This window comes from Protopterus annectens, chromosome 10.part0 (genome assembly GCF_019279795.1).
Source record: "Protopterus annectens isolate FY-2018-M chromosome 10.part0, PAN1.0, whole genome shotgun sequence".
Lineage (NCBI taxonomy): Eukaryota > Metazoa > Chordata > Ceratodontiformes > Protopteridae > Protopterus > Protopterus annectens.
Window position 1 is genome coordinate 357,955,717 of NC_056744.1, and position 144,179 is coordinate 358,099,895.

The window sequence follows — 144,179 nt, forward strand, 5'->3', positions numbered from 1 at the left end:
TTGAGTAGCTTTGACTCCCCCATCCTCCTGTGGGGTAGGTGTGATGCTTATGTGGCTGCTATACTGACACTTCAGTCCATTGGAAAGCAAGTAGTGGTAACAGGAGGGATGTGTGCTGAGCCTGTCTAAGTCAGTAAGGGTGGCCCTTGTCCTGAAATGCATAGGATAGAGGGGCACTGGTAGTCCCTGTGGTGATGCAGATGTGCACATCACTACCAGTGGGAGGGGGAATAGGACTAAAATAGAATCACTGTCATAATTTGCAGCCTTGACAAGCAGGACAGGTCACCACAGGACCTTGGTCCAGGTGGCAAGCTGGACTTTCGTGGGAAGGAAATGTGGGTGCATGGTCAAAAAGGGCAGAGCAGAGAGACCTGATGTGAGCAGTAGCTCACAGAACCCTCATAGTTGCCTCGATGATGGTCACGTCAGACGTTTCACCCCATACCAAATTAAGTACATCTCTTCTATGGGGGATGACCAGGCTGACCCATACCAAATTCAGTACATCTCTTCAATGGGGCATGACCGGGCTGACCCATATGAAATTAAGTACATCTTTTCAATGGGGGATGACCAGGCTGACCCATACCAAGTTAAGTACATCTCTTCTATGGGGGATGACCAGGCTGACCCATACCAAGTTAAGTCAATCTCTTCAATGGGGGATGACCAGGCTGATCCATACCAAATTAAGTACATCTCTTCAATGGGGGATGACCAGGCTGACCTATACCAAATTAAGTACATTTCTTCTATTCTTCTATGGGGGATGACCAGGCTGACCCATATCAAATTAAGTCCATCCCTTCTATGGGGGATGACGAGGCTGACCCATACCAAATTAAGTACATCTCTTCTATGGGGGATGACCAGGCTGACCCATACCAAATTAAGTCCATCTCTTCAGTAGGGGATGAGCAGGGTGACCCATACCAAATTAAGTCCATCTCTTCTATGGGGGATGACCAGGCTGACCCATACCAAATTAAGTACATTTCTCCTATGGGGGATGACCAGGCTGACCCATACCAAATTAAGTACATTTCTCCTATGGGGGATGACCAGGCTGACCCATACCAAATTAAGTCCATCTCTTTTATGGGGAATGACCAGGCTGACCCATACCAAATTAAGTCCATCTCTTCTATAGGGGATGACCAGGCTGACCCATACCAAATTAACTACATCTCTTCTATGGGGGATGACCAGGCTGAGTCTCATGGGTGAGATTTGGTGGCAGAAAACACCAAGAAGAAGAATTATTTTGCATTGTTTGTAGTGTGGACAACCATGCTGAATTTCTTGGTGTGATAGGAATTGCTGCATCTTTCTACTGTCAGGGCTCTGGGCCAGCAGACCCAGGCAGCATGGTAGCTATAACTTTCCCAGCCCAACAGATTCCTCTCCTACACCTACAGTCCTATGCATGGAAGGAACCCTGTCTAGATCTCCTTGGCTGTGTGTCTGTTTATTCACACATTCAATGCATGGTTGCATGGAAGGAACCCTGTCTAGATATTTTTGGCTGTGTGCTTGTGCATTCACACATTCAATGCATGGATACATGGAAGGAACCCTGTCTAGATCTCCTTAGCTGTGCGTGCGCCTGCGCTTTCAGACATTCAATGCATGGGAGGAACCCTGTCTAGATCTCCTTGGCTGTGCACCTATTCATTCACACATTCAGTGCATGGATGTATGGAAGGAACCCTGTCTAGATATTTTTGGCCATGCGCTTGTGCATTCACACATTCAATGCATGGATGGAACCCTGTCTAGATCTCCTTAGCTGTCCGTGCACCTGTGCATTCGGACATTCAATGCATGGAGGGAACCCTGTCTAGATATTTTTGGCTGTGCACTTGTGCATTCACACATTCAATGCATGGATGCATGGAAGGAACCCTGTCTAGATGTCCTTAGCTGTGCACCTATACATTCACACATTAAGTGTGTGGATGCATGGAAGGAATCCTGTCTAGATGTCCTTAGCTGTGCACCTGCGCATTCACACATTCAATGCATGGATGCATGTAAGGAACCCTGTCTAGATCTCCTTGGCTGTGTGCCTGTGCATTCACACATTCACATCTATTGATGCTCTCAGGCTAGTGTTTCATTTGATATTGTGTTGTGGATACTTTTTTAGGCATCTGAATTAGTTTATCTTCCCTCCAGTCCCTTTAGACCTCTTTTTCTTCAAGTTTCAGGTCAGTATTTACTTGTTTGTAATTTTTGTCCAACTCCTCCCAACATTTTAATTCTTGGATGCAGTTCTCATTTTCCCACTGTGTAACAATGTAACAGTGTAGCTTTAGCTGTGCAGTTCTGCTAGTTTTTTTTTTTTTTTTTTTTTTTTTGTGGATTGCCACATTTTTCCTCTGCTAAATATACTTTTATTTAGTTGAGACGTTTATTTTTTATAGCTTTACAGAATCTTCCTTCGACATGTTGCTTTGTCGGGGGATGTATTGTCTGGAAGTTTCTTCTTTGAATTGTTTTATTTTGTGAACTATAGTTCTTTTCCAGTAAAATGTTTTAATCCTTGGATATGGTGATTGTGCATAACTTCTTTGTTTACTGAATGATGCTTTTTCGGTAGCACTTTTGCTGGGAAATCTGCTTTTCGTCTTTGCATGTGCTGCACATATGAAGGACATATATTGGTTTGCATGCTGCTATGTGGTAGCTTTCTTTCACTGATTATATTTCTTGTTCCAACCTGCAGACCTTCTCACCAGTGCTTTTCCAACTTTGGTATTAGATGTCGTCTTGGCTTTCTTGAGGTTCAGACAGCCAGCAGCAATAGTTTCTGCTAGAATTTTGTTTAGGTGTATGATACAGAATTATTTAAAGACTACACCCCCCTCCCCCATTTGGAAGGGCAAGCTTCCATTTGTATATTTCTGTTAGTATGTGCATATTTAGGGACTTAAATCTATTGTCGAACTTGGATTAAGAGTGCATATAAAGTCATGTATTAGTATGCATTAAGAAATGTCATTGTTTTGTTAAATTTCTATCTTATGAATTATATACCAAGCCAAATCTGTATAAACTATTGTATAAAACTAGCATGCCTCAAAAACGACTTCTCTCTGTTTAAGGAGCTGTATATATACATGGAAATCAGTTTTGTAATGTGCTTAAAGTCTGTGTAAAAGCATGCTTTGTACCTCTGAGTACATGTAGATAGAGAAATTTAAATAGAATGTCTAATTCAAACAAGAGAAAATGGATACAGGTTTTGTACCAAGTATGGATGAGCACAGACTGCTCCAAGGGAGGAAACATTCATGATTAGAACTCAACTTTGAAAATAATGAACTCAGGAATTATAAGTGACTGAGGTTGTGGGTGTTGAGAGATGTTTTGATCTTGACTACGTTAATCAGTACACCTGTGTACTCTAGCATCAACAGTTTTCCATAGAAGTGTATGAAAAAAGCACAGTATATACATGCATGCATTACAACATGGGATCAGAGTTAGCATGCTGAAAGAAGCGCAATCAGAAATGGAGTCAGAGCCAGCTATGTAGACAGACAAAGGGAATGAACAGGTTTAGTTATATGACCAGAGAGATAGCAGCTGTATTTTTCTAAGTCTTGAATTGTGCTTCTGTTTGTGAATGGACAACGGTATAAGAGGAATGATCTGTAAGAAAAGAAGGGAGAGATTCTCACAGCTGGAACATAAAAAACTTACAACTTATAGTCCAAGCCATTAGAAGGTGTTTTTGTTTCGTAGTGCTCCTTTTAGGCAGGAGTATCATTGGATTATTTAGCCCAAATGACAATGCTGTGTTCTTTCCCCTTGGCTTCTACTTCATTCCTTCACGATCATGGTACTGTTCTGGTTTCCATAGTGCCTGGATCAGGCTGGTCTTTTTATCCCAGGAGCCATCGGTCAGAAGTCTCTGCATTTGGTTGCATCTTAGACATTTTCCTTCCAGCTTCTAAGGAATATGGCTTCTTTAAATTACTACCATAAACTCTTCACTGACAGGATCAGGCCCTACCTGTTCTATCTCTTGGTCAGGACAAACAGTATTCCCCTTGACATTATACTCCACTTCATACTTCACCCCTTGTCCATATCTTTAGAACCTGTTCCCTTTTTAACTTCTAAGTAATACAGCTGTACTGCTTTAGTTAATAATTTGCCTATTTATCTTGTCAAGGGTGGCTAGAAGTTTTACGTGTGTACCTTTAAGTGTATATGGCTAGGCCTGTTATGGTTTCTGTGATCACTAGTCTACTATTCTTACTATGTTCCTTTTTGCTTCATCTGTGTGGATAGGTTCATCTTTTTGATCGGTGGAGCATCCTTACTTGATGTTACCTGTGACCTCCCAGTCTTCCTCTGTGCGTGTGTTTAGGGGGAACTTCTACCTTCTCCCTTCACAGAGTTTTTCCAGATTCTAGACTTCCTATTTCACTGTTCTCTGCCTCTTTTTCTAGACAAACAGAACAATTTGGAGTTCACTTTCCCTGTTCCCCAGTTTATCCATTCGATTTGTCCAAGTCCTTTTTGACTGTAGTGGGGGATCTCCCTGGCTTGCATCTTTTCCTCAGTATTTCTTCAACCAGTTGCATGAGTAGACAAAAGAATTTAAGCAAGTATGTAGAAAATTTTGCTTACTTAAAAAAAATAAACTGAGTGACTATGGAAGATTATAAATCCCTGAAACTCTATGATAAGTCTACTTTCCAGAACTTCTGTCAGGCCATCTGAGTATGTGGCCTTGTCAGAGTCCTCCCACACCCTGGCCTTCACTTGGGTGACTGGCTTAGGATAACTGCTACCTTCCTGTTCTATTGGTAGGTCAAATTTAAAGACCACTCCTCTCTCACCCAGAGCCAGATCCAGCATTAGGCAACCTAAGCAGCTGCCTTTTGATTTGGGGAAGGAGGGATGTTGACTGGGGGGGGGGGCTGGGTTCACTACAAAAAAAAAAACAATAAATAAATAAATAAAAATCTTCATGAAAATAAAACAAGCCCCAGTGAGTTAGAATTCCATAAACACAGCAGAGTTTTAGGACCTTGTGGGAGACCAGTAAATACAGAGCAAGCCTCAGAAGTCTCAGAGTTAGGACTTTCTAATGACATCTTTAGAAAGAAAAAACACAGGAGATTTAAGAATATGAGAGTAGCCAGGCACATTCGTAGTGACAGGGAGTAAATGGATTCCGAGTGCAAATTTTACTGACAGACAGAGCCCTTCATTGAGTACAATTACACACAGGGAGATATGCAGCAAGACAGCCATTCAGTGAGTGCAGCTTTATATCTTATGCACAGAGGCTGTGTGTGTTATATATTATGCACAGAGGGTGTGTGTAAAATGCCCCAGTTAGAGGGACTGCTTACTCAAGTGATTTTTATCAGAGGCAAACAATTGAACTTTGATACTTGGCAAGAAGGTGCCTTTAACCTCCACACCAACTGCTAGGTCTGTGTTCATTTTATTTATAAGTAACTGAGGATTACAGTCTATTAATGTCAGTCATAGAATTTCATAGTTGTGTTATTCAGTGTCAGTGTGCAACAGGTAGCACACTTGCTTTTGATGTAGAAGGCTATGGGTTCTCTTCCCACACCAAGCAAATTGATTGCTGACGCTAGCATTAGGGGGGGATGCTGCACTTCTGAGGGTGTCCTCTTCTGGATGAGATGCCTAGTAACTATTAACCTGTTATCGGTTTGACAGCCATTACCGATTACATATCACCAGCACTTCAGTTTTTTTAGTGTAATATGGGCCATTTATTCTTCAAAGGCAGTAGGCACTGAATTTGTAGATGAAACACTGAAATGCAAAGTTGTTCGTCAGCAGCAACTCCTTCATTAGTTACATATTTCTTTAATTTGGAATTATTCAGATGGCTTTTACTTCTATAGAGATTGTGCATATTTACTGATATTGGTGGATTATAATGACATAAGTTTTTTTTTTTTTTTTTAGTAAAAAGTGACTTTTATGGTTGACATTTTCTGAAATGGTTAGTTTTGTCATTACTGGTTCATATATTTTTTCTCACTGTTTACTGAAAAATGTTCAAAACTACAAATTTAAAACACTCACTAACAAGTGGTTCTATATTAAATAAGAAATATAATTTAATACAATCAGGAAGGTGAATCAGAGAACACCTGCATGTATGCACGGTCCTAAAAACGTGTGCAGGAGCCCCATGGTTTGAAAACAGCCCAACCGCTGCTGGTCAGATGCATTTACTATGAATGTGGGTTTCAATACTGTTTCAATGTATTTGAATTTCAAGGGCAGAGAAGTTTATTGTTGCTCATGCTGTCTGTTTTCATTGTGAGACTGAATTGTTTTGTTTAGCAAATGACTATTAGTATTTGTGCTATGCAATTTGAAATAAAAGTTTCAAATTAAATCCAAATATTTGTAATCATTGTAGACGTAAAGAAGAAAAACAGTGTGTAAACTGACAGGTTTGAACAGTCTTTATGATTTTATAACTGAGATCAGGTAGTCATGTAATGGAATACTGGAATGACTATGGAGGGAGTCTGATCCATTACACTGCCTAGGGCCCCATTTGCCCATGGTCCAGACTTGCCCTTACCAGTATTGCAGGTAAGGGGGTTATTTCTTTAGTTTGACTGCTTTCATCAATTCTGTTGTCCTCCAGTGGGTTGAAGGGTTACTGTTGTTACAAGTACTGATCAGCTTTGGCTACAGCTCTTTGCTGTTGCCTCAGTTTCTCAGGTATTGAACAAGGTATATTCATATTTTGCATCTCTAACCTCTGCAAGGATGCAGGATTTCTTCTAGAGGTGGGATTTGAACTCTTCTGCTTCACATTCTCAGGATACCCTTACCACACATTTTGGTTTCCCACGTCTGCCCAGCCATAATTTTAAAAGGTATAGAATAGAGCATTAGTTTTGTTTTATTTATTTATTTATTTAACATTTGTTAACAGGGAAAGTCTGCCTTGGAACAAAGCCAATTTTCAGCAGAGGCCCGAGGAGAAACGCCCCAGACATTTTTGCATTATTGATGTTTACTTTTCTAATTAGATTCCTTGGTCCAGTATTAACTCCTCCTCCAGCATAGTTTTCAAGACAAAGACTTTCAAACTGATCTGAATCAGACAGTGTGTTACAGACTTGGCAGGGACCACATCCAAGTAATCTGCAAGAAACAAAGTATGGCACTTTTGAGATATTTCCTAACCATTGAAGTTTTCTAGCAATATACTTTTCTAGTAATAAATTGCTGTACTTTTTAAAATCATTTCCAGTGACTTGTTCAAAGGCTACAGAGCCAGTGTTGTATTCTATAGTGGATAGTATCATTAAGTCGACCACCCATGTGAGGCCAAACATGCCCTCCAAAATTAGATGGCCTGATGAATACTTCCTTATTTTTATACATTCATAGTAGCCATAGGAAAAGTTGTTTACAGTTTTCCTAGAGTTTTAATAATGGTGTCATTTAACCATTTACTTTGTAATAATATTTTCTGTCCTTTTTTCCATGTCTCATAGGTTCATAGGTTCATACTAGGCTATCTGCCCTAGGGCATTTATAAGCCTAGCCCAGAGTTTTGTGGCTTTCGCCACCCCTTTAGTTTGGAGGATACTATGCCCATTATTTTGCTGTGCCTCTGTCAAGCAGTGACACTGAGGTTATCCCTGGGGTATACCTGCAATCTCCCATACATTGGTCAAGATTTCTCTTGAACAAAGCCAGCGAGGTGCTCTGCCTCACATGTACCAGGATTTTGTTCCACAGCATAGGGAGTCTCTGGGTGATGAATCTGTCCCTCCAGCACGTCCTATTAATAACTGTGTTAAGGTTTAAGTCTCTTGCCCTTGTAGTTCTGATGGATTTAGATTTTTTGAGGTGAAGCATGTTCATTAATTCCGGGTTGGACATGGCCTTGTATGTCAGGCACAGGTCACCTCTGAGCAGACGGTGGCGACTGAATAGAGCTGGAGTTCCTTCAGTCGGGCAGCATAAGACATATTTTTGAGACCCTTTATCCTTTTGGTGAGGAACTTTTGGGGCCTTTCCAATTGCTGCAGGTGTCGGGTCAGATACATTCCGAATGGGGCATTGTACTCAATCATTGGTCTGATGAGTGATGAGTACAGGGGAACGATGACCTCTCTTGATCTAGATGTGAATCCCTTCACGATCAGGTGGGCAATGTAGAAGGTCTTCCTAACTACTTTGGCAACGTGAGTGTCAAACGAAAGGTTACTGTCAACCTGGGTCCCCAGATCCCTGATAACCTCTTCTGTGCTTAGTGGATTGCCACCTATATGGTAACTAGGGGTAACCTTGTTTTTCCCGAAGGGTATGACTATGCATTTTTTGGCATTTAACTTTAGGCCATGGCTCTGGCACTAGTTATCCGTTTCTATGAGACCCTTCTGAAGGATATCTGTGTCAGATGGGTTTTCAACTATGGTACCCAGTTTGCAGTCATCTGCAAACTTTGTCAGCCATAATCCTCCTGTGTTTGCTTGTACTTCTGAAAAGTAGATGCCGAACAAGAATGGGCCCAGGACTGAGCCCTGTGGGACACCACTTGTGACAGGCTTGGAGTCTGACATGGCGCTAGCAACTCTGACCCTGTGGGTTCTGTCACTTAGCCCATAACATAACACTGCATTTACTGGCACTAAGGGTGAGGTTGTTACTCTTGTGGCAGCTGTGTATTTTGTAGAATATTATGAGAAGCCTCAGCATCTTTTGCTAGAGTAATTTTTACTCCATTTGCAGCCATCCACATATTTGGTTAGCAGTAGCCTTTTTCTCATCAATGTATGTGATTATCCATAACCCATTTCAGTTGTGCCATAATAACCTGAAACAAGTAACTGTAGGGCCAGAGAAGAGGAGCGGCCCACTGTTGTCAAATATGTACGTGTTTGTGTGTGATCTCGTTGCAATAGGATGGCAAGAGAAGAATTTGCAGCCTGACTTTGATGTTAGAGAAGATCAGTTGTATGTATTAATCATTCTGTTTGGCCTCAGATTAGTTACTTGAGCCAAATTAAGTCCCAGCATGCTTGGTACTATGCATGAAGCCCACCTGAACTCAGCAAAAGTGAAGACCTTTGCTCATTGTCATGTGCTTGTCTGGAATGTAAACTGAGGACTTGAAGAAAATCTTCATTGGACATCAGATGGGTCACAATCACAACGCACAACCACCAGCATCCCTGAGAATGGCTGTGTACCATGGTGAAGTGTTTATATTTCCCTTATGGATTGTCCTGCAGATTTTTTCCTAAGTACAGGAGATACACATTCAAAGTGATGAGGTCCTCTGTGTAGAAACAGTGTTCAGTGAAAGGATGATATCACACTAAGAACGATATTTGTAGCACTCCAGTAGACGGTGAACAGGGTTACGAGTGTGAGTTAATAATGAGTGGTTTCTTGTAGGCAAGGGTTTGATTCCCAGTGTTTCTATCTGCCTACTGTACATCACCATTTTACATTACCAGATAGTGCTCCTGTCCCACACCTAAAAATGGACATTTGTGTCTAGTGAGCTTACCTGCTTATGGATATTAATAATAATAAAAATAATAATAATTTGCCTGAGTAAATTGCTAGTATTACTTCTTCACAGTCTAAGTCAGAAAAATGCAAGACATCCATGAAACAGGATGGCATTAAATATTTTATAACTGTGACTATTCATCTAGTCAGTCTGTGCTGAGTGGTCAGTGTGTGAAAAGAGTCAAGAAAATGTAATTGTGATTTAGTGCCTAAGGTAAGGCCCAGTAATGTAAAAGATAGGATTTTCTTATTTGCTTTTTATACTACTATATATGTAGATAGCAGTACTGTCCCAACAATGTTACTCATAAATAGAAACATACTCCAAATCAAACATGATGAAACACTTATGCAGAGTTAGTCAGGAAAGAAACAATGTTAGCACAGAAATGAAATTCAGATAAGATCCTTTACCTTAACTCAGAGAGTGTTAAACACAAGCTACAAGAGTGGCATATGGGCTAAATTGTGTGAAGGATTTTATCTCAGAAGTACACTGCCATTATAGGATTTGTTACCTGAGAAAAGATACGTAAACGTCAGAAATATTCAAGAAGGCACTCATTTCCACCCCCTTGTCCGACTCTAACCATCTGAGCTGTTATTTAAACTCAGGTCATGTGGGTCATAGATAGGGCTTTATCTCTCTCTCTCTCTCTGTCTCTGACAAACAGCTAGGAGCACAAAAACTGTAACTTAAATATGTCAGGGATTCTTAAATTTAAATATAGGCCATCTTATTGTATAAAATAAAGCTCCCTCACACCCATACATTTTTCTATTTCTGTTGAGAAGTTACTTTTATGATGATAGATGTAACTTGCTTACTGAATAAGTAATGAACAGGCTTTCTTTTGACACAGTTTTGTTGACATATCTTAAAGTACAGCGTAATTGGTTTTGTCGCCAAATGACGGGGCAGAGAATTGCGGCTATGAGCGGTTAAAGAGCTCCTTGCTGTGGAACACAGTTTGATTCCCACAGCCTTCATTTTGTCCACTGAGTGACATTAAGCAAGTTACTTAACCAGACAGTGCTTTGGGAAGTGGGGCTAGGCTATTCAATGGCCTCCTGGATCACGTCTAGTAAATACCATTAACACTTATAGCAGCCACTGGGTCATTGCACAGGTAAGTGAAACAAAGGTGCATGTAGAATCTGTCTAACATGAATGATTTTTATTATCCAGAAAACAGGTTAGAGAAGGGCAGTGACAGAGCACACAAGTTTTTTTGTCCTCACTGGAGAATATTTCAGCATCAAAATATCTCACTGAGACTGAACCCATCCTACTCGTAGTAGATACAACAGTTGTGGGCACTTCCTATTGGATAGAACCACACTTTGCTAACGATTTGTTTTTAACAGGAGATAATTACGGCTTTCATTTTATATGAGATATTTAATGTTTGAGTACGTAATGTTAGTATTATTTCTATTCTGATTATTTCCTTTATACTTCTGTAATGTTACTGCTGTCTTGTTCTCAAGTTTATCCTCTGTTTTTCAATTTGTTCTGTAACTTGGTCATGGCTGAAGAAGGTTTCCACAGTCCCAGCCTACCTTATTAAATAAAGAAAATGAATAATTATATTGAACAATATTTGTGTCAGTAATACAACACATTCACCCCAGTGCCTCTCGCTGGTTAGATTACAGCACAATATTAAATTGATTTACATGGTATGTATAGATCATCAGTCTTTTCCTTTGACTTGAATATTATTGTAACTAACTCCATAAGGGTAATAGGCTGCCTGCTATGGTTCTGTCTGTCTTATGACTATCCACCCTAATCGTTAAACTTTTGTATGAATCATTTTCTTTCTGTCCCTCTCCTTACGCTGCAATCAGACTGATAACACCCAGGCACTATACTTGAGTACCTTTCAACTGCTCCTAAGGAAAGACAAAAATATTCAGTGAAATAGTCCTCTCAAACTGGAACTAAATTTCCCTCCAGTCTTAGGAAAATTATGGATTACAAACTATTTAGAAAAAAATTCCGTGCATGCCTGAATCATAGTTACAAGTGTACATGTCATACACAAAACCTAATTTAACTAGCCTACACAGGACTTGATCCTTAACACAGCTAGAACATTTCCTATATTTCCTTTACTACTGATAAGAAAACTCCTCAAACAGTGAATATGAATTTGTGTAAAAATGCAGGTTTATTACACTCCACAGATATTTTTATTCTTATTTTATTTATGTAAAGTCCGACTGTGCACAAGCCCCATTTTCAATGGAGGCCCAGGCCGAAAAGCTCCACATAAAATACATATTTACAATGAACAATAAAAATTAAACATTTTAAACATTGCTTTACAGGTAGTATTGAGACATATAGTATCAATATTTGTCATATACTTTATAAATTGTTGTAATGTCCTCACTCTGGGCCAGTAATCTAGGAGCCTGAATTCTCACCACTGACACTGGAGAGGGACGTTCAGTTGGAATACAATGGATACACTAAGTATTTCCAGATGCAGACCTATCTGCAACAAGCATAATTTCCCTTAAGAGCACACCGGGAACACAGTCAGCCTGGAGTCTGGATTTCTCTGTATCTGTCTCCCTCCATGTCCCTAGTAAGCCACCCCACTGGCACAGCTATAGGGTTAGGCCCTCAGCCGAGTCTCCAAGCTAAGTCCTCCAGCACCCTCTGTGGGAAATCAGTGCTTTGTGTCCCTGCTCCAAGTATCACACACACACACACACACACACACACACACACGGAAAGGCTGTCACGGATTTACTAGATATGCCCCCTTCTGCCCAGACTATAAGGTAGTTTCACTGCCACCAGTCAGTTACTGTAAGGCTCTTAAAAGGTTGTCCAATTATCCGGAGTGAAATTAATATTAATACAGCAAGGCTTTCTGGAGTGGCCAGAGTTATCAACAAATATATGCAAATACTTCCAAAGCTTAAATATTTTCTAAAAAGGACCAGCCACAATGAGAAATTTAAATATATTTAATAATAAATAATAGAAGAACATGAAAATACTAAATATTTACAGTAAACACCAGCGTTCCAGTCATAGGAAATATTAAAAATAACACTGATGGGAAGTTTCACACAGTTATCAAAAAACAATATTTAGCTAGTCTCACTATCTTTTCCTGATTGACTACAAGAATTACTGTTCCATCTTACCGAATAGAGCAAGGCATGATGGGTGAGTAGTTCATGTTGTCAGATCCAAGACAAAATACAAAAAGCTGAGAGCAGTCTCCTACTAATATCTAAATAAATAAATATATTACAGAATGACATAGCACAGCAGCAATAGAGACATTCAACATTAGAGTAACACAAAAAATATTTAAGAGGCTACAGTTATCAATACAGTAGTTGTCAAATTGTACAGTACTGAAGTCAAACAGGATGAGTAACAATTAAAGCATGGGAAGTAAGTAGTAGTGGTTTGACAAGTATTTGCTAATCTGAAGTTCAAAGTGCAGAGTATAGCTTAAGTTTAGGAGTTTATTAGATAGTAAAGGAAGCACGTTGTTCATGCTGCGTATTAGTTAAACAGTACTAAGTAGGTTGGTTGTGGTCAGGGAAGGTATGAACAGTGACAGGCCCAGTGTTTTTTAAAGTAGTTTTTGGTAGCTAGTTTAAATTGTTTGGGGTTTGTAAGGTTCCTTATTTCTAATGGGAGTTTGTTCCATGCAATAGATGGGTGGTAGCTATATAGGTTGCAGCCAGTCTTAGATTTTGGTTTGTGAACTTTTAATAGGTCTTGGGTTGTGCTTCGGAGATATTTGGTAGGAGAATAATGGCAGATGAGAAACAATAGAGCTGGACAGAAAGATGGTTGATATAGAATGGAGTGTATAATTTGGAGCTGAGATTGGAGAAGCAGGTGAGGTAGTTCGAGCCAGTTCAGATATTTTAGGGTGAGACAGTGGTGAGATTTATATGTGTGTTGAGCTGCGAATCTGGCTATCTTCTGATAGGTTGATTGTAGTTTGTTAAGTAAGGAAGAGTTCAGAGTAGTGAGTATTTGGGAACAGCAAGTTTGACAAGGTAGAAGAGAGGTATGGGCAAGTGTATGCCTGGTTTCAGCAGTGAGGACTTTGTTACTCCTGTACAGGAGTCCTAGCTTCTGATGCAATTGTTAATGTGTAGATCTAATTTTAATTGATCATCAGTGGTGATGCTAAGTAGTTTTGTGCTAGATTCAACTTCTCTAAGAGTGTTGTTTAAGAATATTACGGAAAAGGAATACTTGATGTGGTTAACAGATTTAGGAAGAAAGAGTAGCAATTTTGATTTTTTAGGGTTGAGGATAAGCTGTCTTTTGTAAGCCAAATCTCAACTGAGTTAAAAGATGTCTGGGTAGTTGATAGGAGTTCGGAGGGGGAGTTAGCAATAGTGACGACTGTACAGTCATCTGCATAATGGACAATGATAGAGTGAGGACAAGAGGAATAAAGTGAGTTTGTGAAGATATTAAAAAGTAGAGGTCCAAGAATGGATCCTTGGGGGACACCAGTTTTTACTTGAAGGGGGAAAGATAGTATAGAGTCCCATCTGATTGACTGCTGCCTATCAGTGAGATAGCTGGAGAACCATGCTACTGTATCAGGAGAGAAATTAAGGTCTGTGAGTTTATTAAGTAGCAAAGAGTGTGAGACAGTGTCAAAAGCCTTTCAAAGGTCAAGGAATAGACAAGATAAAAGTTTGTGATCCTCTTCAGCTAGAGTAATGGTGTTGAGAAAGGATAGAAGTGCTGTGGTGGTACTATGCTTGGGATGGAAACCATGCTGAGTAGGGCTGAGCAGTTTTTCTTGTTTGAGATAATACACTGCTTGTTTGTGTATGCATTTCTTGAGGTTTTTTAAGAGAGAGGGGAGAGGATAGAGATAAGTCTGAAGTTAAATATTTCTGTGGGGTTACCTCCTTTGTGAATAGGAAGAGTGTGGAACTGTTTCCAGATAGATGGAACTTTATATTCAGAGATGAAGTGATTTATTAGGATAGATATAGGCATAGCAAGGAAGTCTGCTGCAGTCTGGTGAAAATATGAAGGGATATAGTCAGCTGATACAGAGCATGGTTTGAGTTTAGAGAGTGGAATTCTGATATAGTAGGAACTGGTTTGAGAGAAGGAGTTTACTGTGTTAGCAGTTGGGGGGGGGTTCAGGGACGTTGGAGATGTTGTTGATTCAGGGTTTGGTGTTAAATATTTTGGAAATGGATTCAATAAAATCAGTGTTAAAGGTATTGACAATCTCTTCAGGGGACCTGTCAGGACATGGATTTGGTGAGGTCGGGTTGCCAGGATGTGGTATCTGGTTTATAGCATTCCAGAATTTTTTGGATCAGCTTTCAGTGTTGTTGGGGGATTATAGTAGAAATCTTTTTTGTCTTTGTTGATGAGTTTTTGTTTGATTGCAAAGTTCTTTGTACTTTTGCAAGTCAGTTGGAAGTTTGGATTGTACCCATTTTTTTCATAAGGGTACGGGTGGTTTTAGATAACCAGGGTGAAATGTTTGCTTTTATCCGGACTTTTCTATGTGGGGCTAGGGAGTTTAGAATGCTAAGGAAAGTTGAGTTTTAGGCTTTTACTGCATCGACTAGTGGGAGCTGTATAAGGAAGTCCCAGTTAACTCTAGAGAGAAGAGTTCTAAATGTATCTGGGTTAAAGTTGGAAAGTTTATGGCAGGTGATAAGTCTGTGTGGTATTGAGAGATGGGTAGTATATCTGAGCACTTTTATAGGCAAGTGATCACTCAGGGAGTCAGGTAGAGTTTCTGGATTATACTATTTGCTGGGATTTGAAACAAGTATCCAGTCAATCAGGGAGCTTGGAGAGTGCGAGTTATTAGTGTGGGTAAGTTGAGAGATTAAATCCAGATAAACTGAAGAACCAATATTCTTACACGGAAACTTGATCAGTCCAAATCAGTCCAACCAAGGAACTTCTCAAATATACCATTTATTAGACACACAATTCACAATTGTAGACAAGTTGACCTAGGTTTCATCTTGAACTTATACAGACTTCATCAGAACTAACACATCATACTGAAACCACTTTCCTTTATAACACTCCCAGGTTAATTGATTAATTATACTCCCACAAAATTAAAGACACATACCCATCAGACCATACATATACCTAAAAACATATATAAGCTAAAACCATGAATAAAAACATACTATAATATTACATAAAACTAAACATATAAAAATATGTAAGATAAAATCAGTACAAAATGAATAATAAAATAATTTGATTTGATGCCACTAGTTATCCTGGAATTAATGACCATATTAGTTTAGCCCCATTAATAAAGTTAAGATATATACTGGGCTAAAATTTCTGCCATAAAATTTGTTTTTATCTAGACATTTTGTAACTTATATTGTTGGATTAACAAATCAAATTATTTTATTATTCATTTTGTATTGATTTTATCTTACATATTTTTATATGTTTATTTTTATGTAATATTATAGTATGTTTTTATTCATGGTTTTAGCTTATATATGTTTTTAGGTATATGTATAGTCTGATGGGTATGTGTCTTTAATTTTGTGGGAGTGTAATTAATCAATTAACCTGGGAGTGTTATAAAGGGAAGTGGTTTCAGTATGATGTGTTAGTTCTGATGAAGTCTGTATAAGTTCAAGACGAAACCTAGGTAAATTTGTCTACAATTGTGAATTGTGTGTCTAATAAATGGTATATTTGAGAAGTTCCTTGGTTGGACTGATTTGGACTGATTGAGTTTCCGTGTAAGAATATTGGTTCTTCAGTTTATCTGGATTTTTTGTTTGGCATCATGGAATCTGGGGCGGCCAATTCAGACATCATGGAGCTACTACTCAAAATTAATGAACAATTGTCTGAGCATACGGAGCAAATCAAAACTTTGGTGGAGCAACAACAGGCATCATCCCTTGGCTCCCCCAAAAATTTGGGTAGTCTAGGTAGTCTGGGCTTACCGTTAACACAGCCTACTCCCACAACAAGTAATAAGTCTATTAGTAAGGAGGCGAATGCCAATGAACATGTCAATGTACAGACCGGTAAGAGAAATGTTTTAGCAGCTAGTGGTTTTATGGAAAATCATTTGGATAAAATGCAGTGGAAAAATCTAAAATTTGATTTTCAGAATGGTTCAAATAGTCATAAAACAGGCTCAAAAGTTAACCTGACTTTAGTAGAACAATTAAAAAGTTTTGAAAAGAAATTGCATACTATGAAAAAGCTCCAGTTAGAAAACGGATATTTGAGTAGGAATATTGAACTAGAACTAGTGCCTCGGGGACTAAGATTATGGAGATATCCAAATGGTATTTCTGGGAACGAGGCAATGATCCAGGAAGTACACAAGCTTTTTGATCAAACAGGGTTGGAGTTAATGATAATAATGATAAAATACAATGACGAAGTTATAGCTCGTTTAATGAATGAATTGGAGCAGGACAATGACACTATACTAAGTGATTTGAATTTCGAGCATTATTTAACCAATTATGAAAACATTTTAAATACAGTTGAAAATGACTGTTATACTATATTCCAAAGGAAAACACGTAAAATACAGAGGGATACTGACGAATATCGTAATCAGAGAGTGTATCCCTTGTCTAAGGGTAATCGTAATTACATGGAATCAGCAACTGGTAATCTAAATGAAAAAGAAGGGGAAATTATGTCATCACGAAGGGACACGCATCTCCAGCATGACGAACACGCTATGGAAGAGGGTCCGAGGCATTCTGAATGGTTGCGTAACCGAGAAGGGAACTACTCACAACGGATGAGAGAGGAGACTGAGAGACACGTGGACCAGGGAGCCAGACCTAAGAAATGGGGTCCGCAACGAAAACAGCATGAGGATTTTCACCAGAACTGGAGATAGAAGCGTCGGGTGGTTTGGCCAATATGATGGTTCAGTCGAGAACATCAAGTGTGGGTGGTAGAATTGAAGACAAACTACGGTTAGGGAACATTGGCGAGTTAGCAGAATTTCAACCCATGGAGGTATTAACAGTAGTAATGGATGCTGAAGGGGTGGATGGACCCCCTAGTAGCGAAATGACTGATTCGTTATTAAATGTAAGTATTTACCAGACTGTAGATACCACAATGAATGATGGTTTAGATGTAATGGTTTTATCTGGATCAAATTATTGTGATGCAAACAATTGTGTGACTATTAATGGAACAAATGAAGTTTATTTTAACAGTGAAACAAATTTTTCGCCTGACACTAGCATAATTACTGATCTGCATTTAGTAAATAATAAGGCTGGATTGTTATTTAATAGCAATACTGATATGAATAATGTTATAAACGTTTTAGAAGACAGCGAGAATAATTTAGACATTAGCGGGTTAATTGATTTAATACAAGAAGCGAATTATGTTACAGGCCCTAGTGAACCCATTATTATATTTAATCAACATGGGGATTTTAAAGTGTACAATTATTCTAGTAAGTCAATAGAGGTTAAACACGCTGAATTATTATCTAAAGGATTTACCTTTATTCCTGGTAGGAAAGATAATATTACTGACGTGCTTATTGACTTAAAGTACTTAACTAGGAAAATGAATATTAAAATGAGTTTTTTACAGGATGGACACGTAAATACTAGTGTTCTAAAGAGACCTAGCAAATTTAATCCCATCACAAATAATACAGTGATGATGTTTGAGAAGGCCTGTGAGTTAGAAATGCGGGAATATTTCAAAGGCAATATGAATAACAAAGTGAAAAATGTGTATAGCAATTTGACTGATGATGAAGTTGTAGTGCTTAATGAGCTTATCACAAATAAGGACATTCGATGTTCATCGTGCATACAGCTGCAGTCATAACAGATGGGTTCTCCTGCCGTCAGGCGGGTCCTCGGTCGGCCGAATTCCAAAGTCTAGGTCTGGCGTCGGTTGTCGTCGCTTCTTCCCTGACGTCAGTGCGACAGGGGTATAAAGGAACCAGCCGACGCCATTTTCTTCAGTCTTTCTTGCCGCACGGTGCCCGAAGCAGAAGCAGTTCGCAAGTACCGGTCGGCCAGCTCCTGAGATTACAAAAATTTGGAAACCGAAGTCTTCTTAAAAGCTAAGTACCCCGTTGGGGAAACTTTTCTTGCCTCAGACCGATGTCAGACAAAGTTAATAATTGTATTTCTTATGGGAAGCAAATACCGCATAAGGATTTCCATTCCCTCTGTATTCCTTGTTTAGGCCCAGACCACGACGTCTCGGTCTGTCGCTTTTGTGCTACATTCAACAAATGCACTATTAAGCGTCGGGCGGAGTTCGCCCAGCATTTTTTTGGGAACGCATTTAACTATACTATGTCATCGGATACTCCGACTCCGGTTTTGTCTAAAAAACGCAAAGACAAGGACCGACACTCGAGGTCCGCGGGCCTCTACCGACACCAAAGCCGACTACACGTGGTCCGGTTCTCAGCGAGACGCCTACGCAGCCCCTGATTACCGACGACTCATCTTTGGCGGTGTCTCCTGTACCCGAGGTCGCAGGCTCCTCGGCCCACACTCCGACTACAGATACCGAAGCCACTCTTGGCATTGAAACACAGAATGTGGACAGGTCCACCTCCACTCAAGGTGTCTTCAGACCTTCCTCTTTTTTCTCAATCAAGGCTTTCACCAAGTCTAAAGCAACCATGCACTCTAAGAGACCAGCTACACAGGGCCCATCCCCATGCCTAAGAAACAGAGGCTTAAAATGGCTGAGGATTTAATTACTCTAATCAGAGGTTCTCAGCCCCCTCAAAAGGCCCAGAGTGGAGGAAGATTCCCCCTCCTCTGATCAGGGCTCCATTATTTCAGAACACACTGATGATCAGCAACAGTCTTACTCCCCTTTTGAAGACTCTGATGCGGAGGAGTCTATTCCTTCTGTATCCCCCCTGAGGATTACTCATTTGGGGAAACTTTGCATACCTTAAGGGAACACTTCCACTGGGAAGGCCAGGATTATTCAGATTCCAAGAAAAGGCTCAGGGAATTTCTTTTGTTACCCCAGCACAGGCCTCTGGCTATACCTCCTGTCTTGGACATCCTAGATGATGTTTGCTCGGAGGCTTGCCTTAACCCGGACTCTCTACCCCCAGCTCCAGTTAAGCCTGACAGGTACTACAGGGTTCCTGACTCACACCAATTTCTATACAAAAGCCATGCTGCTGACCTAGAAACCATCTCACAGGGGCCCAAGGAAGTTAAGGCCTCCATTGCCAAAAATCCATTGCCTTCCGAGAGAGATTCCAGATCCTTAGAAAGGTGGGGGAAAAAGGTATATACCTCGGCTACCTTATCCATGAGGGCCTTAAACTGTCAGTTTCATATGCTAAAATACCAACAGTTTTTGTTATCACAATTGAAAAGTAAAATGTCACAACCTGAACAACCAGACTTGAAGGAGTTGCAGGATTTGATGCATAGTGCAGAACAAGTGGGTAAACATATCTTACAATGTGGTTTTGATGCTCTAGAGGCCTCATGTAGAGCTGCTGTTACAGGCTCAGTCATACGTAGGCATGCCTGGCTCAAGGAACAAGCCTTGCCTGATCATGTCAAAGCTAAATTATTAGACGCCCCTCTTCAAAAGGATGTACTATTTGGGGCTAATTCTGAGGAAGTATTACGGAAAATGGAGGAAAAGGCTAAATCAGTGCAAACTGTGAAAGAATTTCTGCAGGTTCAACCCCCACGTTTTAGTCGAAATTGGCATTCCAAAAAATGGTCCTTTCCTGCCACAGACAGACCCCAAAGAGGCAGATACAGGTGCCCTAGGGGCAGAGGACAATCACAAGGATCGTATAGAGGCAGACAATGGCAAGCTCCTACACAAAGAGGTGGTGAGGACAACTCGCAATCTTTCAGAAAGCAAACCCAATGACTTTCCCCTTTGCATGCCAACCAGGTCTCAAATGGCAGCCCCCTTAGGAGGAAAGCTGGCACTATTTTCAAAAAATTGGCATGTTGTCACAAAGGACAAATGGATCCTGGACATTATAAACAGAGGCTACATATTCCATTTTCATTCCCTTCCAAAAATGAGAGGCATGCCACACCTGCCACACAATCAAAGGGCAGAGGCACAAAGGCAAATTTCAGATCTCATAAACATGAAAGCTATTCAAGAGGTACCTACACATGAACAAGGTCAAGGTTTTTATTCCAGGCTATTTCTGGTGCCAAGGAAGGGAAAAGATTGGAGACCTATTTTGGATCTATCCATCCTAAACACATTTCTACTCGTACCAAAATTCAAGATGCTCACTCTACAGCAACTTCTTCCCATGCTGGGCAAGGAGTCTTGGCTGGTAACATTGGACCTCAAGGAGGCATACCTGCATGTCCCAATCAGACAAAATTACAGAAGATACCTCAGATTTCTTGCAGGTTCAACCCATTATCAATTCTCTGCATTGCCCTTTGGCTTATCTACTGTGCCCAGAGTATTCACGAAATGCCTGGCATCAGTAATTGCCTACTGCAAACTTCAAGGGATACAAATATACCCTTATTTGGATGACTGCCTGATCCAAGTGGACAGCAAGCACATTCTTCTGAAACATCTGGCTTATGTAATAATGTTATTAAACTCTCTGGGATACACAGTCAACAAAGAGAAATTAAGGCTAATACCCTCTCGGAAGATAATTTTCCTCGGTGCCAATTTGGACACAAACACCCAGATGGCCTACCTCATGCCAGAGAAGAAGGGGCAACTAATTCAATACTTCAGAACACTGGCAAATTGCACCAGGCTGACTGAAAGGAAAATCCTGCAGGCTCTGGGATTCATGGCATCTTGCATCTTACTAATCCCATGTGCAAAGCTGCATATGAGAAAACTACAATGGTACCTGAAAAACATATGGTCTCAACACAGCCGCAGTTTGGAAACAATAATACCACTAATTCCATGTCTGCAAAAGGAATTTCTGTGGTGGGCTCAAGCATGTCAAACAAACACAGGTCTTCCATTCAGCAAGCCTCAAGCAAATCAAGTCATCACAACAGACGCCTCGGACTACGCCTGGGGAGCGCACATGACAGACCGGTGCATTCAGGGCAAATGGTCCCAAAAATAAAAGCACCTTCACATTAATCAAAAAGAAATGCTAGCAGTAATAAATGCTATTATAGCTTTCAAGGACCTCCTACAACCAGGTCAACTATTGATAAGAACGGACAACACCACAGTTATGTGGTACATAAACAAACAGGGAGGAACACATTCTTATCCCCTATGCAGACTGGCCATGTCACTTTGGAACATGGCCATGGACTTACAGATGGAACTACAAGCACAGTACTTGCCAGGCAAGGAAAACACGCTGGCAGACAACCTAAGCAGGAATATGACAGATCCACACGAATGGAAATTGCATCCAAAGGTTTTTACAGAAATAATACAAAAATGGGGAAGGCCAGACATAGATCTCTTTGTCTCCCACAAGAATCATCAATTGTCAAAATTCTGCTCAAGGATCTTCCATCCAAAGGCCTGGAGAGTGGACGCTCTTACCTTCAGTTGGACATCAATGACAGTTTATGCCTTCCCTCCTTTTCCTCTGCTGCCCAAAGTTCTATTAAAGACCAAAGCAGACAGACCAAAGATAATCCTCATTGCTCCGGACTGGCCAAGGCAACACTGGTACCCACTCCTGAGGAGCCTGACGCATTCCCCACCATGGACTCTGCCTCTAATGCCTCTTCTTCTGACTCAGCACAGTTTCAAAACTCTCCACAGCCAGCTAAAAACACTCAATCTAGCCACATGGAAGATTCCTTAGCATCACAACAGGCCCTACTCTCCAAGGAGGTGCAGGACATCATTTTGGAGGCCAGAAGGCCATCAACTAGAAAAGCTTACTCTGCAAAATGGAAACGTTTTTGTGTCTGGAATGAGAAAAAGGGCCAGGATCCTGGAAAACTGAATTTACCTCAAATACTACAATATTTGGCTGAACTGCTAAGCAGTGGATTTTCTTTCTCCTCCATCAAAATCCATGCATCAGCCATTTCTGCAGAATACAACACTGATCCACCTTTATTCTCTCACCCTCTCCTAAGGCAGTTCCTCAGAGGGGCTAAGAATTTAAGACCTCCAAGAAAACAACCAATACCTGCTTGGGATCTTAATTTCATGCTGGAAAAACTGACCTTGCCTCCCTTTGAACCAGCTGCCTCATCAGATTTGCAATATTTGTCCTGGAAAACAGCTTTCCTTCTGGCTATCACCTCAGCTCATAGAGTTTCAGAACTACAGGCTCTCATGGCCGTCCAACCTTTTATCATCTTCCATCAGGACAGAGTTTCCTTACGAACCAACCCGTCCTTTATGCCTAAAGTGGTATCCAGGGTAGCTTTAAATCAGGCCATACATTTACCTACTTTTATCCTAATCCTCAAAACAAAGGGAGAGATTACTACATTCCTTGGACATCCACAGACAACTGCATTATTATTTGGACAGAACAAAGCCTTTCAGAAAATCAGAACAGCTCTTTGTGGCCTATGCGGTAGGAGCTCAAGGGAAGCCAATTTCCAAACAGACAATCTCAAAATGGATAGCCCACTGCATACGCTTTTGCTATTCCTTTCATGCCAAAACTGTTCCTACAGGCATTAGGACTCATTCCACCAGGGCCACAGCCACCTCTGCAGCATTCCTCAGAGGAGTTCCTACCAAGGATATTTTGGAAGCAGCCACTTGGAGTTCTGTGCAAACCTTCTCCAAGCACTACAACCTACCATTATACTCAAAATTCAGAGCAGGCTTTGCCACTGCAGTCTTGCAGGGCATTTTGGCTCCCCCTAATTCCACCTAGTGCCTAGCACCCCTTTCTTAGCTTTGGTATTCTACCCATCTGTTATGACTGCAGCTGTATGCATGATGAACATAGTACAGTTTTGTACCTACCATAAATGTAGATGTTCGAGTGCTAATACAGCTGCAGTCCAGGTTTCCCTCCCTCCTTCCCCTCTTGGGACAGGCCTATAGGCTAACACATCCTCATACAACCTGATTGGGGTATTCATTTATGATGTATTTGCTTGCAACTACTGTATTTTGATTATATTGCGCTGCATGATTACACAAATTTATGTATTGCCTTCCTTCTGGGGGCACCTGACATCTGGGGCAAGAAAAACTGAAGAAAATGGCGTTGGCTGGTTCCTTTATACACCTGTCACCACTGACATCAGGGAAGAAGCGACGACAACTGACGCCGGACCTAGACTTTGGAATTCGGCCGACCGAGGACCCGCCTGACAGCAGGAGGACCCATCTGTTATGACTGCAGCTGTATTAGCACTCGAACATCTACATTTATGGTAGGTACAAAACTGTACTTTTTATGAAGCCCGACAAGGGCAATAGAATAGTGATTATGGATAAAAATGACTACTCAGGCTATATGTTTAGGATGTTAACAGGGAAAGCATATGAAGAAATAACTTTAAATGAAATTCATGTGGCCTATTCAAAGATCGACCTGATGCTAAAGGATATGCTTTATCAAGGACAAATCAATGAAATGGATTTTGAGTATTTGGTGAATAATTTTCCGGTAATAAGCAATATTTTTGGCATTCCTAAAATTCACAAGGGTCTGATTGATGTTTCTTTCAGACCGATTGTGGATGGTAAAAAGGAATAAAACTCGCTTTATAAGTAAATATTTAGATTTTCATCTCCAAGGGGGGTTAAAAATGTTCAATTACATTACTAAGGACTCATGGCATTTTTTATCCCAACTAAATGACGTGAGAATAGGCCCTTGAACTATTTTACTTACTATTGATGTTTGTAATTTATATTCAGTGATTCCTAATAGTATTGGGCTAGAATGGTTGGAGAATCAGCTAAATAAGATAGGGTCATTTGATCAGGATCAAATAAACGTTTTTGTATCCCTTATGGACATGGTATTAAACAACATTTTTTTGTTTTTTGAGGGCAGCTACTATAAGCAGGCTACCGGAGTAGCAATGGGGGCAGCTTGTGCCCCCGTTTATGCAAATTATGTTATGTCCTATTGGGAACAAGAATATGTGTTTCAAAGTAATTTTAATAAATTCATCCAGAAATATATGCTATTTTTGGATGATATTTTTATAATTTGGGATGGTGACATTCAGAGGTTGGAAGCATTCCTGGAATATATTAACAGTTCGGTCGATTTTTTAAAATTTACCTTTGTTTATAGTTATACTGAAATAAATTATTTAGATGTCCATTTGACAGTTGATAACGATAAAAGGAGTCTTATATCAAATATTTATAGAAAACCTACCTTTTCGAATTCTTATTTGGAATATCAGAGCTGGCACCCTGACCACCAGAAAAGGGCTATAATTAAAGGGCAGATGGTCAGGGCTGCCAGAATGGTTAATAACTACTTAAATTTTGAAAAGGAACTAGATTTTATTACAGGAATGTTTTTGAAAAGAGGTTACCCAGAGACCCTGGTACAAGCTATTAAGGTGGAGATTATAGATAAAAGAAAGGGAGGGATTTGTCAGCCCATATTAAAAAATGGTACAGACATAGGTGAGTTGTTGGTTGAATTTGAAGTGAAAAAGGAAAATAAAATTAAGGAAGGTTTGTTTTTTATAACCACATATAATTGTGACACGGAATCTATGGCGAGGATAATACAGAGGAATTGGGATTTACTGAAATTAGATACTAGTGTATATAGTAAATTAAGGGCCTCTCCCATTAATGTATATAGAAAGGATAGATCTTTTAAAAAACTATTAGAGGGTAGTAAGTTAAAATTGACATCTAGGTCTTTTAGGCTGGTTGGGAATTTTAAGTGTGGCAGATGTAATAAATGCAAGTATATTCTTACATCAGGAAATAGGATTAAATTAGGGAAAGAAATTATATTTATTAGTAGACATTATGATTGCTATAGCAGAAATGTGGTGTATTTAGCTAAGTGCAATCAGTGTCCGGCGTTTTATATTGGAAAAACCTGTCGTACACTTAGAGAAAGGATAGGAGAGCATTTGCTGGACATTAAACATATGAAAAATACTAATGCACTGGCAAGACATATTAAGATAAATATAGGTCACGAATTCCAATTTTGTATTATTCAGCAAGTTATTAAGGATAATCAAGGGCATATTTTGGATGTCCATTTAGATATTAGTGAAACTAAGTGGCAAATAAGGTTAAATGCCACTAGTTATCCTGGAATTAATGACCATATTAGTTTAGCCCCATTACTAAAGTTAAGATATATACTGGGCTAAAATTTCTGCCATAAAATTTGTTTTTATCTAGACATTTTGTAACTTATATTGTTGGATTAACAAATCAAATTATTTTATTATTCATTTTGTACTGATTTTATCTTACATATTTTTATATGTTTATTTTTATGTAATATTATAGTATGTTTTTATTCATGGTTTTAGCTTATATATGTTTTTAGGTATATGTATGATCTGATGGGTATGTGTCTTTAATTTTGTGGGAGTGTAATTAATCAATTAACCTGGGAGTGTTATAAAGGGAAGTGGTTTCAGTATGATGTGTTAGTTCTGATGAAGTCTGTATAAGTTCAAGACGAAACCTAGGCCAACTTGTCTACAATTGTGAATTGTGTGTCTAATAAATGGTATATTTGAGAAGTTCCTTGGTTGGACTGATTTGGACTGATCGAGTTTCTGTGTAAGAATATAGGTTGAGAGATTAGTTGCATAAATCTGTAGAGATTTATATAATGCTGAGAATTAGGATTGTTGAGGTTCTGACAATTAATGTTTACGTCCCTGAGGAGGATAGTTTCATTAGGGATGCTTTGGGAGAGATATGAGTGTATGTTTTCCAGTAGGGGAATTTTGTCTCCTGGTGGAATATATATGACTACTACTGTAATGGTATTATAGTCATTGAGTTTAAGGTTTGCTGCCTGTATTTCCGCAGGTGTAAAGGAGGGGAAATGGTTGGTTAGAATGGGAGAGAGTGAGGTTATTAGAGAAGACTATGGCAATACTACTGCCTTTTCTTAAGCGATCTTGGCAAAGTATATTGTAACCAGGAGGGAGAATGTCTTTATCTTGGTTTTGGGGTTTAAGCCAAGTTTCAGTTACAGAGATAATGTCTGGGGTATGATGACCTACCGACGCATGAAATTGGGTTAATTTGAAAAGGATACTTTGAGTATTGATAGAATAGAAAGAAATTTGTTTGTTTGATTTGGATGACTGTTTAGAATTGGGGGAGGTCTTTTGTGGGGTGGAAGAGTTTGTAGTAGGACCAGGATTAGGATGTATGCCACCTGACAAGAGCAAGGTTCTTGGGAAATAGTATGATTTCCTTTTTAGTGGGTAGTTGTTAAGGTATATTGCCTTAGTTTTAGATGAAAAATGGTAGGAGGGAGGGATTTTTAATTTGGGGAAGGGTGTGTTGGAAGGATGGAAGCGGAGATGTCTGTAGGTTGCTGAGGATAAGAGAAAGTGTGGGTGGGGACTTTAGAGATTGGGGTTAGGAGTGTGGAGATGCTGTGATAGTGAGTAGGAGGAGTAATGGAGGCAAGAGTAGAACAGAGATGCATCTTTTAAGAGAGAAGGAGGTGTCATAGTTGAGAGATGATAGTTCAGTTTATAGTGGCTGAGTTGAGAGTTTGGGAAGAAATAATAGATGGTAGCTGAGATAATCTATAGTAAGTTAAGAGTAGGCTTTGGGAGTTAGCTTATGTGCAGGAAGGGGAGGAGTCTAATGGTGGGAGGAAGTAGTGGTTAGGTATAAAGGAAATGATATGGAGTGGGTGGGGATGGTGGTTGGGGGAGAAAACGGAGTGGGGCTACACCGGAAACTAAGGATTCAGCAGAAACAATCAGTAAGTATGAAGTCAATTGAAGGAAGTCTGTTAAGTTATTTACAGAACTATATGCAGAATACAGTCCATTATTAACTTTCCTTGTTTTGGGGGCCTTTAGGAGTAATGGGAAGGGGTTAAGGCAGTAGAGGATATTGCAGATACAGTAATTTATATTAAAAAGGACACTCTTAGAGCCATGGATAGAGAGGCTGGATAAGGTTCAAGTCAGGGGGTGGGGATGACAGGACATTATGCATGTGATAGTGTGCTTACCAAGCCTCCCTAGGTGTACAAGGCTTTTAATTCTAGCTTTCTGCTTAAATTTTGACAAGAATACCATTGTTAATGACAGTTACATACTTGGTTTAATCTTAATAGAGCAATAGGAAGTTGCCGTTTGTAGCTGGGAGATCGCTCTTAATAGAAGATTGGACAGGAACACTGCCATTATTTGGAGTTGCTTTCAGAGTAGTTACAGAGTAATAGCTGTAGATACAAGAGCAGTGATAATACACACAGGCTCAGTATATGTATATTGATATTAATGAGGTAGGATGTCACTAGAGCAGGAACATAAAATAGAGGAGGAGGAAGGGTATAAGCAGAAATAATCAAGAAAAACATAAGTAGAAAACATTCTGATAGCAGAGAGGTTGAGATAACTGTAGATAGGTAATATAATGGGGTGGGTAAGGAGGGGTATTAGTAGGAGTAGATTAGGGATATAGGTTAGTAGGAGAATCAGTAGTCGGGATAAAAGAGAAAGAGAAGGATAAGAAAGGTGAATGAGTCAGGGTGATTGATAGAGAGATTGGCAATGAAAGTGGAATAGAAAGAAAGGTGGGTTTAGTCAGCATGGAAGCATGAGCATAGCCATGAGGAAGTTCGGTGCGGATTTATGTTGCGTTTGAAACGTGGCGATTGTTTTAGGATGGGCAGGATGGAGTTTCAGTGCTTAACAACATGGGTTATGTAAAGTGAGTTGCCTGCCCTGTTATGAGACTTGGTCCTGGTCAGGAGATATTTGCTCTATGAACGGAAGGAGGTAGTGATTGAGGATGTTTTGTGATGGGCAGGTGATGGGTTTGTGTATTATTTTGTGGGGATGAAGCAGGTGAGAGTAGGTAAGGTAATTAGGTAGGTCTGATGTCTCTTTCATTCTTCCTCTCTGATGGGTCTCTGATTCAACTCTCTTTTACTGAACTGTAGGATCCAAGTACCAAGCTCCTCCCTCTTCCATAATGCACTATACCTTCCCTAACTCTCCAGATATAATTTGCCGTACATTGCGTTCAGACATGGTTCCTGAGTTTCGGGCAGTTTCTGCTGAGAGATAAGTCCTTTTTGTGAAAACATTTTACAAACTCATATATATATCCATATATATATATATATATATATATATATATATATATATATATATATATATATATATATATATATATATATATCCTTATATATATCCATATATATATATATATATATATATATATATATATATATATATATATATATATATATATATATATATATACACAGTGGCCTTTAACCTGCAGACATTGGCCAACTGTAGAAATAAATTGATACTAAAAGGCCTTTTACCTGCATCCTCTTCTTCAGGGGCTCAACCCCCTCAAAACATTTCAGCTCCAAATGATCCCTCTCTGCTTCTCCGAGGGAGTCATCGGAGCCTAGTCAGAAAAGACCAAGACTCTTGGATCCAAACTCTCTGGATCTGAGTGCAACCAAAAAGACATCAGATTAGAAAATCTCTTCAGATCCATCATCCTTGGATCCCAGTACTACTAAACTGTTGGATATAAAGACCCCACTGGACCCTAATACTTTGGCCCCAGGTGGATCAAAGTCCCTTTCAGGTCCTAGGGCCTTGGATCAGGAAGGTCCTATACTTATTTTGGGCTCTCCTACTCCAGGTACATCTTCTTTGGATCCTAAGGCTTCAGATCCTATGTTTAGGAGCCATCCACCAGCTTTTCAAATAGAACCTTGTCTCTCCAGCCCTTCCCACTAAGGTATTGCAAACACCTGTGAAATCCAGGCATGCTTCCTCAGCATCTTCTTCCAGGTCTTCCCTAAGGTTCACTTCACAATATGGACAGGATGATGCAGAAATTCCTCAGGGCATAGATTCAAATGGCAGTCTTGCCATCTCCATCCCATCTTGGATCCATGAGTGCTCCATCTCCTCCTTTATAGACTCCTTTTCCAATCCATGCCTTGGTTTTTGGAAATTTGGGATACTGGTTTCCCAAGAGAGTCGATGTCGGATCCAAGAAAGCTCCCTTCCTCAACTCCGACTGTGTCCCTGACCAGCCCTGCTCTGTTTTTGTCAGATTATAACAGGTCCCGGATCTGAGAAGTCGGCGCCAACTCTAAGGGGCTGCCTTCAGCTCTAACTTTGTTGGATCTGTCGCTTCCCCTTGGGGCCTCAACCATCGACAGCTCTGGTCTGGTTCTTTCGGGAGGCTTTGAATCCAAGGATGACTCTGCTCTCTCTCCTCTGGTAACTTTGGCTCTGAGGGAGAGGGTTTCCTTGGGTCCATCAGCCTTTTATGTTGCAGAAAGGGTCTTCTCTTGGATCAGAGAGCCATCTCCTCATACCCGGGTTTGCCCCATCTTTCATCGGATCTGAGCAGTGAGAGCATCACACCTGCCTTTGGTCAGCCTGCCCTGAGGAGCTTCCAGACCACTTACCCCAGGGAGCCCCCTTCTTCCAATACCTCCTGGGAACACACCACCAGGAGGTCTTTTGGAAGAAGAAGTGTAAAAGGAGGCACATAGTCTCTATGGAGTCTCCCACTGAGGACACTGATTTCAATGATTGAGAAGAATCACCCCAATCACCACCTGATGATGTCTGTTTCACAGACATCCTCGAACTCCTTAGGCAGAAAGGTGGCTGGTCCTCCCAAACTCCTTCTTTGGAGGAATCAGTGTTCTTGGAGGCCTTTGGGGTGGGCCCATCTATGTCTGGGCTGTTTCCCCTGGCAGATGAACTGATAGATTTAGTTTCACCTCCAGGCCTGAAAAAATCTGGACATGGTCAATCCTATCCCTAAGCACCCTGATAAGTTCTTTAGCCCACCATCTGGTTATCCACATTGGCATAAAGGTGTTCTGGAGATGTTATTGTTATTGCAGCAGCCACTAAAAAGGAGCTAGACGAACAATGCCCCACTGTTCTTCTGCCAAATAAGGAGTCTGGGGCATTGGACAGACATGGAAAGCACTTTTATGTCTCAGCTACTTTCTCTCTGAGGTTGTTAAATTATTTGGCGCACTTCGCCCGATTGCAGAGAGACCTGGTTAAGAAGTTAACCAATTCTCTTGTGGAGACCACATTGTAGGAGGACTTGAAAAAGGTTTCTCCCAAACTGGCTACTCTTTCCTCCCTTGCAAATTCCTCAATGTGGTTGATTATGCACAGCCATTTGGTTGCCTGGATGTGGCTTTGTGACTTTGCCGAACACTTTAAGTCATGGTAAATTAATGCCCCCTTTGACAGTTCTTTATTTGGACTGTCAATGAAAGGCGCACTAACCCATAGCGAGCAAGAGGGAAAGACCTTGTCTGCCATAGGGATCAAGTTTTCTACCCCTCAAAGGACCTTCTCTAGGAATCAGTGAGGTGGGAAGAAAATTTGGTTCAGGAAGTCTCAAGGATCTTTCCAGGCCCGCGTGGGGACAATTCCTCCAGAGGCAGAGGAAAAGGGTTTAATGGCAGATGCTGCCCTAGAGGCAGGGGGTGCCCATAAACTTAGGGTTTCAGGGAGCTTTTTCCTGACAGACCCTATCAGCGCTCCTGATGTCTGTGGCAAGGAAATCAATCCATAACAGACTACAGGCTTTCATCTTCTAAGTGCAATGACAGCATTGGATTTCTCAACAAACTCAACATATATTTTAGCCAGTTTGAAGAAAAGAACAACACTACAGCAACAGAAGTCTTTACCACCCAGGATGATGAAGTGCTCTGTCTCAACCCAGATGATGTTCAGAGGACCTTACACAGGGTAAACCCAAGGAAAGCGTCTGGACCTGACAACATTTTGGGGTGGGTACTCAGGGACTTTGCTGATCAACTGAAAAATGTCGTCAATGATATCTTTAATACCTCTTTGAGTCAGGCCATTGTACCCAAATGTTTTAAAAAACAACCATCATGTCATTGCCCAAGAAGTCTCCACCATCAAGCCTCAATGACTACTGCCCCATAGCTCTCACCTACACTATAATGAAGTGCTTTGAAAGGCTGGTTGAGGACTACATAACATCAAGACTTACCGCAACTTTTGATCCACTTCAGCTTGCATACTGATTTAATTGTTCCATGGTAGATGCTATTTCATTGGCAATTCACTTAACTCTGGCCTACCTGGATAACAAAAGCTGTTATGTGCGTATGCTATTTATAGACTTCAGCTCTGCCTTCAACACAGTCATCCCTCAGCATCTGATAACAAAATTGGTTCAACTGGGTATCAGCACCCCACTGTGCAACTGGATGCTGGACTTCCTCATAGATAGACCCCAGACAGTATGTTGTTGGCAAGAACACTTTGGAGAGCATCATTATGAATACTGGGGTATCACAGGGTTGTGTCTTGAGGCCCTTGCTGTTCACTTTGATTGACCCATGACTGCATCACCAGGTACAGTTCAAATCACATAATTAAGTTTGCAGGTGACACAACAGCTGTGGGTCTCATCAGCAATGATGATGAACCAGCCTACCGAGAGGGGGGTTATCCAAGTGATTGTGTGGTGTGACAACAATAAACTGGCACTGAATGTGAACAAGAAGATAATTGCTGACTTCAAAATGAACCATGAAGTGCACCCTCCACTCACAATCCACAGAGAAATAGTGGTGAGGGTAAAAAGCATCAAGTTCTTAGGGGTACATATTGCTGAGGACTTGTCATGGTCCATAAATATGAATTCCATTGTCAAGTAGGTGCAACAGTGTCTCCATTTTCTGTGAAGAATGAGAAGAGCCAACCTTTCACCTCCTGTTCTCACAACCTTCTACAGGGACACTATAGAAAGCATCTTGTCAAACAGTCTTTATGTAGGGTATGGAAACTGTTCTGCTTCGGATTAGAAGTCTGTCCAATAGATGGTGAAAGAGGCAGAGAAAATTATTAGGACCAGTGTTCCATCTATTCAGGACCTATATGTGTCTCAATGTCTCAGCAGAGCTACTAAAATAGTCAGGGACTTCACTCACCCCACCCATGGATTGTTTTCCTTCCTATCATCTGGCAAGTGCTATCGCCGTATGCAGTGCAAAACCACCATATTCAGTAAGAGCTTCTTTCTACAGGCCATCAGACTACTCAACTGTACTATCAACATGCATGATGATGGCTGTCAGGTGTAGTAGATATCTGTGTTGATAAGAACTCATATTTTTGTGCAGTAACTCAAATGTTAGTCTCAACTCATATTTTGGTGCAGTAAACCAGCCGATGCAAAACTAGCTTTCTTGTGCAATACTGATAACTGTTGGAATTCTGTGCAATAATGTACTTTTAGACTTGTAAAATGTTGTGGGTGTTACATCTGTAATGGTTTGCTGTGGTGTAGTAATGTGTGTTGTAATGTTTCTTGTGATGTTTTGCACGTTGAGTCCAGATAAATTGAATTTTATTTAGTTTGCATTATTGTGTTATGTCTGAATGAAAATAAAGTTTACTTTGACTTTGACTTTGAAGCATTCTCGGACTATTCATCTCTGGAGGCAGTCTGGGGTCATCTATCATTGCACTTAGAAGCCTGGACAAACATAACAAACAATACCTGGGTGCTAAACATTATATCCAGAGGTTATTACACTCTCTTTTCCCTATCACCTCCAGGTCCCATAAGGAAACTCCCTAACATACCACCCAGTCAAATGGAGTACGCTGTTCAAAAAGTCCAAAAACATCTACAAAAAAAGAGTCATCCAAGAGGTCTCGACTGAAGAAAGAGGATTTGGAGCTTATTCTCATTTATTTTTAGTGCTAAAGAAAACATGGGACCTGAGACCTATTTGGACATTAGCAACTTGAATCAGTTCATTGAGAAGTCAAAGTTCTGAATGGTTATGTTTCAGTCCATTCTGCCACTTTTTTGCAAGGGTGATTGGATGTGCTCTGTAGATCTTCAGAACATGTACTATTATACCAAAATTGACAGGCATGCCAGAAGACACTTGCACTTTCAGCTGGGAGCCAATCATTACCAGTTCAGATCACGGCCCTTTGGACTCACCACAATCCCCTGGGTGTTTACCAAATGCTTCGCAGTAGTAGCTGCCCACCTGAGGCTAAAAGGATTCCAGGTGTTGCCCTATCTAGACGACTGGCTCCTTACTACACCAACAAGGCATCGACTGCAGTCAAGATCTAGTCAAGATCTTCAATCACCTGGGCATCACAATAAATCTGGAAAAATCAAACTTGACTCCTGTTCAGAACATAGAATTCATAGGAACACAACAGGACATGACTTCACAAGTGGCTTCCTTACCAATGCATCACATAATATCTCTAAGACAACAGGTTCAGGACTTGTTAGATCTACCTTCTCCTCCAGCAAGATTAATAATATGGGCTCTGGGGTCAAAGGCAGTGGCAATTGTTCTAGTTCCATTAGCAAGGTTCTTTATGAGGGTTCTTCAGTGGACAATAATGGTTCAATGGTCCATCCTCTACCAACCACTTTCAGTTCCCATAAACTGGCTTTGATCTGCAGGAATCATTTACAGTGGTGTGCAGTCAGATGACCTGTATCTGGGCAGACCTTTTTCTCTCCTCCCTCAATAGCCACAGTGACCATGGATGCTTCCCAGTGTGGGCACGGGGAGAATTACCAAGGAAAGATGGTCTAAGACATGCGGTCATTCATTGAGACCAATCTGCATTTCGATGTCCTACAGATGAGAGCAGTCCTTCTAACATTACAAGCCTTTCTGGATGTTCTCCCTCTGGGGACAATTGCAATTCACACAGACAATATGTTGATAGACTGGTACATCAACAAACAAGGGGAAACCCGTTCATACTCACTGTGCAGAGAGGCCATGAGAGTTTGGGAATGGGTGATGTCTTCAGACTGCTTTCTAACTGCAATGCATGTCCTAGGGAAAGTCAGCGTTCTAGTGGACAGACTCAGCAAGTCCATTCTGACTCCTCATGAGTGGTCCCTCAGTCAGTCAGTGGCAAACATGATTTTTACTGTTACAAAACAAAAGAGTTTCATATATTAGTGACATACTAGATGCCTTCCAATATCATTATAATGAACATTTTAGAAAGGATGGAAGTCAAATAAACAACCTTATTTTAGATTTGACTTTCACTCGAACAACACAATATCAGAGAAGTTAAAATTAGAACTTCAAAAACAAATTACACATAAAGACGTATTACAGAAAATTAAAGAAAGTAAAAATAATAAAGCTCCAGGAATGGACGGTATTATAATTAAAATATATAAAATCTTCCCACCATCAATAACCTCAGTATTACATAAAACATTACTTGAAGTACAAACACAAAATATAATACCACCATCTTGGGAGGTATTCATTAATAACTCCTATAATAAAAGAAAATAACGATCCAACCCAATGTGGCTCGTATAGACCAATATCTTTACTTAACAATGATTATAAATTTTTTATGGATATTCTAGTCAATCGAATTGAAAAATCTCTGACGCAAATTATAAAATAGATCAAACAGGTTTTATATATAATAGAAGTACCTATGATAATATACAAAGAATATTAACCCTTATTGTTTTTTTTAAATAGAGGAAAATGAGTCCTTATTAATTGCTTTGAATATAGAGAAAGCATTTGATTCTCTGAAATGGGATTACTTATTTAAAGTATTAGAACTTTATGATTTCCCCTTTCCTTTATCCAATTGATAAAGAATATATACAAAAACAATTTAGCATATGTGAAATTAGGACCTTTTACTTCTGAATCAATAACACTAACAAGAGGTACAAAACAAGGTTGCCCCATGTCCCCTATATTTTTTTGCATTAGCTATTGAATTATTTGCCTCCTCGATACGCAATAATCCCAAAATTGAAGGTATGAACATCTATAGTCAATATAATTCATAAATAATGTTGTTTGCGGATGATATACTTCTTACTTTAACCATTTCTAAAAAATCTTTACAAGAGATGGTTATACAAGTTGAAAAATTCTATTTAATTTCAGGACTACATTTTAATAAAACAAAATCAAATTTCATGATATTAAATTAAAAAAAGTGAGTTTTGGATAGATGATACTCACTTAATTGGTAAATAAGTCCTCACTCTAAATTATTTAGGTATAATACTAGGAATAAACTTAAACCTTAACTATGTTGTTGTATCTTTTGGCTTTTCCCAGTTAGGATTATGAAAATATCATAAATACAATAAAAGCTAATGTAGTAAAATGGCACAAGATATATTTAACATTCAAAGATAGGTTACAATTAATTAAGATGATATTATTGCCAAAAATGTTATATATAGCACAAGCCATTCCAGTAATACCAGATAATGTTTTTCCTGAAAGAAATAAATACATTACTATTATATTTTCTATGGTATCCTAACAAAAACACAATAGCTCTCATTCGTCACGTTAGACCCTGGGAACAAGGGGGGATACATTTTCCAGATGTTGAAACCTATATTAAAGCCTCCGTTTTTTAAATTATTATAAATTGGATAGATCCAAACTATTCATCTAATTGGAAATCTCTACACACTATTTACTCAAACGAAAACTCCATTTAAAAAAATTATTATTAAATCATCACATTAACAAGCCATGGCATATCTTATGTACCAGTCTTCAGTATAACCTAATAAAACCAACTAAACTAAGATTTATAAATGACATATATAATTTATTTAGAAGATTTGTAAAGTCTAATATAAATGTAAAGTTATGGATGGATTTACTATATCCTTTCAGTGTTACAAAAAACTTTCAAAATAAATGCAGAAGAAGGTCTTCATTACTTGGGAAGCAAAAAACTTTATTTGTTTGCAACAATGCATTAACAATCAAACGGTTATAGAAACCCAGCATATAATAAGAAAGTATGAACTTTCTACATCAGATTGGCTTACACTTCAAAATGTATTAACGTATTCACAAGATCTATGCAGAATGACAACTAATTCATCCTTCAGAGGCAGGCCTAAATTTATAAAACAACTATTTGAATTAATTTATAATAATCAAAATTGGGAAAACTTAACATTGAAATTATATAATATTTTAATAAATTATGAAGTCAAAACTAATTAAAAATTTTGGAATCATATCACTAGAGGACATTCAATAAATGTATCCATGGAAAATAAGATTAAAATATTAAATTCTATTAAACTAATATCTAATATGCTGTTCTGGAGAATTTACATGTGGAAATTTCTGCACCCAACAAGTTAGTAAAATTTAATTCTTCTAATATTGCCATGTGTTGGAGATGTTTACAAACATGCAAAGCAAATTGGATACATATTTTTCATGATTGTTTTAAAGTTAAAAAATGTTGGGAAGACATTGATAACTTCTTACAAGCAATATTTTCAGATTAATTTGTAATAACTAGATCTTTATTTTTGTTAAATGTCAGTGAGAATCTAGAATTAAACAACAATCTTTATTTACTATGGAACATTCTTGCAAGTGCTAGAAAATGTATTTCCAGAAAATGGAAATCTAACTCTGAAAGATCCTTTGAAGAATTGTTGTCACTACTGAAAGAAACTTCACTCTTGGAAACTAAAATTAAAGAACTAAGGATTATACCTAAATGATGGAACAGTAATCCATGGAAAAAAGTATTATTTCTTATTGAGACTTTAAACTTGAATACAGACTCTCCTTGATTGTTAAAGTAAAGAGGAAATGCTTTTCCCTTTTATTTATGTGATATTATGACTGGATTGGATTTTTATATAATCAAATGTCAGGCCAATGTAAATATTGTATATAGTCTTATTTCAGTTGTTAGATAAGGTATTAATAACATATATGTTAACAATATTAATATATATATTTATTGTTTGAAAAATCAATACAAATTTTTGAGTAAAAAAATGATTTTCAGCCATTGGGGCCAACCTTGTTGCGACCTTCTCACCTCTCCCCTGAACTTCAAGTGCAACAGGTATTTTGCTCTGATCACCCTGAAGGGGAGTCACTGAGGGCTGCTGTAGTCCATGATTGGCCTCCACGTCTCCTTTATGCTTATCCTCCTCTGCCGCTGATCCAAACCCAGCAGGTTGAAAAACTCTGTAATCCTCGTTATCCCTTTCTGGCCTCGTCAGGTATGGTTCCCTTTTCTGTGGTTTCATCTGAAGTATCCACCTTGGATACTGGATCCCAGACAGGATCTAATAACCCACCCATCTGACATCCAGTTCCCCAATCTCCACACCCTAAAACTGACCGCATGGTTTCTCCACTTCCAGTAATTGTAAGAAAGTCCAGGCTCACCCCTTCTGTCTATGACATAATCCTAGCCTCCCAGAGGGCTTCCATTAAAAAGGTCTACAGCAGGAAGTGGAATAAATTTTCTATTTGGGCCTCAAAAGAGAATATTGACCCTTTCTCAGCTTCCACTTTGGCTAGTCTTCTTTTTCTTAGTACTGTTTTTCCAGAATGAGCCAGTTTCTCTACCATCAAACTTTGACAGGCTGCCACATCCAATTTTCATACTGGGAAAGGATCTTCTTCCCTTTTTCCTTCCAGATTATGCAAAGCTTTCTTGAAGGGCATTTTTCTTCTCAGGCTCTCAACAAAAGACCCCTCTCCACCTTGGTATCTCACATTAGTACTGCAAGGCCTTACACAGAAGCCCTTTGAACCAGCTGATAGTTGTGACATGAGATTTCATTCCTGGAAAATAATTTTTCTAGTGGCTATTACTTCTGCTAAGACAGTATTGGAGCTTCAATCTTTGTCAGCGAAACCTCTTTACATCATTCTCCATAAAGATAGGATATCCTAAAGAACAAATCCTTCCTTTATGCCTAATGTAGCCATGGCATCAAACATTAACCAATCAATTCAGTTACCAGTCTTCTTCCCCAAATTTAGACCAAAAGAGAATATTTTTTGCATTTCCTAGATGTTCACAGGCAAGTACATTTCTTCCTCCAGAGAACAAAGAGGTGTAGGAAATCAGACCCAACTATTTATATCTTTCTCAACAAACTGTTCAGGTCAGGCAGTTTCAAAGATCACTTTAGCCAAATGGATTATAAACTGTATTTCCTTCATTTGTTCACAGAAAGGTATTGATTTGCTTCGAACTCTCAAGGCCAGTTCCACCAGATCTATGGTTACCCCATCTGTCTTTTCTTCTAGAGCCTCAATTGATGAGATTTGTACTGCAGCCACTTGGTCTAAGACTCACACCTTTGGCTCTCATTATAAATTGGACATTGTTTCTAGGAGCAGGGCATCCTTTGGCTCGATTGTGCTCCGGCACATCCTTCCTTGAGGGCCGCCCAGTAGTTATGTAGCTGGAGACTCTAACCCATCACTGAGGAAGAATGAAAAAGACAACATCAGATTTTAAAGTAGTGTACTTACCATAACTAACTATCTGTGTTGCCCATTTTCATTCCTCTTCACGTCCCTCCCAGCCATCCCTGGCCTCTTATCTTTGAGAAGTACTTGGAAGAAATTTAGAACCCATTGGTTCTGGGTTTGAGCCTTGATCCTTTTTCCTCTCCTCTGTTCTATTACTATAATCTCTTGAGTTATAGGGCAACAAACTCGATCTGAGGAGTTAGGGTAGGTATGGTGCATTATGGGAAGAGAGAGGAGCTTGAGACTCCGATCCTAAAGTCTGGGAAAAGTGGCTGAGTTGGATCTGATACCTATCAGTGAAGAAAAATGAAAATGGACAGCACAGATACTTAGTTATGGTAAGTATATAAGTTTAAATTTAAGACAGTGTAGGTGCTTCAGTGCTAAGCAGTGGTGTGAATGGTTTGGTATTAAGCTGGATGCAAACTTAGCTACTTTATTGTAGCAAAACCTCTGATTTATTTTTTAATGTATCGTGAAGGTTTGTCAGGATGGTTGCTGCAATAACAGTGAAAGGGCAAGATATAATGTACTAAAAAATTCCTAGAGTAGTCAGTGAGAAAGGGTTTGTTTCTGTAGAGGAAGTGCACTTTTGGTGTGTTTTTTTCATGGCTCGAGTGATGAGTCGATCATATTTTAAGTTATTATTGATTAAGACACTAAGAAGCTTTGTGCTGGAAACTGTTTCAATTGAGATATTATTTGCTGATATGATGTTAAATGATTGCTTCTGTACTGACATAGATTTGGGTAAAAACAGCATTAATTTGCCTTTTTAAGCATTTAAAAGTAGTTAGTAGTCATCTAGCCTGGCCTCAACTGATGAAAAGGAGTCATGGGTCATCTTGTGAATTGTGGTAGACTTGGTACAGAGCATATAAGCACGGCATCATCTGAGTATTGTACTATGGAGCCTTTTTTGTTAGCTTTGTGAAGATTGTTAGTGAATGTGTTGAATAGTAAAGGGCCTAGAATAGATCCCTGAGGTACGGCAACACAGACAGACAGAAAGGTGAGAGATCTCATTTCCATTTTACAGCCTGGAGGCTGTTGGTGAGGTAGTGGTGGAACCAGCTACAGGATGAATGGGAGAGTCCTAGGGGAATAGCTCATGGAGCAGACATTACTGTGAAACTGTGTGAAATGCTTTTGACACGTCTAAGAAGAGGGAACATACTAGGTTGCTGATGCTTCTGTTAAAGTTTATGATTTCAGTAAAACTGAGCAGAGCAGTAGTGGTGCTGTGGTGAGGTCAGAAACCATGTTGAGTGCCGGAGAAGAAATTTATTGTGAAGATGTGAAAGGGACTGGAAATGATGGCATTTTTCTAATATTTTGGAGAATGCTCAGGTATGTACAGGTGTGATAAAAATTAAGGGGAAGTGGAAGCTATTTTTGATTCACATTTTGAAAATCACCCAAAAGCTGGATCATTAAGTACTGGCTAAACAGAGAAGAGACATTAAAGATGGCACCATTTTGAACAGAGCTTGATTAGGATAACTAAATGAACAAGTAATTTTTCCTTGCACTGAGTAAAAAGACAAGTCTGTAGTCTGTTGTCTTTGGGGTGGGGCATGCAGTCCAGAACTATACTGAGTAAAAAGATAAGTTTGCAAACTTTTGCAGTGCTGGATGTTGAATTTACTCTGTTGCAGTCTTTGGGGTGGGGTGTTTCTATCCACGACTATCTGGCTAGTGCAAGTGGCTGAAGATGGATAGTTGTGGGCTAAACAAGTTCTAGTTATCTAAAATTACCTAAGATACTAGAGACCTAGTTACCTAAAAAAATAACTGTATTGTGCTTATAGCAGAGCTTTCACTGTTCTATTTTGATGAATGTTCCTGTTTTCAGGCTTACCTCTCAACTGTCCAGATTTTCTCAGAACGTCCATATTTTTGCCTCATATTTTTGGTCTGTTCCTCATAAAATGTATGTTTTTCTGAAACATCACTGAGAGTTGAAGTCATGAAATAATGAGATACATTTGAGTGTCAGGCTTTGTCCAGATTTATTTTGCTAAGAGGTTGTGAGGTATTTAGGCCTTATTTACACCAGCACAGGATACTGCTATTTTTGGAGATATTTATTTATTTTATTGTATTTCCATTTATTTACCAGGAAAGTCCAACTGGGCAAAAATAAGCCCATTTTTAGCGGAGGCCCGGGGAGGAAAGCTAAACAGAGTACAATATTGTAACAGTTCAACATCATACCAGATACATAGTGCTTACAGTGCAATTTCATTTTTCCCTAGTTTTATGCTTGATTTACTGCTTCACACTGTTGCTTGTCTCATGCATTCAGAAGAGACGATGAAGTGATGTATGGATTTAAGATATTTATCATACATAAACATGTCAGGAGCTGCAATTAGAACTTGTATTTAAGCTAACTGATTTGCTTATTACTTCAGACACACTCGCATGTGCATCTCCATTCTTGACTGCATTCAGTCTGGCTGACTGTAAAAAACGGCAGTGTTCTCGCACATGCTCAGTACTTATTATACACGTGCTATCTAGCTACAGTGGCTGACTAGGAACAATGCACTCGATCTACATTCACCCTCTGATTTGTTTGACATGCAATAGAACAAGATTATCTACATGCTAGATAACATTTCAATATTAATAACAAATCAGAACTCCAGTCCAAATCACTGTGTATTTTGGATTGGGGCTGGAAATTCTACTCGATCTGGTTAAATAAAAACTTTGACTGGGCTTAGCAATTGGGACAGTCTCTGGGAAATTATTGTCCATAGGAACTTCAGGGATTACATCAAGATTATTTGAGGTAAGTACACTGCCCTCTAGGAACTTCAGGGATTACATCAGGATTATTTGAGGTTAAGTACACTGTCCTCTGAAATTGGAACAAGTGTAGGGTCACTCTGAGAAACAGAGTCTTTGGCATAGGCAATCTGCTGTGTCATTGGTTCAGAAACTGGAAAAGTATATGTCATTGGTTTATTCTAAGATCCATTCACTCTAATTGTACATATAAAATCTCAGTTTTTCACAATAGGTGTGTACTAGGCTAATTGCCCTGAAGCCTTTACAAGCCTAGCCCATAGGATTATCCTGGCATCATGTCACCAGACCTTAGGTCCCAGTGCCTCTGATGAGTAGAGCCACTAGAGTGATCCCTGGGGTGAATTTTCTATTTCCCATATGCTCATCAAGATTTCTCTTGAAGAGGGCCAGTGAGGTGCTCTGCTTGACATGTAAGGGAAGTCTGTTCCATAGCATGGGCAGTCTCTGGGTTATGAATCTGCCACTCCAGTATGTTCTGTTGATTGTGGTAATGAGGTTGAGGTCTCTGGAGCATGTGGTGCGGAGGGATTGGGATTTCTTTAGATGTAGGTGATATGAGACAGAGAATAGTTGAAGTGTTTTGAGTCTGTCCATATAGGACAAGTGTTTAAGGCCTAGGATCCTTTTTGTGAGGTACTTTTGCAGCCTCTCCAGTTGTTGCAGGTGTCTAGTGAGGTACATGCCAAATGGGGCATTGTACTCGATGACTGGCCTAAACAGGGAAGAGTAGAGGGAGACAATGACCTCTTTTTTCCTGCATGCAAAACCCTTAGTAATAAGATGTGCCACATAGAAGGACTTTCAGACAACAGTGGCAATGTGGTGGTCAAAAGAGAGGAGCTGCTGTCAACCTGTGTTTCCAGATCTCCTATAATGCCTTCTGCGTTCAGTGGACTACCATCAATGTGGTAATTCATGGGAACCGGGTTTTTCCCAAAGGGGATGACTACACATATTTTGGCATTGAGCTTAAGGCCATGGTTCTGATACCAGTGGGAATATCTGTTGGCTTGGTATAGGAGGTACCATTGTGCAGTTTCTCAGAGAAAATCTGGGTATTGCCATGGAGATTCTTTACATAACTACAGAAGCCCTTGTGGTTGTCTTTACTATCTGCTGCAATTCTGTTTTCATAGCTAGCTTTAGAGGATTTGATGAGGGATCTCAACTTTTTGTTGAGGCTGATAAAGGAGTTTTTCCAGTCTTGGGACTTCACCTTATTCCGCATCAGTTTCCTCCTTCTGTTGTAGAGTTTGTTTATGGCAGGAGACCACCAGATTGGCCTCCTATTTTTGGAGGAGAGTGTCTGGTTCTATTGGGTATTGTGAGATCCATGCATTTGTGTATGTGTTCGCACAGTGCATTGGTATATGATTCAGCAGTCATGCAACTGTTCTCTATTTGATTGGGTACCATGAAGTTAGCCATCTGTGTTTTTAGGAGCCCAAAGTTAGCTTTGGAGAAGTTTTTCATAGTGGTTACCTTTGTGGGGGGGGGGGTATGGATTTCCAAGGTGATTAGTTTGTGGTCGGATCTAACCAGGGAGGAGTTGACTATTGGTGTAGAGCAATGGTCACCCATGTTAGTAATGACCAGTTCAAAGATGTTTCTACCTCTAGTGGAGGTAAGAATGAGCTGGTCCAGGGCATTGGAATTATTGAATTCCCGGAAATGATGGGCAAGTGCATTGGTACACAAGTAGTTTTCCCAGTTAATGAAGGGGTAGTTGAAGTCCCCCAATATCATTGTGTTAGGTTGGACTCTAATATTCTCCAGGCTGCTTAGAAACGTGGAGTGTGAGTCTTGGGACATAGTTGGTGACCTATGGCAGGCTACAACCTGAATCGCTGTCTTACCCAGTATTAGCTGCACCTGAAGTATCTCTGATGTGTTATGTTGGGCTACCAGTCTGGAGGTGTGCGCATCCTTTATGAATATGGAAATATCAATGCCTTTGAAGCTTCGGTCCATGTTCTGGGGCCAAAAGATGTAGAATGAGTTATAGCCTGGTAGTGCAGGGGTGCTTTCTGCTGCCTTGGTCCAGGTCTCTGTTACAGCACAAATGTCAATGTTCTCCATTTTAAGGAGTGCTTCGAGCGAGTGCATTTTGAGATTTAGACTTCTAGCTTTGAGCAGCATGACCCTCAGATTGCATTTGTTTGTAGCTGTTATGGTGGTAATTTGGTCTTTGAAAAAGGGACTATAGGGGTGGCAAGAGCCTTGGCCAGTATGCGGAAGCCCAGGGATGACAGATGCAGGCCACCTCTAGCAAAGCATCGAGGTCTGTCAATCATGTCATCCCAGGCAGAAAGATACTGGATCCCCTTAAAATGATACCAGAAACTTAGCCAATTGTTAAAATCAGTCATTTTCTGCTTGTACTGTGGTATCATTCTGGGTGATGCTCAGGGCAAGGGTCATACCAGCCTGGGCTACATAATCCGAGAGCTCCTCTATGTCTCTTTTCATGTAGTCCAGGGAGGTATGTCTCAGGTCATTCACATCTACATGTACAATGACAGAGTCATATTTGTACCTGTTGTTGAGGGACCCGAGTGCATGCGCTATGTGGCAGATCCTGGCAGTTGACTGTTACTTTCTTCTTATTCAACCTAGTGAGTGGGACATCGGTGTGCCTCACTGTCGAGTCACCTATGACTAGCGTGTTGGGCATGCTATTTTACCTTAGAGGCTTTGGTTGAGTGGCACACTGTTTAGGAGAGTTATGTGTCTCGTGATTAGTGTTGTGTTGTGGTAGTCGAGTGCGTTTCTGCCTTGGAGGTCTCTGCTGTTTGGGTAGATTTTTATGGAGAGCCTCCACGAAGGTGGGTGTGTGGTTTGTGTTTTTATATGAAGGCAGAGCTGGTGTGTCTTCTGGAGGGCTATTTGTTCCATGTGGTATGGTCAAGTGTTGAGCTTCTCCTCTTGACCAGCTATTCGGGTCTTTGCTGGAGAGTGCGTGGCTTGTAGTTTGGATATATAAGTGCATTTCTCTCAAGTCCGAGTGTTGGAAGGTAAGAGGAGAGGGTTGTTAGTGTACATGAGGCAGTTGCTACATTACCTCAGGATGCTCAAGTTCACCAGGTTAATAGGAGAAAGCACAGGGAACTAACCTTTAGACATGCCTGGAGGGGTGGGCATTAATAATAAGTACTGGAGCTGTTTCCATGTAGAACATTTAGTGCTGGTAGCACTTTTCTGTGCTACAATAATTGCTACAAGAAGTCTGGTAAAGGGCTAGACTAATAAGCTAATAAAAGTGCAGGAGAGGATAGAACTAGCAGATCTAAGGGAAAATTTGAAGAGCAGACTTTGGCACCTCTCAGAAGCTTGCAAACAGTCCTGGATACAGCAAATCTGTATCTGGACTAGACTAGTTACAGGAAAGGTGGGAAACAAGACCAAATGTGGGCTTTTAAACCACAAAGTTGAAAGAGATGGAAAAAATGCCCAAACGGCCAAAAAATTACAATTTCTGGGCCAGAAACCACTCCTCTTGTGGTAGATAGGCTACCTAGTGCTTACCACTCCTACTGACAAGCTAGAAGGCTTCCCTCCAATGCAGAAAGTCTTGGGGGCTCAGAAGCTTACAAACAGTACTGGATACAACAAATCTGTATCTGGACTAGACTAGTTACAGGAAAGTCAGGAAACAAGCGCAAATGCAGGCTTTTAAACCACAGTTGAAAGAGATGGAAAAAATGCCCAAACAGCCAATAAACTACAATTTCTGGGCCAGAAACCACTCCTCTTGTGGTAGATAGGCTACCTAGTACTTACCACTCCCACTGATAATTTAGAAGGCTTCTCTCTAAAACAGAAAGGCTTGATTCATAGGTTGGTACTAGGCTGTCGGCCCTAGCGCCTATACAAGACTAGCCATAACAATTCCCTGGCCAATTCTTCCCACAGTATTTACTTCCCTGGACCCCTGTCTAGCAGTGTGATTGACATGATCCCCGGGGTGAATTTTCTATCTCCCATCCAGTCATCGATTCCTTTTGAAGAGGGCCAAAGAGGCGCTCTGCTTGACATGTATGGGCAGTCTATTCCCGAGTCTGGGGAGTCTCTGGGTCATGAACCTATCCCTCCAGCATGTTTTGTTCATTGTAATGAGAAGGTTTAGGTCTCTGGAGTGTGTGACTCTGAGGGATTGGGATTTCTTTAAGTGTAGCATGTCCAACAGCTCTGGGTTTGACATGGCCTTGTATGTTAAGCAGAGATCGCCTCTGAGTAGACGATATGTGACATAGTATAGGTGGAGTTTTTTTAGACAGTCAGCATAGGGCATCTGCATTAGGCCTGTGATTCTTTTAGTGAGGTATTTCTGAGGCCTTTCCAGTTGTTGCAGATGTCTTGAGAGGTACATACCAAATGGGGCGTTGTATTCTATAATGGGTCTAATGAGGGATGAGTACAGTGGGACAATGACCTCCATTTTTCTGGATGAAAAGCCCTTAGTGATGAGGTGTGCCACATAGAAGGATTTCCTGACTGTTGTGGCGATGTGGTTATCAAAGGTGAGACCACTATCCACCTGTGCCCCTAAGTTTCTTATCACACTTTCGGTGTTTAGTGTACTACCACTTATGTGGTAATTCACGGGTGCATGTTTTTTCCCAAAGGGGATAAATATACATTTCTTGGCATTGAGCTTGAGCCCATGGCTCTGGCACCAAGCATCTGTTTCTGTAAGGCCCTTTTGTAGAATATCCACATCATTTGGGAATTCAATAATGGCTCCCAGTTTGCAGTCATCTGCGAACTTTGTTAGCCAGAGTCCCTTAGTGTTGGCCTGTACTTCAGAGAAGTAGATGCCAAACAAGAGAGGTCCCAGGACTGAACCCTGAGGTACTCCACTTGTCACTTGTCTGGAGCTGGATTTGGAGTCAGCTACTTTTACAGTGCGGGTTCTGTCAGTAAGCCAGTTGGCAACCCATCCAGTGACGTAGGGATTAATGCCCAGCTTAGTAAGTTTATCTATGATTCCAGAGTGGGGGGTGGTGTTGAAGGCCTTGGCGAGGTCCAAATAGGCTGTGTGGACCACCTTAACCTTGTTCACAGCTCTGGAGACTGATTCAAAGAAGTCAGTCAGGTTCAGGAGACAAGATCGGCCCTTCACGAATCCAAACTGCGTGTGGTCCAGTGTTTGTAGGTTGCCAATGTCTTTATTTATAAGTTCCATGATAATACGTTCCATGGCCTTGCAGATCAGGCTTGTCAGACTGATGGGGCTGTAGTTCCCGGGATCCAAGGTGGATCCCCCCTTGTGGACTGGGATAACTGTAGCTGTGTGCCACTCAGTGGGCACGAAGCTTGAGGTGAGGCTATGATTAAACATGACACCTAGGTGAGGTGCCAGTTCATTTTGTAGTTCATGTAGTACACAGCCTGGGATGTCATCTGGTCCCATAGATGCTATATTCTTAGCTTTGGAGAGTGCGTTTTTTACCTGTGTGGCCGTTATTACCAGAATTTGGCAATCTTTCGGTATTGAGATGGGCCCTTTAGGGGGTGAGAGGGGGTGAAGTTTGCACTGAATCGATCTGCCAGGATATTGGCAATATCCTTGGGATCAGTATATTTAATGCCATTCTGTTGCAGCTCAGAGCAGATCTGAGCATTGCCATTTAGATTCTTGACATAGCTATAGAATGCCTTGTGATTGTCTTTGGTATCTTTGGCAATTTTATTTTTGTAACTAGCTTTGGAAGATTTTATGAGGGATCTCAGCTTCTTACTGAGGCTGGTAAGGGAGTTTTTTGCATCCTGGGATTTTCCTCTTTTTTGCAACAGTTTCTTCCTTTTGTTGTAAAGTTTGTTTATGGCAAGGGACCACCAGATTGGCTTCCTTTTTTTGGAGGAGAGCGTCTTGGTTCTGTTGAGGATGGCACGATTCATGCACAAGTGGATGTGCTTGTACAGTGCCTTAGTGTAGGATTCAGCAGTCAAACTTTCAGTTCCTGTCTGCATGGGTGTCATGAAGTTTGTCACTTCTGACTTGAGTAGCATGAAGCTGACTATGGAGAAGTTTTTTAGGGAGGTTTCCTTACTGGGGGGTGGGGGTGGGATGTGAATGTCAAGGGTGATTAGCTTATGGTCAAACCTGACCAACGAGGGGGTGACCATAGGTATGGAGCATTGATTTCCCATGTTGGTAATGACCAGGTCTGGGATATTGAAGCCCCTGGTGGGACTAAGGATTAGTTTATCCAGGGTGTTGGAATTTATGAATTCCAAGAACCGTTGGGCAATGGTGTTGGTACACAAGTAGTTTTCCCAGTTAATGGCAGGGTAGTTGAAATCACCCAGTATTAGAGTGTTTGGTTGTATCTTAATATTTTCCAGTATGTTTAGAAAGGTGTAGTGAGAATCTTGGGGCATGGTGGGGGATCTGTAGCAAGCTACAATTTGGATTGCAGTCTTACCTAGTGTTAGTTGCACCTGGAGAATTTCAGACACATTGTGTTGGGCAACTAGCCTGGTGTTGTGAATATCCTTGGTGAATATGGGCTCTACTCCACTTTTAGTGTTTTGTTCCTGGTTTGTTGGCCAAAAAGTGTGGTAAGAGTTGTAGCCTGGTATTGCAGGGGTGCTTTCTGGAGCCTTGAACCAGGTCTCAGTTACTGCACAGATATCGAGGTTCTCTATTTTTAGGAGTGCCTCGAGAGAGTGCATTTTGAGGTTTAGACTTCTAGCATTGAGTAGCATTACCTTCAAATTTTGCATGCTTGTACCTGTTATGGTGGTGGTTTTGTCCTTTGAACGTTGCCTAAAAAAGGCACCATAGGGGTGGCAAGAGCCTTAGCCAGTAACCTGAATCCCAGGGGTGACAGGTGCAGACCATCTCTGGCAAAGCATCATGGTCTGTCGATCATGTCATCCCAGGCAGACAGATACTGGATCCCCTTTGAATGACACCAGAAGCTTAGCCAATTGTTGAAGTCAATCATTTTGTCCTTATTCTGTGGTATCATTCTGGGTGAAGGCAGGATGCTACTCAGGGCTAGGGTCATACCTGCCTGGGTCATATGATCCGAGAGCTCTTCCATGTCTCTTTTCATGTAGTCTAGGGAGGTACGTCTCAAGTCATTCACTCCAACATGGGCAATGACCGAGTCATATTTGTACTTCTTGTGGAGTGACTTGAGTGCATACGTTATGGGGCAGATCCTGGCACCCGACAGGCAGCTGACTGTAATTTTCTCCTTGTTCAGCCTGGTGAGTGAGACATCAGTGTGCCTGACTGTAGAGTCACCTATGACTAAAGTGTTGGGTACGTTGTCTTGCCTTAGGGGCTGTTGTTGGGTGGCACACCGGTGTTGTGAGCTATGTGACACTTTGGTTACGACTGGTGTTTGTTTGCATTTCAGCTTTGGAGGTCCCTGTTGGTTGGGCAGGTTAATGTTAAGGGCCTCCACATATGTGGGTTTAGTTTTGCTATGTGTGGGTGTTGGTGGTGTGGGTTCAGAAGGGCTATGTGTTGCTTGAGGTGTTGTGCGGGTGTTAACCTTCTCCTCTTGACTGTCTGCCACAATCTTGGGTAGCGAGAGCTTTGCTTCCAGTTTGGCTATGTAAGTGCATTTCTTGCAGGTTGTAGTGTTGGGTGGTAGGAGAAGAGGGTTGTACAGGGTTGTCTATGCACATGAGGCAGTTGCTGCATTGCCCCAGTATGCCCAGATTCACCAGGTGGACAGGAGAAATCATCGGAAGCTGACCCTTGGACATGCCTGGTTTGGTGCTTTTTTTTTTTTTGTAAATTACAAGAGCTGTTTTCCCTTACATTAGCAAGGTACTTTGCAATTATAGGCAGTTTAGTGCCTATGAGTAATTTATTTCTATTAAAAAGGAGAGCTGAGTGCTTGTATCAGTTTTAGACTTCCTAGTGCTTTTCAGTAGGTTTTAAAGCAAGTGCTAGTCACAGGGATGCTTAAAGGTAAGATGAAAAATAATGGTTTATCCTAAACACTGCAGTGTGTAATACAGGAGTTAGATGTGAAAGTAGGTAACTTAAGTTTAACCTGTCTAAAATGTTAAGTTTTGGTGGAGAATCACTATTTTTAAAACAGCAAGATAGATTGAAAGGGGGTGGTCACTTTTGTATTCTGGTACTAAGGAATACAGTAGGATGGCGGGGATCACTTCTCTGTCTCTGCTCGACAGTGGCACAGGAAAATAACTTTCTTGGGTGGCGTAAGCCAGGGAACCTTGTTGGCTAGGCTTACGTAGGTCCTTGGGCCGATAGCCTAGTGCCTATCTATGAACCTATGACCAATAAATTTAAATAGTTGAAGGGGAGTGATTTCACAAAATGATAATTTTGTGCTTACACAAGTCAGTAAAAACAGAGAGGAAATGAGATATATGGTCAAATTAGCATAAGGGGAAGGCAACTAGAAAGACAGTGGTGTTTAAGAACACTACAGTAACCGGGTCGGAGGGTGGGGAAAAATATCTGCCTGACTCACAAGAGACAGAGGTGTGGTCTCTTTTCAAGTTTTAATATGCAGTTAAAAGCAGAATACAAGTAAAACACAAGTTAAATAAAAAATCACAGTATTCAAAAGAGAAAAGGGCAATAAAATAATACAACAAATAAAAAGCAAACTAACCTTTCCCTCACAGCAAAGTTTAGCAGAGTCTGGGTGAGCCTTTCTAGCAAAGCTCTGAAATGTTTTATTTTACCCCTTAAATAGAAGGTTTAGTTCCTAGCTCCACACCCTCAGTTCACAGATGATTAACCTTAACTGACCTGTTCTATTGACCTGTACTAATTTCTGCCTGACTCACAAGAGACAGAGCTGTGGTCTCTTTTCAAGTTTTAATATGCAGTTAAAAGCAGAATATAAGTTAAACACAAGGTAAATAAAATGAATCACAGTATTCAAAACAGAAAAAGCAATAAAGTAATAGAACAAATAAAAAGCAAATTAACCTTTCCCTCACAGCAAATTGTAGCAGAGTCTGGGTGAGCCTTTCTAGTAAAGCTCTGAAATGTTTTATTTTACCCCTTAAATAGAAGGTTTAGTTCCTAGCTCCACCCCTTCAGTTCACAGATGATTAACCTTAACTGACCTGTTCTATTGACCTGCACTAGTTTCTGCCTGACTCACAAGAGACAGAACTGTGGTCTCCTTTCAAGTTTTAATATGCAGTTAAAAGCAAAATACAAGCAAAATACAAGTAAAATACAAGATAAATAAAACAAATCACAGTATGGGGGGCTCAGAAGCTTACAAACAGTCCTGGATACAACAAATCTGTATCTGGACTAGACTATTTACAGGAAAGGCAGGAAACAAGCGCAAATGTGGGTTTTTAAACCAGAAAGTTGAAAGAGATGAAAAAACTGCCCAAACGGGCAATAGACTACAATTTCTGGGCCAGAAACCACTCCTCTTGTGGTAGATAGGCGACCTAGTGCTTACCACTCCCACTGATAAGCTAGAAGGCTTTCCTCCAACACAGAAAGGCTTGGGGGCTCAGAAGCTTACTAACAGACCTGGATACAACAAATCTGTGTCTGGAGTAGATAAGTTACAGGAAAGGCAGGAAATAAGTGCAAATGTGGGCTTTTAAACCAGAAAGTTGAAAGATATGGAAAAAACTGCCCAAACATCCTTTAGATGTCTGCAGCTTTACGATCTCTCCTCATCTCAATGGTCTAAGAGGTTTGTTAGAGTTATCGTAGTGCAACTTTTGTGACTGGTGTTTTTTCAAAAGTTGAGTCTTGACCACTCTGTTTTTCTTAGCATTTGGAACCAATAGCTGTTTGCTGATCAGCAAGGTTGTTCTCATGTGTCTAAACATTCATCTCTGAGCAGGTGAACTAAGAAGTTATCTCGGGAAAGGTTTCTGAGATTAACTGGGTTAAGAAAAACATTGGTACCATCTCTCTTGAATTTCTCTAACAGACATTTTGCACTTTGAACTTCATGCTCAGCTAATCCATTGGACTGTGGATACTCAGGACTTCCAGTCACAATGGACAAAGTCCCAGGACTCAGCAGATTCCTTGAACTGCTGATTTGTAAACTGTGTATCATCATCAGATACAACTTTGTGCGGACTACCACTGACAGAAAAATATCACTTTGATTTTGTAATGACTGTGCTGGACGGTAAGTTAGGAAGAAGGTCAATTTCAAACCAATTTGAGTAAGAGTCTGCTAACACTAAGTAATGCTGCCCATTCCATTTGAAAATATCAGTAGCAACTGTCGACCATGGTAATTCAGGAATCTGGTTTAGCTGAAGTGGTTCTTTTTGTTGGTGTGATTTAGTACTATTGCAAATAGAACATGCCAGAGTTTCCTTCTCTATATCTTTTGACAACGAAGGCCAAAATACTATGCCTCTTGCCTTTCTTTTGATTGAATCAGTACATGGGTGACCATGATGCAAAATCTTGATATATTCCTGTGGTAATGCTCTAGGAATTACCACTTTAGGACCTTTCTTGATGATTCCATCTTCCATCGTGAGCTCATCTTGTAAAGGACAATATTTCTGTATGCCAAGTGGCAAACTGGTTTATCGCACTAGCCATCCTTGACTGATAAAATGTAAGCTTCTGAAGAACAGGGTCTAAAGCTCTATGATTTCTAAGTTCATGAAGACATGATGAGGAAAACCTTCTGACTCCCATGACTTAAAAGTCCGCTTTCTCATTATCACACTGTTCTGTTGTTTGTCTGGGTGCTCTTGACAATGCATCTGCAGGGCAAAGATATTTGAATTTTGCATAAAAAACATTGAAATTGTACTTTTGCGATTTTAACATCATGAATTGCAGATGTGCTGGAGCTGAATGTATTGGCTTTTTCAGAATTGTCACTAGGGGTTGGTGATCAGTCTCTAAACAGGTTTGCCATAAATATAATCATGGAACTTCGAACATGTGAACACTTCTGCCAAAAGCTCTTTTTCAGTTTGCACATGCTACATCTCTGAGTTAAAGTTCTGGATGCATAGGCTACTGGTATACCTTCCTGAAGACATGCTGCACCAATACCATACTTAGAACCATCACATGAAAGAAATACTGGTTTGTGAACATCATAAAACCTCACTGTGGGTGGAGTGACAATTTTCTGTTTCAGAACATCAAATGCTCTTTGGTATTGTGCTAACCAGGACCAGTTTACATTTTTGCTTGTCAATTCTTGTAACAGTGCTGAAAGTTCACTCAGGTGTGGGATAAACTTTCCTAAATAGTTGACCATACCTAGAAAATGTTGTAAAGATGTGACATTTTCTGGAACTGGCTTATCAAGTATTGCTGCTTGCTTAGACAGATCTAGTTGTAAGCTAGAACTAGTAAACAAATGACCCACATCTCAGCTTTAGTTTACATTTCTGAGGGTTTAATTTAAGATTGACTTCACATGCATGGTCTAGAACTTTATTGAGGTTTCTATCATGTTCATCTTCACCATTGCCCCCTACAAAAATGTTGTCTACTATGATAGCACATAGATAACCTGAAAAAAATTGGTCCATCGCACTTTGAAATACTTCACTGACAGAATTAACCCCAAATGACATTTTGAAAGTAAACAATGAAGATTTGTGATCTAGCAAAATCTGCCAAAATAAACTTTTTGAATCTTATACTGAAAAAATAGTGGCATTTGACATGAGTTGTTATTTTTATATCCTCAGAATACTCTGTGATGACATATCCCACTAATGTTTTCTTACCCAGTTTATGTTTGTCTTGTTGTTTTCATTCTAAAACTATGTATAAGTGACAAACTGTTTGATTTTTATTTCTGAACTATATATAAATTGCAAACTGTTGATTCTTATTGTAATACTGTAGTACAAGCTTTGATCCCCAGGCCTCCATTGAAAATGGGCTAATTTTTGGCCCAATGGACTTTCCTGGTAAACAAACTGCACATAAATAAATAAATAAGAGTTGCTACTTCTACTGTGCACATTGGCTGATGAGGATATTTAAGCACTTTGTTTAAATCTCTCAGATCAATACAAGTTTGAATATCATCTGAGCTTTTCTTAAGAGTGATGACCATGGAGAACACCCATTCAGTTGGTTCTTTTACTGGAGTTATCATACCTAAATTCACCATTTTGTCTAATGCTGTTTTCACTTTGTCCTGCATTGCTACAGGAACCTTCCTTGCTGGTCTGACAAGTGGGCTTCCTTCATGGTTTAACTTCATGAAATATGTGACTGGAAGTTTACCAAGCTCATCTTTGAAAATATCAGCATATTCATGAAAAATTCTCTGTATAAACCTGTCGTGGTTGTTCAGATTTATATGGTGAATTTATTCATTAAATAAAATCAGTCCCATTCTCAAACTGTCTTTGAGGCCTAACAGTGACTGCACATGTCTTTTGACTATGTAAAACTGCAAGTCATAGCTGTTCCCAGCAGGATTACATGTGACAACTACTGCACCATCAGTTTGAATCTGTTCACCACCATAAGCAATTAGTTTTGCACACTTTGCTGAATCAAGTTTCTCAACAGCTTTTACTCTGGCAAACATTTGTGCTGCTATAACATTGCACTTGGATCCAGTGTCTACTTTAAGCTCTACTGGTTTCTTATTAATCCAAACAGTACAAAACATTTCACTGTTTGCCCCCAACTGATAATCTATTGTATTAACAGTTTCATCAATCACAGAGACACCATTGACACAGAAAGATTGCTCATGGCTTTCTGTCTGATCTACTTGCTTCTTTGGATGTTCTGTTTTAATAAAAATACATGCCACTTTAGACTTGCAAAGCCTTTTGAAATGATTCCGCTTTTTACATTTTTGACATTGCTGACCAAAAGCTAAGCATTTCTTTCATTTAGGTTCATGGTTGCCTCCATAATTACTGCAGTTAACAATAAGATCTGGGGTAACAAACAAACTCTTTGTTTAATGGTTAGGGTTGGGTGTTGTGGCCCTACCCTTTGGCTTATACCCCTTTTTTATCTTAGTTTTATGTTGTGCACTATCAACACTTGCACTGTTAGTTACTGCAAGCACATTTTTCTCATTTGTAAGCATATTTGTATGCTTTTCTGTAAGCTCATATATTTGACAAATTTCTATGGCTTTGCTCAAAGTTAAATCACTATCTCAAAGCAAAATCTTTCTCACTGCAACATCACATACAAGTCTGTCCTTTATCAACTCATCTCATAAATCACCCAATCTGCACAATTTAGCTGTATTTCTCAAGTCAGTAATATATGCTGCTGTAGTTTCACCAGGCATTTGATTTCTTGTGTAAAATATGTGCCTTTCCATTGTAATATTCATTGAGGGTTACACATTCCTCTACATTTATGTTTTAAGCACTCGGGGTCTTCCCATGTTTCAGCCTGTATCACAATATGGCAGTTCCCCCTCCCCTGCATACATGGCAGATGCCATCACAAATGAACGTTACCTCTCAATGGCTTCTAAGCCTATTAAATTAAGAAGTATGAAGGCTTTGTATGTGTGTGTCTTTATCAGAAAAAGCAGCCTGTATGAAAATACCTAATTCTTGTTCAAACACTCAACAATTCTCAACTGTATTGCTATCGAACACCAGCAGTTCAGGCCTGTGAAATTCTTCTGCCATAATAACAAAATATGTTTAAACATAAGCACAGACTAGGTACTTGTAATTATGTTCAAATGCACAACGATCACTTTGAAAAGGCTTCACTTTGACACTGCATACACTGCAAACATTCCAGAAACTTCAGACAATTTGAATAGCTTTAATTAATGCAAAAAAGTAGTACTTTGTGAAGAAATGCAGTCATTTTAGCCCTTTTGTACATTTTAGCACTTCAGAAATTATTTTGAACACTTTTGTTTTAATTTCGTAAACTTTTATCAGTATTCCACAATTTCGGACATTTTGTTATTTTCGGTAATTATTTAGAGTGTTTTGAATGCTTCACCATACATTTGGTGACTGAAATTCATTTAAACAAGTTTAAATACCTTTGAATAACATCTGACCTGTTTCTGAGTTCACTCTGGTATATTTCTCCTCTTTTTACTGCATGCCTCATAGCTTGTGTTGCTTTAACTTCGGATCCCATTTCTGACACCATGTTGCTTGTCTCATGCATTCAAAAGAGATGATGAAGTGGTGTATGGGTTCAGGATATTTATTGTACATAAACATTTCAGGAACTGTGATTAGAACTTGTATTTAAGCTAACTGATTTATTCATTACTTCAAACACATTCGCATGTGCATCTCCAATCATGACTGCATTCAATCTGGCTGACTGTACAAAATGGCCCTGTTCTCACATGTGTTCAGTACTTATATGCACATGTATCTAATATGAACAATACACTCAATGATGTACAACACAATTTTTGAATCCCTCTCATCACATCTGATTTTTGAAACTGCCTAGTACACAGAACACTGCACTCCATTACCAACGTACTAGTGATAATAATTTAAAGAAAGAAGAAATGCATCTGACATCTCCCTTTTTCTGAAGCAAAAATAAATGATCATGTATGGTTGAATTTTGCTGTATATTTCATTAAAAATGACACATTTTACAGTCTGTTTGAGAATGTGCTTATATTTTTCCATGATTTTGTCACTCTTTTTTAAACATGTTTGAGTAATAGCCTACACTCCATTTTGGAAGCCGGAGGAGTTATGTGTTATTCAGTATTCAAATGTTACACTTAGACATCCAGATTTTTAGCCAGATGTTCCTACTTTTCAGGGGCTTTGTTCCTATTTCTAATGCTTACAGGTTGAGAGATGATGCTTGATAGAATTGTACAACTTATTTGACAGTATAATAAATGTGATCGCATGCGATATTCTCAAACATTCCAGTTACAGTAGTATTTATTAGAATACTCTCTGTTGTTACTCTCAAGTGCTCTGATTGCTGTAGTATGTTTATATAGTGCTATCATAGCTGTGTATTATGGTGTTTTACTGTGATTTTGTGAACTAGTGTTTTATTACTCAGTAAAATAATAAGATACTAATACTGTACTTTTCTACATTTGATTGTTATTTGATTAAATCCGTAACATTTTTATAAATAAAAAATTCTGCTCATTTACCTGGGTCATGGTTGAGAAGGGTCCTAGAACCAGTCCATCCACCTAATTAACAAGGAAAAATAAATATGCAATGTCAAGAGAAAAACCTTGCAATTTACAATTCTGACACAAGAGGGTGCTCAGTGTTAGACGTAATAAGGGTTCAGAAGCCGTTACAGTTTGTTTTATCTCACCAATAAATACATACAACATATTTTCTGTTATTATTAAGATAATCTGAAATTACAATATTGGGAGACAATTTTCTTATTGTCCACCACTAATGTGGGCCCTATTTTTGTTTACTAAAGATATTTTACATGAAACCCTTTTTTCTTAAATACTTCTCCAATTTAGCAGGAAGAAGTTTGAACATGAAAACCAACTTACCAAAATACTACTTTTGTCAGAAGCCGATAACTGACTACAAGCCAACAGCCATAATTCTAAGTGATAGTAAGTTGTTATTATTATTGGTTTACTGCAATAGTAACAACAAAGAAAATGTGGAAAGAATTGCTAGCCTGCCTTTTTGTCTAATGAGTAACAACAACATTACAAACACAGACTTACAAATTTGGAAATTCCTCAAGCATCACACTGAGGACTTGGGCAAAATCATCTAAAGAAATGTGTACTCTAATAACCCTGCAGCTGTGACTGCTAATGTGGGATGGCTGGCCAGTGCACAGGATACTCCACTTCTGTCATGAAGTATGGCTGAAGGTCATGTAGCACTTTTGGGAGTGGCATCCAATGACAGACCTGTCTTTGTAAGGAGTGAATCAATACTGGGGGAATAGTGGACAGGTGGGCATCCAGTGTACAGGATGCTCCACTTTGGATCAAGGCCATGTAGCACTTTTGGGAGTGGAATCCGATGATGGACCTGTCTTTATAAGTACTGAACCTATACTGGGGAGTTTGCTGCTTGATGGTCACTTGAGTCTGGCGGTAATGCAGATGATTAAGGCTCTGACCTGTTACTGAGCTCCTTCCTGTAAGTCAAAGATTTGATTCCTTTGATTTCAATTTGCCTTCTATGTGGCTCTGGACAAATCACTTAATCAAGCATTGCTCCCAGGTTGCCCCTGAAAAGGGACACTTTGTCCTGCAGGATTACTTGGTTAGCAAACAGATTAAAAAAAAAAAAGATATCTATATATATATATATATATATATATATATATATATATATATATAAGTTAAGAGAAATAGCTACAATCACCAAAATAAATTTCAGGTGGTGCATTGTAGGTGTGACTGCATACAGCTACACACTTGACTTAATGTATGGAATGCAGACTAGAAAAGCACCACCATTTGTAGGGAGAAGCTCTGATCTTGGAGACACCATGCTATGCCCATCTATAACATCCAGTCATGCAGCGAGCTAACTGGTAGATGAGAAATATTTGTAGGCAAGATGAGGGCTGTTGGAAGGGGAGTTAAGTAGAAGACCCCATTATGGAAATTAGATTGGAGATAGGTATGCATATTAGATGTTTTAATTTAGTTTTGATTTATTACATTGCATGCAGACATGAAATATGCCATTGGGAGAAGGTAGATATCACTTAGTCATTAACCATTGCATAGCTGTCTCTTATAAAATTTGAAACCACACATTGCATACATTCATGAAGCCCAAAATATGTTACAGTTACTGTTTTGACAACCCATGCCAATTTCCTACCACTTTTTCTTTAAAAAGAACATTCTGATATTATCATCAAATCCGGTAAACCCTTCTGATTTTCTACTACTCTTTGTGCTGAAAAGGTCTTCTGACATCACCCTTAAATTTATAGTGCCAAATCTGCCTCTATTACCACGCCTATAATTTATTTCTATTCTCTGTTCTGTTGTGTCCATATCATATCATATAATTTGCCTTTCCGTAATCTATATGGCTTTTTGGGTGTGATTTCTGTTTGCTTATCCTGTTCTCATAGACAAAACCTTCCATTTCTCTTATGCTTTGTAGATTTCTTCTAAACTCATTCTAGAATGTCATGGAAATCCAGCTTCTGATGGTGGGTGAGGCCTGATTTGGTCGTTTATTCTGCCCATTTCCCTAAGCTACTGAAAATACTACTGAGCCTACCTAAACACCAGCTTATTTCTTATTTTTGTCTCTTCCGTTCTGTAATTACTCCTTTAGATGAGATGTTAAACCGAGGTCCCATATGCTTGACTGGATGGCAGCTTAAGTGGATGTAAAATATCCCACTGCACCTAAAAAACTAGGGGAAGTTCCCTAATACCCTGGCCAAATTTTCCTTAATAGTATTAAATATCATCTTGGGTCTGCCCTGAAAAGAAGCTACTAGCCTAGTGGGACTCAGCTGGTCAACAAAGGATAAATAAATAAATGCTCTATGATTGTCTCTTCGCTTCTGATTTTTTTTTACTGTTTCTGACTGAAGCGCTTGTTTATTAGGTGCTGCAACAATTCTAAACACTTTTTATGAAATAATACTTTCCTTTGTGCTGCCTGAGGTGTTCACTTTTTTATATAGACAGTTGTGGCCTGTTGAAATTTGATTCCCTTCACATATAAGTTATGTCCCATCTTCTTTTCTTATGATTAAACATGTTAAGCTGTTGTTTTTCTTTATACAGCTTTTCTGCAGGCCATGCACCATTTAGTTGTCCTTTTATATCCCTAATTATCAATCTAGTGTATGAACCTTTCTGTTCATTCCTCAGACGTAAACTCCTAATCACATCCTTCCAGTGCTCTCTTTAAATACCACTCTGAAGTTATACTGACTTCCTATTATGGCTTAAAACCACCGGGATTGCCTTTGAGACATTACATAAACCACTTTTGACCTGCCTCTGTTTATTCAGAGGTTTTGCCTATTTATCTGTGAAATATGGTATAGTCAATTTGGGTTTTTGTCTGGGACTCTGGTTTTCTCCCACATGCAGAAGACATGCCCAGAGAATTGGCAACCCTTCAAATTGCTTGCAGATGTGTGTTTCCTGTGTGTGTCCTGTGATAAACTTGTCCTAGCCAGAATTAAATTATCTGTATGTCTGACCTGGATCCATTGAGTGCTGTGATAGGCTGTTGTTGTCTGTGACTCTGCAATGCATAAAGCGGGTGTCAGAGAATGAAAGAAGTAATCAGTTTTATCATGTCCTCTGTTTTACCCTCACAATTCTTTACCCAGACTTGAAACACTTAAACTCAAGACTGGATTTTTTATTTTTCATTTGTCACTGGCATTTTCCTTTCTCTCCCCCCTTCAACTTTCTACCGTTTTTCTTTTCTTTTCTTCACCTTTCAATGTCACTTTCTCTAACAGTCTCTTGGCAGCACATGGTTGATATGGTAATATTATGTGCCCTTCCCCACGTTTGTATGTGTTAAGTGTTTAAACAGGTGTGTTTTGTCGATGGTAACCCTTACTCTTAACCCGCCCCATCCGACCCTTTACTACCTGACTGATGGTACTACTTGTAATTAGGAACACACTTCATGATACTCCTGTCTTTAACTGGCAGGTATGTTAGTCTGATGTTCAACCTCTTGCCAACGCATTTATTACAGCAAATTACTGTATTATACCACTCATGTGCTTCCATGTTGTTTTTAACACATTATAAACACATTTAAATTCTAGAACTTTTCCCTGAGTCATCCACTGGAAGTGAGCCAGCTTGTCTAAACAGCCATGTTACTATAAGTTGGAAAATAAATAGAATTACTCTGTCTTCAGCAGAAAGTCATACTTTCTTACAATGACCCTAGAATAGATTGATTCCATTGATCCCCTTACTGGTAAGAGTCATTTCTTCTGTTGGGACACCATTTATTGTGAACCTGTGTCCTGTTTCATGGCCATTTCAGTGCTATACTTATGTTACCATTTCAGAACCAACTTCAGAGTCTCCTAATGTGGTCACTAACCTGCGGTATAGTATCATGTGATATGCTACCACAGGAAACTATTCTTTTAGGAGATCTAAATACAGACTGGTTAGCCTGTAACTCCGACCATATAAATCTCTATGGCTTTACTTAGCTCATCCAGGAACCATCTAGAATAGACAAAACATCCAATAAGCAATCAATCTTTGACTGGGCACTAGTCAACTGCCCGAAAGAAAAATATCTCACTGGATGTCTACCACACAGCCTAAGTGACCACCTCCCCACATTCCTACAATGCAAACACACCAATCCTTCCAACCATATAATCTTTAGGCAAGTTAGAAATGAAAGTAAACTGAATATAGATAATCTGAACCATATCCTAAGACACTGTAAATGGGACCCACTACTAACATTAAGTTTAGACCAAGCAGTAGACTAATAACACCTTAATCAATGTCCTCAACTCAATAGCACCCATTAGAAGAATCAAAGTAAAAACAAACTGCGCACCATGGCTAAGCAGGGACACAAGAGCTCTTCTAAAAGCCAGAGACAAGTCATGGAAAGCATGGAAAAGAGAAAAGACAAACTCAGCCAAACAAAACTACCAAAAACTAAGAAACCAAGCAAAAAAACAAACTCTACTCGATAAGCAAAACTGTTTCCTTAATGTCGAAAACAAGCACAATACCCCCAAACGTTCTGGCATGCCATCAACTCCGTACTGAAACCAGGTAAAACTTCCACTCCAACTGCAACCACCAACAACAACACTACAGACATTGCTTCGCAATTTAACCACCATTTCACTAAAACCATCCTATCCCTGTCTACACAACTCTCCAATAACAACCATTCCTACACCCCTAACCAACCCCTCAGCAATACCCCATCCTTTACCCTCTCACCTGTCCCTGCCGCTACAATTAAAAAACTGCTACTAAAACTTAAACCTACCACCCTTGCTGCAGACAGCCTACCAGCCAATTTCTTAAAAATAGCAGCTGACTCACTGTCTTACCCTGTTTCCATTCTTATTAACCACTCCATTCAGGAATCTTACATCCCACACTTATGGGAAGTATCATACATTATCCCCCTTCATAATGGTGGAAACTCTTATGATTTCTCTAGCTACCGTCCCATAGCCATCTTACTCCCCTTATCTAAAATACTTGAAAGATGTATTCACTCTCAAGTGATGCAATTCCTGAATACTAACAATCTCCTCCCTCCCACACAACATGGCTTCCGGCAACACCACAGCACCACTACTGCTCTCCTCTCTTTCACAAACACAATTAACCAATACAGAAATAACAACTACATCTCAGAATATTCTTAGACCTATCTAAGACATTTGACATGGTGTCACACACCATACTTCTAGACTCTCTGACCTTTCTATCCTTTGCCCCATCCACCATAGCCTGGTTTAAAAGCTACCTATCAGACAGACAACAGTCTGTCCAATGGCACAACAAACTATCTCCCCTACTCCCAACCACTATAGGAGTCCCACAAGGTTCATTATTGGGTCCACTACTCTTCACAATATTTACTAACAATCTTCACAGGTCCTCCCAATGTGCCACTCTTCTACAACATGCAGATGACTCAACTCTCATCTGCTCAGCACCATCTCTTACTGCCCTGCAAAAACTTACTCAGGAATCCTTTACCTCAGCTGAAAGTTGGATTACCCAGATCCAACTCATCCTCAATCCCAACAAGACCAAATTACTCATATTTGCTCCTAATAACACTAAAACCACCCAACCTCCTTTTACAATTACATCCAAAAATGGTACTAACATCTCCCCCTCTGACCACACCAAACTACTTGGAGTAACAATTGACAATAAACTGCTGTTTGATGTTCATATATCACAAACAATCAAAAAAGTCCACAAGAAAATGGGTACCTTATACAGACATAAAAAATTCATATCTGATCAGGCACACATCACACTCACCCAAACACACCTACTTTCTACACTCATGTATGCCGCACCTATCCTTACCCACACTAGAAAACAGGAAACAACTCAAGTCCTGCTACAATAGAATTGCCAGATTTGCTAATAACTGCACTTCCAAAACCCATCATTGTCAGGCACTACGAGAACTTAAATGGTTAGAACTCCCCCAACTACTTAACTATCAACAACTAATACTTGCCTACAATATTGTAAAACATCCTGACAAAACCCCATCCCTAAACAAACTCCTAACCCAGTACATAGCAAATCGTCCCCTCCACTCCTCAGAAAAATCTCCCCTCTGTATCTCTAAAGCCAATAACTCTGCAGGAAAAGCTCTGTTCTCCCACAACATTGCCAGAAACTGAAACAACCTTCCCACCTCTATGACCTCAGCTCTTTGAACCACACTGTTCAAAAACACCCTCAAAGCACACCTGTTAAATTCTTGGTTATGCCCATGCACCACATAAGACCCCTATCTTTTGAAACTGCACATAAATAATGTAGATGCAGTCTCCAGATGTTCTGCTACAAAGTCAGGAACCCCCACTGCAATAAATGAATCCCCTAATTTGGGTTAATTTGAACTTTTGCTTTCTTACTATGAAATGTACTTTTGACCAGTTATTTGCCTGTTTGTCACTTGTGCAATAATATGTTTATTATTAATGTAATTTGTTGTAGAGCTTTTTCTACAATATAAGTTGTACAAAAAATGTTTATTAGTAATGTAAATTGTTGTAGAGCTTTTTCTACAATATAAGTTTCACTACTTGTGTATATTAATTCGGAGCTTTTCTCCCTGGACCTCCGCTGTAAATGGACACATGTCCAGTCGGACTATCCTGGTTAACAAATATAAAATAAATAAATAAATAATAAATAAATAAATGACCCGTTAATGTCTGAGCAGTCCTCATCCACAGTCCTTTTTTGATCCAATATCCTAGTTATCTAATAGTAAAAGAACTCCATTAAATTTTCACAGTGTTATATTTATTTTTCATTCCCTTAGTACTTCAGCACATACTGCCTTCAAGAAGTAGCTAGTATAAAAATATGTTTATCTGTCTATAGTTACAACACTAATCAAGCACTTTAATGGTGTCATTAGTTCATTAACTAACAACAATAAAAACAAAATGTATTTATTTGACGTTTGTTTACCGGGAAAGTCCAACTTGGAACAAAGCCAATTTTCAGTGGAGACCCAGGTGGAAATTCTCCAGAAGTTTGTCTTTGTAATGTGGGAGGAAACTGGAACACCCGGAGGAAACCCAGACGAATGCAGGGAGGACGTGCAGACTCTGCACAGAAGGCACTCCAGCCAAGAATCGAACCAGAGAACCTTTTACTGTGAGGGGACAACGCTAATGCTGCACCACTGCGCCATCCAAAAGCCATGAACACAAAATGCAAGTACCTAACAATCAGTAACATGATATAAGACTTTCTGTATTGTTTCTTTATTTAATCCTAGAGGTTGAAGAATGTAATATTTTAATATACACCAAAGCTTCTTTTGACACAAATTGAGAATGAAGAGATCTTAGCAAATACCTAGTACAAAATGCAAAGTCTTAATTCCTGGAGGTCTTGGGCATGTTACTTGTAAAAGCTTTTGACAGACTTATTTCTAATTTTAGCATGTTAAAGTCTTACGATGCAACTTCCATGGAGAATCAGTGGAGAATATGAAGAAGATAAACTGCAAACTACAGCAATCATAATGATCAGGTTATAACACATTTCTTAATATACTACAGCAATCATAATGATCAGGTTATAACACATTTCTTAATATACTACAGCAATCATAATGATCAAGGTATAACACATTTCTTAATATACTACAGCAATCATAATGATCAAGTTATAACACATTTCTTAATATACTACAGCAATCATAATGATCAAGTTATAACACATTTCTTAATATACTACAGCAATCATAATGATCAGGTTATAACACATTTCTTAATATACTACAGCAATCATAATGATCAAGTTATAACACATTTCTTAATATACTACAGCAATCATAATGATCAAGTTATAACACATTTCTTAATATACTACAGCAATCATAATGATCAAGTTGTAACACGTTTCTTAATATACTACAGCAATCATAATGATCAAGTTATAACACGTTTCTTAATATACTACAGCAATCATAATGATCAAGTTATAACACATTTCTTAATATACTACAGCAATCATAACGATCAAGGTATAACACATTTCTTAATATACTACAGCAATCATAACGATCAAGTTATAACACATTTCTTAATATACTACAGCAATCATAATGATCAAGTTATAACACGTTTCTTAATATACTACAGCAATCATAATGATCAAGTTATAACACGTTTCTTAATATACTACAGCAATCATAATGATCAAGTTATAACACATTTCTTAATATACTACAGCAATCATAATGATCAAGTTATAACACATTTCTTAATATACTACAGCACTCATAATGATCAAGTTATAACACATTTCTTAATATACTACAGCAATCATAATGATCAAGTTATAACACATTTCATAATATGCTACAGCAATAATTATGATCAAGTTATAACACATTTCTTAATATACTGCAGCAATCATAATGATCAAGTTATAACACGTTTCTTAATATACTACAGCAATCATAATGATCAAGTTATAACACGTTTCTTAATATACTACAGCAATCATAATGATCAAGTTATAACCCGTTTCTTAATATACTACAGCAATCATAATGATCAAGTTATAACACGTTTCTTAATATACTACAGCAATCATAATGATCAAGTTATAACACGTTTCTTAATATACTACAGCAATCATAACGATCAAGGTATAACACATTTCTTAATATACTACAGCAATCATAATGATCAAGTTATAACACATGTCTTAATATACTACAGCAATCATAATGATCAAGTTATAACACGTTTCTTAATATACTACAGCAATCATAATGATCAAGTTATAACACGTTTCTTAATATACTACAGCAATCATAATGATCAAGTTATAACACATTTCTTAATATACTACAGCAATCATAATGATCAAGTTATAACACATTTCTTAATATACTACAGCAATCATAATGATCAAGTTATAACACATTTCTTAATATACTACAGCAATCATAATGATCAGGTTATAACACATTTCTTAATATACTACAGCAATCATAATGATCAAATTATAACACATTTCTTAATATACTACAGCAATCATAATGATCAAGTTATAACACGTTTCTTAATATACTACAGCAATCATAATGATCAAGTTATAACACATTTCTTAATATACTACAGCAATCATAATGATCAAGTTATAACACATTTCTTAATATACTACAGCAATCATAATGATCAAGTTATAACACATTTCTTAATATACTACAGCAATCATAATGATCAAGTTATAACACATTTCTTAATATACTACAGCAATCATAATGATCAAGTTATAACACATTTCTTAATATACTACAGCAATCATAATGATCAAGTTATAACACATTTCTTAATATACTGCAGCAATCATAATGATCAAGTTATAACACATTTCTTAATATACTACAGCAATCATAATGATCAAGTTATAACACATTTCTTAATATACTGCAGCAATCATAATGATCAAGTTATAACACATAGGTTCATAGGTTCATAGATTAGTACTAAGCTGACTGCCCTTGCGAGCCATTTTAAGCCTAGCCAATTATCCCTTGTGAGATTCAAACCCTGCACCTTGGGTTTGTAAGGCAAACACCTTAATCATTAGGCCACCCTCCCAACCCCTTTCTTAAAGGGACATTTCCCTTACACAGACTTGCACACACACCAACCCCGCTCACCCTGCAGCAATCATAATGATCAAGTTATAACACATTTCTTAATATACTGCAGCAATCATAATGATCAAGTTATAACACATTTCTTAATATACTACAGCAATCATAATGATCAAGTTATAACACATTTCTTAATATACTACAGCAATCATAATGATCAAGTTATAACACGTTTCTTAATATACTGCAGCAATCATAATGATCAAGTTATAACACATTTCTTAATATACTACAGCAATCATAATGATCAAGTTATAACACATTTCTTAATATACTACAGCAATCATAATGATCAAGTTATAACACATTTCTTAATATACTACAGCAATCATAATGATCAAGTTGTAACACGTTTCTTAATATACTACAGCAATCATAATGATCAAGTTATAACACATTTCTTAATATACTACAGCAATCATAATGATCAAGTTATAACACATTTCTTAATATACTACAGCAATCATAACGATCAAGGTATAACACATTTCTTAATATACTACAGCAATCATAATGATCAAGTTATAACACATGTCTTAATATACTACAGCAATCATAATGATCAAGTTATAACACGTTTCTTAATATACTACAGCAATCATAATGATCAAGTTATAACACGTTTCTTAATATACTACAGCAATCATAATGATCAAGTTATAACACATTTCTTAATATACTACAGCAATCATAATGATCAAGTTATAACACATTTCTTAATATACTACAGCACTCATAATGATCAAGTTATAACACATTTCTTAATATACTACAGCAATCATAATGATCAAGTTATAACACATTTCATAATATGCTACAGCAATAATTATGATCAAGTTATAACACATTTCTTAATATACTGCAGCAATCATAATGATCAAGTTATAACACGTTTCTTAATATACTACAGCAATCATAATGATCAAGTTATAACACGTTTCTTAATATACTACAGCAATCATAATGATCAAGTTATAACCCGTTTCTTAATATACTACAGCAATCATAATGATCAAGTTATAACACGTTTCTTAATATACTACAGCAATCATAATGATCAAGTTATAACACGTTTCTTAATATACTACAGCAATCATAACGATCAAGGTATAACACATTTCTTAATATACTACAGCAATCATAATGATCAAGTTATAACACATGTCTTAATATACTACAGCAATCATAATGATCAAGTTATAACACGCTTCTTAATATACTACAGCAATCATAATGATCAAGTTATAACACGTTTCTTAATATACTACAGCAATCATAATGATCAAGTTATAACACATTTCTTAATATACTACAGCAATCATAATGATCAAGTTATAACACATTTCTTAATATACTACAGCAATCATAATGATCAAGTTATAACACATTTCTTAATATACTACAGCAATCATAATGATCAGGTTATAACACATTTCTTAATATACTACAGCAATCATAATGATCAAATTATAACACATTTCTTAATATACTACAGCAATCATAATGATCAAGTTATAACACGTTTCTTAATATACTACAGCAATCATAATGATCAAGTTATAACACATTTCTTAATATACTACAGCAATCATAATGATCAAGTTATAACACATTTCTTAATATACTACAGCAATCATAATGATCAAGTTATAACACATTTCTTAATATACTACAGCAATCATAATGATCAAGTTATAACACATTTCTTAATATACTACAGCAATCATAATGATCAAGTTATAACACATTTCTTAATATACTACAGCAATCATAATGATCAAGTTATAACACATTTCTTAATATACTGCAGCAATCATAATGATCAAGTTATAACACATTTCTTAATATACTACAGCAATCATAATGATCAAGTTATAACACATTTCTTAATATACTGCAGCAATCATAATGATCAAGTTATAACACATAGGTTCATAGGTTCATAGATTAGTACTAAGCTGACTGCCCTTGCGAGCCATTTTAAGCCTAGCCAATTATCCCTTGTGAGATTCAAACCCTGCACCTTGGGTTTGTAAGGCAAACACCTTAATCATTAGGCCACCCTCCCAACCCCTTTCTTAAAGGGACATTTCCCTTACACAGACTTGCACACACACCAACCCCGCTCACCCTGCAGCAATCATAATGATCAAGTTATAACACATTTCTTAATATACTGCAGCAATCATAATGATCAAGTTATAACACATTTCTTAATATACTACAGCAATCATAATGATCAAGTTATAACACATTTCTTAATATACTACAGCAATCATAATGATCAAGTTATAACACGTTTCTTAATATACTGCAGCAATCATAATGATCAAGTTATAACACATTTCTTAATATACTACAGCAATCATAATGATCAAGTTATAACACATTTCTTAATATACTACAGCAATCATAATGATCAAGTTATAACACATTTCTTAATATACTACAGCAATCATAATGATCAAGTTATAACACGTTTCTTAATATACTACAGCAATCATAATGATCAAGTTATAACACATTTCTTAATATACTACAGCAATCATAATGATCAAGTTCTAACACGTTTCTTAATATACTACAGCAATCATAATGATCAAGTTATAACACATTTCTTAATGTACTGCAGCAATCATAATGATCAAGTTATAACACATTTCTTAATATACTACAGCAATCATAATGATCAAGTTATAACACATTTCTTAATATACTACAGCAATCATAATGATCAAGTTATAACACATTTCTTAATATACTACAGCAATCATAATGATCAAGTTCTAACACGTTTCTTAATATACTACAGCAATCATAATGATCAAGTTATAACACATTTCTTAATATTTATTGTGAGATACTGTTCTTGCACTGCATGTCCACAAATATAGTATTCAGTATCTGAGCTTGGAACATACCAGATGGTCTTTCAGACTTGCATTTCTTTAAGGCACGTTTAACTTTCTATGATATATCCGACAGAAGACCTTAACCACTGATTGTATATCTGATAAATAATCAGTTACAGTCAGATTATCAGCTTCATGATGGCATTTATGCCTGTATCTACAAGCCTGCCCACGTCAAATCGCCAATATTTTCCAGTGGTGATTACAAAAAGTAATTTTCATGCTCTCTTTACAAGTCTGTCGTGAATTTCTCTTTACAAAAAATGCCGTTACATTTATCAGCTATGAGATATATCTATTGTAAACTCACATTGCCTTTTGTCCTGGGGACAGTTGGCTTCCATGAATTCTAAAGTCTGTTCTTATTTTCAAATATGATTTAAGTTCATAGGTGTGTACTAGGTTAATGACCACTAGGGCCTTTTAAGCTTTGCCAAGCATCCTAAATCTTTGACAAGTTCTGGTACCCTTGATAAGTGTAAGCAAGGGCCTGGGAGATGAACCATTTACTGGCTGCCTGTGTGATTAGAGACACAGGTGCCAACCAGGGATGAATTTCCTGTTCACCATCCAGTTGTCCGAGTTGCACTTGAATTGGGTTAGGGAGGAACTCTGCTTCACATGGATGGGGCACCTGTTCCAGAGAAGGTTTAGTCTTTGGTATACATACCTGTCTCTCATGCAGGTCCTGTTTATATCACAGGCAAGGTTTAAGTTTTTAGAATGGGTAATTCTGGTGCTGTTTGCTTTACAGATATGCAGGAGGTCCATCAGGGTGGCATCCGACAATGCCTTATATGCCAGGCATAGAAATCCTCTCAACAGCCTGTAGGAGACAGAATACAGGGATAGAGCTTTGAGGTGGTTTGCAAAGGACATGTTACTTACACCCTGTATTCTTTTAGTAAGGCTCCTCTATGTTCCAGTTGTACTTAGTGATAAGTCTGATGAATGCAGAGCAATTACCTCCTTAGACCTAGATGCCATACCTTTGTTTGCACAGCATAGAATGATTTCCTCACTATAGTAGACGTGATGGTCAAAGCTGACATTACCGTCTCTGTGTGTCCCCAACTACCTGAGTCCTGTGTTGATTCTTAGGGATGTGTTGTCAACATAATAGCTATCAGGGGTGGATGACTTCCTGAAGGATACTATTATACATTTCTTGGCTCTAATGCAAGTTATTTGTCTGTGTCAGCCCTTCCTGGAGAGCAATAGTGTTTTAGGGGATTCTATGGCTGATTCTAATTTGCAATCATCCACAAATTTGGTCAGCCAGAGGCCATTGACATTGGCCTTAGCTTCAGAGACATAAATGCCAAAAAGGAGCAGTCTCAGGACCAATCCTTGAGGTACTCCACTTGTGAATGGCCTCTTTGTAGAGGTGAACTCTCTGCTTCTAACTTCTTGGGTTCTGTCTGTGAGCCAGCTGGCTATCCACTGGCTGACATGAGGGTTTATACCTAACCTTTTGAGTTTGGGAACAATGTCTGAATGAGTATTGTGTCATATGCCTTGGCCAGGTCAAGGTAGGTAGTGTGAGCCATTTTACCCTCATCCATTGCTTTGATGACCTTCTCAAAGAAGTCCCCCAGGCTAAGTAAGTATCACCTGCCCTTGATGAAACCAAACTAGACTGGGGTCAGTCTCTAGAGGTTTTCTGTATCATTATTGATCTATGATAATTCTTTCCATGGCTTTGCGCATGAGACTAGTGAGACTTATGGGTCTGTAGCTTGCCCATCTTTATGCAGAGGGATGACTGTTACTGTTTTCTGTTCGTGAGGTATGAAGCCTGTTTGATGGCTACAGTTAATTCCAGAGGGCCTGAAAGGTCATGTTTCATGCTATTTAGAAGGCATCCTGCAATATTGTCTGGGCCCATTGATGCAGTGTTCTTGGCTTTAGAGAGAGCATTAAGGACCTGTTCCCTAGTGGGATGCAGAGTTAAATTTGCTGGTATCTGCTGAGGGGAGGTTGTTGGGGAGACAGCGGTAAGGTTAGAGCTAACTTTTTCTGCCAGTAGTTTTGCCATATCTTCTGGCTCAGTATAGGTGGCTCCATTAACAATAAGCTCTGCACACAACTGTATATTGCCTTTGAGATTGTGTAAATAGCTAAAGAATGCCTTGTGGTCGTCCTTGTCCTGGGAGGCTAAATATACCACAGATTTGGCTTTGGTGGACTTCATTTTTCCAATGAGCTGTTTGTTTAGTTTGATGAGAGCGTTTGTCCTGCTGTGAGACAAGTCTCCTAATTTTTACCCTGATTTTTTTCCTTCTGTTATACAGCCTATTGATGTTGTGATTCCACAAGGGTGGCTTGTTTTTGAGTTAGTTCTGTACTTCTTCCTGGTGGGTACAGCTGCATCTCTGCAGCTATTAACATGTTTGTACAGGGTTTCTGTGAACAGTTCTGCATAGGCAGCAGTGTTCTCAGTGTTTATGGGGGCTTGACATTTTGCCAGGTTATCACTTAGTAGTAGGAAGTTACCCTTAGAGTAGTTCCTGAACATTCCAGGATTAGCTAGGGTTCCAGGCTTTATTTTTACTTCAAAGGAGACCATTTTGTGATCTGACCTTATGAGAGAAGACATCACACTAGGGGATGTGTAATACTCTTCCATTTTAGTGAGGACCAGATCCAGTATGTTTGCTCCCCTGGTTGGTGTATTGACAATCTAGTCCAGGGAGTTTGTATTTACAAAATACAGCAATCTCTTTGCCTGCACATTTGGTGTCATATATGATTCCCAGTTAATAGTGGGGTAATTAAAGTCATCCATGAATATGGTATTGGATTGGATGGTGAGTGTTTCTAATAGGTTTAAATACATGGTATGGGTTTCCTGGGTCATAGAGGGGGGCCTATAGCTTGTAAGGAAGTGGTATGGGATTTTGCCTCTGGTGATTTGAACATGTTGAAGATTATGCGCATGATCCTCGTTGACCAGCCTTGAGGTATATCTATTTTTGACATAAATAGAGACACCTCCACCTTTAGTACCTGTCTGTGTAGTAGCTGGTCTAAATGTGTGGAAGGCATTATAGCCTTGTACTACCAGTGTGCTGTCCATCGCTTTAAACCATGTCTTAGTGACCGCACAGATGTTGGCATTCTCTAGGGTAAGGAGAGCTTGTAGGGGGTGAAGTTTCTTGTTTCGACTCCTAGCATTGAGCATTAACACTTTAACTTTTCTTGGTTTTGATTTGCTATGACGGAAGTACTTTCAGTGTGACATTGCCTAAGAAAGGCATTGTGGGGGAGAACAGTTTTAGATAATATTCAAAAGTCTAGAGGGGAGAGGTGCAGACCACTCCTGCCAAAGCAGTGTTGTCTTTTGACCATCTCCTTCCATACTGACAAATATTGCACCCTCTTAGAATGACACAAGAAACTAAGCCAGTTATTAAAGTCATTCAGCCCTTGGAGAAGGTAAAATGCCTATCAATGCTAGGCTCATACCAGCCTGGGACACACATTCTTAGAATTCCATGATGTCTCTCTCTTCACGTAGTCTAAGGAGATACATATCAGGTCATTTATACCCACATGGGCTATGACTGTCACACTGGTACTTGTAATCCAATGACATGAGTGCATGCATAATGTGGCAGATCCTTGCCCCTGATAAGCAACTGACCGTGACTTTTTTCTTACTCAACATGGTGAGAGGGACATCAGTGTGTCTTACAATGGTTCATAGATTCATAGGAGGTTACTAGACTAGAGGCCCTAGAGCCTTTACAGGCCTAGCCATGTTAATTCCAAGAATCCCCATTTGTTCTTTTTGGGTAGTTTGCAGAATGAATTTATGAACAGACTGGGTCTGTGATCAACAACAGCTACCCCTGCCCATGAGGGACATGGGTGCCAACCCAGGGGTGAATTTGTGGTATGGAGTCCCTAATGACCAGAATGCTGGATTGTCTGGTGGCTTGCCTTATGGGCTCAGCAGTAATGGCTCCATGATATGGCTGTATGTGTTGATGTGGCTCTTGTTTTGAAAGAGCACATTCTGGGCTGCTGAGGATATTCATTATGTGTATTTTGTCTAGGAGATATATGAGGTTTAGGAAGGTTACATTTAAGTGCCTCAGCATATGAGGGTATAACTGCTTCATTAATGTAACATGCTACAGAAAACACTAAACAACATATGCTGCTTCATTAATGTAACCTGCTGCAGAAAACACTAAACAACATATGCTGCTTCATTAATGTAACATGCTGCAGAAAACACTAAACAACATATGCTGCTTCATTAATGTAACCTGCTACAGAAAACACTAAACAACATATGCTGCTTCATTAATGTAACCTGCTGCAGAAAACACTAAACAACATATGCTGCTTCATTAATGTAACATGCTGCAGAAAACACTAAACATATGCTGCTTCATTAATGTAACCTGCTGCAGAAAACACTAAACAACATATGCTGCTTCATTAATGTAACCTGCTGCAGAAAACACTAAACAACATATGCTGCTTCATTAATGTAACCTGCTGCAGAAAACACTAAACAACATATGCTGCTTCATTACTGTAACATGCTACAGAAAAAACTAAACAAAATATGCTGCTTCATTAATGTAACATGCTGCAGAAAACACTAAACAACATATGCTGCTTCATTACTGTAACATGCTGCAGAAAACACTAAACAAAATATGCTGCTTCATTAATGTAACCTGCTGCAGAAAACACTAAACAAAATATGCTGCTTCATTAATGTAACATGCTACAGAAAACACTAAACAACATATGCTGCTTCATTAATGTAACCTGCTGCAGAAAACACTAAACAACATATGCTGCTTCATTAATGTAACATGCTGCAGAAAACACTAAACAACATATGCTGCTTCATTAATGTAACCTGCTGCAGAAAACACTAAACAAAATATGCTGCTTCATTAATGTAACATGCTACAGAAAACACTAAACAACATATGCTGCTTCATTAATGTAACCTGCTGCAGAAAACACTAAACAACATATGCTGCTTCATTAATGTAACCTGCTGCAGAAAACACTAAACAAAATATGCTGCTTCATTAATGTAACCTGCTGCAGAAAACACTAAACAAAATATGCTGCTTCATTAATGTAACCTGCTGCAGAAAACACTAAACAACATATGCTGCTTCATTAATGTAACCTGCTGCAGAAAACACTAAACAAAATATGCTGCTTCATTAATGTAACCTGCTGCAGAAAACACTAAACAAAATATGCTGCTTCATTAATGTAACCTGCTGCAGAAAACACTAAACAAAATATGCTGCTTCATTAATGTAACCTGCTGCAGAAAACACTAAACAAAATATGCTGCTTCATTAATGTAACCTGCTGCAGAAAACACTAAACAACATATGCTGCTTCATTAATGTAACCTGCTGCAGAAAACACTAAACAACATATGCTGCTTCATTAATGTAACCTGCTGCAGAAAACACTAAACAACATATGCTGCTTCATTAATGTAACCTGCTGCAGAAAACACTAAACAAAATATGCTGCTTCATTAATGTAACCTGCTGCAGAAAACACTAAACAACATATGCTGCTTCATTAATGTAACATGCTGCAGAAAACACTAAACAACATATGCTGCTTCATTACTGTAACATGCTGCAGAAAACACTAAACAAAATATGCTGCTTCATTAATGTAACATGCTACAGAAAACACTAAACAACATATGCTGCTTCATTAATGTAACCTGCTGCAGAAAACACTAAACAAAATATGCTGCTTCATTAATGTAACATGCTACAGAAAACACTAAACAAAATATGCTGCTTCATTAATGTAACATGCTACAGAAAACACTAAACAACATATGCTGCTTCATTAATGTAACCTGCTACAGAAAACACTAAACAACATATGCTGCTTCATTAATGTAACCTGCTGCAGAAAACACTAAACAAAATATGCTGCTTCATTAATGTAACCTGCTACAGAAAACACTAAACAAAATATGCTGCTTCATTAATGTAACCTGCTGCAGAAAACACTAAACAAAATATGCTGCTTCATTAATGTAACCTGCTACAGAAAACACTAAACAACATATGCTGCTTCATTAATGTAACCTGCTGCAGAAAACACTAAACAAAATATGCTGCTTCATTAATGTAACCTGCTGCAGAAAACACTAAACAACATATGCTGCTTCATTAATGTAACCTGCTGCAGAAAACACTAAACAACATATGCTGCTTCATTAATGTAACATGCTGCAGAAAACACTAAACAACATATGCTGCTTCATTAATGTAACCTGCTGCAGAAAACACTAAACAACATATGCTGCTTCATTAATGTAACCTGCTGCAGAAAACACTAAACAAAATATGCTGCTTCATTAATGTAACCTGCTGCAGAAAACACTAAACAAAATATGCTGCTTCATTAATGTAACCTGCTGCAGAAAACACTAAACAACATATGCTGCTTCATTAATGTAACCTGCTGCAGAAAACACTAAACAACATATGCTGCTTCATTAATGTAACCTGCTGCAGAAAACACTAAACAACATATGCTGCTTCATTAATGTAACCTGCTGCAGAAAACACTAAACAAAATATGCTGCTTCATTAATGTAACCTGCTGCAGAAAACACTAAACAAAATATGCTGCTTCATTAATGTAACCTGCTACAGAAAACACTAAACAACATATGCTGCTTCATTAATGTAACCTGCTGCAGAAAACACTAAACAACATATGCTGCTTCATTAATGTAACCTGCTGCAGAAAACACTAAACAACATATGCTGCTTCATTAATGTAACCTGCTGCAGAAAACACTAAACAAAATATGCTGCTTCATTAATGTAACCTGCTGCAGAAAACACTAAACAAAATATGCTGCTTCATTAATGTAACCTGCTGCAGAAAACACTAAACAAAATATGCTGCTTCATTAATGTAACCTGCTGCAGAAAACACTAAACAACATATGCTGCTTCATTAATGTAACCTGCTGCAGAAAACACTAAACAAAATATGCTGCTTCATTAATGTAACCTGCTGCAGAAAACACTAAACAAAATATGCTGCTTCATTAATGTAACCTGCTGCAGAAAACACTAAACATATGCTGCTTCATTAATGTAACCTGCTGCAGAAAACACTAAACAAAATATGCTGCTTCATTAATGTAACCTGCTGCAGAAAACACTAAACAACATATGCTGCTTCATTAATGTAACCTGCTGCAGAAAACACTAAACAACATATGCTGCTTCATTAATGTAACCTGCTGCAGAAAACACTAAACAAAATATGCTGCTTCATTAATGTAACCTGCTGCAGAAAACACTAAACAAAATATGCTGCTTCATTAATGTAACCTGCTGCAGAAAACACTAAACAACATATGCTGCTTCATTAATTTGTAGTGTAACAGGGCACATCACTCCTCTAAGTTAGCACAATTAATGCTGATCTTAGGAGTTTTCTTTGATTTGCTGCTATTATCTACAAACTACTTTTTACTACATTTCTGCTCTCCGCTTGCTTATCAATGTACTACAGCTGATAACTAATACCCACTTTGCATTATGAGCAGAAATATTAGAACCCTGAGTACACTACCTTACAACTTATAATGTACCTATTGGAGTTTCTAAAAACGGTGCCTGCTGTACACAATTAATTCCCATCCTAATATAAGAAAGTCTTCTATTTCCACTTTCATATCCTCTCTAAAAGAACACTATTTGAAGTTAATTGTAATGTTGCTACTTCAAAAACCTCCTTTGCACCTCCAGTCAGTGTAGCAATCGTAGCATTTTACCATATAGACCATTTTGTATCAGGCAGCCTCTATATCACTGTATATTGTACAAATATTATATACAAAGCACTCTTTCCACTGTTTGTTTAGTAAAATTTGTTATTGCTGCTTGCCTGCACTGATTTTTTATTCTCTGTTTTTGCGCTTGTGTATCATAATGCTTCTCTGATGTACCATCAATGAATGCACCACTGCTTTATCTGCTACCTTTAGGGGCTCGGTTTACATAAGTAAAGGGACTGCATTCAGAAAAAAGGAGGTTATTACCTCTCTATACTCCTCCCTCATTAGACCAATAATTGAGTATAACGTCCTCTTTGGTATGTACCTTTCCAAACATCTGCACCAACTGTAAAGGCCACAGAAATACCTCACAAAGAGAATCCATGGCCTCCAAAACCTGTCCTATGCAGACAGGCTCAAATCACTGTCACTCTACTTGGTATCATACAGATTGCTCAGAGGTGATCTGTGTCTCTTCTACAAGGCAATATCAAACCCTGCCCTACTAGAGATGCTCCATATCTGTAAGTTTAACTCCTCGCACATTACCCATTTGAGAGGCCTGAATCTAATGTGTGGCATCAACAAAACCCTGCTGGAGAGGCAGGTTTGTCTATAACAGGCCGCCCCATCTCTGGAATAGACTTCCCATACATGTCAAACAGAGTACCTCACTGACCCTCTTCAAGCGCAACCTTGAAGAGTGGATGGGAAAACACAAATTTGTCCCAGATGTACCATCTCTGTCCCTTACTGACAGGAGCAACAGGTGCTGACTGAGGTTTCCTTTTGGGGATCAACTCTTGGCTTGTAAGGGCCCCAGGGCCATTGGCCTAGTAACCTACTATGATCCTATGATAATGCCAGGGATTGAGGTTTGGATACTCATTTGGAGTTCTGATATTTGAATAGAAATGGCCCTCTGTACAGACCGACCATTGTATCACTCAGAAGATGTTAGTGGTGCTATGTCAGAAGAAAACATTCATGATTCATCCTTCCTCAGGGCTCTTACAAGTTTCTATCAATAACGCAGTCTTGTGTCACATAAACGGCAAGGCAGCACTTGGGCTCTCCAGGTTTGCAGCTTGACCATGCAGCAGTGACCTTTGGTATTGTCCATGGATCTTCAATTATCAGTAGTGGATCTATCAGGAAGAAGCAACAAGTTGACTGACAGCTTCACTTAAGCATTTCATGTGCACTCTTTGTGGAAAACTCAGAAGATTTCCAGGAGCTGACATTGCTGTGGGGAATCCAGTTTAGAATTCTTTACATAGGTTCATAGGTAAATACTAGGTTAGGTATTCTTGTGGGTCATTTTAAGGCTACCAAATTTCCCTTTTTGTGCTCAAATTAACTTATATTTAATTAGAGATTGTCCTTTATTTCAGTCACAAGGGCTCTAACATTCTGGGAATAACTCTTCTTACTTTTGGTTAAAATTATTTTCCTTTTATTGTAAAGCTTGTTGATATTATGGTTCCACCATGTAGGTTTGGTTCATGGGTTTGCCCTGCACTTCTTCCTACAGGGTAGAGCTGCATCTATCCAGTTGTTTACATGCTGGTATAATGTGGTAGTGGTATATTTTTGCATGTATTCAAATGGACTTAACTATATGTGTTGGGGATATGAAGCTTGTTAATGTATCACTTAGGAGCAAGTAGTTTGTCTTAAATAAATTTCTATATTTATCTTGGGTAGAGGGGATCTCAGGTTTCAGTGTTATTTCAAAGGACACTGTTTTATGGTCAGACCTAACAAGTAATGAAGATGCACAAGGGATGGTGCAAGATGCTCCCATTTTAGTAAGGACAGGCTCCAAGATGTTATTCTCCCTAATGGATACTCTGAGCGAATATCTCTGGAGAGAATGCTCAGATCTCTAACTTCTGAACCATCATGCACTTGGATACTCTGCCAAGCGCAAGGGAAAGAAGCGTCTGATGCGTTTCCTTGATTCCCAAAAGAAGTAAAGAACATGACAGCCTTGATTCTTTTCATGGCAGTCATTGACCAGTTAATTGAGCTTTGTTATGGAAAGGATCCTTTTTTCCATAAGTAAGGGAATGTCCAAATGTATCTAAATATATCTATGCTGTAGATTACAGGTTAAGGTTTTGATTCTTAACAGATATTTTTCTCCCTAAGAAGATAGAAAACCCACTGTTAAAACGTCTTATTTTTATAATGAAAGCAGTTGTTTCATTGGTGTTGCATCAGTTTGGTACTTCTGCTAGCCATCTGTTATTTCTTTCTGTAAAGGTTCACTGCTGTCTTTGAGTGTACCTTCCATGTGATTTTACATTAACGTTTTGTGGATATGTTTCCTAGGGAATACTTCACCTTAATCTTCACTCTAAAAAAAGGGGGGGGGCTTATTATTGTCTTGGAAAAATCAACAGTGTCCCTTTGAACCTACATTTCCACTTATATAAAGCCATTAGTGATCGAAAGCAGTATTCCTTGTGGCGGTGGCATCATCTAGGACAGTTTCACAATTATAAGCCCCTGTGTTTTGTTTGAAACACTACATGTTTGACAGAGTGGCATTAGCTACAAATATATATTTAATGAGAAATATTCTGATGGGTATTGCTATTCAATCAAAGGTACACTTATTTTATCTTTATCTATAGACTTGGTTGTTATACAACATGAATCTCAGCTGACAGCTCTTTGCTTACCTTTCAATACTGAATATTTTAGGAAGTTGTGCCAGCATTTTTTCTGGTTTGTGCCTAACAAAATGGGGACTGTAGATAGGAGACAAACCATTTTAAAACCACATTGCTAGTTGCATAGTGTTTTATTGCAGTTGTATAAGAAATCAGTTCAAGAGCCCAAAACTTTTTTTGAAAGTCCACTGGCTGTCTGAAGCAGCCATGTAGACTGTGATCCACATTTTCACTAAGTCAGACTACTTTTATAATGCTCTGGATAGGGATGTTGGCCCCCCAAACTAAGCTCTGGATTTGTAGTTTGGTATTCTAGTTAAGCGGGTCTGGAGACTGTGAAGATGAATAACAAAATATTATCGTACAATAATCTGAGGTATTCAGTCTACTAGTAGCTTCTTGAATGTTTTTTGTCTTTCCCATCTAGACACTCTCCTTCCTTTTTTTGTTAAGTATTTGCATCAGGTTTCTTTAACTTCTTTATATTGTCTGGTTGTGGTGTTGTGATAAAATGTGGCTCTGTCTGTATGGGAATCGACCAATGGCTAAAACGTTTTACAACCTCATTAAGGTAGTTGTACAGATGAATGGCTAGTAATGTAATTATTATTATATTATTTAACTTGAAGCTGTGGGATTATTATTATAGTATTTAACTTGAAGCTGTGGGATTATTATTATAGTATTTAACTTGAAGCTGTGGGATTATTATTATAATATTTAACTTGAAACTGTGGGATTATTATTATAGTATTTAACTTGAAACTGTGGGATTATTATAGTATTTAACTTGAAACTGTGAGATTATTATTATAGTATTTAATTTGAAACTGTGGGATTATTATTATAGTATTTAACTTGAAACTGTGAGATTATTATTATAGTATTTAATTTGAAGATGTGGAATTATTATTATAGTATTTAACTTGAAACTGTGGGATTATTATTATAGTATTTCATTTGAAGTTGTAAGATTATTATTATAGTATTTAACTTGAAGCTGTGGGATTATCATTACATTATTTAACTTGAAGATGTGGGATTATTATTATAGTATTTAACCTGAAACTGCGGCACAGTTTATCTTGACCTAATCTCTTAGCAACTTTAGGCCAAATAATTGTTAAAACCCGGTGCCTCCACATCAACAGCATGATAATTTTTCATATAAAAAGCAATTTCTATATCTCCACCCTAAATCAGATAAATTGGCAGTGACTAACTGTTAGAAAAATATGTATTAATGTGTGTATTAGCAATATGCTTAGTGCATTTAGAAGTTTGAAAAGAGTTAACACATTTATTCTATTTCATACTGCATAAATCTGTACAAACTGCAGTTGCTTTCTGACCTTGTACTGTTAACTAAAATCTTGCTTGTGCCTTGGAAATTAACTGAGAAGCAGGTGATTTCTGCTTGCGTTAGGAAAATAATGAATAGAACAATACTACTTGTATGAAACTTAGACAAGAAGTTCCGCTGTGCCATGAGAAAATACACAGCTGTAGAAGTTACAGATAATTAGTACAAAGCCTGCTTGAAAATATGAACTGCAATCAGCATTTGCTTGTATCTGTATTAGAAAAGTACCTTGAAAAGTAACACTGCACAATAGATGCTTGTAGACAGATTAATGATCACCAAGGCCAGGTTGTTTTTCTGAAAAGTTTCTCACAAATCTAGTCATGACAGCAGAAAATCTGAAGTAACATCTGCTGTAGAACAATGCTAAAAGTTGTGTTTGATTACGTCAGCTTAGAAGGCCATGTCTTATAAAATAATATAAGAATGAACATACTTCCTGTTAGTAGTTAGACAAATCCTTGTATTTGCATGTTTTTGTCTCCTTGCTGCAAGTAAATTAAAGTGCCTTAACTGAACCTTAAGTGTATTGGTCTTTGAAGTTTTTTCCTTTGACAGATTGGTCCTTCGGACCAGAAACCTTCACTTCGCCTCGGATCAGACAGGCCAGGGGGCTTGAAACCGTAAGGGGAAGAAACCACATCAGTTCTTCTTATTTGAAAAGTCCTCTGACTGAATTGTCATACAAAAGAGGCCAGCCACTTTCTGATCTGCAACTGAAGGACGGGTTCACTCGAACCAGGTGATCAATCACAAAGGCTCAGGTAAGGTGAATCTACCTTCTTTTCTGTTTTAGATCAGGGACTAGATTTGTATTTGTTCTGTTAAGACTTTATTTATAAGTCAGGGACAGAAAGATTATTGTCTTGTCATAGATCAGGGAAACAGAGTAGGTAGGCAGTCATTCTGAAGAGACTATAAAAATATCCGTGGTACCATGTTAAAAATAAGGTGTTACATAATGATTAAAAGGGTAGAACAAAAATGGGTAATAATTGTATAAAAAGGTCCCAAAATCCACCATTAACCGAAGATGCGAAATACATGCAGTCACAGCGTGCTGATAATATTAAATACTACTCAAAATGGGTTAATAAGTATGAATTTGACGGAAAACTAGAAAAATCCTCACTTGTCAAACTTGTCAAACAGTTTAAAACTGATTCTAGAGGTCGAGTGAAAAAGCAACGTCAATTAGGAATTCCTCAGGCACACAGGTGGATTGAGGAAGTAAACCGAAGGGAACAAAAGAGTAATAATTCAAAAGCAATGTTTTTAGATAAGGAGGACAATAACTTAGTAATAGCATCAGCCCCTCCGCCTCCCTTACCACAATATGAGGCAGGTGAACAAATTAGCCCACCCCTGCGATATCCTGCTGTCATTGCAAGTAGAGACACTACAAAAGCGAAACCGTTTGTTAGAGATCCCATCGAGACCAGGTCTCGAACATGGGCAGGAAACTCAAAAGGGGACATTGAGTTATATCAAATGGATAGAAATTCACGATTTATGAGTGAAGAAGAAATATGCCCACTTATAGAAGTGCCTAATCCTCAGGCAGGGCAAGAAGGTCAGGACCCAACTATTCTAGTGTATAGACCCTGGACTTCGGAAGACATCCGGAAAGCCACTGAGGGAATTCCCCATCCAAAAGTTAATTTTAGAAAGTTCTTAGAAGATTTGCAAGGAATGAGGCTGAGTTATAATTTAAATGGAGAAGAGGTAGAAAAAGTAGTCAGACAAATTGTGGGACCAGATTGGCACATGATTAGTGGCGACTGTAATCCCCGTGATATTGCGCTCAGGCCCCTCCCACATAGCAGCTCAGAGTTAGACAACAGAGTGAAAGGTCTTACAGACCGAATCTCTGAGAAATGAAAGCCTAGGGCAGACTGGACTTGCATTAATCAATGCATCCAACAGGAAGGTGAAGCTATTGACCGGTATTATGCCAGACTATTAGAATGTTTTAATAATCATTGTGGAATGCAGGTTGCTGAAGATCAGACACACGATTCCCCATATGAGCATCAGTTAAAGAATGCATTTTTGAAAGGCAGTATTGCACCTATAAGCAGTTTTATTACAAAACGCATGGTAGATCATCGTACAAGCAGGTTACAGTCATTGCTTGAATATGCTAGACATGCTGAAAGGCATTTTAATAGCAAAAAGAAAAAGAAAGCCCAAGTATTTTCTGTAGAAGATGGAGCAGAAGTATATGTAGTACAGTCCGGGAAAAAGGGCAAGAGAAATGCCCAGGGAAACAAACAATCTGATCAACTTTCAAAGAGAAAGGACTGAAATTCATACCCACAGTGTTACCTAGACTCTATGAAGTTAAGGGAGAAATTCTAGAGCTGGTAAGGAAAATGTATTTAAAAGAATATTTCTTTAATCAAAAAAAGGAAGATGATTGTTTAGAAAGTTCAAGAGATTCAGTAACAAGTGAGGACAACTATTTCACATGTGAGTCTGAAACAGAAAGCAATGCTTATACATTGTTTGACCTTAGTAAGATTAAAGCAAATAATACATTTTGCCCAACTAGCAAAAATGCACATATACAACGCTTTTAGTAATGCACAGTTTTTTTGTGGAGAGAACTAAAACCTATTATTAAGAAAAATAGGAGTTACAACTTGAATAAGGAAGAATGGTGCAAATTACAGGATATGAGTCAGAACAGAAATATAGTGCTTAAACCATCAGACAAGGGGGGCAAGTTAGTTATATTGAATGCACAGGACTATTATAACGTGTTTAGAACATTTGAAGAATGAAGGAGTTTATGGTAAAGTGCAGGAAGATATTCTTAAACAGGCACAAGAGGAACTATATAAATTGTTAAGGAAAGGGGAAAGGTTATGCTATTTTACAGCTAGGGACATAAATAATAAACTGTATATAAAAATAGTACTATAGCAAAATTTTTGTGTCCCAAAACTGCATAAAAACTTTTCCATCCCCCAGGCCGCCCTATAGTATCAGCAAAGGGTTCCTTTACACACAAGTTGGCTAGTCTTTTGCATGAAATATTAATAGGAGAGGTAACCAAGTTAACATCATATATTAAGGATTCATATGATTTACTGGATAAAATAAAACAGACAGTCTGGACAAAAGACATGTTTTTCATCACAGTGGATGTAGTTAGTCTTTATACCAGTATTACCCATGAACTGGGTTTGAGGGCTGTGCAATATTTTTTGAAAGAGTCACCAAGGACTCAGTATATAATGGAGTTATTAAATTTTTGTTTAGTTAACAACATTTATGAATTTGATGGGACATTATATAAACAAAAATGGGAACTGCAATGGGGCAGCTGCCAATTTGTTCATGGGACTGTTTGAGTTGGAACATGTCTATAGAAATAGTTTTTTTAGGGGTCATGTAATACAATATTTTCGTTTTATCGACGATTTGATTTTTATTTGTAAGGGTGATAGGAAGCTAAGGTATTTATACAATATTTGAACAACAATGAATATAAAATCAAATTTGATGATATCCATATGGGAGAAGAAATCAATCATTTGGACATAAATTTGAAGGGGCAAGTAGGCAAAAAAATTCAAGCTAAAATATATAGGAAGTTCGAACAAATGAGTAGGATGGTACATGCTACTAGCTGCCACCCAGAACATACATTGAAATCTATCCCATATGGGGAAATGTTAAGAGTCAAAAGGCTATGTACCAATGTTAGGGAAGCAGAAGTAGAGTGTGACAAGGTTTACAATAAATTCATGGAGAGGTTATGACCCAAATCAAGTGAAACTAAGTTATAATAAAGTATTTGGAAAAAGTAGCAAAAACAGGATTATGGGAACAAGGACAAAATAGTCAGTATGTAGTTACAAATTACAAGGAGAATGTTCAAAAATGTTTTTTGTCACAAAATATACTATTTTTTCTAAAGTATTTAATGAAATGATAAAAATAGTTGGAACAAGACAAGAAGGGAGGTACCTTCTTTGGTGAATGTTGAGCTTACTATTTCTTTCCAGAGAGGGAAGTTTGAAGGATTTTAGTAAGAGGCAGGTTTGAGAGACCAACACAGAAGCTAGCATGTGCAATAACAAGGAAGGGAACTTTCCCTGTGGAAAGTGTGCAATATCTACATAATCAGAGAAGCTGAAGATATTAAGGGAAAAGTTTTAATACTATAGGAACATTTAACTGTATATCTTATAAAATGCAGGCTATATTGGGAAACTAAAAGAAGTCTGGCTGAGAGAATAAAAGAACATGTTAGGGATGTTAAAAATAGGAAGATGAGCAGCCCAGTGGCAGAACATTTTCATTCAGAACATGGGGGTATAATAGACAATATGAAAGTCACTATTTTGGAACAAGTATATAACAGATATGGAGATGAAAATGTATTGAAAAAGATTTTAAGAAGAAAGGAAGCAATTTTAATAATGAAATATGAAACTTTGCAGCCTTTAGGAATGAATAAAGAGTGCAATTGGCAGAACTTCATGGGTTAATTGTTAGCTTAACAATTAGGAACTGATTTTATTATGTAATGAATTGTTAATTGATATGGCAGCTGTATAAAAGGACTGTGTGACCACTGGAGTTTTACTCTGTAAAGGCTAGGAGAGGAGAGACAACTAAAAGGTTTTTATTAAATTCTTATTTTGGAAAGTAGAGCTGTTTTCACTGGTCTTTTGTGTGGTTTCAGAATAATCTGATCAACGATCACAGGACTTTGAAGGGCGAAAGAAAAGGAGTGAATGTTTTAAATGCGGTAAGAAAGGACACTTGGCAAGGGATTGCAAGAAAAACAAGAAGGCAACCACGGAGGATAAGGAGGGTGAGGACTGACTATATGATAGTCAGGAATCACTAGAAGGGGATAGCAGAGAAGGGACAAATGAGTATGTGATAGAGGGAGTAGAGAATGTGACAGAAGAAGTAGAGGAAGTGCAAGAAGTCACGGATAGTGAAGAAAATTAAATATTGGATTTGGCTTTATTGAGCTTAGAGCTCTATTTAGCAGACATGAAACCAGAAGTTACACTCCTGGTAGAAGGGAGGAAGTCAGATTCTTGTGTGACTCAGGGGCATCATGGACCCTGGTACATCCCTCCAAACTGCCAGAGAATTCAGAGTCACCTGATTACATATTAGTGAAAGCAGCTAATGGACAGCTGTATCGGGAACCCCTCTCCCATAATATTGTGATAACTGATCCTGTTTCAGGATTGACCCAGAAAAGCAAAATTGTTGTATCTGCAAAATGCCCAGTAAACCTCTTGGGCAGAGACCTTATGCAGCTATTTGGTATAGCAGTAGTTCCGACTATGCAGGCTATGGAAGCACAGCGACAAATTGATACCTTTGCAGTGCAATCAGAGGGTGAAATGTTTTTTTGGTACAGCCAGGACTTGGTTACAACTGCTCCAGGCGCAGTGACCGAAGAGTTGATGAACATAGCCATCAGCAAGTTCCCCTCCCTTGACATTGATAAACAGCATTTGTTGCACTGTACTCTGTATTATTGTAATACACCAGGACCTGATAAGGAATATGAGCAAGAATTGTTTAGAAATCGTGCAAACAGATTGGTATTACGTAATCTGTACTGGGACACAGAAGGGAACAGTGTAGCCAGCTGTTCATTGCCCCAGGAGTTCTTTGCACTCTATAAATCTAATCGATTACTACATGTTAGCTTAACTAAGGACAAGAATGTAAAATGGGTAGACTTAGGAGAAAAAGTCACGAGATGGGAAAAACAGACAGAGTTAGAACTGTCAGAACAAGAAATACAAATGCAGAAGCTGAATTGGATAACTCAGACCCACCCAGCTGTTCACTTGCAGTCTAGCAAGGACAGCTGATTATCACTCCTATTGATCGAGGAAGAGAATGCCTTACAGAATATACCAGAAAATCTCATGTCAACAGGAAAATCAGATGTAGGACTTATTCGTACAGCAGGACCAGTTACTATTATGCCAAAGTCAGCATTTAGACCACAAAAGAGACAATATCCCTTAAGAAAAGATGCAGAGGTAGGAATCAAACCTATTATAGCAGCTTTACTTAAGGAAGGGGTACTGGTGGAATCTCCTGATTCACCATGTAACACACCCTTATTTCCTGTTAAGAAAGCGAATGGAGAGTGGCGTCTGGTCCAAGATTTACAAGCTGTAAATGATGCAGTAATACCAAGGGCACCTACGGTGCCAGACCCACACACCCTGTTGAATGATTTATAACCTCAACATAAATATTTTTCCAGTGGTAGATATCAGCAATGCGTTCTTTTCAGTACCGATATACCCTGACAGCCAGCACTGGTTTGCATTCACATTTCATTGGAAAAGGTATACATATACGTGACTAGCACAGGGGTATTGTGAAAGTCCAACAATATTCTCACAAGAAATGGCAAGCAACTTGGCGGGATTTACCCCACCAAGAGGTAGTCATATTTTGCTTTATGTTGATGATATCCTGCTGGTGTCCCCCACCCAGCAAGATTGTAAAGAAGATACCGTAGTGCTATTACAATTTTTAGCCACTGAAGGACATAAAGTAAACAAAAATAAACTGCAGCTTTGGAAAAAACAAGTTAAATACCTAGGATATGTAATATCCAAGGAAGGCAGGACATTAGATGAGGACAGAAAAATAGCGATTTTGCAAGCACCAAAATCCACTACCAAGAAGGAAATGATGTCCTTCCTGGGTACGACTAATTTTTGTCGGAGTTGGATTCCAAACTATGCCTTGGAATCTGCACCATTGACTAACCTGATTTATAAAAACCTATGGCAGCACAGGATTTGTTACAATGGACACCAGAAGCAGAATCTGCTTTCTGCAAACTGAAACAGTTAATAACGTCCTCATTAGTTTTGGGATTACCAAATTATTATAAACGTTTTTTCCAAACTGTAGATTGTAAGCAAGGTTATATGACATCAGTGTTAACATAGCAGCATGGGGATAAGCAACGCCCTATTGCGTATAATTCATCACAACTGGACCCAGTGGCACGGTCTTTACCTCATTGTGTACAAGCAGTAGTTGCAGCTGCAATGGCAGTACAGGCTTCGGCCTCAGTAGTGTTGTTCCACCCTCTCACACTGAGAGTGCCTCATGCAGTCGCGATTATTTTACTACAAGAAAAGGTAGCATATCTTTCCCCTGCTAGGCATCTTTCCTGTATGACTATATTGTTGAGCCAACCTCATATGACAATTGAACGATGTACGGCTTTGAACCCTTCTACCTTGCTCCCAACCCCTGCAGATGGCACACCACACAGCTGCCTGCAGGTGATTGAGCAAAAGACTGCCTAGAAAAGATCTTACGGATATTCCCTTGGATGATGCCGAGGTGACATACTACATGGACGGCTCATGCAAAAGGGGTCCTGCAGGACAGAACCTAGTAGGATATGCAGTAGTTTCTGATACTGACATTACAAAAGTGAAATCTTTACCACATAGTTTATTTGCACAGGCAGCAGAATTGATTGCCTTGACACGGGCATGTACCTTAGCAAATGATAAATGTGTGAACATTTTTACTGACAGCCAGTATGCTTTTTCTACTGTACATGTTTTTGCGCAACAGTGGAAAAATCGAGGAATGATAACATCTACTGGCAAACCAATCAACCATGCACAGTTTATTTTAGATCTTTTAGAATCTATTCAGTTACCTCAGAAAGTAGCTATTTGTAAATGCACAGCTCATACCAAGCAACAGGACAGGATTTCAAAAGGTAATGCGAGAGCTGATACAGCTGCAAAGCAGGCAGCTTCAGAAGTATTTCTTTTGAATGAGGAACTACAACCCTCTGAGATTTTAGACTTAGAAATGTTAAAGACAATGCAAACACTTACTATGCAAACTGAAAAACAAAGATGGGCAAAACGAGGAGCAATTCTCGAAAAGGGGCTGTACATTTCTAAAGAAGGAAAACTGATATTGCTGTCTAATTTGCTTAGATGTGCAGCTTTGTTGAGGCATGGGCAGTGCCATGTCTCAACAGGGGGGATGGTACAGCTGGTGAACCAAGTGTTCACGACGTACGGATTTACAAACTACTCTAAAAAATGTTGTTCGTTATGCCACATCTGTAATAAACATCATGCACTAGGGGCATTAAAGCCCAAGCAAGGGAGTTTCCCTACACCACCATATCCATTTCATACTATTTGTATGGATTTCATAGAATTGAATAAATGTGAAAATAAGAAGTATTGTCTTGTCATTGTAGATATGTTTTCCAAATGGGTGGAAGCCTTTCCGACTAAAAATCCAGATGCTACGACTGTAGCCAAATTTCTTGTTAAAGAAATCATCCCTAGATTTGGCATTCTGGAAGGGATCTACAGTGACTACGGCACACACTTCGTGAATCAGACCATACAGCAATTAAGTAAACATTTTTGCATTTCTCTAAAGAATCATTGTGCGTATCACCTGCAATCAGCAGGGCTAGTAGAGAGGCATAATGAGATTTTAAAGAGTAAGCTAAGAAAATTAATGACAGAAACGCAGAGGAACTGGGTGTACTGTCTGCCCCTGGCACTGTTGAGCATGAGAACTGTTCCAAATGCAAAAGGATTGACTCCTTTTGAAAAGCTCTTTGGAAGGGCTTACTATATACCTCAGTGGAAATCTCTCATGTCCGCAGACCAGGAAGCTGACAGTACAGTAGCAGAGTATATGTGTAATTTGTTAAATTCTAAACATTTGTTGCAGTTAAATTCTGTTTCAGATAAAGAATGAACCAGACCATCAGAAGTGGCAGTGCCCCCTGGAGCATGGATCTGGCTGAAGATAGTTAAGAAGAAAAATTGGGCATCTCTGAAGTGGGAAGGTCCATATCAAGTGCTTTTGTCAACACCCACTGCAGTCAAAATTGCAGAACGTGCCTCTTGGATCCACTTGACGCACTGTAAATTAGTTAAAAACTTTGAACTGGACAAAAATCTTGTTACATGCCAAAAGCAAAAATGATAGAGTCCAGAAGAAACAGGAATGCAGAACAACCCTTTCCTCAGAAGTATTGCATAATCATTCTGTTAACTGTATTAGTGACAATAATCTTTTTGTTGTGGCCTTTTTTTTCCCCAGCCACACAGACTAAACTGAATAAACGTGAAGCATTACTCATAAACTGGCATCCAAACTTTAACACTTACCAGGCAATTAAATATGTGTATGCTGAGACTTTCAATGTTTTGAATTGCTGGATTTGCACAGCTTTGCCGACAGAAGATAGGGGGTTATTAATGACTACAGTCCCCCTAGGGGTCAATGAGACCTGGGAGGAACTGATTTATGATACCTCAACCATTACAGCACAAGATAAAATAGCATTGCTCTTGTCTGTTCCACAAAAGGGAACTGTGTGATTTTATAAAAATTATACTGTTCAGGTGGGTTGGAGCAATTGCAATGTGACTGTTCCTTATAGATGTTACACTAAAGGTAACAAAGTAGATCTTTATTGTAATAAAAACTATGATTCATTTCTTGGATTGATGCACAAAACACTTCAAGTAAAACATAATTCTGTTCTTTATAAACAGCTGTCTATAATTGATAGAAAAATGTTTCATGCAGGGCGAGTCTATATTCATAGCAAGGTTACTACTAAAGTAGAGGACTGTTATTTTGTGTGTGGCAGAAAGGCATACAAATGGTTATCTGAGAATTGGTCCAGCAGTTGTTTTTTGGGTTACCTGGTTCCGGCCATATGACACACTGCAGTTTTGCCTCATGGGAAAATTCGAAATGTCTGAGAAGTTGTCAAGAAACCTGTAAATCCAGTGGGACAAATTGATGCACGTTGGAAAGACCATCACTCTCTAGGCAAAGGACTGACACACATGGACTTGAGTGATAGTGTTATATCATGGGCAGGCATATTACCAGCATATGGAGCAGTGAAATCAATCTGGGAGCTGAGAAAACTGTCGAAACTTCTTGAAGTAATGAGTAATGCAACTTTTTCCACTCTTGAATTGGTGACTGATGAACTGAATGTTATGAGAACTGTAGTGCTCCAAAACTGCATGGCTCTCGACTTCACCCTAGCAGCGAGAGGTGGTACGTGCGCTTTAATCCAAGAAGAATGCTGTTCGTATATTCCTGACCATAAACACGAGATAGACAATCATCTTGAGGTAATTCAGCAAGTGTCGGCCATGACCAAACCAGGCCGAAACCCACTGACGGACTTTTTCCAGAAATGGTTTGGGGGGTGGGGTACCATCCTAATGAACATCCTGATTGCCATTTGTGTAGGTATGCTCTTACTGGGAGTATGTGTTTGTTGAGGTATCGCCTGCATGAAAAAACTGATTAAAGACCTTATAGACATGTCAGTTTCTGAAACCTTATATCAAAGTACTGAGTTTGATAATCTGTTAAAAGACTAAAATGCTTTCATAAGTTTAAACTGAATGACTCTCTTAACTGCAAATCCTGAGTGGAAGAGGTTAGGAGAAGAAAACAAACTGTTTATGCTTATTTTGAAAGTAGAATAAAAGTATTAATAGGGGGGAAATGTTAGAAAATATGTATTAATGTGTGTATTAGCAATATGCTTAGTGCATTTAGAAGCTTGAAAAGAGTTAACACATTTATTCTATTTCATATTGCATAAATCTGTACAAACTGCAGTTGCTTTCTGACCTTGTACTGTTAGCTAAAATCTTGCTTGTGCCTTGGAAATTTACTGAGAAGCAGGTGATTTCTGCTTGCGTTAGGAAAATAATGAATAGAACAATACTACTTGTATGAAACTTAGACAAGAAGTTCCACTGTGCCATGAGAAAATACACAGCTGTAGAAGTTACAGATAATTAATACAAAGCCTGCTTGAAAATATGAACTGCAATCAGCATTTGCTTGTATCTGTATTAGAAAAGTACCTTGAAAAGTAACACTGCACAATAGACGCTTGTAAACGGATTAATGATCACCAAGGCCAGGCTGTTTTTCTGAAAAGTTTCTCACAAATCTAGTCATGTCAGCAGAAAATCTGAAGTAACATCTGCTGTAGAACAATGCTAAAAGTTGTGTTTGATTACGTCAGCTTAGAAGGCCATGTCTTGTAAAATAGTATAAGAATGAACATACTTCCTGTTAGTAGTTAGATAAATCCTTGTATTTCAATGTTTTTGTCTCCTTGCTGCAAGTAAATTAAAGTGCCTTAACTGAACCTTACGTGTATTGGTCTTTGAAGTTTTTTCCTTTGACACTAACCTTATACAGCAGACTGCTTTAGTGGACCAGTGGTCAGAGGGGTCCACATACTATTTCTGCCATTCTTTGACTATTTTATTATTGATCTAATTTCCCATGGTGGTGGGCTTGGCCCTTGGCTCCAAAGATGTCTCTGCCCTTAACATAATCTGAGAGCCTCTAACTCAGTTTCTTCCCTAGGTCTCTACTGAGTACTGCTTGGGAGATGCTGATCCAGAACTGCCCTCCACAGGAAGGAAATAACCCCAAAAAGTCTGAAAAAAATAATGACAAAAAAGAAGGATGATTTAATAATCTACTGCTGTGAGTACCTTACACATCTGTACTTCTCCTCTTAACACATATAGGCTTTAATTCCAGAGTGAATCCCATTAGGCCCATTTATTTTGAGCAACTTCAGATTTCTGGAATTCCTTTAGAACTCCCTGTTCTGTAAAAGGACTGGAATTTACATGTTTACTCTAGTCACCTGCACTGCCTGGATTTAACGAACCTCCATTCCCTTCCTTTGTGAATCATTAATAGATTTATTCATTTAGTAGCCCTGCTTTTTTACTCTCCTGATATTCCATTCAGCCCCCTCCTATTTTAAGCTTTGTCCTCCCTTCATTTTTTGTTATTTTGTTTCCTCTTGAATTGCTTTGTTGCTTTATTTCCCTGTAGATTATTTTGCCACTGCTCATGACTGAATTGGACGTGTTTCTCTGAGGTTACAGCTTTTGCTCTTCTGACTCTTTTTTCCTACTTCCTTCTGAGTTATGTCACAGTCTTCTTTGTCTTCTTTCCCTAATGTTTCCTCATAGTTCTTGAGTAATGTGCATCTTTCTGTAATGTTTTATTCTACCTAGTTTAAGAGCTGCAGTTTTCCCCATTTTTTCCAACATAACAGTTTGTTCCTTCTGCAATGACAATTTCAGTGTAGCTGAATTATCTTCCCACCGTTCCATTATGCTGTTTTGATGCAGCATATCAGAGGCAGCACCCCATTTTTCCAAAGTCCATCTTCCTGAAAGCCCTCTTGTCATTGAATGACTCGATTCATTAACTAGCTCATCACTGGGCCACATAGTTTAGTAACGACTTATGCACAGGGGTCCAGGGAAGTAAATAGTGTGGGAAGAAATAGCCAGGGAATTGTTATGGCTAGGCTTGTATAGGCCCTAGGGACGATAGCCTAGTACCAACCTATGAACAAATGGCTGCCACCTTTCTGATATGAGACGCTCTCCTATTCACAATCTGAGAAATTCAGACCTAAGGAGTGCTGTGTCTTGAATAAGAGGACTGCAAATTCACCTAGGGCATATCCTTGGGAAGACAACAGTGAAAACTTATGCAGACACAGGGAAGACATGTAGACTCTGCATTGAAAGTGAAGTTAAAGTCTAGTATATTAATGTGCCCCATGCATAACACCCCACACGTTCCTTAGCATCCTAACAGTACACTGCCATTTCCTTTCCCATGACCAGGCCAGCCATGTTATTTTACAACTGTTGTGCAGCATTACCATTCTAAGCGAGTTGTGTGATCCATAGGCAAAATTCCTCTAACCACTATACTATTGCGTGCTAACCCCTACCCTACATGTTACCAGACAAAAACCCTTCCAGCAACACACCCACGATTACAACATATTATGTCTGGAGTTAGTGGCAGGGTTAAAGGATCTCAAGAAAAAAGTGTTTTCCTTGTTTGATTTGTTATTTTTTGGCATTTTAAATGTTCAATATGCTAGGTTTTATTTTTTTGTGTTGTGAACATTCGGTACTTTGATCGTTTGCCATAGACGCTCACATATGTATTTAAATACACACACACACACACACACACACACACACACACACACACACACACACACACACACACACACACACACACACACACACACACACACACACAGCACAGAGCAGTCAAATTGACCTGCATATTTCCCCTGAGGTGGACGAAACTGATTACTAATTATTCAAACAATGCTTCTGTATCTCCCCACCTTGACATATATTCCATCATTCTGTTTGTATTTGATATAACTGTGTCATCCTAGTCTGATCCTCAGAGCAATCATTACAATCTGTTTAATTTCCTGAAACAACCCTACTCTCTCCAGTTCACAATTTTGTAATAGAAAAAAATGCCATTACGCTGTACTTTGTAGCATTAAACTCATCTGCCACTTGAAACCTTCTTGATGCAGCACTTTAAGCTACGCTTACAAATTTATTCCCTTCTCAAACATGGTTTGAAGTAAGGATTAAGCAGTTTGATAATAAATACTGTACAATATTAAATCTTGCTCATATCAGAGACTAGCTATGCCAATTGTATATAAAAACAGTGGAGCAAATTTGTTCTGAATAATCTGGATTTATTGTTTCCTGTTCATAGATAGCATGGCTAAGTTTATGAAGTAAAGCAGGAAGCCTGAAATACAAGGATCAGTGTTAGACAACTTGACAACAGTTGAATGCATCCCTACAACATGACAACAGTTGAATGCATCCCTACAACTTGACAACAGTGGAATGAATCCCTAAATATTAAACATCTTTCTCTGAGCGTAAAGCTCCTTTGGTCTTGATTTTTCACGCACTACATATGCATTCTTCATATAGCACATCTGCATCAATTTATTAGAGTTTGCTCTTGTTTCTGTCTCTGTGATCTGCCTATGCCAGGGGAAATGTCCATCTGCATGTTCCTTCCTTGTGAGATAAGCTCATGAAGTGATGAATTCTATGCAGCATCCCTTTTTAGATGCGTACTACTGGCAGAAATTATAAAAACAAGTAAAAAATAAACAGAAATAAGCAAAACCTCCACTAAAACATTTACATATTTACAGGCATCCACATTCATTCACTTACAACTGTGACTAGTGTTTCTATCACTTGCTTACATACTGATGTTATGAACTGCTTATATGACATATAAGAGACTGTGATAAAAATACAGATCTTTTTTGGTGCACTTTGCAGATACATTTTGATTATGCAAGATGCTTGGCATGCCCCCAGAGCTAATAACCCCCCAAAGCTGCCATATTTATACTACTTGCTAAAACATTAAGGTTTCCATACTGCATACATAAACAAATACTGACACCCGGAAAATCAGCCTAACCACCCAAAACAATTCCCTGTGCAAAAACGTACATTTAGTTTAACATAAAAAACCTAAGTGAACTTAAAACAGTTAAAACATTAGCCATGGATAAGGAGAAGGTTAAAGTTAGTTGCCTGTCAGGTGCCATGATCTGTCAGGTCAAACAAGCACTCAAGTCATTCAGCCATAAGTACCAATCAAGGTGACCAATTTGTTACACGACCTAAACTGGGACACTTATGCTGCAGCCTATTTATAGGCCTACAGCCCTACACTAATCCCTCCACCCTTCATGCAGAACATGCCTTGCAACACTAAATTCACACTGTAGCTGTTTAACTTACATTTCTCATGTCAAAAGCCTGCGACTTGAAGAAAATCTGCAAAACAACGAATCGCAAACATACACGTTTAAAAGTTCAATGCTACAAACTTGAGAAAATGTTCAAAACTAATACTTTATTATTCAGTCAAAAGATTCTAGTCTATGTAAAGGCCTAATGTGTTGTCACAACAGTGACTGTGGGTTGGGTTGCCTGTTCATTTTGCTTCCACTTGTATTTCTCAGTGCTCTGAATGTTTTTCAACAGTCGTTGTTAGATTTGATAAGTTTGTGGAAGTCCAAGCATGGCCTGTTGATGTTGACTGTTGAGATCAGCATGGATTTCAAAGTTTCAATTGTGAGTTGTGTTTTGGCATCACTCCACATATTGTTCATCAAGGAAAAGGCACACTCAATGGGTGCGGTGCGTTAGTTCTGGGCAGCATCAACACAAACTGAATTAGTCACAATATTGCATCATATTCAATTTGCTGAGATCTGAAATATTCAAATACTTCCAACCATCTCAGTCCAGTTTCAGTACCAGACTGCATCCACTGTTTTATCACCTGTGGAATAGCGTACTTGGCAACACAAGTGGTTTGATCAACCACTCGAATGTCATTTGCTGAGCTGCATCTTCCAACAGTGTTGCAGACCATCTCATTGGCTGCTTCGGCTTTGCTCCAAGTAGGCGTCTTCCTGAATAACGCAAACAAGAGCTTATTAACATCATCTGAATGGTTCCACATTTCAATGTACTCAATGGATGTGTCATAGAACAACACTGCTTTGCTGACAAAATCTTAGGACTTGTTGCTTCGTCACATCTTCTTCTTTCTCCAGTTTGTCCAGTGCTCACTTCAGCTCGAGTCCAAGAAACCCTCATTCTCTTTGTGCCTGCAAAGATGCCTTGAGGTTTGAAACCTCATTATGGACTTCCATGGCTGTGTTCATTTGAGACTGTATCTTTGTAACTGATTGTTGAAATGACTTGTCTGACAGTGGACAGAATGCATCCATGCTTCTGACATACAATTCTCGAAGAATGCCTGACTAATTGTTGGGCAATGTGGTATTTTGGCTTCTGCTGTTAGTGGTCACCACAGTGGATCACCGGTCCACAGATTGATTGGCAGTGGAGTTCTTTTGGTGTTGAGTTGCCAGTCCGGTGCCCAGCCTTCACAGAAGGCACACTCACTCATACTCCATACCTATTGCATGTCTTTAAAACTCATTTTGACCACAGGGAGGACATGCAGACTCTGAACAGAAGGCGGTCCAGCTGAGAATCGAACCAGAGAATCTCTTGCTGTGAGGTGACAATGTTAACCGCTGCACCATTGTGGTTGGGTAATGTGGTAATGATTTAAAATACAACTTCAGCCCTTGAGTAAAATGCATTCATTTGCAGGCATCATGGCTAACCATCTTGTTTTCATGTAGCTAAGAAGCTTCTTGTATTCTACACCTGGAAGTCCACAGAAAGCTTTCAGCTTCTCTACTCTGACAGTGTAAATTGAAAAATGCTGGTAAATCTTGCAAATGATTTGTTCAACATCAAACGGCATGCTTTGTGTAAAATGTGTGCAGTGCAACTGATGCCAACCAGTTCGGTACAACCAAAAAACTTCTTCAAGTTCACATACACATTTTTTGTCCTGCCACTCTCAGTACCACCAAAGTTTGCATTTGTGTTGTCAGCAGAAAATGTGACGACTTTCTGCAACATGTTGAAGTTGCCAAGAGTGTCTGTAAATGCCGTCGATAAGATGTCTGCAATTTCACCAGGTAATTCATGCACATCAGGCAACTTCACCTGAATACCCTTCAATGGAACAAAATACTGGATCATGATAGGGAGAAGTTTTGTTGCCTGGTAGTTGGACATGTCTGCAGAAACTGAAATATACGGCTTGGAATCCAAATTTTTTCCAGTCTGTTCTAGAGCAAAAGGAGCAATGCAGTCAGTTACAATTGCTTCAGTTTTTGTCCTTCCCGAACTGAATTTCTTGTCATAAAGATGTTTTATAAGTTTGCTAGTGCAATCCATTGACCTGAAACTGTGACCATGTTTTAGTGTGTGGTAGGCAAAGAGACATTCCACTGTGGCTTGCTGGGGATCCTCAGAAGTTGCTTACCTACGCAGGAAAAAGTTCAACAATTTCCCTTTGGACACCTTGCCTGTAATAGCCCAGCACATGCTTTTCAGACTGCAAGTTATCATTAATATCAGATCGACCCCCATGAGCTACCTAGAAATTACTGCTGCAGTGTGTGCATGTTACATCATGCTTGGTACTTCCTCTATAGATTTGAAATCCTTCTGCAACTGATCATTAAATATACACTTTCATTTTTGCATTGCTGCAACAGAGTTGAAAGGTAAAACATCAAGCTCAAAACCCGAGGCATCCACAATAATTCTCTAGTACTGCTCAAAAAATAATAACACTTCAATGTCTCCTGTTATTATTATTATACTGGTTCTCAAAAATATATTAATAATTAGTAAAAGCACCAGTTACACTAGAAAACCTGCTCAGATTACAGTCACAATTTTTAAAGCAAAAGTTGTGGTTATGCAGCATATAAAATGTATAACTACGAAATGGATGATAATTTAGACCAAAAACATACCCAGACACTTGCACAGTAATGGATGAACAGAATGTTCCAGAACAACAGTAATCTTTGAGACACAGACTTGTCCCTCCAACATGTCTTGCTAAAGTCACACATGAGCTTTAGGTCCTTACAATGTGTATTTCTGATGCTGTTTGTTTTGCAGAAGTGCAACAAATCAATAAGTGTGGGATCTGAGGATGCCGTGTAGGTTAGCCAGAGATCACTGTACAGCAGTCTGTAGGAAAGAGTAGAGGAATAGGTATTTGAGACGGTCTGCATAAGATTTGTTGTCTGCTTTCTGTAGTCTTAAAAAAGTCCACTAGGTTAAGTAGGAACAATCTACCTTTAACAAAACCATACTCAGTAGGATACACTGTCTGGTACCTATAGCATTGTTTATCACAGCCATGATAATTCTTTCTATGGCCTTGCATTTATAGTCAGATTTACTGGTCTGTAATTATCCGGATCATAGGGTAATAACAGTTGCAACCATCCATTTTTTTGGCACTAAGCCTGTGTAGAGGCTGTGGTTAAACAAAGATTCTAGCACGCCTAATAGGTCATGTTTCATGCTATTCAGGAGACATCCTGGGGCATCATCAGAGTCCATTGAAGCAGTGTTACTGACCTTAAGAGAGCACAGACAAAGACATCCTGATGTGACCTTGTTTTCTTGGAAAGTTACTATTTATCCATAATGCACTGTAAGATCACAGTTGAGTAGACTGACCAGGTCACAGTTTACTCGCTTAGATTAGAAGCAGTGAGAAATACTCAAATTTGAGAATCTTAAGTAAAAGTATCAGTGACTGCTTTTCAGTGACTTGTACATATTTCTTTCCTTTATTGGTATACAATCTGCTTGCCGAAATAAAAAGAAATAGCTAAGATTACATAAAGAAAAAGCTGAAATAACATAGCCTTTTTTTAAAAAGGTGAAATTGTGTGAGTTTCAGGTCCTATCTTCATCCTTCTCTGTTGCATTTGGTCATTCAAGAGCATCATATTTCCTGGTTTCTATACTTAGCTAATTAGTCAAGGTGCTTTCAGGGGTTATTAGGTTGCTTCATCTTCAAACTGCAAAAGCCTCTACAGCTTTATGGTCCCAAGACAAGAAAAGAATATTATAAATAGCAGTACACAATAAAAGAGCTTTATAACTCAGTGGGTGAAATAACAAAGACAAACTACAGGTAAACCCATGGCAAGAAACTTTTAAAATGTGACAGTCAAAATGATGCAATAGCAAGGAATACAAAAATTCTTACATTATTACATTTCACTTATCCCCGACACTGTATGCATTGAGGAAACTGAGTATGATAGAAATGACACAGATTGGAAGTATTTCCTTTGTACTGAGAAAACTACATTCTGGGAGAGGAAAATAGTCTTTTTATGGTGCAACTGTTCTTTTAAGACTTCCAAGAAGCTCTACGTAAACAGTTAAAACATTCATGAACAAGCATACCATACTTTTCATCTCAACAGCTATGATCCAGGCATTATGATATTTATTCTTGCTCTTCCTATATTCATCAGCATTATTAAAGCTATGAATGGGTGTGCATATGGAAATTAGTACAACTTTTCACTTAAATCAATGCACCGATTCCACATTGCTATGCCTCTTTCTTGCTTTCTATTATTTTTGAGGTCCAGCTTCTGTCAGAAAGTCTCTTTTATGCAAATATACACAAGCTTTTCTGAAACAATGAGAAAAGGCACCATGCAATTTTGCCACATTCACACCTGCAACTTCATTCATTGCATTTACAAACAGTGTTGCACACTACATTCGAATTAAGGATAAATTACTAAAGTTATTTTTAGAAGTCTCATATTCTTGCAGCACACACTTTAAAATATTACCATGATACCCTTTGGCTTGGAAAAAAACAGCAGTAAATCTGCAATGGATTCATATTTTAGCACTAAGGTTATATTAAAAATGGATCTTGTTAAAGGCTCTACTACAATATAAATCAATAAACAGTGATTCTCACAATACGAACATAATGTATACCTTATGTACAAGTCAACAGAAATACAGTTCATACCTCTGCCACATAGGTAGCATACCTAAAAGAAACTATTCACACTTTCTCTATTTCTGACAACTAAATTACAAAATAAGAATCAAAGAAATATGATTTGCTGCCGAACTGAACTTGTGTGCCCACGAACATGATTCAAGGACCATAAAGGGCATCACTTATTCCTGAAGGACTGTGACACGTAACAGCAGGTTTTGAACATGCGGTCATAAGGACATGTTTTGGATGGTGGATGTATTTTGCTTGTGTCATTCTGATGTGACAGATCAGTAGTTGGTTTGTGCAACCAGTTGAAGTTCACATGTCGCCTGAATAGTGGACCTGTAATTGTGAAGGTTAAATGTAACAATGTGAAGTAAATTACTACCATATGCAAACAGGTTCTCAGTTTTCTTTCTCATATTAGGGAACTTGGTTATCTCTGTAAAGTGTCATATAGTTATTTCTCAGCAATGAATATGTTGTAGGCACAAGTTTTGTTTTGTTGCTTTTCACTTTGAAGTTTGATTTTATTAGAGTTGTTGAAACATTGTAACCATTTGTCAAAGTAGCCACATGTACTGCATAACACAAAGTGTGGTCAAGTCTTACACTGAAAGTAGTACCAGACCAAACAGCATAGTTCGTAGCATGGAATGTTTTACACAAATTCAGCACTGCCCTGCCCTCCAGATTATACATATGGTAGCAATAAAGTACTAAATTCCCAAACTTCCTACCTGATAGAAAGACATGGCCATCCTCTTGGCTGAAGAGCATGTTTCCTAATTTTATGCCGTTTTTAAAACTGTGCGCAGGTGGAAAGGAAAAACAAGATGTCTGTGCAACAATGCATGCATAGACGTGGCACAACAGGTGTCTGTGACTGGACTGTTCTTAAAGAAGAATGCCCTTAAAAACAATAATAGTATTTTTTTTTTTTTTTACGGTAGGTCAGGACCACTCAGACTAAACTGGGACATTTCTGCGTACCAAAGACAATTTTTTGGGATTCCAGGACAGAGACTTCCAAACTGGGACTGTCCCAAAAAAAACATGATGGTTGGTCACCCTGGTACCAGTATGACTCTATCACAGTCCATGTAAGTGTGAATGACCTGACCTGTCTGCATTATATGAGGAGAGACATGGTTGAGCTCTCTGATTGTGTCACAGGCTGGTATAAGCCTAGTGGACACCATAAAATCAAACTATTGTGAAACAACACAAAACCAGAAAAGCCAACAAGAGCAGGAAAAAGTTGTAAGAATGCACTCTGAGGTGGAAACAAACAGTACTTTTAATAGGTCACTCTAGCGCTTCGGCTATATTTTAATCCACCAGGATGCCCCATAGTATCAGTGTGTAAGTATTCTTACATAATATAGGAATACTGCTTCATGAATATTTACTCCCATTTGTTTTAAAATTACCATAATTTATTAGGGATACTGCTAATTTCTTAGAAGATCTCTGGTATTAAGTGAACTGATAGTATGTTTATTATATGAGCATTAAGCATATTTTTGGCATCGGAGCTTTACATTTTTTTCTGGGTGATACCCCTTTATCAAATTATGTTACTGAATTATTATATTTTTGTTTGAAGAATATATTTTTTAATTTAATGAGATTATTTATCATCAGTTGCAGGGCATGGTGATTGCGGAGTCTTTTCCCCAGTGTATGCAAACCTGGTTATGGTTTATTTAAAATGGAACACCTTTATAAGCATGAGTATTTTGGTCGGTATGTTGTAAAGTACTACTGGTATATTGATGATTTGATTTTTGTTTGTAAGGGTGGGTTGAAATTTGTTTTGGAATTAGTTGATTTTTTGCAGATTAATAGATTTGCTTTTTGGTTCGATGGCTTCCAATGTGTTAGCAGTGTTACTTTTTAGATGTAAATTTGTCTGACTGTCCAGAAGGGCAGTTAAAGACATAATTTGAAGATGGGGGAGTCAATTCCTTCATGGCTGTAGCTAGCACCCATCACATTTGCTATCTACTTTACCGTATGGGGAATTCTTGAGGTTGCAGAGATTGTGCAATAATGATTTGGACTTTGTGAGTGAAGTCTACAGGACATCTCTTATGTTTGTTTCTAGAGGGTATGATAAAAAGTTGGCAGATGACACTATTGGCAAACTAAGGGGGAAGATTAGGCCCCTGGTTAAGGCTAGCTCTGAAGGTTATAGATTTTCTATGCCTCATGGTAGAGGTTGGCTAGAGGATGGTTTGAGCAAGAAAAAAAAGTGTACTTTGTGACTGCTTTTAATAATTTTAGTGATCAGGTGACCTCTTTAGTCAAGTATTTTGAGGATTTTCTATTGAAGTTTAAGGATTTGTCAGAACCTCTGTATTTCTTATAGACGGGGAGAAACTTGAAGGGTATGCTAGTTCATGACATATTCTTATTTATTTATTTATTTTTATTTTCATTTGTTTACTGGGATTGTCCGACTGGACACAGGTTTGTCAGAACCTCTGTATTTCTTATAGATGAGGAGAAACTTGAAGGGTATGCTAGTTCATAAGATATTCTTATTTATTTATTTTTATTTTACATTTGTTTACTGGAATTGTCAGACGACACAGGTCCATTTTCAGCGGAGGCCCGGGGAGAAAAACTCCACATTAATTGAAACATAGTTAAACATGTGTTAATTAAAAAAAAAACAGAGATAATGTACATATACATCAAATAGAAATATTTTATATACAAAAACACATAGTACAATCATAGATGATTATTCGATATGAAATCAGCAGAGAGAAATATACCTAAAACCGTTGATATTAATAACAGAAGTCAAACATGTCATAGACAGAAGTTAGCAGTGAGTGAACAGAAGAGTCATGTAATACATGGACATAGCCAGGACTTCATCAGGTATGTTTTGAGGGAGTTTTTGAACTGCATAGCTGTAAGGATAGAAGTCAGATTAGGGGGCAGGTTATTCCAGTTTCTAGCTATGGTATGGGAGAATAATCCTTTCCCTGCAGAGTTGTTAGCTCTAGAGATACAGAGGAGAGATTTGTCAGAAGAGCAGAGAGGACGATTTGATATATAGTGAGTAAGAAAATGGCTTAGTGCTGGGATTTTGTTGGGATATTTCACAATATTGTGGGCAATTATTAGTTGGTGGTATTTGAGTAGCTGGGGAAATTCTAGCCACTGAAGTTCCCTTAGAGCCCGACAGTGATGGGTTCTGAAGGTGGAGTTGTTTGTAAATCTGGCAATTTGATTATAACATGATTCGAGCCTATCAAGATCCAGTTTTCTGATCTGGGTGAGGATTGGTATAGTATACATTAGACTGGATAGAAGATGAGTTTGGGCTAGGGTAATTTGTGCCTGATTAGAGAGAAATTTCTTGTGTTTGTATAGAGTTCCAAATTTCTTATGGACATTTTTGATAGTTTGTGAAATATGGACATCAAACAGTAGGTTTTTGTCAATTTGTGTGCCAAGGAGTTTGGTGTGGTTGGAGGGAGAGATGTTAGTGCTGTTTTTGGGTGTGATTGTGAAGGGTAGAGGGGTGGATATACATACATACATACATATATAGATACAAATGTTTCAAGCACAGGGATTAATACCCTTCTAGCTTGCCAATATACCAAAACACTTGTTCCCATAATAAATGTCTAGGGTGTTCTTAAAAATATATAGACTAGTATTTGCTTTAATGTAATTTGGTAGTCTGTTCCAAGCATCAGCTACTCTGTCAGAGAACCAATTAGTACACTTCTCATTCATATAGAATCTTCTACATAGGTTATCTGATGATTCGCTAGTACTGTTTGATAACCCCAAACATTCCCAGAGGTAGTTGTCTCTAAATGCCCCATATACCTGAATAAGATCTCCTCTTAAATATCTATAAGAGACAGTGTACAAGTTCAGATATTTTAGTCTTTCATAATAACTTAGATTTTCACATATCCATGGATGCCCTTGGTATATTTCGTCTGTACTCTTTCCAGTTTATTCATGCTTGTTTTCCTATAGGGTTTCCATATTGTTATTCCATACTCAAGTTTGGGTCTAATGTAACTAACAAACAATGACTTCATTATGTTTGATTTCCTAGACTTTATAAATCTTTTTTTACAACCTATAGTTCTATAACTATCATTAACCGATCGGTTGATATGATTAGAAAAAACTCATAGCTGGATCTACTCATATACTCATGTGCTGTATTAAATATTCACCTTTCAGTTTATGTCTCCCAAATCTCATTAGCTTAGTTTTTTTTAAACAGCTTTATTGAAAACATTAATGGACAGATACTTTGAAAAAAATTGAATAAGTTACATTTTTTAAAATACAATGTTTAAAAAAGAAAAAAATTAATACAATAACTATAATAGCACAATACATTATGTACAATGATGTTCACTATATATCGAATAACAGGATCAATTAGTTTAAGTTTGGCAGAAGAGAATAAAAGATTAAAAAAAGGAAAGATTACTGCATTAATAATTTATCCAGTTCTTTAACTAATAATTCATGTATATTTTCCCATTTGTAATATAAATTTGTATTCCTTGTAGATTTAGATTTGATAGTTAACATTTCTAACTTAGATGTTTCTAAGAGAAGACCTTTAAACTCTTTAAATGAGGGAACTGATGAGGAATTCCAATTTCTTCTAATTATTTTCCTGGCAATGGATAGTATAGACCAGAACAAAGACTATTTGTTTTTATTTATACAGTCTAGGACAGGTGTATTGAATAATACAAGTGACTTTGTAAGCATAAAATTGTCTGTAAAAATTGCCTGTGAAAAAGTGTTGACTTCTTCCCAAAATTTCTGTAATAATACACAGTCATAAAATATATGATTCCAATCAGCATTAGTTACTGCGTTACATCTCCAGCAAACAACATCTTGTGTAGTTATCTTACTCGTTTTCTGGGGTGTGATGAAAGATTTATGCAAAAATCTCCATGTGAAGATTCTCCATTTAATGGAGGAAGTGGTTTTGCTGGCTGACTGAAGGACTTTGTCTATTTTCTGAGATAATAAAACTATTGATTACTGAAAATGAATTCCAATAGTTATCTGACAAAAATACATCTAGATCTTGTTTAATTGCTTTATAAATATATGATATACTATTTTTAACTGGTAAAGTATTATAAGTGTATACAATCAAATATTGAATATGTTTGGGTATTGAATTTTTAGCATTTGAGGGGATTAAAATTAGCTTATCTAGAATATATTTTCTAAACTCTTGCAAATCTGACCAAAGTAAAGAGTTAAAGTTATATTCATCTATAAGAGCATTAATAGATTTTGCCTCATTTTTATTTAACATGTGATGCCAAAACATTAATTGTTTTTGTTTAAATAACAACATTTAAGAATGATCTGCAGATAGAATTATACCTTGTGTATAGACAATAGGGAAGATGAGGAACAGACAATTTTCAAAGATTCTAAACCTAAATATATAGTTTTTGAAGGCCCTTAGAATTAAAATTATATAAGTAGATTTAAGCATTTGAATGGAATAATTGGAAAAATACTCTCTCAAATTCCATATAAATGAATTATTTATTAACTGTGGTAGATGTTTGTTATCTTTGTTTTTGGTATTTTGAGATAAATGTAACATAATTTCCTTCCATTTTGCAAAATACTCTCCATCTATAAGATAAACAATTGTTTTAATAACTGACAAAACTGAATTAAGTTCTAGATTTGGTAAAGATATAACTCCATTTTCCCATGCTATACATATAATAGGACAATGCAATTCTAGGCTTTATTGGATACCATAAAAGTTCTTAATCAGTGTGTTAAAATTTTTAATAAAAGAGCCTGTAGGGGGAATAGAGATAGATTGTATTATGTATAAGATCTTTGGAAGCAAAATCATCTTTACAATGGAAAGTTTTTCATCCATTGTAAATAAAATCTGGTTCCACTTACTTTACAAAGACATGCATCTGGAGTGTTTCTCCCCGGGCCACTGCTGAAAATTGGCTTTGTTCCAAGTCGGACTTTCCCGGTTAGCAAATGCTAAATAAAAATAAATAAAAATAAAATCAAATGTTATGGAATTATGGTCCGAAAGGGGACAAGAAATCACTTTTGAGTTTGATAAGAAATCAGTTAAGTTATTGGAAATTAATACCCTATGTATTCTTGAATATGAATTATGTCTTTGTGAGTAGAATGTATAGAACAGTGACTTAGTGTCAGTAAAGTTATTAATATCGTTCATCATATATGAATCTGAAAATTCATTCAATAATTTAGCTATAGTTGGAATTTTCCTTTTACCACTGGTACTAGAGTCTTTTATGTCAGAAATACAATTAAAATCCCAAGCAAGAATAATACTACCCTTAGAAAACTTAACTATATGTTCTATATGTTATTTCACTGTTGTAGGTCCAATGCCAGGAATCCAATACATATTTATTAACGTCAACATTTTCTTATTAAATTCTATAATAACTGAAGATAACATCCCCTTGTTGTCTTTATAGGTATCAATTATTTTAGGCATAGGCAATGTATTTTTACATAGTATCCCCCCCTTTTTTTTGTATGTTCTGAGCTAATCAAAAGTTTGTAAGATTTGGATTCCAATTTTGTGACATCTTCAGTTAGTAAATGAGTTTCTTGGAGAAATATTAATTGAGAATTATGCAGTTTAAGATATTTGTTCAAAGATCTTCTCTTATTAGGATTATTTAATCCATTGATGTTTAATGATATACACTCTAATGATGTCATGAAACATTAATGTTCTGAATATCTGTTGTTGAATAACACCCTTTATTCCCATATTTTATAAATGAATAGAAATTGACTATTAGGAATACAATTATAATTTACACATAAAACATAAAAATCATTATCCAATCAAATATGTTTATATCAAATTCAGTTTTATAAGATTTGGTGAACATCATAATAACTATTAACAGAAACTTATAACATTTACTAATAACATAGACTCTTTCAAACCCCCCCGGAGTTACAAAACTCCTAATTTGTGTGACATCTGTCACCCAAATTGACCATCAAGCTAGCAACAGCATTCATCTCCTCCCTGTCTAAATATATATGCTGTTGCATAATTTAACAAACACCCATTAGAATTGTATGTACCAATTCAAGAAACAAATTAAAGTAAATCAAATGAAACTGTTTCATTTTTAACTTTTGTTAAATGAATTCAACATATCATAAATACCAGTCATGTATTATATAATAATACAGAAGTCATAACTAATTTATATGTAATGGACTGCTATAATAATCAATAAGTAGACTAATCCCCTGTTTCTTTATGTATTGTGCCAGTATCTAACAACACTATTTCCCCATCTCCATGTATCTTGAAAAAAAAAGAGCATAGAAAATATTACATTTTAGTTTTCCAATGTAGTATGAAATTCCAATAAAAGTGCTCAGTATTTTCTAAGAATGCATTCCCTTTCTTACCTTTAAGACCTTTAGTAATCTGGAAGAATTTCTAGATTTGTGAGAATATATCAAAATACTAGTTTATATGGTAAACATCTGTATCTAAGACTATACTGTATGTAGCAAGCTATATTCATATATAATATATTATGTTTCAATTACTATTTATTTATTTTTTATCTGTACTAGAATTATTGTTATTTCTGATTTTTGTGTATTGTAAAAGAATATTAACTTCTGCTTAGGTGTCATGAAAAGCTATACATATATTCATTTCCTTTCTTTTTCCTTTCTTCTTTCATAAATACTTTAATGGTGTTGTTATATATGCCATATGTTTATTATACTAATCAAAAGAGGCTTAACTTAAATAAAATAGAATTATAAATACAAGTGTAGAAACATAGGGGTATAAATGTATCAAAATACCCTGCTTATACACCCTCATAAATGCTTTTAATATAACAATTATATTATACAGGTTACTTCGCTGCAGTTCATTAATTTGACCTGTAGATGGCATCAGAGACTGTCTGTTCAAGCTGTTATCCAGCTCTGTGAAGGTTCTCAGCACAAAGTTCAGACTATAAACAGCTCCATGGAAACAACACTTTTTTTCATGCTTTCTGTTGAGGCAGTCGCAATATGAACAGGTAGCAGAATTGTTCAGCAGTTCAGATGCACGGGATTAAGGAGAGAAAACTTTTGCAGCTATTTTCTTCTTCTTTTTTTTTTATTTTTGAAAGCAATAGATTATCTCATAGCAGGACCAGGAAACACAAAAGCAGACAAAACAAAAAGGCAATAGAGGGGAAAAAGCCAATACAAAATAGCGCAAAGCTGAGAAACTCCATCTCTCAAACCCAGCAAACCACTAGACCACCACGGACACATTAATCCACACTAAACCCTTCATTTTAATAATATTGTTATGTATGTAATATGCTTGTTATACCAACTAATATGAAATTTACATAACTATAATAGAATTATGAAGACAAGTGTATAAAATGTAAGAGTTTAAATGTGTCAAAAGTGCTTTGTTTATGAACATTCATAAATGCTTAAATATAGCAGACATGTATATGTTATTTAGGTGCAGTTTTTCAATTAAACTGTAGATGGCATTATAAACCATCTATTCTAACTATTATTCAGCTTTTACGAAGCTTCTCAGCACAAGGCTCATGCTGTAAACGTTTCTATGGAAATGACACCTTTTTCTTGCTCTTCATTGTAGCAGCTGCAATGCGAGGACAAACCGAGGTTGTTTAACAGCTCAGCTGCACGAGCTTAAGAAGGGAAAACATTTACAGCTTTTCACTGAGAAAACTGTTGATTAGCTCATGGGAAAACCAGGAAATATAAAGCAAACAACAAGAAAGACATAAGGGAGGAAGAGATGGAATATAAAATGTTAAAAAAACAATAAACTCCATCTCCCAAACCCAGTAAACCACTAGACCACCATGAACATATCATTCTATACAAAATTCTCCATTCCTTCACAACCAACAGCAAAAAGGAAAATAGAAATTAAAACAAAGAAATAAATTAAAACCTCTCCATAAATATTTACATTTTTAAAATAAATATCAAATGAATTACTTCAAAACATATCAGGTCACTGAAAGGAAGAAAAGATAAACTTTTCATATGTCTATTACCACAAATAACACCATCTTCCGGCAGCAGAACAGGGGATGGGAAACACAATTATTAAAGCAACATTAAGGCAACAATATCAATGAAGAGTCTCTCTGGGAGGCAGGGAAATAAAACAGCAAACAGTTAAAAACAAATGAAATAGATTATATTGTAACAAGGACTCTCATTTTCTCATCTATATGTCTCCGTATCTACTATAGTTCCCCAAAATACCATAAATGTCAGTCCCAAACATACGGAGTATTTATTATAACAGACAACAACCACTACTTAAAGATAATAAATAAACAAATAAATAAATAGCTTTTACTTGCTATGGAAATTGAACTAGAATAAACTAGATAATAATAACAGACTATAAAATATCATTAAAACAACTATGTACCATAAAAAGACATTTAAACAACAAATACTCACCTGTTGAACCATTTCCACTTCCGCAACTTCTGGGTTAGTTTTTAAGACTTGGGTAAATAAAAGCCATAGTTAAATATCTTAATTAGTCACTTATTTTTGAGCTTCTTTTTATGTTCAGAGACCTTCCGGACACTGTTATCAGCATTTCTTTTAAGGCTGGCACTTGCCCACTCCATATCCTCTATTTTATCAAGCAGTTTTCTTGTTTTGACAGAGGTAATGGCAGAGTCTATGTCATCAAATATTTTTGGACCATCTTGAAGAAATATTTTTAATCTGGAAGGAAATAATAGGTGTGTCTTTATTTGGGCTTTCTTTAGTTCATTTAGCATTGGCAAAAAAAAGCGTTCTTTTGGCAATTACAGAAGATGAGTAATCATTATCAAAGCGTATGACATTTTCTTTATATTTGATAGAGATCTAGGCCAAGCAGTCTTTAAAACTATCTCCTTGTCATGAGAAGATAAAAACTTCAGTATAACAGATTTAGTAGAATTGGATTTACCTTTTTTTGCAGTAGCCAAAGACCTGTCTGCTCTTCCTAGCCCGTATAAGAGAGCTTCAGGAAGCTGTAATACATCAGGGAGCCAAGATGTTAAGAATTTTTCCATATTACCTTCTTCAACATTATCAGGCAGACCAAAAAGTCTAATATTACTTGATCTATTCTCTAGACCATCAAATTTTGTTTGTAAAAAAGTATTTTGTTTTAAGAGAAAGTTTATATTGTGCTCACCTTCTTGAATTCTAGTGTCCATATCATTTAGTGAAGTCTCTATACCAGTAATCTGTCTCTTTTGCTGCTTAAGGTCTTCATGTAGTATTTCCATTTGTTGGGAACATTTTTATTTGAAGTTATCCAGTTTCACATCCATTCTATCAATCTTTGCTGTCAGTTCTTGATTGTTAGTTAATAGTAACTGAAGTTATTTCTTAATTGAAGTGTAGAGTTGGAATAGCTTATTCTGTAGTCTGAAGTCCAAATATTTTCTCTAGTACTTTTTGACAGGAAAAAAATAAAAAAATTGACAAAATGTTTATATACTATCCTAAAGAATGATTAATAGATTCCAAATATATAAAAAAAAAAACTAAATTAGGATAGATATACTCAAAAAACCCTGTCATATATATTCTGTAAAGACAGAGGAGAAAGTGCTGTTACTCAGTGCTCATCTTGGCCACGCCCCCATATGCTTAGTTTTTGATGTATTTATCAACATGCTTTTGTTGGGGGCTAAAAATAGTAATTTAGTCTTGTTGGGGTTTAAAATCACTTGGATCTGAGTAATCCAACTTTCCACAGAGGTAAAGCATTCCTGAGTAAGTTGTTGTAAAGTGGTGAGGGTTGGTGCAGAACGGATAAGAGTCAAATAATCTGCATACTGTATAAGTGTAGCATGCTGGGTATATGTATGAACATTGTTAGTAGATATAGAGAAGAGAAGTGAGCCTAGTATTCAGCCTTCTGGTATGCCTATAGTAGTTGGAAGTAAGGGAGATAATATGCCTTGGCATTGGACAGCTTGCTGTCTATCAGACAGATAGCTTTTAAACCAGGCAATAGTTGAGGGAGCAAAGGATAGGGTGGCCATGGAGTCTAGTAATATGGTATGTGATACCATATCAAAAGCTTTGGATAGGTCTAAGAATATTGCAGATACAAAGTTATTGTTTCTGTGTTGGGTAACCATATTCGTAAAAGAGAGGAGAGCGGTTGTTGTACTATGGTTTTGCCAGAAGCCGTGTTGTGTGGAGGGAGGAGGTTGTGTGTGTTCAGAAATTGCATAACTTGGGAGTGGATACATCTTTTGAGTATTTTAGATAAGGGGGGTAGGATGGCTATGGGAAGGTAGTTGGAAAAATCATAAGAGTTCCCATCTTTGTTAAGTGGAATGATATATGATGCCTTCCACAGTTGAGGGATGTAGGTTTTCTGTATGGAGCGGTTAATAAGGATGGAAACAGGGTAAGATAACGATTCAGCAGCAATCTTTAAGAAGTTGGCAGGTAAGCTGTCAGCATCAAGGGTGGTAGGTTTAATCTTTTGGAGAAATGTTTTAATTGTAGAGGTAGGGACTGGTGACAGAGTAAAAGAGGGGATATTCTCACTGTGCTTGACTGCGGTATATGTTTGATTATTTTTAGAAAGTTGGGAGGATAAAGTTTGAATGGATTCTGTGAAGTGATGGTTAAATTGCGAGGTTATATCTTCAATATTATTGGTGGAGCTGGGAGTGGGAGTGGTAATTTTGCCTGGTTTTAGTAAGGAGTTTATGGCATGCCAGAACTTTTGAGGATGTTTAGCGTGTTTGTTTTGGGCACTGAGGAAATAGTTCTGTTTATCGAGTCTAGTTTGTTTCTTGGCTTGGGTTCTTAGTTGATGGTAGTTTTGTTTGGATGAGGTAGTGTTATCCCTCTTTCAGATTTTCCAAGCCTTGTCTCTAGCTTTTAGTAGGGCTCTTGTGTCCCTACTTAACCATGGTGCATAGTTGGCCTTGACCCTGATTTTACTAATCGGTGCGACTATATTAAGGACACTAGTGAGAGTATTGTTAAAGTATATGACGGCTTGATCTAAATCTAGTGTAAGTAGTTGCCCCCATTTACATTGCCTTAGAATATTCTTAAGATCCTGCATATTTAGCTTGCAGTCATCTCTGACTTGTCTAAAGACTATGGGGTTAGAAAGGGTGGTCCGTTTATGTAGGAGGAATGTGGGGAGATGGTCACTTAGACCATCTGGTAGGCATCCTGTACGATAGTGTCCAATCTAGGATGGATTGTTTATGTTTTTTTTTTAGCTATTCTGGTAGGTTCTTGAATGAGCTGGGAAAAACCAAAGAGATTGATATGGTAAGTGGGGTTGTTGGAGTTGCAGGTTGACCAGTCAGTGTTTAGGTCTCCTATTAGGATGGTTTCCTGTGGTAGATTGTCTGAAGTCCATTGTAGGAGTTTCTCAATGGTGGGAAAGTTATTACCTGGTGGGATATAACAGCAGATAATGTTGATTTTTTTTTTTTGTCATTTATGGATAGAGTTGAAACTAAGGTTTCAGCATTTTGAAATTTAGGTAATGGGTTTTGTGGGGGAGTTATGTTGAGTGTATATTTAAAGAGAATTCCCACCCCACCTCCCTTGCTGCCTGTTCTGTCATGTCTTAAGATATTATACCCTGGTGGGAGGATTTCTTCATTTTGAATGCTAGGTTTTAGCCAGGTCTCCATAATGGTTAATATATATGGGGAGTAGTAGGTTATAAATGCATGTAGGTCTTGACACTTGTTAGATATACTTCTGGCATTTATGTTAATAATCAGTAAGTCTGTTCTTTGTTTGGTTGGGAGTAGGATGTTAGTTGGTCCTGGATCTGGGTGTATGTCTCCTGATGTAAGGAGTCTCTTTGTTATACACAATATGTGTTTAATTGTGTGTGTTATTTCTATGTTGCATGCAAATGATATTTTTCTAGTATAAGATGTTATTTGAAACTTATATATGAGTAATATTCAGCTGTCTTTAAATAATGTAGCACTGACAATGACATTTATGTGTGTGCCTGTTTTGGTGGAAGTATGTGTTGTATGAAACATTGTGTTTTCTAGTGAGTTGTTGGTGTGTATGGATGTGATGTTGATTAGGAGTGTGAATGTGAGGAAGAGAAATCCTGAGATGAGTTGCATTTTTTGTGGGAGTGATGGTTGGGTGTTAGTGGTAGAGTGATCCAGGTATGAACATATGTTTGAGGGTATAGCTATCAGTTACCCTGTATGTGTAAGAGAAAGTTTTTTTGCCCTCTAGTTTGTTATCTAAAGATCTGATGTTGTCAGTCTTCACTTAATCCTTGACTGTGGGTTCAGGTCCATATTTTGGAACCGACTCAGCCAGTATTCCAGCTCGTGCCCTCCAAAAACTCTTGAGCTTAGCTCTACCCATAATGCTCCTCACAGGATTACCTCAGATCTTGTTTGCTGCTTTTAGTGCCAGATGTGTTTATCCTACATGTCTCAAGCCAGCTAAATCTCTTTAAAATTGTAATTGTTTTTTCTTTCAAACTCTTTTAGTGAGGTCTTGTCTTTTTTCTTCTACCCAGCTCCCTGTTTTCTGCCTTTCTTAACATGGGAAGTGTTTTCCTTTCATACCATCATTGATATTTCTCTCTCTGTCAGTTACTGTTTAGGTAATTTCTTTGTACCATCGATGGTACCTTTCTCTCTATTTTCTCCTTTACTGTTAGGTAATGTTTTTCGTACCATTGTTGGTACGACCTTTTTTTTCTTTCTTTTAAAAAAAAAAAAAAAAAACTTTAACCTTCTCTGCATGTGTTTTCTCTTTGGATGAAAAACCCAGAAGTGCTTCTGGTTTCAAGAGATGCCTGAAGTGCAATCGCAAGCTACCAAACTCTGATGGGCACTCTTTATGTGTCTATTGTTTGGTCCTGGTGCATCTTCAGGAAGACTGTGCTATTTGTCATGGCTTCGGTCACTGGGCACTCATAGAGAGAAAAAAAAAGCTTATTCTAAAGGGCCTTATTAACTCCAGCTTCAATGAGGCCATATCTGGTTCTGCTAAATCAAAAACAGATGTTAGGTCCCCTTCGTCATATTCTTCTTCTTCATTCAGACATGAACGATCTGAGAAGAGGAGCAGCTTGGTGCAGAGAGTATCATCAACACCACCTATCAAAATGATTAAGACTTCCCTGGTTCCCAAAGTTCTGGTGGAACCAACTGGGAAACTGACTCCATCATTGGTGCCATCAGAGTCTACCTCTGCACTGACAGTTTTGGCACCGACTACTGTTTTGGACCAAGCAACCTTGGAACCTTCCATTTCCTCCTCAGAACCAAAGGAATTCTCATTTAAAGACAGGGCATGTACAAGGTATTCACTGACAGTAGACCCTTTTGTAAACCAACCTTCAAGTCTCTTCTTGAAGAAACCCTGGTCCCTGTCAGTCTCTTTGGTCCGTTGCACCAAGAGCCTCACAGAGTCCAATATTTTGAGGCTGGTGAACCAGCTCCTTGCAGTGAGGTGTTTACCCAATTCCACAGTTCCTAGCCTTTCTTGCTCTGGACCTTTACCTATCTCTACACCAGTTATTGTTCCTCCTCTGACTCCATCTGAGCCTTCAGAGCTCCTGGTGCCAACAGTTCCAGCTCTGACTGTCTTTGTGATGATCAAAGCTACTTCTCCGGCACCTATAACTTTCTTGAGCTCTTCAGTTCTGTTGGAACTGGAGGCCTCCCAGGGTTGTAGCTTCATTGCTGGTTCTGGGAAGCATGGCTCCACTACAGTGATGTCAGAGCCATCCATACTCCTTGGGGCTTTGGTACACATTAGCTTGACTCTGGCTTTGGCTTTGATGTGACTTCCTCAATGTGGGATGGGACCATGGTTTCAAAGGAGTCTATTTTGGTTCTGGGCTCCCATTCCAATACTGGGGGTGGGGTGGGGCTACCTTCCAGGCTATGGAGAAGGCCTTTTCTACTGCATGGTTACAGTCAATACCACTTTTGTTGGATCAGCAGCCCTGGCCTACCCTTGCCCAGAGCTTCCTCCAGCCTCTGCCCTGGGACAGTAGGCACAGAAGCCTCAGGATCCAGCCACAGTGGTCATATCCTCTTCAGATACCTCTCATGTCCATCCCACTGAGGAGCTACCCCTGAAGAGGAAGTGCAAGAGGAAGCACTTAGACTCCCCTGAACAGTATTGCACAGAAAATACTGATTTCAATGAAGGGGAAGGTTCCCCAAAGTCACCCCCGGAAGAAGTCTCCTTTGGAGACATACTAGAGATCCTGGAACAGGAGTGGCTGGTCTTCCCTTCAATCTTCCTCAGAGGAATTGCTATACCTGGAGGCTTTCCATGCCTGACTATCTACCTACTGGATCTTTCCACCTGCTGATGATCTGATTAAACTAATTGTGCAGCGGGCTTGGAAGGTACTTGATTGCATCGAGTCAATTTCTAAGAGACCAGACCACATTTTGACAGCTCCTCAGGGTCAACAGCATTGGGCTAAAGGGATACCAGTAGATGCCATGGTGGTCGGGGCAGCAACCAAAAAGGAACTTGCTGATGAAAGTCCTACTATCCATCCTCTTAATAAAGAGTCTGGGATGATCGATAAATTTGGAAAGTGCTTATAAGCTTCATTGACCTTCATGTTCAGGTCCCTGAATTTCATGGCACATTTCATGAGACTTCAATGAGATCTAATAAAGGAGCTATCAGATACTCTGACAGGAGCAGTAGCTGAGGAGATTAAGAACAAGGTAACTTCCCAGCTGGCAACCGTTGATTTGATATGCAGTTTGTCCATGAGGCTCATTGTGCACATAGCCAAAGGGATGAATAGGGCAGCGGATTCTGCCATAGCCATGAGGAGGCATGCCTGGATGCGCTTATGTAAATTTGCTGAGGCCCTTAAGTCTTCTTTCATCAGTGCTCCCTTTGACTGAACATTCCTTTTTGGCACCAAAATTAGAGAGACCCTTGCCAGATGTGAGAAGGATGGAAAGACCCTTTCTGTCATGGGTGGACACTTTTCCACTCCTCAACAGTCTTAGTTTGGGAATCCAAGAAGTAGGAAACTATGGTTCAAAAAGTCCCAAGGATCTTTCCATGACTCACATAGCAGCGACTCCCCCCGGGAGCATGGGGGGTGGTGTTTCAAAGGAAGATGCCATGCTCAAGGCAGAAGGGGCCTGCAAAATCAGGGTTCCAGGGAATCTTTCACTGGTAATTCCTAACAGCGCTCCTGAATGGAGACCCAATTGGTGTCCTCTGGAGCAGTTGGGGACAATTATCCCTGCATCTATCTCCCTGGCTAAATATAACAACGGACAATTGGATGCAAAGAATTATAACCAGAGGTTACAGTATCCCATTTTCACAAGTACCCAGACAGTTGAAAAGAATCCCAGACATTCCACCCAGTCACAGGGATGCGGCAGTCTTAGAAGTTCAAAAACAGCTTGACAAAAGAGGCATCCAAGCAGTCCCACCAGAGCAGATAGGAACCAGAGTTTACTCATGATTCTTTTTAGTGACAAAGAAAACAGGGGACTGGAGAACAATTTTGGATCTCAGTGTATTGGACAAGTCAATTTAACAAACAAAATTCCAGACGGTTACAGTGCAGTCTGTACTTCTGTTCTTAGGAAAAGACTATTGGGTATGCTCTATAGATATTCAGGATGCGTATTATCACATAAAAATGGACAAGCACTCCAGAAGATTCCTGTGCTTCCAGCTGGGGGCCAGTCATTATCAGTTCAGAGCCCTGCCCTTTGGTCTCTCCACAACCCCCAGGGTGTTAACCAAATGCATGGCAGTGTTAGCAGCTCACTTCAGACTGCAAGGATTCTGTGTGTTTCCATACCTGGATGACTGGCTCATTACTGCTCCCACCAGGCGTCTACTGTTACAGACAAGAAACTATGTTCTGTTAACTTGTTCCTCTGAAAAATCCCATCTAGAATCAACACAACAGTTAGAGTTCATAGGAGCGATGCTAAACACAAACACCGGCATCACATTTCTTCACCCCCAGAGAGACTTCAAAGAATAAAATTGCAAGTCAGTCAGATTATTCACAGCAAAAAGGTGACTGCAAGACTACTGCTACAGACCCTAGCATCAATGTCAGCCTCCATTGTTTTATTTCCCCTTGTGAGATATCACATGCGGATTCTTCAATGGCTCTTGGCTTCCCAATGGTCCTTACTAAATCAACATATGTCCCATCTGGTAATGATCACCAATTATTGCAAGAAAGACCTGAACTGGTGGCTTTACTTCAATGAAATTTTGTTAGGCAGACCCTTTGTTCTTCCTCAACCCCAACCCATAGTAACCACATATGCCTCCCAGATATGGTGGGGGGCATTATCTGGGAAAGAGAGTCCAAAGCACCCGGTTGAAGTCCAATTTGCATTTCAGTGTGTTCTAGAGATGAGTTCAATGCTCTTAGCATTGTGAACATTCCAACAAACCCTTCCCTCAGGAACAATAGCGATTCAAACAGACATGTCAATAGTCTGGTACATCAACAAGCAAGGGGGGACTAGAACTTCCCCTCTTTGTTGAGAAGCACTCAGGGTATGGTAGTGGGTGATTTCATCTGACCACTTTCTCATTGCAATGCACATTGCAGGGAGTTCCAACGTGATTGTGATCAAATTGAGCAGCAGCATTCTAATGCCTCATGAGTGGTGTCTCAATCCTTTACTGGCGGAAAGGATTTTCTCCCAGTGGGGCCAGTCCAACTGCAACCTCTTTGCTTCCCTCCCTGAAATACAAGTGCAGCAGCTACTTTGCCCCGATCCCCCTCCAGGCGAGTCACCGAGAGATGCTGCTCTTCATGATTGCCCCCCCCAGTCTATTGTATGCCCTTCCCCCGATTCCTTGCATATCCCATTTTCTAAAGAAAGCAAACAGGTCGAAGAATAGGCTAATTCTCATTGCCCCATTCTGGCCTCTACAGATATAGTTTCCCTTTCTTTGGCCTCATCTAATTCAGAAGCCTTGGATGCTGGAGCCAGCTCCAGACCCATTATCCCATCCGGATGGACTAGTTTACCCAAATCTTCAAATTCTCAAGCTCACTGTGTGCCTCCTCCAGTTCTAATGATTGCCAGGCATTCTACTCCTACTTTCCCAGTTCAAAGAATAGTTCTATCCTCCCACAAACCTTCGACTAGAAAGTTGTACTTCAGCAAGTGGCAACATTTTTCAACATGGGCTGCAGGAAGTAACCTCAATCCACATTCTGCACCAGTCGATAGGGTCCTGGAGTTTTTGGCATTGCTTTCCGAAGCAGGGGAATCTTCTTTGACTATATGAGTGCATCTAGCTGCAATTTCCAATTTTCATAATGGTCTAAATGAGACAATGCTAATGTCCCACAAACTTTGTAAAGCTTTTTTTTAAAAGGAACTTTAATGCTCAGACCCCCATACACAGACCCCTCTGCAACTTGGTATTTGAATCTGGTACTTCAGTCTTTAATTTATTCCCCATTTGAACCATCTGCAGATTGCAATTTGAAGTATTTATCCCAGAAAACCTTATTTTTGATTGTCATTACTCTTGCTAGGAGGGTTTCTGAGTGACAAGCCTTATCTTGCAAACCTCCTTACATAATTTTCCATAAAGACAGGGTCTCCCTGCAAACAAATCCTTCTTTTCTATCAAAGATAGTATTCAAAAACAGTATCACCCAGACTATACAACTTCTAGTTTTCTTCCCCAATTTCTCAAACAAGGGTGAATATTCTCTGCATTTACTAGATGTGCATAAACAATTGCAATTTTACCTTCACAGAACAAAAGAAATCAGAAAATCTGATCAGTTGTTTGTTTCTTTCTCTTCTGCTACTATGGGCAAATAAGTTTCTAAGGTTACCCTGGCTAAATGGCTTAAAGACTACATAACCTTCATTTATAACAAAAGGAAAGTGCAACTACCAGGACCTTTTAAAGCACATTCAACAAGGGCAGTAGCCGCTTCTGCAGTCTTTCATTCCATAGGCTTCTATAGATGATATATGTGCAGCAGCTACCTGGGCGTCCCCACATACCTTTGTTACTCATTACAAGGTGGATCTGGTCTCTAGGGGACAAACATCATTTGGCTCGATGGTGCTCCTGTTACTTTCTGTCTGTCACTATTTTATGCAAACTCGATCTGAGATAATCCTGTGAGGAGCATTATGGGTAGAGCTAAGCTTGACAATTTTTGGAGGACATGAACTGGAATAATGGCCGAGTTGGTTCCGAAATACAGAACCAAACCTACAGTCAAGGATAAGTAAAGATCGACAATACAGATGGAATGTTATGGTAAGGCATAACTTCTTTTTCCTACCTCTTTTGGTACTGTTCCATGTGGAAATTGCTGTTCCTGTCAGTATATTGTGAACGCTTCAAAATATTAATGATCTATCTTTTCAAGTTACAGGAGGGCATAGCTGTGATAAGGAGGGCATTGTTTATGCTTTAAAATGTCCGTATGGCCTTTTTTATATGGGAGAAAGTAAGAGAAATTTTAAATTAAGGTTACAAGAACATGTGAGAGATGTAAAAAAGTGTTAGATTTAAAGTCTTGTTGCACAACGTTTTAAAATGTATCTTAACTCTGACCCTCTGGGTTTGGAAGCAACTATCTTAGAGAAGGTTTATTGTTACAGAAATGCCATTTAAACATAGATTGCTGTATAAAGAATCTATGTTTATTTTAAAATATAATACTTTATTCCCTTCAGGTCTGAACACTGAATGTAATTGGAAAGTTTAAATTTAATTTTATAATTATTGGTAGAGTAGTTTAATTGCATAAGTAATTAATTGTGTAATTATGTATTCAATTGGTGTATACATATTGCTGTTATTTGTGCAATTGTTTTACTCCTTGATGGCTAGTCTTTAGCCGAAGTGCTAGTGTGACCTATTAAAAGTACTGTTTGTTTCTACCTCAGAGTGCATTCATACTTTTTCCTGGTCTTGCTGGCCTTTGTGATTTCATGGTATAAGCCTAGCCTTGAGCAGCATTCTACCCTCACCAAGGATGATGTTACAATACAAGCAAAATGACTGACTTTAACAAATTGGTTTAACTTCTAGTCCAAGGGGATCCAATATCTGTCAGCCTGGGAGGACATGATTGACAGGCCATGCTGCTTTGCCAGAGATGGTCTTGCACCTGTCTAATTTAGGCTTTTGAATACTGCCTAAGGCATTAGCCAACCCTATAGTGCCTCCAAAAATAACCAGCCTCCAAATGCAACAAAATCTTCTTTTGATAAGCTTAAAGTATTTCTGCTCAGTGCTAGGAGTCTAAATGAAAAAAATGCACTCCCTAGAAGCACTCCTCACCTTGGAAGATGTTGACATCTGTGTGGTCACTGTGACATGGTTCAAAGCCACAGAAAGCACCCTGACCATGCAGGGCTACAATGCGTTCTCTTCATTCAGACCATAAACTGAGCAAGAAAAAAACAAAGTAGGAGGTGTATCCATCTTCATAAAGAATACAAAGTACTCCTCGAGACTCATCATACATTATGACTCGCTCAAACTACTCCATGTCCAATTAACCATAGGCAAAATTCCCTACCACATCATTGCAAGCTATAGGACCCCACCATGTACCAGGAAGAATATCTTACGTACCTGGACTTACCTGAGTCACTTACCATGAAGCCCAAAACCTTACTCATCTGTAATTTTAACTATCCTACCATTGACTGGGGAACATATACAACTACTAATATGCAGGCTCAGAGGTTCTTGGACTTTGTCAATGCAAATGCTGTGGAACAGCTAGTCAGCACACCCATGAGGGGCTCAAATACCCTGGAGATAGTACTCACTAACATGGGGGAGCATTGCACCTCCCCATGTAATGTCCTCTTTGGCAAGATTGGACCATAAAATAATCTCTTTTGAAATAAATATAAGGCTGGATACCCCATCAAGCTCAAAAATGCTAAAGAATTTTTCCAAGACAAACTACCTTCTACTAAGTGATGGCATAAGAAATTTCAAAGCTCCCCCGAATCAAGAAAACACAAACTCCTATGTAGAGGTGTACACCAATGCCATGTATAACCACTTATGCAGTTGTATAGAATCAGCTGTACTAGACCAGATTAAAGCCAGTTCTTGTCAGAAAAATAAGCCACCCTGGTGGACCCCAGGTATAAAAAGGCTACACAACAAAAGAAAGAAACTAATGTCCAAAAATAATCAGGAACAAGCTCAGCAGAAGAAGAAGACATCCCCCACTAGTCTAAACAAACAAATCAGAGATGTAGTCAAGTCCAGTAAAACAAATTATGAAGAAAAATATCCTTCCTAGCTAAGGAAAATCAAAAGGGAATTTTTAGCTACATCTGAAGTCTTAAGGGAATACCTAGCTATGTGCAGAGCTGGTTGTGGATGGCACACCCATACTCAGTAGGTGGAAATAGCTAACCTGCTAGCTGACAGATTTGGATCAAACTTCACTCACCTGTCCCCACTGGCTGTCCCCCAAAGTATACCTCCCACCATTCCTCATCCTATTATCTCAAAACAGCAGGTCAGCTGTGTGCTGTCTAAGGCTAAAACACGGCAACACTGGGTGCATAAAACATCCCAGGTTGCCTTTTAAATAGATTGAAACATGATCTAGTAGACCCACTTGGATCTCTATTTAACCACGGCCTCTGGACAGGCTATATTCTGGCAGAATGGAGGACAGTAACAGTCATCCCTCTGCACAAAGGGAGACCATCAACTGACCCAGGAAATTATAGATCCATAAGCCTGACTAGCCTCATCTGCAAAGCCATAGAAAGAATCATCCTGGAACTTATCAACAAATACATAGGTAATCTCCAGACTCTGAACCCAACCCGTTTCAGATTCATTAAGAGTAAATCATGTCTGTTAAACCTGGCTGACTTGTTCAAGATGGTCACAAAGATCATGGATGAGTGAAAGACCATGCATACCACCTATTGTGACCTGACCAAGGTATTTGACACAATACCTCACTCAGATATTATAGAGAAACTCTCTCATCTGAGCATAAGCTCCTATGCTACCAGGTGGTTATCCAAATGGCTCACCGACAGGACACATACTGTCACAGTGGGGGAATCTACCACTAGCAAAAGGCCAGTCACAAGGGGCATACCACAGGGCTCTGTGCCAGACTCTGCTGTTCAGCATTTATTTCTCAGGAGAGAAGTACAGGCAAACATGGATGGTCTTTGGCTGACCAAGTTTGCCGATGAGTGCAAATTGGGGGCAAAATCACTGAATCCCCAAATGATACTGATACACTGCAGAAAGGATTTTAGCACAGACAAATTATTGGTGCCAAAGCCATGGACTGAAACCAAATGCAGCAAATGCATAATTATTCCTTTTGGGAAAGCTAATACCCTAGCTAATTACAATACTGACAGCATCCCCCCAAAGTAGACCCAGTGGAAAGTGATCTGGGTACTGAGGTTGCTAGTAATCTGAATTTTGATCACGTGTCCACAGTGGTGACAAAGTCCTTCTGTGTAGCACATCTCATAAATAAATGCATGGCATCCAGATCAAAGGACATTATAATTCCATTGTACTCAGCCCTCATCAGACCAATAATTGAGTACAATGCACCCTTTTGCATGTTCCTCACCAGACATCTGCAACAACTGGCGAGTCCCCCAGAGGTTTCTTACCAGGAAATTACAGGGTATAAAAAACAAGTCCAACATAGAAAGATTTAAAGCCTTATCTCTGTATTCTGTTCCAACAGGATACTAAGGGGTGATCTGTGTCTGGCTTACAGGGCAGTCTCTGAACTGGCCCTGATGCAAATATTATACATTCAAAAATCAACCTGCTCAAGGATCACGCATTCCATGGATCTTAACATAGCCTATTACATGAACAATTCATACTGGAGAGATAGATACCCCTCTCAGAGACTACCCCTTCTCTGGAACAAGCTTCATGTTCATGTGAAGCAAACCCCCCTCCCTCACCCTCTTTGAGCACAACATAGATCAGTTGATGATTGATCATAAATTCACTCCTAGGGTGGTGCCCATGTCCCTTATGGACAAAGTCAGTTGGTATTAGATACCATAACATAGGCTCTTACCTCTGTGAACTTTATTCCCCTTGCTTCTGACAATTAGGAAACAAGGGGTAAATATTGCTAGGCTTGTAAGGGCTCTTGGGCAGTTAGCCTAGTAATCTCCTATGAAACTATGAACTTGTAAAATGTGATTGTAGCGGTGGGAATGACTCACCCCCCTTTTTTTTAAGGTCTTGTAGTTATTAATGATTGCTATGGCTCTTAGATGTACAACACAAAGGTTAACTATTATAAGAAAAGTCTTTTCTCAAGTTTCTAAAGAATCTATGCCTTTGAGGAAATAAAAGTGAGCTACTGTTACACAGTGGCTTGGGAATATAAGACATTAAAATAAATAACTGATTTAGGGAAATGACATACTATGTTTTATATAGCTTAAATATATGTAGGCTTTACATGGTTTATTACATGGGATCTATTTTACTTACTTACATACTCTGTCCTCCTTAAATCATGTGCTTCCTCAATACTAGTTAATTCTATTAAGATAACAGAATTAAGACCAAGAATCTCTAAGACTAAAAACACTGCATCAATGGACCCAGACAATATCCCAGGATGCCTTCTAAACAACATGAAACATGACCTGTCAGGGCCTCTTGAATTCCTATTTAACTGCAGCCTCCAAACAGGGTTCATGCCTCATGAATGGAGAACAGCAACGGTCATCCCTCTGCACAAAGGTGGGCCATCTACAGACCCTGGAAACTACAGACCCATAAGTCTCACTAGTCTTATATGCAAATCCATGGAAAGAATTATCGTGGAGATGATCAATAGAGAGATAGTAAACCTCAAGACACTGGACCCAACCCAGTTTGGTTTTGTCAAGGGCAGATCATGCCTACTTAACCTGGTGGACTTCTTTGAGAAGGTCACCAAAGCAATGGATGATGGCAAAATCATTCACACTGCCTACCTTAACCTGGCCAAGGCATTTGACACAATACCCACTCGAGCAGTGTTGACAAAATCAAGAGGTTAGGTACAAACCCATATGTCACCTGGTGGATAGCCAACTGGATCACAGACAAGACCCAAGAAGTTTGAATTGGGGAGCCCACTTCTACAAAGAGGCCAGTTACAAGTGGAGTCCCTCAGGGATCAGTCCTTGGACTGCTCCTTTTTGGCATTTACTTCAGAAGTCAAGGCCAATGTCAGTGGTCTCTGGCTGACTAAATTTGCAGATGATTACAAATTAGGAGCTGTCATTGAATCCTATACTGACACAAATGTTCTCCAGGTGGGGCTGACACAGACAAACAACTGGTGTCAGAGCCATGGACTAAAACTAAATGCCAAGAAATGTAAACTAGTATCCTTTGGGAAGTCATCCACCCCTGGTAACTATCATATTGACAGCACACCCCTTAGAGGTGCCCTAGTAGTCAGGGACTTAGGGACACACATAGATAGTAATCTAGCCTTTGACCATCACTTGTCTACAGTGGTGAGGAAATCATTCTATGTTGTGCAACTTATAAACAAAGGTATGTCTTCTAAGTCAAAGGAAATCATTGTTCCACTGTATTCAGCATTCATCAGAACTATCATTGAGTACAATGCCCCCTTTGGTATGTACCTAACCAGGCATATCCAACAACTGGAACATCCACAGAGGTTCCTCAGTAAAAGAATACAGGGTGTAAGTAAAATGCCCTTTGCAGACTGCCTCAAGGCCCTATCCCTGTATTCTATGCTGGCTTTTGAGGGGAGATCTATGCCTGGTATACATGGCATTGTCAGACCCCACTCTCATGGACCTCTTGCATATCCACAAAACAAAAAGCACCAGAGTTACCCATTCTAAAGACTTAAACCTTGTCTGTGATATAAATAGGACCAGCTGGAGAGAGAGGTATATATCCCAGAGACCACCCTGTCTATGGAACAGGCTCCCCATCCATGTGAAGCAGAGTTCCTCCCTAACCCAATTCTAAGTTTAACTTGGACAATTGGATGAGAACCTGGAAATTCATCCCTGGTTTGGAACCTATGTCTCTAATGGACACAGGTACCTATAAATGGTTCGTCTCTGAGGCCTATGCTTATACTTATCAAGGGTATCAGAACTTGTCAGAGATTTGGGATGCATGGCTAAGATTAAAAAGGCCCTTGTAGGCATTAGTCTAGTAAACACCTATGAACCTATAAATAATCTAAGATTACATATAAAATAAATAATACACAACAATAGATCACATCATAATTCACAAATATCTTGAAAGGTTACTGATTGTTATAAATGTTGAATATGGACAGGTCTCAATGACTAATTACTACCTCGTATTGAGAAAGTTATTAACAAAATATTGCTTTGATGTGTTTTGTTGTCCTTTAGTTAAATTAATGTATAAATGACATAATTTATAGCAGCCCTCATAAGGGTACATCAGCCATAGTAACATAACTTTTTAATTTCAGTACATAATGAATAATAACTTAAAACAATGACATAAATCTTTTCCATTAGATGCAACGCCTTCATTATGAATATAAATGTGTGTGTGTGTATATATGTGTGTGTGTGTGTGTGTGTGTGTGTGTGTGTGTGCGTGTGTGTGTGTATATATATATATATATATATATATATATATATATATATATATATATATATATATATATATATATATATATATATATATATATATATATATATATATATATATATATATATACAGAGATCACACATGCTTTATTTAAACATACCTTGAGTTGCACATGGGCAGCATTTACTTTTTGTGTATTATAGGTTCATAGGCTGGTACTAGGCTATCAGCCCTAGGGCCTATACAAGCCTAGCCATAACAATTACCTGGCTATTTCTTCCCACACTATTTACTTCCCTGGACCCCTGTCTAGCAGGGTGACTGATGTGCTGCCTGGGGTGATTTTTCTATCTCCCATCCAATCATCAAAGTTCCTTTTGAAGAGGGCCAAAGAGGTGCTCTGCTTGACATGTATGGGCAGTCCATTCCAGAGTATGGGGAGTCTCTGGGTCAGGAACCTATCTCTCCAGCATGTTTTGTTTATTGTGATAACAAGGTTTAGATTCCTGGAGTGTTTCACTCTGAGGGATTGGGATTTCTTTAAGTGTAGCATGTCCAACAGCTCTGGGTTTGACATGGCTTTGTATGTTAAGCAGAGATCGTCTCGGAGTAGACGATATGCAACAGAGTATAGCTGGAGATTTTTAAGGTGGTAAGCATAGGGCATCTGCTTTAGGTCTGTGATTCTTTCAGTGAGGAATTTCTGCGGCCTTTCCAGTTGTTGCAGATGTCTTGAGAGGTACATACCAAATGGGGTGTTGTATTCTATAATGGGTCTAATGAGGGATGAGTACAGTGGGACAATGACCTCCTTTTTTCTGGATGAAAAGCCCTTAGTGATGAGGTGTGCCACATAGAGGGATTTCCTGACTGTTGTGGTGATGTGGTTATTGAAGGTGAGACCACTGTCCACCTGTGTCCCTAAGTCTCTTATCACACTTTCAGTGTTTATTGTACTGCCACCTATGTGGTAATTCATGGGTACATGTTTTTTCCCAAAGGGGATAACTATACATTTCTTGGCATTGAGCTTGAGCCCATGACTCTGGCACCAAGCATCTGTTTCTGTAAGGCCCTTTTGTAGAGTATCAACATCATTTGTGGATTCAATAATGGCTCCCAGTTTGCAGTCATCTGTGAACATTGTTAGCCAGAGTCCCTTAGTATTGGCCTGTACTTCAGAGAGATAGATGCCAAACAAGAGAGGTCCCAGGACTGAACCCTGAGGTACTCCACTTGTCACTTGTCTGGAGCTGGATTTGGAGTCAGCTGCTTTTACAGTGTGGGCTCTGTCAGTAAGCCGGTTGGCAACCCATTGAGTGAAGTAGGGATTTATGCCCAGCTTAGTAAGTTTATCTATGATTCCAGAGTGGGGGAGGGTGTCAAAGGCCTTGGCGAGGTCCATATAGGCTGTGTGGACTGCCTTACCCTCATCCACAGCTCTGGAGACTGATTTGAAGAAGTCAGTCAGGTTCAGGAGACAAGATCGACCCTTCACAAACCCAAACTGGGTGGGGTCCAGTGTTTTTAGGTTGCCAATGTCTTTATTTACAAGTTCCATAATAATACGTTCCATGGCCTTGCAGATCAGGCTCATCAGACTGACGGGGCGGTAGTTCCAGGGATCCAAGGTGGATCCCCCCTTGTGGAGTGGGATAACTGTAGCTGGGCTCCACTTGGTGGGCATGAAGCCTGAGGTGAGGGTATGATTAAACATGACACTTAGGTGAGGTGCCAGTTCATTTTATAGTTCATGTAGTACACAGCCCGGGATGTCATCTGGTCCCATGGATGCTGTATTCTTAGCTTTGGAGAGTGCGTTTTTTACCTGTGATTTTACAGGATCCTGGCGGGGACCATGGGAGACAAGGATAGAATATTAGGGAAATATATTGGCAGCTGTTTCTTGAAGCCAATAAAACCCTGGTCTAAATTAATATGTCTCTTTTGCCTCTGTCCTTATGCTTATAGCAGCTAGATTATAAACATTCTTTTATATAATATTTAAATATTTTTTTAGGTTATTACAGAGTAGCGCTACTTTAAGTGGTTTAATACTTGTATTATTTCTGCAGTTTTCTATTTTCAGTTGAATGCAGTTTTACAAAAGGACACTAGGTGGGGATTTGTGTAGGTTTTAATGTTATTTATATTTGTGGTTTTTAAAATATATACTTTTAACAGCAATATTTGATAGGAACAATAGAGGAAAGTTTTATATTTAATTTTTATATCTGTTTATTAATTCAACTATATAATGCACTAAGTTATTAACACATTTTAACTGTTATGGTAAGTTTTTTTTTGGTTTGTAATATGCTTGTTTTAAACTGTGTTTCTTTAAATGAGGATTGACAATTAGTGTTAATTAATTTTAAAGTGTATTTAAAGAATTGTGGGTATTTGATGAAGTCCTGTGTATAGGTACTGAGATGTGATGAGTCAGTGTGTTTAAGTGTATTGGAATAAAACAGTGTATTTCCACTTTTAAAGTTTCTGGGTGTTCTCTGGACTTCTCACACTGCTTGCTGTAGTTTTTTTGAATTACCACCAATTTCTGGTGTTTATTTTGGCATGGAGTATTCTTCCTTTTGAATTGTTTATTATTAATCTTAATATAATTAAATTGTTACAAGTTTAATAAATGTGATATTCAAAATATAAAAAAACATAAAAAGTATTACAAATGTAATATTTTAAGTGCACCTGAATAAATTTGAACATGCAACGAACATACAACTTACAATGAATATTTTTTTATATCATACACAGCAATTCCTAACTATATTTATAAGTTCACAAATCTATATTGAACTAGTATTTTTGCTGGAGACTATACTATTTATTTTAGGTTCATAGGTTCATAGGTTCATACTAGGCTATCTGCCCTAGGGCATTTATAAGCCTAGCCAGAGTGTGTTTGGCTTTCGCCACCCATTTTAAATTAATTTTGCTATGCCCTTTTTCGAGGTTAGTATACTGTGCCTCTGTCTAACAGTGACACAGAAATGATACCCGGGGTAAACCTACGATCCCCCATCCACTCATCAAGATTCCTCTTGAAGAGAGTCAATGAGGGACTCTGCCTAACCTGGACTGGGATTTTATTCCAGAGTGAAGGGAGCCTCTGGGTTATGAATCTGTCCCTCCAGCATGTCCTATTTATTTCAGTGCTGAGGTTCAAGTCTCTCGTGTAGCTCGATGGGATTTGGATTTTCTGAGGTGCAGCATGTCCATTAATTCTGGGTTGGACATGGCTTTATACGTCAGGCATAGATCGCCTCTGAGCAGGTGGTATGCCACTGAGTAGAGCTGGAGTTTCTTTAACCGGGCAGCATATGGCATCTGTTTGAGCCCTTTGATCCTCTTGGTGAGGTACTTTTGAGGTCTTTCCAGTTGCTGCAGGTGTCTGGTAAGGTACATCCCAAAAGGGGCATTGTACTCAATTATGGGCCTGATGAGGGATGAGTAAAGAGACACGATGACCTCCCCTGATCTAAATGTGAATCCCTTCATGATTAGGTGGGCTATATAAAATGTTTTTCTAACCACTTTGGCCACGTGGTTGTCAAATGAGAGATTGCTATCAACTTGGGTCCCCAGGTCCCTAATTACTTCTTCCGTACTTAATGGATTACCACCTATGTGGTAATTTGTGGGCACTTTGTTTTTGCCAAAGGGGATGAATATACACTTTTTGGCATTTAGCTTAAGGCCATGGCTTTGGCACCAGTTGTCTGTTTCTATGAGGCCCTTTTGGAGGATGCTTGTGTCGGCTGGAGAGTCGATTATGGCGCCTAGTTTGCAGTCAACTGCGAACTTGGTCAGCCACAGTCCTTCCGTGTTGGCCTGTACCTCCGAGAAATATATACCGAACAAGAGAGGTCCCAGGGCTGAGCCTTGTGGGATGCCACTTGTAACTGGTTTGGAGTCTGACATGGCTCCAGCAATTCTAACCATGTGGGTTCTGTCCTTGAGCCAGTTTGCAACCCATCTAGTGACATAAGGGTTTATATTTAAGCTGGTGAGCTTATCTATAATGCCCGAGTGGTGTATTGTATCGAAGGCTTTTGCGAGGTCCAGGTAGGCTGTGTGGACCACGTTCCCCTCGACAATGGCCTTGGTGACTGTTTCAAAGAAATTGACCAGGTTTAAGAGGCAGGATCTGCCCTTAATAAAGCCAAACTGGGTAGAATCCTGTGTCTGTAGGTCCCCAATATCTTTATTTATGAGGTCCATGATGATCCTTTCCATAGCTTTGCAGACCAAGCTAGTCAGGCTTATGGGGCGATAGTTTCCAGGATCCGTTGAGGCACCACCTTTGTGGAGAGGGACCACTGTTGCTTTACGCCACTCTTTGGGTACATAACCTGTAGTAAGGCTGAGATTGAACAGTAGTTTTATGTTTGGGTTTAGCTCTTCTTGGAGTTCATGTAGGGCAGCCGGGACACCGTCTGGTCCCATTGATGCTGTGTTTTTGCTTTGGAGAGGGAAGCTCTTACCTGAGCATCTGAGATGTCAGGGGGGCAGCACTCTGCTGGGATAGATATTTGCCCTTTTGGTGGGGAGGGGGGGGAGTTTGCGCTGAACCTGTCAGCTAGGATGTTGGCAATGTCTGTGGGTTTGGTGTATTTTTTGTCATTTTGGACTAATTCTGAGCATATCTGGGAATTCCCACCCAGGTTCCTAACATAACTAAAGAAAGCCTTGTGATTATCCTTAGTGTCCTGTGCAATTTTTCTCTCGAAGCTGGCCTTAGACGATTTTATGAGTGCCTGTAGCTTTTTGCTTAAACTGATCAGAGATGCCTTCCCTTTTTGGGATTTTGCTCTGTCATGTAGTAGCTTCCTCCTTCTATTGTATAGTTTGTTTATGGCTGGGGTCCACCAGACAGGATGTCTGCCTTTGGAGGATTGGGTCTTGGTTTTATTTGGGATTGCATGATCCATGCATTCCTGGAGGTGTTCATAGAATGCGTTTATAAAGGATTCGGCGGTCTGGGCCGTATTTTCCACAGGCCCGGGGGCTTTGAAGGATTCCACCTTGGTTTTGAGGAGTGTGAAATTTGCTTTAGAGAAGTTTTTCACTGTGGTTTTCTGGGCAGGGGGTGCAGTCGGGATGTGAATATCCAGTGAGATTAGTTTATGGTCTGATCTTACCAGTGAGGGATACACTTCTGGTCTGGAGCATAGAGTCCCCATGTTGGTGATGATCAGGTCCAGTATGTTTACCCCTCTTGTGGGAGTGGTAACAAGTTGCTCCATAGCATTTGAGTTTATAAATTCTAGGAACCTTTGGGCTAGGGTGTTGGAGCTAGAGTAATGCTCCCAGTCTATGTTTGGGTAGTTGAAGTCACCCAATATAATGGTGTTTGGAGAGACCTTTATATTTTCCAGTGTTCTCAGGAAGGCCGAGTGGGATTCCTGGGTTTGGGAGGGTGGTCTGTAGCAGGCTATAAACTGGAAGGCAGTTTTACCCACTGTTAGTTGCACATGGATAGTCTCTGATGCTTCGTGCTTTGCCACCAACCTGGAGGTGTGGGTATCTTTGATGAATATCGATACTCCCCCCTCCTTTTGTGGTTTGGTTCAAGTTTTGGGGCCTAAAAGCATGGTATGAGGTATAACCTGGTAGTGCTGGGGTGCTCTCTGGAGCCCTGAACCAGGTTTCTGTTACTGCACAGATATCGATGTTCTCCATGCTAAGGAGAGTTTTGAGTGCATGCATCTTGAGGTTTAGACTTCTTGCGTTGAGTAGCACTACTCTTAGTTTCTTATCCCTTGTGATACCTATGGAGGTGGGTTTGTCTTTTGAGCCTTGCCTAAAAAAGGCACTATGGGGGTAGCAAGAGCCTTTGCCAATATCCGAAAGCCCAGGGGTGATAGGTGCAAGCCGTCCCTAGCGAAGCATCGTGGCTTGTCGAGCATGTCATCCCAGGCTGACAGGCATTGGATCCCCTTTGAATAACACCAATACTTAAGCCAATTGTTGAAATTGACCATCTTGTCTTCATATTGTGGCATCATTCTTGGTGAGGGTAAGATGCTACTCAAGGTCAGGGTCATACCAGCCTGGGCTACATGCTCAGAGAGCTCCTCTATGTCTCTTTTCATGTAGTCCAGGGAGGTACATATCAGGTCATTCACACCAGCATGGACAATGACTGAGTCATATTTATACTTGCCTTGGAGTGACCTGAGTGCTTGTGTTATGTGGCGGATCCTAGCGCCCGACAGGCAGCTCACCGTGACCTTCTCCTTGTTCAGCCTGGTGAGCGGGACGTCAGTGTGCCTGATGATAGAGTCACCTATTACAAGTGTATCAGGTGTGTTGTTTAGCTTTAAGGGCTGTGACTGTTCGGCATACTGGCTTTGTGAGCTATGTGTTGCACGTGTTTTGTTTTGGGGTAGCAGTTGCTTGGGTGTCTGCTTTGGTGGTCTCTGCAGCTTAGGCAGATTTTTATTTAGAGCCTCCGAGTATGTTTTTGTGTGTTTATGTGTTTGGTTTGCTGTCGTGGTAGGTCTATGTGAGACTGGAATTGTAGTGAATGTGGTTTATTTATTTTATTTTACATTTGTTTACCGGGAAAGTTTGACTGAACAACATGTCCATTTTCAGTGGAGGCCCAGGGAGAAAAGCTTCAAGACATACAAAGAATTAGACAAACGTAACAATTTTACAAAAAGAGACGTTAACAAGCATAACATTTTACATAATATATTGTAGGGGAAATAATGTTAGAAATTACATATTGTTTTTTGAAGAAACATGTTACATTTGGTGGATTATTAAACAGAATAGGAAAAACAGACTAGTATCTAAGGTTACTATTGAGTAGAAGAGAAGCTGTATAGCTAGAACTGTTTTAGCTGGTTACTTTGGTGCAGGCATTACAAGGTTAGCCAACAGCTATAAGAAAGTCTACGGGATTGTTAAGTACGGGATGTGTAGAGGGAGAGAAGAGGAAACTAGAAGCAAATGTGTTTGGTCAGATATATTATATTATATTATATTATATTATATTATATTATATTATATTATATTATTACTATGAGAGGAACTAATCAGTCATTACTATTTCTAATAAATAATTCTATAGAGGTAATATATGAATCAAGCCAAGGAGATGTTACTTATCCAAGAATGTGCTCCCTGTTATTTCAGCTAATGTTAATTCATATTTCAATTGTTTTAATTTTCCACAAACAAACAAAAATAAAATAATTATTGACTATATTTGTTCAAATTTCTTAGATAACAATGTTTTCATCTCTAAACAAGCTGCAATATTTATAAACACACACACACACACACACAATATATATATATATATATATATATATATATATATATATATATATATATATATATATGTGTGTGTGTGTGTGTATGTACACACAAAAACACACACACACGTATTCATAATGAAGGTGTTGCATTTATTGGAAAAGATTTATGTCATTGTTTTAGGTTATTATTTATTATGTACTGAAATTAAAATGTTATATTACTATGGTTGACCTACCCTTATGAGGGCTGCTATAAATGATGCCATTTATACACTGATTTAACCAAAGGACAAAAAAAATCAAAGCAATATTTTGTTAATAATATTCTCAATACAGGGTAATAGTTCTAGGGTAGTAAGTCATTGAGAACTGTCTATATTCAATATCAAAAAACAAATTGAAGGTCATGCTGCTAAATGCTAGGAGCCTTAACCTGAAAATGCACTCACTGGAGGCTCTCCTCACACTGGAAGATGCCGATGTCTGTGCAGTCACGGAAACCTGGTTCAGGGTTGTGGAGTGTACCCTTGCCTTACCAGGCTATCCCTTATTCCACATATTCTGACCTGAGAATGAGGTCAAGAAGACTAAGGGTGGTGGAATCTCTATCTTCATTAAGGACAGCACACCTCCAGACTGGTCTGCCAGCATGACACACTGGAACTACTCCAGGTGCAAATGACAGTTTTCAAGGCACCCATCCAAATTTTAGACAGCTATAGACCCCCTCCATGACTCAGGACACCCACTCCTCTTACCTGGATCTACTTGACTCCATCAAAGTACCCCTTAATACCCTGATCCTTCATGACTTCAACTACCCCACCATAGACTGGGTGAACTATTCCTGCACTAATGCACTCACTCAATGATTCCTTGACTTTATCAATTCTAATGCACTAGACCAGTTAATCTCATCTCCCTGTCTCTGAGCTTTGAGATCAAACAGTCATAAAATGCTTTACTTTATAAGCTTTCTTTCAGCAGAGTGCACTTTGGTTACATTTTTGAATCTCAGTACAACATATAGTTTAATCATAATTCTCTTTACATTTGTAGAACAAGCCTGTGGATTACATTAATATTTCCAGTGGCATACAATTATTTACAAGATTCTATCTGGCTGGGCTGGCAGCAAATCAGTTCTTCACAAGCAGATCTGTCACTAGAGGAGTTCCCCAGGGATCTGTCCTGGGACCCCTACTATTTGGCATCTACTTCTCACAGGTCCAGGCAAAGACAAAAGGCCTGTGGCTGACCAAGTTTGCGGACAACTGTAAGTTGGGTGCTGTCATTGACTCCACAAATGATGTTAATATTGCAAGGGGGTCTCACAGCAACTAATGACTGGTGCCAAAGTCATGCCCTCAAGCTAAACACAAAAAATGTATTATCATGCCATTCGGCAGAAACACGGCCCTACTGATTACCACATCAATGGCACCCCCCTAAACACACAACCTGTGGTGAGAGACCTGATTACTCTGGTTGATAATAATTTCACATTCAACCATCATGTAGTGGCATTCAGAAAAGCCTTTTACTTGGTTCATCTCATAAGTAAAGGTATTGCATCCAGAAAAAAGGAGGTTATTACCTCTCTATACTCCTCCCTCTTAGACCAATAATTGAGTATAACATGCCGTCTGGTATGTACCTCTCCAAACATTTGCACCAACTGGAAAGGCCACAGAAATACCTCACAAAAAAAATCCATGGTCTCCAACACCTGTCCTATGTGGACAGGATCAAATCACTATCACTCTACTCAGTATCATACAGATTGCTCAGAGGTGATCTTTGTTTAACTTACAAGGAAATCATGGAACCTGCCCTACTAGAGATGCTCCATATCCATAAGTCTAACTCCTAACACATTAACTGCTTGAAAGGGCTGAATCTAATATACAACTTCAACAAAACCTGCTGGAGAGACAGCTTTATCTCCCAGAGGCTGGTCCATCTCTGGAATAGAGTTCTCATACATGTCAAACAGAATACCTCACTGACTTAAGTTTTCAGAACTAGTTTAATCTGGCCAAAGTATTCCTGCATCTGTATTGTTTGGTTTCTGTCCTGTGTTTTAAATCAGATATACCTGTTGCTCAGGCTGCTGCAGAGAGAATGACCTACTGCCAGCTGTGATACTGAGAAAAGATAAGAGTTTATTCTCATTTATTGTCTGCATTTTGATTTAATATCTCTGTAATCTGTACATCCGTACTTATTCTTCTTCTTGTTTGTTCCCACCCACCCTTCCTGTTCTTGTTTTGGTGTTAGTGTTGGAGCCTCTGGAATTGCCCGCCCCTCCTGTAAGTCTCTATTTGAACACTCCTCCTGAGTCCATCTCATTTGCTGACCTAACCGAGTACAGTGAGATCATATTCTGAGTCTAGTGTTCACTCTACATAATACAGAGAGAAGATTTGAGAAGGCCAACCCACTTATGTACTTCCTTTCTCTCTCCTTGCACTTTACTAACAAAAAAATAAAAATTCATCTGCTTTTACTGTATTTGTGTTTATTTATTATTTATTTATTTATTCCAGTTTGGTGACCAGGGAGGTCCACTGGGCTCAAGAGCCCGTTTTCAGTGGTGGCCCGGGGAGAAAAGCTCCACATAACAAGTTACATAAAGTATATAATTTTCATTTTGGTTAAGCAGTGAAGGTCCGCATAACAACTTACATAACATATAGGCGTATCACATTGTAAGTTACAGAAACAAATTGAAATAACAATAGGAAAAGGCCTGCTGAATCTAGCTTTGTTCGTATAACTTGAGCACTGATCTAGGCCATCTTTTTTGGAGAAGGTTTCCTCCTTCTTTATTTTGCTTTTACCTCTTCTTAAAAGTACTCAATTTTATTTATTCTGCTGCACTTATTGCTGCTTGGTAGTAGCCTGATTAAATTGTAACTGTTATTCTAAGTCTTTTGGTTTAAGCACTTGGGCTTCATAACACTTGTTTTACATTAAGAAGGTTTGTGGTCTGCACTGTTGTGGCAGGACAGGTAGCTTACATCCTTCTAAGCTGGGAATTGCTGATTGAAAGCTCAGTGTCTGCTATTCTAAAAGTGTTTTAGTTCTGGTTTAAGTGCTTGGGCTTCGGGCCAGTTATTCTACACTAAGAAGATTTGTGGTCTGCACTCTTGTGGGAGGAGAGGCTGGATTCTGCATTTCTGAGCTGGGAATTTCTGGCCACAGGCTTATTGTGCCTGCTTATTCGAACTGTTTCTTTCTGAAATTGGTGTGGCTTGTTGCTGTAGCATAGGACCAGATTCAGGCCTGCTGAATCTAGCTTTGTTTGTATAACTTGAGCACTGATCCAGGCCATCTTTTTTGGGGAAGGTTCCCCTGCACCCTAGTAGCGGGAGTGTGCAGTTAGAACTTGTCACATTGAAGACTGCTGGAACAGGGCTAAGTTTTGAGTTTTTTTCTGGTAAATTGGGTAACTCGTTTAAATCAGATTGTTCGTTTTCTATTGTTTTATATATATATTTATATATATATATATATATATATATATATATATATATATATATATATATATATGGGTTCACTTTAAATAATAAAATATTCAGAACATCGACGTTCTGATCATCGAGACCAGAACATTGAATGTTTAAAGTGGAAGTGCCAGGTAAGTGAAATTGTGGAATGTTGGGTGTGTATGCAGTGCAGCAAGGTGCCCTGCATGTTGTGTGTGTGCCATCTGAGTGTTGGCATTGCAGGTAGGGTATGGGAAATCTCCCATGTAGCACTGCAGCATATAGCGGTAAACGGGAGATTTCCCTTACCCCACTGTAGTGCGATCTCGGAGTTGGAATATTAAAGTAGGGGGTGTGTGGGGGGTGCAGGGGGGCAAAGCCCACCTGCATAACATAGTGTTTGTGATTTTTTTGTTGTTTTTATGGTTCATTTTGAACCTTCGATGTTCTGAACATCGATGTTCTGGTCTCGATGATCAGAACGTCGATGTTCTGAACATTTGATGATTTAAAGTGAATCTATATACATATATAAATTGCACTTTATTCATCTGCTTTTACTGTGTTTGTGTTTCTTCCTACTTTATTACTAGGGGCATTGACTACAACTCTGAACTGAGATATATAACAATAAGCATCTTTTTATGCGCATTTAAAGTGTTTTTTGATTGTATCTGCTTTTTTTCTGAAAAAAAAAAATATATATATATACTTGTTTCCCACTTTTCTAGGCTAGTATAGTCCAGTTTTCAGGTTAGTGCTGAATTCAGGGCTGTGTTACATATCTCTGTGTTTGCCCATACCTTACTTGGATAGAAGGAAGTTTCTCTGTTCACCTGTCAGAAAGGGGAGCTTTGAGCAGTCTATCTGTCCCTGGAGGAGTGGTTTCAGGTCAGAAAGTAGTAGTTTATTGGCCATTTTGGGCTAATTTCTATCTCTTTCATTTCCCTGCTATAAAAACTGCATTTGCCCGGTTTTGCGTGCTGGGCAGCGCCGGTTAGCTAGGGTATAACTATTACCGGCTCCACAAAGTCTCCTCTTCAATTTTTCCCTTGGAACTAGACAAACTTTCAACTTAAACACTCAAACCATTCATTTCTCAGCCTGGCACTTGCTCAAAACTCATAGGAAGCACTTATAAACCCTAGCACTACAGAAGGACAAGGCTCTCTAGTCGACCTTACCAGCCATTCAGTAAAACAGATTACTGTACCTATCCAGGCATGTCCAAAGGGCAGTTTCAAGTTTACTCTCCAGTCCAACTGGTGAATCTGGGCATTTTGAGGCAATGTAACAAGTGCCTCATGTACACAGACAACCCTCTCCTCCTACCACCAAACACTAATACATGCGAGAGATGCAATTATACAGCCAAACAGGAGGCTAAGCTCTCTCAACCCAAGACTGGATCAGACAGTCAAGAGGAGAAGGGAAATACTGGCATCACACCACCAGTCACACATAGACCCATTAAACCAGCACCAGTAAAAAACACACGTAAATACACGAAAACATACTCGGAGGATCTAAATAAAAATCTGCAAAAGCAACAGAGCCTTCCAAAGCAGACATCCAAGCAACTTCCACCCCCCCAATACAAACCATAAAACACATACTTCACAAAACCAGTGTGCCATGCAATCACAGCCCTCAAGGCAAAATAACATATCCAACATACTAGTAATAGGTGACTTTATAGTCGGGCACACTGACGTCCCACTCACTAGGCTGAATAAGGAGAAGGTTACTGTTAGCTGCCTGTCAGGTGCCATGATCTGCCACATAACACAAGCACTTAGGTCACTCCAGAACAAGTACAAATATGACTCTGTCATTGTCCATGTTGGTGTGAATGACCTGAGCCATACCTCCCTGGACTACATGAAAGGAGACATGGAAGAGCTCTCTGATCATATAGCCCAGGCCGGTATGACCCTGACCCTGAGTAGCATCCTGCCCTCACCAAGAATGACACCATGGTATAAAGAAAAAATTATCAATTTCAACAATTGGCTAAGTTTCTGGTGTCATTCAAAGGGGATCCAGTGTCTGTCTGCCTGGGATGACAAGCCACACTGCTTCACTAGAGACGGCTTGCATCTGTCACCCTTAGGCTTTCGAATACTGGCCAAGGCTCTTGCCACCCCCATATTGCCTTTTTTAGGCAAGGCTCAAAAGACAAACCCACCACCATAAATAGCACAAGTAACAAAAATCTGAGGGTAATACTACTCAATGCCAGAAGTCTAAACGTCAAAATGCACGCACTTGAGGCACTCCTCAGTATGGAGAAAATTCATATATGTGCAATAACAGAAACCTGGTTTAAGGCTCCAGAGAGCACCCCAGCACTACCAGGCTACAACTCATACCATACATTTCGGCCACAGAACCCAGACCGAAATAGAAAAGGTGGAGGAGTATCCATATTCATCAAGGATACCCACACCTCCAGGTTAGTGGCACAGCATGATGCCTCAGGGATTATTCATATGCAACTAACAATGGGCAAAACTGCAATTCAACTTGTAGCTTGCTACAGATCACCCACCATGTCCCAGGACCCCCATTCTGCATTTCTGGGAACACTGGGTAACATAAAGGTCCTACCAAACACCCGAATATTGGATGATTTCAACTACCCAAACATTAACTGGTAGAACTACTCAAGTACTAACTCCCTTGCCCAACATTTCCTAGAATTTATAAACTCAAACACCCTGGAACAACTGGTCAACACTCCCACCAGAGGTGACAACATATTGGACCTGGTCATCATCAACATGGGCAAACGGTGTTCCACACCAGAGGTCAACCCCTCGCTGGTTAGATCTGACCATAAACAAATCACTTTGGATATCCACATTCCACCTCCACCCCCGGACAAGGAAACCACAGTGAAAAACTTTTCCAAAGCAAACTTCACGTTACTTAAGACGGAGGTGGAAAGTTGCAAAGCCCCCATGCTAAAGGATAACGCTGTCCAAGCTGCAAAATCCTTTACTAATGCATTCTACGGGCACCTACAAGAATGCATGGATCGTGCTATCCCAAGCAAAACCAAGACTCACTCCTCCAAGAAAAGGAAACCAGTCTGGTGGACCCCTGCAATAAACAAGTTATACAATAGAAACTAGTACAGAAAAGAGTAAAATCCCAAGAAGGGAAAACATCCCTGATCAGCATCAGCAAGAAACTACAATCCCTCAAAAAATTGTCCAAGGCAAACTTTGAAAGAAAACTTGCTAAGGACTCCAAAAATAACCACAAGGCATTCTTTAGCTATGTTAAGAATCTAAGTGGCAATGCTCAGATCTGCTCGGAGTTAGTGCAGAATGGCACAAAATAACTGAACCAACCGATATTGCCAACATCCTTGCAGACAAGTTCAGTGCAAACTTTACCCCCCTCTCACTCAAAAGGGCCCATAACCATACCAGAAGAATGTAGAGCCCCTGAAATCATAGATAGGTTAAAATAGCCCTCTCCAAAGCCAAAAGGACAGCATCAATGGGACCAGACGGTGTCCCAGGCTGTGTCCTACACAAGCTCAAAGACGAATTAACCCCTCACCTAAACACACTGTTCAAACTCAGCTTCTCCACAGGCTACATACCCATAGAGTGGTGCACAGCAACACTTATTCTGCTCCACAAAGGTGGAGCCACAACAGACCCCGGGAACTATTGCCATATAAGCCTGACTAGCTTGGTCTGCAAGGCTATGGAGTGCATCATCATGGAACTCATTAACAGAGACATTGGGAACCTCCAAACACTGGACCCTACCTAGTTCGGCTTTGTTAAGGGTAGATCATGCCTCCTAAACCTGGTGGACTTCTTTGAGACAGTTACCAAGGCTATAGATGAGAGAAAGGTGTTACACACAGCCTACCTAGACCTCGCAAAGGCCTTCAACACCATTCCCCATTCCGGTATTATAGACAAGCTCACTAGCCTGAACATAAACCCCTATGTCACAAGATGGGTTGCCAATTGGCTCATGGATAGAACCCACATGGTGAGAGTTGCAGGATCTAGGTCTGACTCTAAACCGGTTACAAGTCGTTACAAGTGGCATTCCCCAGGGCTCAGTCCTAGAACCCCTCCTGTTCAGCATATACTTCTCAGAGGTACAGACAAGCACAGGAGGACTATGGCTGATGAAGTTCACAGATGATTGCAAACTAGGGGCTATAATTGACTCACCGGCTGACACAGACATCCTCCAAAAGGGTCTCACTGAGATAGATACCTGGTGTCAAAATCATGGCCTCAAGCTAAATGCTAAGAAGTGCATAGTTATTCCCTTTGGAAATAACAAAGTACCCACAAACTACCACATAGGTGGTAGTCCCCTTAATACGGAAAACGTAATAAGGGATCTGGGGACCCAAGTAGATAGCAATCTCTCCTTTGATAATCACATTGCCAAAGTGGTAAGAAAATCCTTCTATGTGGCCCACCTAATCACAAAAGGGTTTGCATCCAGATCAAAAGAGGTCATTGTGCCCCTCTACTCATCACTCATCAGACCCATCATAGAGTACAATGCTCCATTTGGCATGTACCTTACAAGACACCTGCAACAGCTGGAAAGACCACAGAAGTACCTTACCAAGAGGATCACTGGCCTCAAACAGATGCCCTATGCAACTCGACTGAAGAAACTCCAGCTGTACTCAGTTGCATACCTCCTGCTCAGAGGTTATCTGTGCTTGACATATAAGGCCATGTCCAACCCAGAATTGATGGACATGTTCCACCTAAAGAAAACCTTATCCCTTCGCCACACGCTCTAGGGATCTAAACCTCACCACAACAATAAACAGGACATGCTGGAGGGATAGATTCCTGTCCCAGAGACTTCCCATGCTTTGGAACAAGATTCCAATCTACATTAGGCAGAGCTCCTCGCTAGCACTCTTCAAGAGAAACTTTGATGAGTGGATGGGAAACAGAAAGTTTACCCTGGGGATCACTTCAGTGGCTTTGCTGGACAGAGGCACAAGGAACTAATCTAAGGGGGTGGCAAAAGCCAGCACATTCTGGCTAGGCTTATAAATGCCTTCGGACAGATAGCCTAGTACCTACCTATGAACCTATGAACTCTCTTCAAGGGCAACTTTGATGAGTGGATGGGAAACCACAAATTTGTCCTGGGGTTCCACCTGTGTCTCTCATTGACAGGGATGACAAGTGCTGACTGAGGTTTCTTTTTGGGATAAACTCTTGGCTAGGCTTGTAAGGGCCCCAGAGCCATTAGCCTAGTAACCTCCTATGATCCTATGATTTATAACAATCAGGAACCTTTCAAAATATTCATGACTTATGATATGATCTGTTGTTATACATTACTTATTTTATATGTAATCTTAGATTATTTATCTGAACAGAATTAACTAGTATTGAGGAAGCACATGATTTAAGGAGGACAGAGTATGTAAATAAGTAAAATAGATCCCAGGTAATAAATAAACTATGGAAAGCCTACATATACTTAAGCTATATAAAACATAGTATGTCATTTCCCTAAACCAGTTATTTATTTTAATGTCTTATATTCCCAACCTAATGGGTAACATTAGCTCTCCTTTCTTTCCTCAAAGGGACAGAATTTTAATAAACCTGAGAAAAGACTTTTCTTATAATAACTAACATTTGTGTAGTATATCTAAGAGCCATAGCAATCATTAATAACCACAAAACCTTAGAAAAGGGGGAGGGGAATGAGTCAATCCCACCTCTACAATCAAATTTTATAGGTCCATAGGAGATTACTAGGCTAACGGCCCAAGAGCCCTTACAAGCCTACCGTATTTATCCCTAGTTTCCTAATTATCAAAAGCAAAGTGAATTAAGTTCACAGAGGTAAGAGTCTACGTTATGGTATCTAATTCCAACTCTCTCTTTCCATAAGGGACATGGGCACCATCCTAGGAGTGAATTTATGATTATCCATCAATCAATATATGTTGTGTTCAAAGAGGGTCAGGGAAGAGCTTTGCTTCACTTGAACATGAACAACCCCTGATCTAAATGAATATGCCTCCCTTGCCCCTGTCCTTAAGCTTAGAGCACTAGATGGGGGTATCTGTATTGGTTTTAATGTTATTTATATTTGTGGTTTTAAGATATATATTGTTAACAACAATATTTGATAGGAACAGCATAAGAATGTTTTATATTTATTGTTGTATCTATTTATTCAGTAAACTATATTATACACTAAGTTGTTAACACATTTTTACTGTTATTGCAAGTTTTTTGGTTTGGGATATACTTGTTTTAAACTGTGTTTCTTTAAATGAGGAATGGTAGTTAGTATTATTTAACTGTAAAATGTATTTAAAGAGTTGTGGGTATGTAGTTTGTTATCTGATGAAGATCTGTGTATAGGTATGAAAATGCGGTGAGTCAGTTAATGCATTTTAGTGTACTGGAATAAAAGTGTATTTCAGCTTTTAAAGCTTCTGGGTATTCTCTGGACTTTTTACGGTACTTGTAGTTTTTTTAAGATTAATACTCTCAATTTATTTTACTTATATTAATAATTACTTTAATGGATTTCCTGCCAATTTATAATGATCATTTTAAATAGTGACTGTTTTATAATTATGTTCCTATTATAAATGTATGTGTCATTAAATCTAAAGGATATTTTTCATACAGTTTAAGGTACATTAAAAAATATTATTTTTTATTATTAATAAGGTGCTTTACTTCATTGAACATGATTGTTAGGCATTTCTAGAGTGCAAATTAGGGGGTTAGTTAGTTTAGTGTTTAAACTTGGCACATAACTTTTATACCCATGAA